The sequence below is a fragment of the Pagrus major genome, chromosome 4 (assembly GCF_040436345.1).
Source record: "Pagrus major chromosome 4, Pma_NU_1.0".
Taxonomy (NCBI): domain Eukaryota; kingdom Metazoa; phylum Chordata; class Actinopteri; order Spariformes; family Sparidae; genus Pagrus; species Pagrus major.
Genome location: NC_133218.1, coordinates 1512484 through 1656662, shown reverse-complemented (window position 1 = coordinate 1656662; position 144179 = coordinate 1512484). Strand labels below are relative to the sequence as shown.

General features: G+C 41.6%; 1 protein-coding gene and 2 pseudogenes across 2 annotated transcripts; 1 reads left to right on the top strand and 2 right to left on the bottom strand.

The window, feature by feature from the left end:
- Positions 1–43295: 43295 nt before the first annotated feature.
- On the top strand, positions 43296–46328 carry LOC140994768 (uncharacterized; annotated as a pseudogene).
- Positions 46329–57154: 10826 nt separating this feature from the next.
- Positions 57155–141766, bottom strand: ccdc102a (coiled-coil domain containing 102A). Of its 2 annotated transcripts, none has more exons than XM_073464830.1 (10): positions 141641–141766; positions 101528–102000; positions 100108–100497; positions 90857–91095; positions 88616–88724; positions 85541–85657; positions 84489–84698; positions 75313–75483; positions 73665–73768; positions 57155–59552 (listed from the first exon to the last, which is right to left on the bottom strand). In XM_073464830.1, exons 2-10 carry the CDS (start codon positions 101888–101890, stop codon positions 59420–59422), a joined length of 1836 nt encoding a protein of 611 aa, XP_073320931.1. In that variant the 5' UTR covers positions 101891–102000; positions 141641–141766; the 3' UTR covers positions 57155–59419. The 2 variants fall into 2 exon arrangements, with proteins under 2 accessions (XP_073320931.1, XP_073320930.1); XM_073464829.1 differs by having other exon boundaries at positions 101528–101980.
- Positions 95747–98218, bottom strand: LOC140994740 (uncharacterized; annotated as a pseudogene).
- Positions 141767–144179: the final 2413 nt, after the last annotated feature.

The following is a 144179-nucleotide window of genomic DNA, read 5'->3' as shown; positions in this document are numbered from 1 at the left end:
GTGTTGATGTTCTGTCCTCCTGCACTGCAATTCAGGCCAAAGACTGCTTTTTTCCCTCCCAGCTGAACCTATGTCAATAATTTTAGTCTCTGTGACAGGGGGAATGTTTTGTGATCACAAGGGCATCTGTGATGTATAATTTAGTGTGTGTACGTGTACGTACAGATGATGGATGATGAGAGGAGGGATAAGAGGAAGAGAGCTACTTCTGCAGCATTATGAATTAAATAGCTTCTTGGCTGCTGAGCAATATCTTCTTACTGGCACTGACTCACATTTCTCTCTCTCTCTCTCTCTCTATCACACACTCACTGCGTTGTTTTTTCTTCCCATTTTTCTGTCATGTCTTGACATGGGCACACTGTCAAAATGTCAAAGGGTCTTTGTTTTCGAATGATTACAAAGTTACCATTAAAGATATCTAGCATAACAGAAAACTAGCTAAATACTGTTTTTAATTATTTGACATTTCAGAAAGACAGAATAGATACCCTGTATGAGAAACACATTGCAAGATAAAATTGAATGAAGAGAAGCTCTAGAGATGGGGCCTGAAGTACTTAAGCTCCAGTTTTTCACAAAAGGATTGGTACATGGTACGCTTCTTTTTTTAAAAACATTTAAATCAAAGATGAATGTAATAATTATTATTAGGAATTAGAATTAATGAGATGACTCCGACTGGACTTTTCAGGGTGATGTTTTCTACATCACGTGTCACTGTGACACTGGCTCCAAACTACTGTTCAGTTGCTAGACAGAAAAAAAGGTAAACACAGAGAAACTTCCCTCCCTTGTGTACGCTTATTAATTGTCCACAAATGTCTGCCAGTACATTGAGGGGGAGTTGTGCTGATCAGTGATCACTCTGTCTTATTTAGGCCTGACCAGTGCAGGTGTGTTGAACATCCACGACAGAGGATTTAAATGTCGTGCAGTGCTTTCCACAAGCGCCAGCTGTTGGCCGAATAGCTGACTACGTAATTAAGTCCAGCCGGCTACTTTTAGGCTGTATTCAATCAACAGTGATCCCACTAAAATACTTTCACTTACAAGTTGTGATTACTGGGGTGTGCATTGAAGCCTTCGCTTTAGAACAATGCAAGCATGATGATAGAGAAAAGTTATGTGCCTGTCCCGCCACCACATGGTCTCAATGTGTGTGTCTATGTGTGGGCGCTCAGCTGAGAGGTTGTGTCCTGAGCAGGACCTGTCTTCAGTGTTTGACAAATATGAGCAGTTCATGACAAAACACAATTACACAGGCGGGACATCCTCAATAGATGAGCTACTTCAGAAAGCGTTGGTGGCAGCAACTTGATGAGTGTGTAGTAAGCATTAATAAGTGGTGCATTTTCCCTTATACACCTCACAGAGGTTTGGGCTCAGTTAATTAATTAATACATTTTGTTTACATTGCACTTTTTACAGCAGAGCCATCTCTAAGACGCAGCACAAACACTTACTTGCTCTCAAAGTAATATGCACGTCTCATATACATGCGTTCGTATATTACTGAATGTTTTCATAACGTTGTGCTGACAACATGATCGCTGGATAATGTTCAGGGACGTTTCTTTGAATGAATCAAATATACCGTACTGGTACATGAGGTTTTGTCAGGCATGTTCTTATGTTAACGAAAAATGGAAATCCATCAGCATTAGGTCTATATTTCAAAACATATGTTGTTGTAAATTATTTCTAGGAGAAAGGGCTTTCATGTGAGTTAAATGTAGGCTGTACCTCAGTCTCTCACTGAAATTTTACAGTTGAAATATATAGAATGCTTTTGTATATTTTGCTGGTGACCAGTTATGCAAACTGATGTCAGATGCCCCAAACCATGTTTAAAAAATCAAATATAATGGATATAATGGAACTTTGTGCAGAAATATATAGGGCTACTGTATCATCAACTATGGGCTAAATACTGTATGACTTACATGTTTTACTTATTTTACAGTTGTTTTTGGCAGAGGTTTTTTTTTATATATAAGTAATTTTAAACCAATACATAGGCTACATTAAGGCATTTGATTTAGAAACATTCTCCCCCTTAAACATTGCGTTTTTTATTTTCATTGAATAACAATAGTAAAAAACAATAGTAAAAAATACATTAACCTTCGTTATATGCCTTTAGAAATCGTACACTGAAGGTGTCAAAAAATGCATACTAAATAATAATAAGGTCCAGTGATTCTTGATTACTAAAGTTCTGATCAGTTCAGAATTGACTTTTTAAATATTAATAGATATTTACAGACTGTGGGCTAAATTGCACAAGACGCCTGAACTACTTTACAATAATTCATTATGTTTACAATCAAGAAGGTAAACTCATTAAAATATGAAATATAGCAGCATTAGGATGTGCCAGAAGCCACAAAATATGGGCTTTTATGGCCAAAATTGTGCCAGAAGCCAAAATATTTCCCACTGGCTGGCTACTCCACATACTTGTGGAGAGCCCTGTTGTGTTATGTGTTGGGTGTTTAGTAGGTTTCAATAATCTTAAGGTCTGTTCCAGCTTATCTAAAAGTGCATCTGTCAGGCCGGGACTCAAAACAGGACTCAAAAGCTGAGGTGTCAGTGAGCAGATTTTATTGGAGTTACAAAAAGGCTCTCGATAGAGTGATCCCAAATAAAAAGGGCTGTGAAAGCTATCCTTAATGAATCTCCCCGAAGGGAGAACTTGGCTAAAACAAAAGTAAACCAAAATCACTCCTAAGGAGGAAACTCTCTATATACAGGTTATCAAATTTATCAAAATCAAAATCATTCCTAAGGAGGAAAATCAAAGGCTTCAAAACATAAACTTATCTACTACTAGAAATAAAACGGTAAAGAAACAAAGGCTCTCCTAAATGGTGGAGGCTGTTCAACACTATACTCACTATAACAAGGAACTGAAAATCTCTCCCAAGGGAGGCTGACAAAAAAAAGACTAAACTAATAACTATGAAACAAAAGGCTAGACTAAGAAAGTTAACAGAAAATCACTCTTTCGAGGCAGGCAAAAACTTACGAAACACACTATGGCTTTGATCAAGACTTTGGATTTGGCTTTGGTGGTCAGACATGAGACGAGACACTTTGGCACAGGACAAAGGGAGACGCAGACTATTAAACACATGAGGGTAATGGGGAACAGGTGGACACAATCAGGAATCAGGGATGACGGGCAGGTGACACAAGAGGAAAGGCAAGTGACCTGAAACGAGAGGAGAGTTAGATTTTTTCAAAATAAAACAGGAAATGACAAGACAATAACCCAAGACAAGACAACCTCACCGCGGTGTGACAGCATCAGCTGACTGTTGACTGAGCAGTTTCTTCTTAATCAAAATGTAAGCTAATGGTAATTGTAATCATTAAGATTAGGAATTAGAATGTGCTTCAAGCCTTCAGATGTTAAACAATGCCTGAAAACCAGTTTATCCCTCTACATGAAACTTTGCTAATTTTCAACCAGATTTGTGTCATTTCTGGTGTTTCCCAAAGATTGAGAATTTGCATGTGGTGGTGGTGAGTGGTGCAGTGTGTTACGCAGGGTTTACATTTGCCGGTATTACATGTTGTTGTCCAGCTGATGTAATTATCAACGGCCAAAATGTCCAGTGGGGAATATGCCGAATAAACAAATCATTAACAGCATATTAAATAATCTCTTTAGATGTTGCCAAGACAACTAAAATATAAACGTATAGTATGCAAAAGTTTTGTTTGCTCTGCTGTTAAAACATTGAGATATTCACTAAGTGTTTAGTCAGCATTTTTTCCCCTCTCACTGCAGAAGCACCCCTTAATTGCAGCGCTTCATCCCTGGTCCTAAAGCACTTTGCCTGAATGGACATGGGCACTAAGCAAGTCATGAAAATTCAAAAGCTGGATACCACAGCAACAGCTCTGTGCGGCAGGCAATAGTGGTGCATGGGTCAGGATCTTTTAGTAACCATACCCAACCAGCCCGTTGTGAGAGCCAATCCACACCACCCTACCCGTAAAAATATGTATGGGTATAATGGAACTTTGTGCAGAAATATATAGGGCTGCTGTATTATCAACTATAGGCTAAATACTGTATGATTTACATGTTTTACTTATTTTACAGTTGTTTTTGGCAGAGGTTTTTTTTATATATAAGGTAATTTTAAACCAATACATAGGCTACATTAAGGCATGTGATTTAGAAACATTCTCCCCTTAAACAGGTCGATGTTGTGGCCCTTTGCCACAGACCAAATGGACCTCCCCTCTCAGAGCCGGCCCATGGCATAGGCTGTATAGGCGAATGCTAAGGGCGCCGTCATCCACGGGGGGCGCCGCAAACGGGGGGAGAAAAAAAAAATTACAATTTTTTACCAGTGCTATTACTACTATTATTTTGAAATATTATATAAGCCCACAGCAACATAACTTCATAGCAAAGCCTATTAAATAATGGAGAGGCCTTTTTTCTGGGTTCCTGGCTGGCTCATTGCACTGTACCTGCCCTCTGTGAGGGTGGGGGGCGGGGTCGAGAGGCGAGTTGCCTGAATCTGACCGGGCCATGACCCCAAGACCAAGAGAGAGATTTATTGATACTGTAGCGGAACCACAATGTCCAAAAGACTGAAACCATCCGGCACCCAGGGAAGGAAAAGAAGGAAAGAAGAGGAAGAAAAATGTGAAAAAGAAAGAGGTACAGTAACGTCAATGTGATGAAGTGAATGAAATGAATAGTTTAATGCATCGTAGTTACCGTTGTTGGAGCAGAGTGTTAACTTGCTAGCTTACTTTGGACGAAAGTAGCATTGTTTAATAATCAGTAAATAGCTGAGTCGACGTAAGTTAATGTTACTCCACCTTAAATTCATCAGGGACATTTGGAAAGTTAACGTTAGGCCTGTTCAGGTGCTATTTTAACCTGTTGGCTGTGTTTTCCTGCTTGTATGTCAGTTAAAATGCTATTAGTTTTCCATCCCCTTTATAAGTAATAGGGCAGTTGTAAGCCTTTGGTTTATTGTGTCACAGTTTATATTTGTTAAAGTTTACATCAGTGTTAAAGTGCAGTTAAAGTGTATTACTGTTAATACACCATACCTTAGCTTTCCCATATCATTCATAGGCTACATATATATATATATATATATATATATATATATATATAAATTTCACTGCTTTTTGCACTCTAGTTAGACTGAATTGCATTGCAATGACGATAAAGTTGAATGAATCTCATCGTATTTTCATTATTAGTCTGTATTAGTCGTATGTATAGCACACACCAAGCATCTGTTTTTTTATTGAAATGTAACATCCAGTGGTCACATATACTTATCTTCTCTCTTCAGATGCACTTTTCAAATATTTCACCACCACCCCCAGTGACACAGCATCAGGTGTTCCTGTCCCCTCTACCTCAGCACAGCAGAGTGACAATATTCTTTAATATGTTTGTGCAATGCCTTATTTATATTGTATTTTTAATTTATCACTTGTTTCTTTCTTCAGTTTTTATGTGATTTGATATTTTTGACTTAAAAGAAATACAATCTTGAATTCATATAGTACATGCAGTTTCTGTGTGAATGTATGAAAATTGATTGTGAAATTGACTGTGATGCAAGGGGGCGCCAGCTAAAATCTTGCCTAGGGCACCAAATTGGTCAGGGCCGGCACTGTCCCCTCTGACACTTGCCTTGTTGCTCTCTTTAGATCATCCAAGGAAGCTGAGGCCCTATTTGTCTTTCTTCGGTACGTCCTTGCCATCTTTATCTAATCTAAAATATCAGAAAATAATACTTAAATACAGTGTTACGCCCCTGGTCTAGGGGAACCAGAGACATGACATGAAGTGCTTCTCCCCCATTCTTCCCACTCCCAAGAAGGCCAGTGTCACAGGTTATTTATGTTTAAGGTAGCATTTTTATTCTGCTTCAGAGGGAGACAAAGCCAACACAGCAAACAAAAGAGTCTATCTCCCTACCTTCCTAACACAAATCAAAAATAGTAACAAAAAGACAAATTCTTACCTAACTCCTAAAGAAGGAAAAACAGGAGAAAAAGGGTTAAAGAAAAGGCTTCTCCCTCCTACTGGGCTACCACACACAGCTTTCTATGTACAACATTATCAACAATCAGATTGTAGAATTATACTGGATTTCACAAACAAAACTACTAGGCAAGCTAGACACCAGTCCAAGTTGGATGTGGGCGAATAGGTGGAGAGGGAAGACTGCAGTCAGTCGGTGCTTCAAAAAGGCTCCTCTCCTGCCTCTGACCAATCCTGGGTCGGCAATCAGCTGGATCTAGCCAATCAGCAGGTCCAACCTGCTATCAATCACACACACACACACACACACACACACACTCAGAGGAGACTGCTCACACCTTAGGAGGAGGAGGGACATATCAGCATACACAATATACACAAAATAATGACCCAGGGTCATAACAACAGATTACACTATATATATAGGTTTAGCTGAATTAAACCTTTGGGGGTAAATTGAGCCACTGACTCAACTTGCCCCCACCCCAGTAGCTCATTTTACCCCACAACCTCCATTTTGTCAAAACTGTTTCACACAGTAACTCAGGTCAACAAATATGCTAAGTTTATGACATAACATATCAGAACATAGCTGTTATGATTCAGATACAAGACTCATAACTTTAAAGAAATGGTTCATTTACTTTGAATGACAAAAATCTTTTTTTTTGCTCTTTTTTTGAGGGGACTGCAGAAGAGGGCGACATTTTTGCTGGGGAAACTACAGGCCACAGTATTACCACTGCCACTAAGCACTGGAGGAAATGCCAGAAAGTTCTCCCTTCTGAGGAGAGGCTGTCACGTGATGTGTGAGTAGGAGCACTTGACATATTAGACTATTTACAAAGTTATTTTAAAAGTTCTGTCATCACGTTAATAGCATCTTCATACACACAGACAGTGTACTGCTTAGACGCACACTCTTAAGGCATTTATTATATACATGCTCACAATGCACAGCAGACTTTTTCATGGTAATGAAAGGGATACCTACCTTTGCTACTTTAGCCCCAGATACTGTATCAGTGCCCAACCCTGGTCCACAGTTCCAGAAATTAACCTACTTCAAAGCACTTCAAGGACACGGCCAGCTGAGCTGAAAGCACGTTCATGCATGCACTTGTTACTGGATTGCACAGCATCGCTCATGCCCGCATGGCGATCTCTCCAAAGGACTAACCCTGACTCCAAAAGTTGAGTCTGTTTCAACTGTGTCACAGCAGCCGGCTGCGTTTTTTGTTTTGTTATTTGGAACCCCTGTGGCCAGTACTGCCGCAGTGAAAACACACTTTCCTCATTAAAATGAATGGGAAGACCAAGGTAAACGAACTGCAGCCTTTTTATTTTAAAAAGTAAAGGACATCAATTAATTAATTAATTAATTGGAAAGCATGCATGCTTGTATGTGGGTAATAAAATAAGGGGGTGTGCTCTGCTGCGTTATTAACGTTTTAAGTCCAGGCATCCATTGTTGTACAAGACGCTGAACAGAATCAGTTTTTTGAGGTGAAACACAATGAGCAGAGTTATTTTCTTCAACACAGAGTTTGTTTAACCTGTTGAATGCTGCAATGTGTGTGTGTGTGTGTGTGTGTGTGTGTGTGTGTGTGTGTGTGTGTTGTTAGCCTGTTAGCGGTTGTCAGCTGGTCTTGTTTGTTACTGCTGACCGCTGCTCCACTCTGTTAACGTTATGTTGTAATGTCTTGTTACGGAATAAAAAGTCATCACAGATATGTGGCCTGCTTAATGTTTGTCTTGCAAAGGTAATTATCCAGCCATAAAATAAAAGTAACATTTGCAACCACTGCACTTTTTGCAGATGAAGTTAAAGATAACTCTAGCTTGTTAATTGTCCGGGTGTTGCACTACTGTCGTGTCTTGACTTCTTATTCTTTGTTTGTTCAAAAATGGTTTTCAGAGTTTCAAAAAGTCACCAATAAACAAGGAAATAATCTCCAGGAGTCCTCAAAAGCTGAGTGCAGTAATGTTTAATTGTCAACAATTAAAACATGAGATCTCACAGACAAAAGCCCATGAAAAAAGACCCAAATTCTCAATTCGCTGCAACTTCGCGGCCTTGACCCATCTGTGAACGCTCCTCCACTGTGCTGCGGCTGTGAGCCATTTTTTTTAACTCTAAGTCTCCTCCTTGATATGTTCCAATGCCCTTCTGACTGCATTTCTTGTAAAATAGTAACAGTGCTTTAAAAGTAATAAAAGTGTTGTATACAGCATTTGATTACAGGATCATTTTCTTGTATCTTTGGTTACATTTTCACTTGTGGATTATTCAACTGATGAGTGCACATTCAATCGCCTGATGCAGAATAATACATATTTCAACCATCCATTTTAACTTCTTCACACTTGATTCTTCTTTTTAACAACACAGTAATTATTACCAGTTGTCATTTACCACCAATTACTTACTTATGGTTATATGGTTATATTATACCACATTTCCCCCCTTTGTGACTTGTAGTCACATCAACGCTCATCCCCAATGCGATGGTTTGTTAACTATGCTCTGTTGACAATGCTAGAATTTGTTCATCATCATTTACTCTCATTAATTGTGCCACTGTTAGGTCCGGTTCAGGTGGGCCGACAAGGTTAGGTTCGTTGGATCAATATGGGTGCTCCACCTGTTCAGTCCATCTTTGATCTTCCTCTTGGGTTAGTTCTCCTTGCACATGCGGGATACCTCTGGACTTATGAACTCTGTGAGAAGGCGCTCTTCTTCGCTGGCTGATTGGGGTTCCATAATGGCTTTTATGGTGGGACAGACTGGCGGGGGTGTTGCCTCGTGGGGAGGTTGTGGATACTCTTCATCCCACATTCGGGGTCTCTCTGTCAGAGTCACATTTGCCAGCTTGCGGTCTCTCTCCGTAATCAGGTGGTTATCCTGAACGGGCTGGCACTGTCTCTCGATCACATAGGCTGGCCAGGATGGTGCATTCGTCGGGGTGAACTCAGCCATGGTTCGGTCCACTGGGGCGTCGGTGTTGGGGATACCATAGGGTCCGTTGATCCGGGGTCTCCAAACCGGTGGGCGTATGGGTGTTGCTTGCCAGTTGATCGCCACTCCTATGGTACTCCTATGGATTCCTGATTCCAGGGTTTAGATAGATTCCATCACCCCTGCTTCATGGTCTGCCTACCAGACTTCTTTTCATTCTATCTGTGCCATTTCTGTTAGTGCTGTTAGGTGGTGATGGACTCAATACAGTTATTTGACCTGTTACCATGACAGGGGCACAAATCCCTGTCCAATTTACTGGTAAGGATAACTTTATCTGAGGGCTATCATTGCACAGCCAGAATACATCTGCCAGTGGTTTTGCGCCATATCTTAAGTGGATTTCCCTCGTATTCCAAGACTTTACATTGCATTATGGCCTTCTCAGTGGTACTAAATAAGATCTTGGGCTGGATTCGGGATAGGGAGGACAACAGCTGATGGTTGTATGGGGGATTTTCTAGTAGCTTGTATTCTGCTCGTACTCCACTTTTCCTGGTACCTCTAGCTATCATTGTCCCTAATGCAGTATATCTGGTGGGTTGTCGATTTTCGAATAGGGAGCTGGATAGAGACTTTATTTGTCATTGTACAAAATACAACGAAATAATACATAATACAAAATACATAAATAAAAGTAGATAAAATAGATAATATACCCTAAAATACAATAAATAATGCTTTCATTCATCATCCATTTGTCCTCACTCATACTCTCATTAATGCCAGCTTATTTACCATGCATACCTTGCCAGCGTATGCAAATCATATGTTCCATGAAGGTAAAGTGCATTGTGTGATAATAAATTATTGCATATTAGTGTTGACGTGTGTTTGGGGTGTGTGTTTTTAGTTCTGAGTTCAGTATGGTGATGGCTTTGGGGTAGCTCCACTCATACTGAGTTCCGTTTGGTGCCATAAAACTCATTATTGGTTCCTGCTCGTCAAATGTTAGTTCTTGTTCGTCAGATATGTTTTGCTTGACGGATGAATTCTGATTGTTAAGTTTAAACCAAGTATCGTGAGAGCACCGATCACTGCTCTTTAAGGTTCTGCCATTTCTCGAGCCACTCTTGCTCCTCTTGGTATACAGAAGGGATATACCAGATCATCTGCTTTCTCGGTGAGTGGTGGTACCCATGACTCGAATCTATTGTCTAATCATTTAGGGCAGACTGTTAGTTGTTGCAAGCTGGAGTTGTTCGGCTCTTTTTCTCAGCTGGCCATTGCTATTACACAATATGCAAAGCAAGTTGCCTCATTTCTACAAGCCTCTGCCTCTATCCCTGGGATTGGTAAGATTTTAAGTAATCTTTTTGAGTTAAAGCATGCAACGCAGGATTGTTCACTTGTCTGGCTGAGAATTTCATCCACCGATGAAACATATTATTCTCCCACCCTACTACTTTATGTCGTTTGGTTTGGTGTATTGTGCGTTGGATTTTGTTTGGATTTTAATCAGTTTTCTGGCTTCTGTTTTTGTCATGATTTTGTTTTGTCTTAGGTCAGTGCATAGTTGAGTAGTACACATCATTACCACTACTGTCATTCCCTCTATATTACATTGTTCATGGATTGGGTTGCCTACAGCTTTAATGTTAATCTGTGATTAGTGCTTGGTCATGTGTTGCTGATTTCACGTACGTGAAATCTATTATTTTATCAGTTGGTACGTTCTTCTGTTCTGCAGCTAACAGCCCTTTTGCTAGTGCACATTCTGTAAATTGTTCCTGTTTTGTTTTTGGCATTGATTCTATACCTAAATTGATCAGACATGTGCACATTACTATCCACCGCATCACCCTAATTGCCCTTATCACTCATTTACTTATTTTTTCCCCTTCTAATCATCACTTCTCTCAATCAGTCTCTGTGATCACCTTGCTGCGTGTGGGGAGGCGTCGCCTTCCCCTTGACTCTCTTCCTGCGGTGCTGGGGGCTGTCTATCTTCCAGTTGGGCGGCGTCGCCGTCCCTTTCTGGTTCACGTTGTACTCTTGTTGTCTTGCTTGGATCTCTGGCTCGGCAGCAATGGTTTAAATGGAACCAAACTCCCTTACCTTCAACTTTGATAGTGGTTGGGGTAGCTAGAGTGACTTTGAAAGGACCTTCTCATCTGGGTTGGTCCCACTTTCGTTTGAACACCTTTACGTAGACCCAGTCACCTGGTTTGATTCTCTGCTGTGCGTCTGGGATGTCTGCGTCTCTATCCTTGGTTGCACCTTTTACCTGTTGGAATATAACTGTGTGTATTTTGCGTTAGGTGTTGTAGGTAATTTGTTAGTTCTTTTTCATACTGTTCAAGCAATGGTCCGTCATAAGGACCTCTTAAATAGGGGACCGGCATTGGTCTCCCTGTCATCATTTCATGTGGTGTTAGATGTGTTAGTGCACAAACATCACATTCTGCTCTCTGTCTACTGTACTTGCCAAAAGTCATGAGCACTGTGCCACAAGCCTTTCTGTGGTCCATCCTGAGTGATTTTGATAGCACCTCTTTTAAGCCACACTGTTTGTTCATATATGCCTGCTTTGTCCTGGGCTGTTATTAAAGATACTAAAGTGGTGAGAGGTTTACAGTCTTCAGCTACCAGCAGTGGTCCTATACCAGTGCTGTTTGCAGCTTGTTTGGCAGCCTCATCTGCTTGATTGTTACCTTTGACTATTAGGGAATTTACCTTTTGGTGTGCTGCGTTCTTGATAATAGCTAGTGCAGTTGGAAGATGAATGGCTTCCAACAGTGCTGTGATGGCTTCCCTATGTGTCGCCCGTGTGCCATCTGCTCTACGAAAACCTCTTTGTTTCCAAATATTGTTGTGCACGTGTCAGACTGAGTATGCATACTGCAAGTCTGTGTACACATTTAGACGCTTACCTTCCGCCAGTTTACATGCTGCAGTTAAAGCTTCAATTTCTGCAAGCTGTGCCGAGCATAGCTGGGCGAGTTTGATCATTTGCACTGTTGTAAAAGTATCGTCTGGCAATAGCTGTACAATTGCATAACTGCCGTGTTACCTGTTGCATCTTTAAAGCAGGTACCATCTACAAATAGAGTCAGATCTGCTGTTATTGGCTGATTATGCATATCTTCACGTGGCTTCAGAAACACATCTGTGGCTTCAAGACAGTCGTGTGGTGATCCATCTACAGGTGTCACCATCCGCGTTGCCGGGTTAGCAATGTTGCAACGCTGGATTTTCAGTTCTGGTGCTGAGTGCACAACTTCATAATCTGTTTTCGTAGCCTGTGTAAGTACAAACCTGTGACTAGTGAGGAGGGCATGTATTTGATGGGACATTTGCAGGATAGTTGAGTGTCCCATAGTTACTGTTGAGGTTTTCTGAAAAGCAAAAACTGCTGCTGCAAGTCCCTGGTGGCAGGGAGGCAGACCGGCCTCAATATTGTCTAATTTAGTGCTGTAGTATGCCAGCGGTTGCTTACCAGTTGGAGTCTCCTGCATCAACACTGCACAGGCACAACTAGCCCTTTCTGCAACATATGAATGAAATAGTTAAGCATAGTCACGGTTTCCCAGTGCTGGAGCGGACCTGCATGTCTGTTTTTAGGGTTTGAAAGGCCCCTTCAGCTTCCGCTGTCCACTGTAATTCAGTGGAGGATTTTGTTTGACCTGCAGCACGGGTTAGACCTCGTAAAGGGGCTGCTTTAATAGCATAATCGCAAATCCATGGCCAACTGTACCCCGCCATCCCCAGGAAAGACAACATTTGTCCAACTGTTTGTGGTTTAGGAGCTTTGATTATAGCCTCAACTTGTGAGGGAGCTATGCTCCTTTTGTTTCCCGTCAACAGTCTGCCTAAGTACTCAACTTCGGTTTGGCAGAACTGTAGTTTGGTTTTACTTACTTTGTGTCCCCCCCTTTGCTAATGCAGTCAACACTGCAATTGAGTCTTTTTCACTTTGTTCTTTGCTGAGACTACATATCAGGAGATCATCTACTTACTGAATGACTATTTTTGCTACATCTAGGTGTTGTAAATCATTGGCTAGCACTTTGTTAAAAATGGAGGGGCTGTCTACATAGCCTTGTGGTAGCCGTGTGTACGTGTATTGCTGACCTTGGTGAGTAAATGCAAACAGATATCGTAAGTCTGTATGCAACGGTACACTGAAAAATGCAGAACACAAATCAATCACTGTGTACCATTGAGCTGATGGTGGGATGTTTGATAATAGCGTATGGGGGTCTGGGACAATGGGTGCTTCAATATCCACAATAGCGTTGATAGCTCGCAGATCATGTACCAATCGATAATCCTCTGAGTGTGGTTTTCTAATTGTAAAGATTGACGTGTTGCAGGGACTACGAGTTTTGATAAGTACACCTGCCTTTATCAGACCTTCAATTGTTGGCCTGATGCCATCTATAGCTTGTTGTCTAAGAGGATATCGTCTCTGATATGGCAACACTATCCCACTTTTTAGCTCAATCTGGACAGGTTGTGCTGATTTCACTAGGCCTACATCTGTTTTATGTTGTGACCATATTTCCTGTGGTATTTGTTTGAATTGATGCCATCATCTGTGTGGGTGATCTGCTACTCACTGATACCCTTTCTGCTCTCCCTTCATCACATGCCCTCAATGATATTCTCATATATTGTTTGTTAGCGGTGGTGTAAACGTCCTTATTTTGTGTTGGCAGCCATTGCTGCATCTGTAATGCTGACTTTATCATGCGTCCAAGGTCATGTGATCCATGGTCGCTGCTATCATGAGAGTGGCATGTGGGGCGGAGCCTGGGACCTGGAACCATGGTTGCAGTTCAGTTGGAAGGGTCACTGCCGCCACTGCTCCTTGCGGTCCTATGTACATGTTCAGGCTGACCATATAGAATGGCTTTTCTTTTTTTTTTGATCAGTTGCAGAGGGCCATTGGATCCAATATACAGCCGGTTGGACTTGGGTGACAGGTTCTCTTATTACTTGTACCGCCATCAACCTGTGAGTGGGGTCGTTGGAGAAATCCACTCGCAGCCTGTCCTGTGTGCATATGATGTTGGCTTTTAGTGGGCATAGAATGTCTCTTCCTTCGAGCTATTTGCCCACCTGTGTCTTTGCTTCTTTGTCTCCCTCTGGTGCTGGCTTTGCTTTTCCTGATATTCTGCTGCCAGTGCATATGCTAGAGCCATCTTTTTCTTCACCTTCCATTCTGCTCTGGGCTCCCTGGACTGGGAATTGTCCTGTCGGAGCTTCAGTTGTGTACACCCTTCAATTGTGTTCGGTGCGTATGTGTGGCAGTGGGTGTGGCTTGTTGATTTTGGTTATCCACATGGCCCTTGTTGCTCTGCAGTGCTGCCATTTGTTTGATGTTAAACATGTTTTTCTGCAGCCTGTCTGAACCGTCGCAGCCCTTCTCTTTCCCTGGCTCATTTTCCCGCTCTTATACTGCTTGTGTCTTCAGCTTTGTAGTGTTTGATGTTTGCTTCTACCTCGTTACAACAAGCTGCTTCAAATGTTCCTTCCACTGGCCACGGTAATTTTCCTGATGTCCATTTATGCCATTTTTTCATGCAGAGTCTAATCTGCTTTTCGTAATCTGGCTGCATTCTTACTACCAATGCCAGTGGAGTTAACACCCCCCTTCCCTTTTACCATTTTAGCCCCCATCTGTCCCTGTCCTGCTTCTCCCTTTTCTCTAGAAATCTCTGGATAGATTTCCTCTTTTGTTCTTATCCACGCCACTATTTTACTAACTGTTACCCCTGGTTTAAGTCTTTTTAAAAAAAATGTATTTATTTTTTCTGAGTGGGTTTATACTTTCAATCTTCAGCCAACTGTCTTCTGCGATTTCTTTGATAATGCTACCAAATTTGCCTGTTTCCCACTCTACTTTCCTGGAAGACAACAGTAATGTCCAGCCACAGATCTACCGCCCCTCTATTTCTCCCTGCAAGAGTTAACCCTTCAGGGATCCCTAGAATGGGATTTAATAGTAGCTTTAGCTGCTGGCCTGTTACAGAGCTGCTCCAGCACTGATGCTAATATGTGAGGGGTCCAAGTTTTTTAACACCTCAGTCCACAATACTGCAGGAAACTCTCTTACTTATTTGCGCTAAATTGACAACTTTGGTTAAATACTACAGCTTTTGACTGGTGTCTTGTTAGTTTGCCAATGCTCTATTCCCTCCTCATCAACATATGTCCGTTCAAGCCAAAAATTAGTTCAGGCACCTTGTGTTTCCCTCTGTGGTATAATGATCATCGGCTATAATTTCATCTTTACTGCTATCTCCTTCATCCATATGTATTTACACTTATACTTGCATTATGATCCACTTATTTTATTATCATATATTTTATTCTATTCTGTTTATAATTGTTATTTCGTTATTATATGTTTTGTTATATTCTTTTTACATTTATTGTTTTATTCTGCAGTTATTTCTTTCACAATATTAGTTTAGTACTTATATTTCAAACACAACGTACTTATATTTTAAACACACAACAAATATGCTAGCGATGTCAGAGTGCCTAGGACTTTTATTCTTCTGATTTTATCCTGTTCACATTTGTCCACAAATATATATATATATATATATATATATATATATATATATATATATATATTTTATTTTAATTTTGCTCTTACAATGATCTTTAATTTGTTCTGTCCCTACAACTCAATTTTGTGAATGCAGGTTTTTTATCTTGATACCTTATTAGCTCATACACTCTACACTTCTGGCCAGTCTCCCTTTTGCATGCAAATTCTCTCTATTCTGTCGCTATCCCTCAGCGATCTTAGTGCACTTTGGTCACACTGCCCGTGCAGACCCTGTTCCTCAGCTGGCTTCTTGCCACTGACTGAAGGTACAGGCGGTAGCCACAGTGCTTATTCTATTTCTCTCGAGTCACACTCTCGTGACATATCAAAGCCTACCGCCCGTGCAGACCCTGTTCCTCAGATGGCCTCTTGCCACTGACTGAAGGTACAGGCAGTAGCCACAGTGCTTATTCTATTTCTCTTTTTTTTTCAGTTACACTCTTACAAACATTACACAAAACACAACAACTGTGCCCGGTTTGCACTGATGTATTGTTATTGCTACATAGTTCAGGTACCTTCTGACACAACCTCTTTATCGGGTTCTTAATCTGAGATACACTTCCTCAACACTCAAGATTATAAAAACCTCAATCTTTTCAACTTAGTTTTCCCTCTTCACTCACTTTTTTTCCTTCTGTCTTAATCTGAGATACACTTCCTCAACACTCAGATTACCACTTACTTGGTAATACTGAGTTATAAACATAGACACAGTAACATACAGAACATACAATACATTGAGTGCACCCAGCTTTTCCTCCTTATGGAGATGTGTTTTTAGTTTGTTAATTTAATATCAGATTAGGTTCGGACGAGTGAGCCTTTATGGGGTTTTACCTTTAATAATAATAATAATAATAATAATAATAATACATTTAATTTATATAGCACCTTTCAGGGTACCCAAGGACGCTTAACAAAGTGGAACATACAAAACAAAGAACAGACAATAATAAACTTGAATCTGGAGGCCCTGTGCACACAGCGGGGGCGACGCAGGAGACCAAGAGATTCAATCCCAGCGATGGAGCCCGGGGCGAAGCGACAGCAGAGGTCAGAAGCTCCTCCGCTGAGCATCCGAAGATCACGCCAGCAGCGGCGGAGCAGCGACCATCCAGCATCGCCACGAGCCGGGGGAGACCACAGCAGCAAAGGAGGGCGACACAGGAGCCAGGCGGCAAACAATCCTGAGGCTGTGGTGGAGGGAGGACCAATTATTACCAGTTGTCATTTACCACCAATTACTTGCGGTTATATTATACCACACTACCCTTGCAGTTTAGTTCCACCTTTTTCTTCATTCTGTCAAGATCATGCTACTAACTAACATTCAGAAAATCATCTGACATCCGTGAACAGATTCTGAATCGTGGAAGATAAAAATTGCGATTCATGTGTGAATCATTTTTTTTACCCACCCCTACCACTTCCTAATCCATGTGTAGGAATAGGACGTCATAACCGTTGAATGTAAGAAATACTATCGGGCTACATAAATGATAATGTTAAAAATGTACATATAATTTTTTGTCAAAGCCCCAAGGAGCCGCCACAGAGGTGTAAAAAGAGTGCCAAGAGAAGAGCTATGTTATTAGTAGCCATTGAGCTCCTGCAATCTCTTCAAGGTCAAATTTATTTATATAGCACATTTAAAAACAACCAAAGTTGACCAAAGTGCTTCACAGCTTCAGGAATTCACAATACAAGTAGATACATCAAACAAGCAAACAAGCAGGGGACACAAAACAACAGTATGTGGAGGCAAGATGTCCATGTCTAACTAGAATTAAAAACCAGTGTCAAAAAGGTAGGTTTTTAGCCATGTCTTGAACTTTTCGGCGGTCCGAGCAGTTTTAATTTGCAGAGGCAAAGAGTTCCACAATTTAGGAGCAGCCACTGAAAACGCTCGGTCACCTTTACTCTTCAGTTTGGCTCTTGGGACGTTGAGAGCCATCAGAGAGGACGACTTCAGAGCTTTAGCTGGAGAGTAAATGTTGATGAGCTCACATAGATATGGAGGCGCCAAGCCATTTAAAATCTTAAAAACAAACAATAAAATCTTAAAATCAATTCTAAAGCAGACAGGAAGCCAGTGGAGAGAAGCTAAAACTGGAGTGATGTGTTCATGCTTTCTGGTCTTAGTTAAAAGCCAAGCAGCAGCATTTTGCACCAGCTGTAGTCTATTAAGAGATGACTGATTCAGACCCACCTACAAAGAGTTGCAGTAATCAAGCCAAGTCATTACAAATGCGTGTATGACTGTTTCAAAGTCTTTAAGGGGCAGATACGGCTTAACTCTGGCCAGTAGTCTGAGCTGGAAAAAGCTGATTTTGACAACAGAACTAATTTGTTTGTCAAGCTTGAAAGCACTGTCAATAATCACGCCAAAAGTTCTAGTAAATGGTCGAACGTAGGACCAAATAGGGCCAAAAGTGCCAGCACAGCCATCTATGGAGCTAAATCAGGGTCAAATGTTTTGTACTTGAAAAAGTAAAATTTGAAACTGAAATTTCAAGTTTTGATCTTGAATTTTGAAAAATACATCAACGTATTCAAAATAAAAATAAATGTACAAAAACTCTGGTAATTATTTTGAATAAATCAATATTTTCATTTTTAACTTTCATATGTTTTGATATTTGGGATCCTATTTCTTTCAGTTGCATGTTTTATCTTTTCAGATTCAGATCTTAGTTTTTTTTACAGTTTCAAATCTTTTTTTCAGTTTCAGATCTTTCTTTTTCAGTTTCAAATCTTTTTTTCAGTTTCAGACTTTTGACCCTGATCTAGCGTGGCATCAACTGAGAGGGGTGTGGCATCATGACAGACAGCTTAACCAAAAGGCTACAGACCTTCCCCTATCATGTTGCCTTCAGGGAACGCAGGATCTAAAACGATTCGGCTACGCCACATGATTGGCAGTGAAAAAACTGCTGTCAGTGTCAAACTTCCATTTGCACACCATGCACGAATATCCTGCAGGGCTAAAACTGTTTTAATTTCCAAGGCTGTTTAGATGTGAGATGTGGAAGCTGTTTTAGACAGTACTGAGGACCAACTGTAGTACAGGAGCGACAAAATCACGCCAGATTGTGCACAGACACCCACACTTTAAGTACTGAAATGTCCGACACGTAGCACTGGACCCAGCACACAGGTGAGAAAAGTAAGGTTGGGAAATCGTGATAAATATCAAAATGAGAGGTCGTTTTGTGTTTTTTTCAGCACCCCATGCATTCCTGCAACCACAAAACAGCACTACCTTTATTCAAATTAACAGCATTATCTGTTTTTCACGCAGTACATAGGCTAATGTTACTACCTACTACTGCGTTAGCAGCCACTCGATGCTAACGTTAGCTATGCTTAACCTCTAGCTTTGACAATTCACCACTTAAAAAGATGTCAGAAACATTGTATGTTGTTACAAAACGACCTCTCATTTTGATATTTATCACGATTTCCCAACCTTACTTTTCTCACCTGTGTGCTGGGTCCAGCAGGTGAGCCAGCAGAACCGGACGCCATTGCCAGCGGACACTGTGAGGCATTCACAGTGCTACGTGGAAATCAGACATTTCAGTACTTAAAGTGTGGGTGTCTGTGCACAATCTGGCGTGATTTTGTCACTCCTGTACTACAATTGGTCCTCAGTACTGTCTAAAACAGCTTCCACATCTCACATCTAAACAGCCTTGGAAATTAAAACAGTTTTAGCCGTGCAGGATATTCGTGCATGGTGTACAAATGGAAGTTTGTCACTGACAGCAGTTTTTTCACTGCCAATCATGTGGCGCAGCCGAATTGTTTTAGATCCTACGTTCCCTGAAGGCAACATGACAGGGGAAAGTCTGTAGCCTTTTGGTTAAGCTGTCTGTCATGATTCCACACCCCTCTCAGCTGATGCCACGCCCCCCACGCTAGATCAGGGTCAAAAGTCTGAAACTGAAAAAGCAAGATCTGAAACTGAAAAAGAAAGATCTGAAACTGAAAAAAAGATTTGAAACTGTAAAAAAACTAAGATCTGAATCTGAAAAGATGAAACATGCAACTGAAAGAAATAGGATCCCAAATATCAAAACATATGAAAGTGAAAAATGACAATAAATGATTTATTCAAAAGAATTACCAGAGTTGATCATAATTATTTTTAACTTGAAAAAACTTTTTGTACATTTATTTTTATTTTGAATACGTTGATGTATTTTTCAAAATTCAAGATCAAAACTTGAAATTTCAGTTTCAAATTTTACTTTTTCAAGTACAAAACATTTGACCCTGATTTAGCTCCATAGCCATCCAGCCGATCAGGTGACCAAAGACAACAACTTCTGTTTTGTTTTCATTAAGACAGAGGAAGTTCAGATCCAGCCAGGTTTTTAGATCACTCAAACAGTTAAATAAGGGCTGCAGGGAGTCTGAATCATTAGGTTGTAATGGCAAGTAGATTTGTACGTCGTCCACAAAGCAATGAAAGGTGATGCTATGTTTCTTAAAGATGGAACCCAAGGAGGGAGAGTAAAGGACCCAAAATAGACCCTTGGAGCACCCCACAGAAGAGGAAAATTCACCAAGTTTGACAGAGTAACTCCTTTCTGACAAATATGATCTGAGCCATTCAAGGGCAGTACCCTTAATGCCCACACACTTTTCAAGATGGGATAAAAGAATCGAGTGATTGACAGTGTCAAAGGCAGCAGTCAAATCTAAAGGCACTAAAACAGCCGAGTTTCCTGAGTCAGCAGATAAAAGAAGATTGTTTAGCACTCTTAGGAGGGCAGTTTCAGTACTGTGGCGACGTTTAAAACCAGACTGAAACTTTTCATAAATACTAAAATCATGCAAGAAAGATTGCAATTGATTAAAAACAATTTTCTCCAAGACTTTAGCCAAAAATGGGAGTTTTGAAATCGGACTAAAATTGGAAAGAACCGAAGGGTCCAGATTATTCTTTTTTAAAAAGGAGGTTGCACGACTGCATGTTTAAAAGCAGAACGAACACACCCTGTGCTGAGGGATGAATTAACAAGAGTTAAAATGCTTGACCCAACAGTGTTAAAAACATCTTTAAATAAACGAACAGGAATACTGTCCAGGGGGCAGTTTGCAGGACGTAGCTGTTTGACTATGTCAGACAGGTAGGGGAATGAAACCAGCTCAAATTGCTGGAAGACCGCTGGGCACAGAGGGGTCCGACATAGAAGGAATGGAAGGAAGGCTAAGAACAGAGATTTTGTCAGTAAAATACCTCAAGAAATTCTCACACAGAGTAGATGAAGGCACAACATGATCTGTGTCATGAGGATTAATGACAGTTAAAAATGATAAAAAAGAACCTGAGGCCTATGGCTGTTAGCAACAAGGTGGGATAAAAACTCAGTTTTTGCAGTTTCTGATTTCTTATAATTAAAGTGTCCTTTTTCCATTTTCTCTCAGCTTGTTTGCAGGCGTGTCTGAGAGAGCAAGTATAGTCATTCAGCCAGGGCTCAGAAAGTGCTTTAGTGTGTTTGGACCTCAGAGGAGCAATAGAATCCAATATGTCAATGCAAGTAGAGTTAAAGAGGGTCGTGAGGTTGTCGGCACTGAGATCACCGTCATCCAACGTGTACAGGACAGTGTCTCTAAAAGCAGCAGAAAACTGGGAAGCAGTTAACGGGTTAATCGCCCGCTAACTGCGTGCGGAAGCACAGACTGTGACAGACTGGGTGAGGTTAAAAGCAGTGTGCGAAATACGGGGGTCCTGCACCCACCACCCATTTATTCAGTTGACTGCTCTTGTAAGTGCTCCAGATTGGTGCCGTTTTTTGTCGTGTCTGCATTGTAATGCACAACTTTGCCTCTCCTTGTTATAAAACAACGTGCATCCAAACAACTTTAGCCAATGCAACCTCCTATGTCAGTGTTGCTTTATGAGCATATCGGATTGTCAAAAATTGTTAAGTGTGTGCGTGTGTGTGTTGTCATGTAGGCTATAGATTGATTGTCTTGGCTTGCATCCATGAAATATTGTAATATTATAGGCCTACTGCATATTGAGAAAATTTAGATCGGTATTGCGCAACAATCGGAGGTTCTGTCTCTTCCTGCATGCGGTATTGCGCAACAATCGGAGGTTCCCCCCCCCCCACCCCCCCCCCCACCCACAATGATTCAGCAGCGACTGAGAGAGGAGCTGGACAGCGGTGCTTCTTATGCTGTGGTTGGTGTAAGGCGTTGCAAGTCCAGCTGTTTTGCTTATGTTGCTATATGTTGCCAGGGCGGATCAGAGCGCCGTCCCTAGCAACGGGACGGGAAAGTAGTTCTGTTTCTGTATGTGACACGGGGCACTAAAGGGGGGAAATTCAGGGGTAAGCCAAACAACGACACCTGAGGACTTTCAACCCCAAGAAATATTTTAACCTCTGCGATTGGTTTTGGGAAATAGAAAAAGGACACACATGCTCGTTACTGCATGGGCAGAGACATGAGTTATAAAGTAAATTAAAGTTTTTATTTTAAACAATACCCAAAATAATCAAGATAAACAGACAGGGGTTGGAACTGCTGAGGGGAAAAAAGGGTTAATGAGCAAACGAAAAACTCTTAAAAATCAGTAAAGTGTATGAAATTATTTTATTACAAATCTTTTTTTTTTTTAAAAAAAGGCCTCAATACGAAATATTAAGAATCAGTGTACTTGTATCAAAATTCAGCCCAACCACAACCATTAAAAAAAAAAAAGGAAAACTACGCTGAGGCCATATGTGGAGCGGCAGACTACACAGAGGCAGTCCAGGGGTGCTACTACTACTCACCTTCAGTGCAGCACAGCAAACCTCACAGCAAATGGTGCAGTCAATAGTGTATACCCGTGTGTTTTACTCATACAAAAAGTGAAGGGACCTCACCACGGGTGCCTAGCCTCCCAACAATATGGCACTCTGCTTAGGAAAATAACTAAACAAATGGTCAGAAAAACAACAAGTAATCAAATAAACAAGGTAGCAATCAACAAAGTAAAGTAAGGTAACCCAGTTGGTTTAAAACACAAAACTAAAGGCACAACAGTGGGCAAAACAGCAGTGTTATTTTGCAGGTGAACCTGAAAAAGGGGAAACTAAAATTAGCTTGGCTCACTGCATGTTAAAATACATTTTTAAACTAAGCCTACTCACCACCACTGATGGGCAGTAACGCATTAGAAGTAACGCGTTACTGTAATCCCCCTTTTTCAAGTAACGAGTAAAGTAAGGGATTACAATTGCAAAAACAGTAATTAGATTACTGTTACTTTCCCGCAAGCAGGCTGCGTTACTGCGTTACTTAACCGTGATTTTGTTTTGTGAGACTGTCTCGTGAGTGACAATGACGTATGAGCGGCGTGACGTCAGTGGTAAACACTGACACGTGTAGTGATCAACAAGAGACAACATGGAGCGTGGGAGAGAGCAGGACCATGCAGCGTTTAATGCTTGGAATTACCGACATTACTTTGAGTTTGACTCGGTAAAAGGTGACAAAAACATCAGCGTCCGCTGTACACTGCGTGGGAAGAAAACTTTTACCTACAGCGAAAAATTCCACCTCAAATCTGAGCAAGCACCTAGCAAGCCGGCACAGGAATGTGAAACTCACTGAAAAAACCCCAGATCCCCCCACTGACATGACCGCTGCAGCTACCACATCCAATTCCACCGGGCGAACCTCCGAGGGCCCCTCTCCTGCTAAACAGGTGAAAATAGACTTAAGAGCGACAGGACTTAGTGCCGCTGAACTGAAGAAGCTCGTCGCTGGCTATATTGTCGAGGACATGTTGCCCATTTCCACTGTACTCTGAATCGTTCTGACGTATCGTAGAAAAAATACTGACCAAAAGCAGTGTCAAGCTGCCGCAGAGAAAGTCATTTGCAGGATACCTTGAGAGAGAATACAACATAATGGACGCTAATTTGAAGGCTGCACTCGGAGATGTAGACTTTGTTTCCACCACTGCTGACATCTGGACGGTGAATAATAAAAGTTTTATGGGTGTAACAGTTCACTGGATTAATTCCACTTTACAGCGCAACAAGGCCGCCCTAGCATGTAAGAGAATTAGAGGCAGGCACACCTATGATGTAATTGGAGCAGAGATTGAAGAAATCCATTCATCATATGGACTGCATGGCAAAGTTGTTGCCACTGTAACTGATAATGCATCTAATTTTGCCAAAGCATTCAGAGTATGTCAGCCCTGTAATTTGAAGTCTGAATCTGAAAATGAAGAAGGTGATGATGAGGAACCAACTTTTACAGATGTCATAGAAGCTCTTTCAACCGCATCTGGTGATGGACAGTTTAGCCTCCCTCCACACTACAGGTGTGCATCACACACAATTAACCTGATTTCAACAAGCGATGTTGACAAACATCTAAATTCCTGTGCAGACACCAAAGCTGTATATAGGAGTAGTATTGCAAAATGCTCTGCTCTTTGGACTAAAGCAAGTCGATCAACATTAGCCTCTGAACAGGTGGAGGAAGTCAGCCGCAGGAAACTAATGGTACCCACATCCACAAGGTGGAATTCCCTGTACGAGGCCGTTTCCAGAATCATCACAATTCCGATGAATGAGCTTAATCCCGTGTGTAAAACTGGGAATCAAGTGCCTTAATGAAAGGGAGTACCTATTCTTACAAGAGTACTGAACCGTGATGAAGCCCCTGACCGTAGCACTGGACATCTTACAAGGGGATGAGTGGACCTATGGGGCTTTACTACCAACACTCACAAGCCTGATGTCAAAGACACTTGCCCTGAAAGATGACCTCTCTAGAATGACAGCCAGCCTTCCAGATGTCATTGTAAAGGTAAGATTATCATTTGATAATTGATTTGGGTGGATTTGTTGAATTTATTATACCATTCATGATGGGCAGATGTTACACTTGTTTGTTTTAAGCAGTGAGTACAATTATTAAAATGATAGAATATAATGAAAGATCAATTATTCATCCCCTGTTCAATATCAGGGATATTGATCATCATTAATCATGAATATTAATCTTAACATCAACAGAAGATTGAAATAAAGAGGTCAAAACAGCCTCAACCAAAATTAAATCTCATACAGTATTGATAGCACATGAGATGGTTTAGGTCAGTAGAGCCCACAAAATAGTTAAAATAGCTGATTTATATAGTAAAATAAATATATACTTAGTTATATCATATTGTATTTTACAGCCATCAAGATTCGTTTTGATGCTGTACTGGATAGCCAACAAGGACTTCTTGCAGCGGCCACTTGTCCCAAGTTCAAACTTCGATGGCTGAGAGATGAGCGTAGGAGAGAGCATGTGAAGGAGCTTCTGACAACAGAGTGTCGTAAAGCTGCTCCTGCAGCTGACAATGCTAATGTGTCCCAACTGGCAGCCAGCCCAGCTGAAATGGATTTTTTTGATTTTGAGAACCAGCCCACAGAAAGCCTCTCAGCAGAAAAATAAGTAACTGACTATTTAAGGTCAGGGTATGAGCTTGAGATTCTGAATCAGTTCCCAAACCTCAAAAAGATGTACATGAAATACAACACTCCAACTCCATCCAGTGCACCAGTGGAACAGCTGTTCAGTTTAGGTGGATTGGTGCTTTCCCCGAAAAGGAACAGACTGTGTGATAGGAGGTTTGAGAAGCTTCTGCTGATGCGATATAACCACCGTTTCACTCCAAAAGAAAACAAAAAAACATAGGGTCTTGTCAGGGTAGCCATAAAATGAGACTGGACTAACAGCCTAAATGTGGCATGCAACAGCATTTTCTGTTTTGGTAAACTCATTATTACTCCTCTCTGCACTTTGCCAACTGTTAAAAGACGTAAATGTTAATAATTTGGAATACAGCCAGGAGAGACTTTGATTTTAATTACTTTATTGCTGTATTTTATTTACATCTATTCGAATGAAGGATTATACAAAAAAGATTTTTATTTTATATGCTGGAATATGCAGAAATATAAGTTAACAGAAGAAGGATTTGCTTTAGGAAGGAAGAAAACTTTATTTATCCCCAAAGGGCAATTCAGTTTCTACAGTGGTTGACACCGTCATAAAAAACATTCATACGACATAAATCATACATACATAGACATATTATAATAAATAAAACAGAACACTATTTCATTGCCCAAATTCCCGGCTCAGTTCTCTGCATTTAGCAGCCGAATAGATGAAGGAACAAATGACTTGGAATACCGACAGGTCTTCCCAAGAGGCTGCTTATATCGCCGTCCTGATGGCATCAGCGCAAATTCTTTATGAAGAGCGTGTTCCTGATTAATAATGCCTTTTGCCTTTTTACGGACACATCTCTCCCAGAGAGAGTTTAGATCTGTCATTTGTGTACCTATAATTTTAGAGCAGACATTTACAATTTTATTTAGACAGTTCCTGTCCTTCACTGCCAGGCTGTTAAACCAGCAGATGAAGGAAAAAGTAAGGAGGCTCTCAATGTAGGACAGATACACAGAACACAGAATGGGTTTTGAGACACCAAAGGAGCTGATCCTCCACAACAAGTGGATTCTCTAGAATTAGAATATGGTGGAATGTGCAGAAAATAGGTTTAAATGTTCAACAATTTTCTTCAAGTCAGAGACTGTTGCATTTAATTTAATTTTGCTTGATGCAATGTGCATAAAGTTAAAAGATTGAAACTAATAAAACAAGTTTTAAAAAAGAGACTTTCATTTGATTCAATTTTAGATGATGGAATATGCAGAAAGAATAGAATTAGGCTGAAAGGTCTATTGCTTTATAGCGTATTCAGGTTGTGCATCATGTTTTTGAAAAGTAACTTAGTAAAGTAACTAGTAAAGTAACTAATTAATTTTGAAAATAAGTAATCAGTAAAGTAACTGGATTACTTTCTTGGTGAAGTAATCAGTAATCAGTAACTAATTACTATTTCCAAGTAACTTGACCAACACTGCTCACCACTCATGCACCAGACAAACACAGAAAATGCTCTGGTAAGGGCCAAATAGGAATTCCTCACATGGACACCACTGGGACACCAAACACTGCCAGCCACAGCAGAGACAGAGCAGGAAGCACAGGCAGAACAATGGCACACAGGTGCTTTATAGCTTGGCCCTGATTAGGGAATTGGTTGGGGGAGGAGTTGAGTCAAGGCTGCATTCACCAGCACTACACCTTGCTCTTTACTGGGGGAGTATACCCCACCACATGTATAAATAACCAATGTTTTGTCTTAGCTTGCTAACAAGTGTGTTAATATGAAATTTAAATGTGAGTTTCTGATCCAACCAGATACCCAAATATTTGTATTCAGAAACCCTTTCAATACTGAGTCCTGTTAGAGTGGTAACATGCAGACCAATGTCTGCGATATCTCTGGCTCTTGAGAATATCATGAATTTGGTTTTGTTTGCATTGAGGACTAATTTGAGGTTAAAAAGAGAATCTTGCAGTTTGTCAAAAGCTTGCTGGAGAATTGTAATGGCTTTATGTGCAGTTTTAGCACAGCAGTACAGGACTGTATCATCAGCATAAAGATGGGCATACAATTTGTTATAGAGGATGTAATATTGTGAATATAGATTGTGAATAAGACATGACCCAGTACTGAGCCTTGCGGAAACCCTTAAGACAATGGTAAAAACAGGAAGCAATCATTTCCTACAGTCACACATTGTTGTCTATGAGATAGGTAGTCCTTGAACCAATTACAGGAATTACAATAAAAACCATCATCACCTTACCTCTGTATGAGCAAAGCATGGTCAACTGTATCAAAAGCCTTTGTTAGATCCACTAAAAAGGGGAAGCACAGCATTTCCCTTCATCAACAGCAGATATAATATCATTAGTAACTGAGGTGATAGCAGTAACAGTACTATGCTTAGCTCTGAAACCAGACTGGTGAGGACTCCAAACAGGATATATTGAGAGGAATGATTTGAGCTGATTATTGACTAATGATTCCAGGACTTAAGCAAGACAAGGCAGTTTATCTTTATAAACCAGAAACCAGCCTTGCAGTCAAGGAGGTAGCCAAGCTAATGGCGGCAATAACCAACTAGCAAGCAGTGCTGGCAAGAATAGACACCACGGACATGAAAGTGGACTCAAAGTCACAGGAACTGCATAATATGATTCAGATGGCCAGATCACCGCGGTCCGTGTGGAATTCATGGCTAAAATTGACCCGCTAAGTGGTAACTATGCCGATCAGCAGGCTCTTCTAACTAGCCTAGAGGATGCTGCAAACACATACTCCAATAAGGTGGTGAAACTAACTTAAATCAAACTTAAAACTTCAAAATAAATTTGCAGAATTTCCTTCATAGTCTTCTATTTAAGATTTATATCTGCAGTCCACCTTTGAGCCACATGAGGAGAGCTCGTTGGTATATCCAGCGCTTAGTTGTAAATCACACCGTTGTGTATGTTGGAACACAGAGGGTGCTGCTTCAGCGGGGCGGTAGAGAAAAAAATTGCATCAGACAGCACCTACATAAAACTGTCATCAAATAATTATTATTTATTTACTCTGGTATTGGTAATAGGGCCGAAGGTTTTATTTACAACCAAAAAGCAGGCTATGAAACCGAAGTAAGTGACATGTTCCATCTGTCTGTCTATCAATACAGCACTATGGACAGCGTAGCACCTACACACGGACCCCTTAATTTACTCAATTTCATTTATTTAAACACCAAAAAGCATTAAACCACATGTCAGCATAGCTCATGATGACGTGCACAAATCTGGTAGCTTCAGGTGGCACTACATGGCCTGCCCGCTCTCTTTTTTAAAAATCACACATAAAATGCATCCAAAATAGGCAAGCAAGCGATTTAACTCCACCTCAATGTATTTATTCGATCTAATTTTTGAAGTATTTAATATGTACTACATATGTTTTAATGATACATGCATAATAAACAAAGATGGGATTTCTTAAACTATTTCTTTGAAATGTACCTTATCAAGACAATATAAGGTGATGCGGAAATGGCAGCAAAAATAGTTAGGCAAATATTCTCTCTTCTCAAGATCATAAGGTATTCAAATTCAAATTCAAATTCAAATTCAAAGGGGGCTTTATTGGCATGAAAGTTTAACAACAATTTTGCCAAAGCATATGTCCAAACACCGTGTACTGTGAATTGGGTTGCGATGGTTTATCATTTTAAAAAAGTGGGTCCCCAGAAAAAAAGAAAATGGTCTAATGTATTCCAATAAAACTATGTGACCATAAAGACTACTTTTATTATACCTATAATCGGTTTTTATTGGCATTGTCAGAGATGTGTAAATTAATATAAATGTTTTAGCATTAAGGTCATGTTTGGTGATGATGTTGTACTGGACTGAATTATGTTCAGTGGTGTTTTTAGTATTCTGTCCCCCTCATTGTAAGGACAAAAAAATTGAAAACCCTATTAATATAATGTAGTCCAGTACAACACCACCTTTAATTCAATTATTGAATTTACACATTTTCGGCAATGTCACCACGATGGAACATTGGGCTGTTGTGTTGGACTGGATTGAAAAGTGTTCAGGTGTACCTGACCATGGTGTGTATATAACAATGGTAAAATCGAATGTACTCTGGTTTGGTGTACACTGTGTACAACAAAAATATGAAATTATATATAAGTGAAAATTAGAAATAAATAATTTATTCAAAAGAATATCAGAATTCAATCAAAATTACATTTAAATTGAAATCAACCTTTTCCTACTTATTTTTATTTTGAAAATGTTTTTGATTTTTTTTATAATTCAAGATCAAAACTTGAACTTTCAGTTTCAAATTGTATTTATTTATTTTTTTCAAATTAACAAACCTTTTGGCCTTGATCAGGCTCCATAGATCTTGCTCCATAGATTTCCTTGTGTTTGACTTGACTGTCGAGTGTTTATTCTGTAATAGTGTCTCCTGAGTTTCCTGCTTTTGCATGATTCTCGAAGCACTGATGCTATATAAACAAAGTTGATTATTACTGAAATAATGCAATTTAATACTGTTTACTTTTCAACTTAATAAGCACACGAGTAGTATAACAAATGATGAAAGTGTAATATGACCAGTAACTAAGATTACAGGAGCAAAAATATGAAAAATGTCATATTTCCTTCATGTATTTGACATAGTTTCACTAAAGCGCTCATTTAATTACATAATCTTGTTGCACCCCATTCTTCTGCAATGACTTTAAGGCACCCAAATGGAGAATTAGCACTGCTGTTTTCTGTATTTTAAAAACCCTCTCCTTACTCTATATTTGCATAATGGTAGAGGTTAGAAACACAAAGTCGTTTCTATTTTCTTTTACAGACTTTCTGAAAATTTGGTTTAAGTGTACTGAAGCACCTAAATGGAATTCATTTTTATTTTAGCATTTACACCTTCACATTTCCTTGATTTTACTGATTAAAATGTCTATTGTGCAAAAGGCTTGTTCCAGATCCTGTCATTTTTCATGCAACCAGCTGTAGCACCATTTTGTCCTAGAAACAGACTGAGTGTTCACCTGCTCTCCACACCCTAATCAGAGTTTGCAGGGCTCTGTACATTACTGTACAGCACAGAGCATTAAATTCTTGAACATGTTTTTTTTCCTATGGATTTGCATCCATTCCTGTTATCCTGTATACCCTTACCCAACATTAATTTTAGGGTACTAAAAATGTTGCTGTTTTCTTCAAATGGATAATGCGGTGCAGTTAGTTGGTCGAAGAGAGTTTTTCACACAAAGCTGCCGATATTTTCAGTTAAAAAGAATAATAGAATGGAGGGAGGTGAGGCTGAAATTCCTACTGAAGAGTGCAGTAATTGCAGCTCTTTAGAGCAGCGCTGAGATGGCGTAATAGAGAGCATTGTGGCAAAACACATGCACACACACACAGTCGCTCTCTAGGAAAATGAGTATGTCTGGCCATTAGAGTAAGAGAGGAGGTAAACAAAACAAGCAAAGAGATGGAGGGATTGCAAATAACTCGGCTGGAGGAAGAGAAGGTGGTGGTGGTGTTGGAAGTAGATAAGTTGAATATAACAGAAAGTCTAAACACTACAGCTTTGTTTAGCCTGTTCTTCAGCTTTCTCTGCTCTTCTTTCCCCTCTTACTAGATTGCACCACAGGTGAAGGGAAGGTTTGTTTGACCCAAATATTTTTGACCCAACAGATTTGGTCACATTTCAAGACTCCTATAATAAATTCATTATTGAACCAAACTTCATGAATGTTTTTTTTTATGACAAAGTAGTATGTGTCATTCCATCACAGAAAAATGACAGATTCTGCTGTTCTGCGGTTTTATATAGGAGTTATATCAGGGTTAAGATGCTTTGTGAATATTTTTTTTCTTTACGAGGATCTAGTCTAAATTTTAAGAAAAAAAATTGTAGAAAATGAAAATTCTAAGAACTTTGTTATAAATTCATACGTACGAACGTATTATGAATACGCCCCCTGGTTAGGATGGCAATATCCAACTGGTGGTATTCTTGCAAAAAATGTATCAAAAAAAAGGTTCATGTATATGATGCTTTTGATCCAAAACATCAACCCATCGTCACTAAGAAAAACTGCTGTTTAGTGTGAGAATAGGAAAAATTTGCAAAAGATCGTAAAAAGCTACTTTAAACAGAAGATATAAATCTCATATGTGGCTGCCTCCATTACAGCTACTCTGTTAATCAGTTTGCTGAAATCACCAGGCTACATTTTGAATGTTTGCTCTGGGCTTTGGACACTGCATGTAGCCATTATCAGTTTTATTTATATAACACCAAAACATAACAGAAGTTATCTCAGGGTACTTAAACAGTAATGTGCCCATGTCAGTAGGGCACACCAAAAGGGGACAAAATGACCCTGCACTTGGAAAAGCTAAATTTCTAATATCAAAGGTGATATTTATGCTTCCTCTGCTGCCACTGCACTCAGTTCAAATTTCAAACAAGTCTGTATAGCTGGCATTGTGTGTTTCTCAACTTGAACACTTAAAGGAGAAAAAGATTGTCCACATAAACATACAACGTAACCACTAAATCTAATGTGTATAAAAGAATAAAATCAGAGAATTGGACTGAACACCATTTTCTCATCAATTATCCTCAGTTCTATGTTCAGAAGCAACCTTGACTCACAGGAAGAAATCCAGTGTTCTGGGGTGAACAGTGAAAGTTCACAGAAACTAATCTGGCTGCACTGGCGTCTAATATATTTTATAACTGATTTCTGCTATTCATCAATAAATTCTGTAAGACTAATGCACCAAGTGTTGGACTGATGATGGCCAGTTTGAAATAGGCCTGGGTGTCTCTTTCCATTAGTGTGAGACTGTGCCTAAGATGTCAGTGTGAATGTAAATAGGTGTCAGGACGAGGTGTTGACCAGCCACTGGCTTCCACAGGTGATTGGCTTGTTGTGGGAAAAATTGAGTTTAGTATCAGTCAAATATAAATCAATCAATCAATCAATCAATCAGACTTTATTTGTAGAGCGCTTTTCATACATTGTAATGTAGCGCAAAGTGCTTTACAGAGTTAAAAACAGCAACAGCAACAATTAAACCCCCCCCCCAACACACACACACACACACACACACACACATATACACGTACACACCCACACCCAGCTACTTAAAACACAACAGGTAAAATAAAAAAGTGAGTAATAATAAATAAATAAAATAGTAATAAATGAAACAGAGCACTAACAACAGGTATTGCGGAACTGAGGAAATAAATCAAACTCCATTAATACAATAGTGCCTTAAGCTTTATATTGGAAAAACTACTGTGGTATAAAAAATGTTTGTCCTCAGTTGAACCATGTTTTCTTTGTCTTTAGAGTGAGTTCTGCTTGCCTCAACACAGGTTGTTCTGTGTGAGAAATAGATAAACGCTAGTTCAGTATTTTCCTATCATTCACCCCTCGTCTCTCTGACCTTGGATACTGGGACTGCTTGTGCTTAAAGCTCAATGATCACATGTACTTGATTTACTTGTACATGTACTTGTCACAGTCTGCTCATCTCCTGTCTACTGGTATCATTCCACTCACCTGTCTCTGCTCCATTCTGCCAGTCAGCCACACCTCCTCATCAGGCCAACTCTCCACACCTGTGACAGCCCTGGCTGCATTTAAGCCTGCCCCTGTCTCTGCTTCAGTGCCAGATTGTTCTTGTGTCATGCCTGACTTTCCAGCGTTTTTCCCCGGACTGATCACCTGTTGCCGACCTCGTCTGTCCCCGACCTGCCGACCTCGTCTCTGCCCTGGACATTACCTCAGCCTTCTGTCTTCGACCACGAGTTTCGCCTATCCCCTCCTGGTTACACACCTGCTCGGCTCTGCGGCTACACAGCCCACCACTGGACCTGTCTGCCTGCTAGGTAATCCACCTGTTGCTGGCTTTGCCTTCAGTCAGCGACGCCAGACTCACTCCTTCTCAGATCTCGCAGATCACTGTGAGCCAAGACTTTTCTCCCCGTCACTGTATAAACTGTTTAAGACTCCAGTGATAAATAAAGGTCATTACCGACTGATATCCCGTCTGCCTGTGCTGCTTTTGGGTCCTCACCACACCCGTGACAGTACAATCTGGCCAGACATGGACCCAGCACACACGGCTATGGATCGCCTGGAGAAGGTAGAGGCGATGCTCCAGCACCACGAGGCGCTGCTGCTTTCAAACTCAGCAGATGTCCGACTGGCAGTGGCTAAACAGGAGCCGCCGTTTAGCCTCGCAGGTCCAACAGCTCGCCGCAGCTTTTGCTCAAGCTGTCCCTCTGCCTCCGGAACCAGTCCAGCCTCCACCAGCCCCGGCTGCCTCTGCCTCTGCCTCTGCTTCCGCCTCGGAGCCTCGTGTGGGGGTTCCTGAACGCTACGCCGGGGACGCGGAGGGCTGCCGCCCGTTCCTCACGAACTGCTCCATCCTGTTCGCTCTCCAGCCCCACACCTTCGCTTCTGAGGACGCCAGGGTGGCGTTCACCGTGAATCATCTGACGGGGCGCGCTCGGCTGTGGGGAACAGCCGAGTGGGAGCGTCGCACTCCAGCGTGCTCCTCTTTCCAAGCCTTCGCCGCCGAGCTCCGCAAAGTGTTCGGAGAAGCTTCCCGAGGTCTGGATGCTTCTGGAGGGCTTCTGGGTCTGAACCAAGGGTCTCGTTCAGTGGCCGACTACTCCATCCACTTCCGCACCCAGGCTAGCTCCAGTGAGTGGAACCAGGCTGCCCAGTGCGACACATTCCTGATGGGGCTCGCTGACTACATTAAGGACGAACTGATTTCGTACGAACTTCCCACCACTCTCGACGGCATCATCGAGCTGGCGTCCCGCATCGATCGGCGCATTCAAGCAAGACAGCGGGAGAAACATCAGGGGCTCACGGGACGACGCCAGCCCGCCCCCTCACCAGCGGCTTCCGGGGTATTGACGCCTTCTGGCAGCCGGTCTTCAGGGGAGCCTGAACCCATGCAGGTTGGTCGGGCCAGCCTAACTCCTGAAGAGAGAAGGAGACGCCGCGAGGGGAACCTCTGCCTGTATTGTGGCCAAGCGGGACACTTTATTTCCAGGTGTCCGCTAAAAGGGCGGGCTCACCAGGAAGGAAGGAGTTCCTGGTGAGTCATACATCTAGCTCCTCCCCCAGCTCACGATCCCTGTGCCAGGTCCGCCTGCTACTGCCTGAGGGATCCCAGACCCTCGCCACACTCATTGACTCTGGCTCTGATGCCAACATTATGGACTCTAACCTAGCTCAGCAGCTGGGTGTCGGTCGGATTCCCCTGCCAGCTCCAGTCTCCACCAACGCTCTGGATGGCCGACTTCTGGGAACTGTGACCCACATGACAGCGCCTATACAGATGTTAATTTCCGGGAACCACCATGAAACACTCCAGTTTCACATCCTGCACTCTCCTCGTCATCCTCTCCTCCTGGGGTTCCCATGGCTCCGACGTCACAATCCACACCTTGATTGGACCACAGGGGCGATCCTGGGGTGGAGTTCATCTTGTCACCAGATCTGCCTCAAGCAAGCCGCCACACCACAACCTTCTGCCGGGACCAGTTCTTCTACCGATGTGCCGAGAAGTGTGAGTTTCACGCCTCGTCTGTCTCTTTCCTGGGGTACGTCGTAGGGAGAGGGACCGTGGAGATGGACTCAGCCAAGGTTTCTGCCGTCACCACTTGGCCCATCCCTGATTCCCGCAAGCAGCTTCAACGCTTCCTGGGCTTCGCCAACTTCTACCGGAGGTTCATCAGGGGCTACAGTTCGGTGGCGGCCCCCCTCACAGCTCTTACCTCCTCCAAGGTGCCCTTTCTCTGGTCCACGGCCGCCAATGACTCTTTTCAGGCCCTGAAGACACGGTTCACCTCTGCCCCCATCCTCCAAATGCCGGACCCTGAACGGCAGTTCGTGGTCGAGGTGGACGCTTCCGACCTAGGAGTGGGGGCTGTCTTGTCCCAGAGAGCGGCCTCCGACCAGAAGTTGCACCCCTGTGCCTTCTATTCCCGACGTTTGACCCCGGCAGAGAGGAATTATGACATTGGGAACCGAGAGCTCCTCGCCGTCAAGTTGGCTTTGGAAGAGTGGCGACACTGGCTCGAGGGGACTAAACTGCCGTTTCTGGTATGGACGGACCATAAGAATCTTGAATACCTCCGATCCGCTAAGAGACTGAACTCCCGCCAGGCCCGATGGGCACTCTTCCTGACCCGCTTCAACTTTTCCCTCTCCTATCGACCGGGGTCCCGCAACGTCAAGCCCGACGCCCTGTCCCGTCAGTTCTTGGAAAAGGACGGGGACAGGGCCGACCCGGACACTATCCTGCCTTCTTCCCGTCTGGTGGCCACACTCACCTGGGAGATCGAGGAGAAGGTCAGGGCCGCCGCCCAAGACCAGCCCGGACCCAGTGCTTGCCCTCCCAACCGTCTGTTCGTCCCGCCTGACCTCCGATCCGAGGTTCTTCAATGGGCCCACAGCACTCAACTTACCTGTCATCCAGGGATCCATCGGACCAAGGACGTTGTGCAGCGCCGGTTCTGGTGGACATCACTGGATGAGGACATTTGGGATTTCGTCAATGCCTGTCCCACCTGCAACCAACACAAGCCGGCTCACCATGCCCCTGCCGGTCTTCTACATCCTCTGCCTGTACCTCATCGTCCCTGGTCGCACGTTTCCTTGGACTTCGTCACCGGTCTACCACCATCCAGCGGCAGCACTGCTATCCTAACGGTGGTAGATCGGTTCAGCAAGATGGCACATTTCGTGCCCCTGCCCAAACTTCCATCTGCCAAAGAGACGGCTAAACTACTCCTCCTCCACGTCATCCGTCTCCACGGCATCCCAGTGGACGTGGTCTCTGATCGAGGTCCCCAGTTCGCCTCAGTATTCTGGAGGGAGTTCTGCTCGCTCCTGGGAGCCACCGTCAGCCTGTCCTCGGGGTACCGACCCCAGTCCAACGGCCAGACCGAACGCAAGAATCAGGAGATGGAAACGGCACTACGCTGCATGACGTCCCAAAACCCTACTTCCTGGTCTGAACAGCTTCTATGGGTAGAATACGCCCACAACACCTTGACCTGGTTCCGGCCACGCCGCCCCCACCGCCTCCTCGCCTCATCGATGGAGGTCCCTCCTACACTGTCCGTCGCCTCCTGCAGTCTCGCCGGCGTGGGAGGGGATTCCAGTACTTGGTGGACTGGGAGGGTTACGGCCCTGAAGAAAGGTCCTGGGTCCCTGGGAGGGACATCTTGGACCACAATCTCATCAGGGACTTTCATCGACGCAACCTCACCCAGACGTCCAAAACCAGGCCATCTCCCAGACCACATCCTCCATCGGAGTCCCCGAACGACAGCGACGACGCCAAGGACAGGGCGGGCCCCCCCTACTCTGAGGAGGACGACGACGACACCCTCCCCGGGACCAGGGAGGTGGACGAGTATTGTCTGTCCCCGACCTGCCGACCTCGTCTCTGCCCTGGATATTACCTCAGCCTTCTGTCTTCGACCACGAGTTTCGCCTATCCCCTCCTGGTTACACACCTGCTCGGCTCTGCGGCTACACAGCCCACCACTGGACCTGTCTGCCTGCTAGGTAATCCACCTGTTGCTGGCTTTGCCTTCAGTCAGCGACGCCAGACTCACTCCTTCTCAGATCTCTCAGATCACTGTGAGCCAAGACTTTTCTCCCCGTCACTGTATAAACTGTTTAAGACTCCAGTGATAAATAAAGGTCATTACCGACTGATATCCCGTCTGCCTGTGCTGCTTTTGGGTCCTCACCACACCCGTGACAGTACTGTGAAAATGACACTTTGTTTGAGTGGATGGCTCGACCCCCTTGGGAACATAAAGCCATCAGGGGGGCACGCATTACCATGGGTCCAAAAATGGGTGCCTAAAGTTGAAAAGAATTGAATTTCAGTCAGCACATTCACTTTTAATGATTTATTGCAGCATTATTATATGAATTATTAAATATTGGTTAATTGTAGTTTGGCAGTGTGAGTCTGCTCATGTGATGCTCTGCAAGCCTGATGCAGACTGTTCCTGAGCTCACAAGCAGAGATAAGTAGCATAACCTGGATGTCGCCTGAAATACCAACTGAGTATATTATGTCAGTGATTCCCCACTAATAAGCTCAAAAGAAAGAGCTTTGTTGAGTATATACACATTTCCTCTGCATTTCTAGACAATCTTCTAGTACATTTTAGCATTTAGGCTTACAACAAGATAAATCTAGGAATCCGGAGGTGGTCGTTGTTGATTAGTATACAGCTCCCTTTCCTTAATTGAAAAGGTATCAGTCCTGCAATAAAATAAGTAACTATAATTAATATAAGTAACTAACACAAGAAAAGTTCTGTATTCCTGTAGTTTTCAAACCTTCTGTTTAGATTTAGTACTATTCACGACAACACATTGTGTGTATTCTTGCATTTCTTTCCTCATAAAACCCCTTTTTTTAAAACTCACTTTTTTTATGAGTTTTGAAGCATTGTTTTTGTGCTAGCAGTTTTCTTAGTAACTGCCTTTGCTGGCTCATTCCTGCATATCCTGGCCTGTTACAGCCACCTGCTGATCAGTAGTATAAAACCATTGGCAGGACTGTGTACACACAGGTGAATGTGCATCTTTGTGCGTGTGCAAAACATAAAGAAAACAGGGACCAACCCATAGAAAATCAGCTCCATGAGGGTAAAGAAAAACTCCACAGGGAGCCGTCGGAAGACTTTACGAAGTGAAAAATAACACAGATAAAGGATTGCTCAGAAAATCATGCAGAATTAACAGCTGCAGCTGAATAAGCTTTAAGATGCTTTGAGTCTGTTTAAGTTGCCTTTACCAAATAGTTCACACTCTGAGACATTATTGATAAAAGTACTATTTTCTTTTCTACAAGTAGTGAGACCGTAGTGTAAAAATACTGTCAGAAGTGAATGTCCTATATTTAAACTTTATTTAAAAGTAGAGTATTAGCAAAACGTACAAATATTGAATATACATGTACTAATAACGCAGAATGGCTTCCATGGAGTTTTATGATGTATTATCGCCATATTGTTATACAGCTGGATTAATATGAGTGATGCATTGTCAGCTAAGAGTATTTTAATGATCTGTAGCTGATCTCGTTGAAGACAATTTCACTACTTATACACTGATGGGTAGACGATGAAGTCACATGAAATAGAAATACTCAAGAAATTACAAGTATCGTACTCAAAATCATTAAAAGTGTCAAGTTTAATTCCACCGCTGCTGATCACTCTCAGCAGCCCCCATGACTGATAAACCCCAGCGCATGCTACCTGCTCAGCACCAAAGAACTAACAGTTACCATCCTGTGGTGGAGACATCAAGAACAGAGGACCCAGATATTTACTTAGGGAGACATAACTGGGAGTGAACATTGTTCTTGGAATCAACAAATGGAAAGGAACATGACTCCAGTGAGTGAATGTTAATGAATTAATTAATGCCATACTCTGGGAGGTTGTGTATCTGATGACATGCCCATGGCCAGTACTACAGATCACAGGCAACTCCCTCTTGAGTCTGAAGCTCAGGGAGAGCTAGTGAATGAGGTAATTAGTTTCATAATGCAGAATTCATAAAAGCATGAATCCCTTATCATAAAAATCTTGCAGACTCAAATTGCTGAGCTACATCGGGCTTTAATGGAGTGAATGAATCAGCGTGCACACACACACACACACTGACAGAAACATTAGCAGCTATAACAGAGTGATGTTAAGGCTGCCATTAAATGCTCTCTAGCAGAGTAAACACAGGGGCAGTGCTGAGAGTTGTATCAGCCCTATCACTGTATACCAACATTTCACCCCAACAGCTGCATGGCTGTGGGTGGGCACAATCTGATATCGCCCTGTTGATGATGTTCTTGGAACATCATAATAGATGTTGTTCCAGGACTATCATCACTGACCACTCAGGTTTTTGTATGTCAAAGCTCTTCAGGCAGAGACTCTCTCTCTGGTGTTACATCCCTCCTGTAAATGCATTGATTGTGATGTGATCTCTCCCATTTAATGGAGGTGTGCCTGTGCGGTTGTTTTGTGCAAACTTGTAAGTGCACCTGGTTGTTGCAATGTCGCTCAGTGCACACTGGTTTTTGATTGCCCACATAATGAACAACAAGCTTCCTCCACACAGAGTTCACCTGCTGAAAAAATCCCAACAAAAATCCCAACAAACAATCACTAGTAGGATTAGCATGCTAATTGCATAAGAATATAGCGGCTTCACCTTTTGGCAAACTGATCAGTAGGGGTTCCCAATGCTTGATTGGTCGGTTGAAATACTGGCCCTGGAACAACATGTTCCAGGAACAACATCAACACAGTGACATCACATTATGCATGCAGGGACAGTGGGTGTGTGGTACCTACAGTAAATAGTTCAAACAAAGGATATGTTGGACCTTTTTTACATCTATTACTCACTGCTATTAAAATAATGTATAATTGTTACCAATCTTTATTTTGGCTGCAATAAATTACAGGTCCCTTTTTATGTTAGATAGCAGCTAGCTGGCAACAGTAACATCAACCGGTGTTGCTTTCATTTGCGTCAGTGAAAGAAGGTGGCAGTGCAGTGTAGTGTTCCTTAGCTGGCAGGTTGCCAGAGTTGCTGCACTAGCTCTGGTGCCACTCTCATATACTGCTGTTGGGAAAATTTCAAGTAATAGTCCAAAGTTGACAGCAGATTTTTGCTGCTGTAGGTGCTTGTTTTAGGACTTCCAGCTCAGCAGCAGTGTGTCATCAGCTGTCGTGGTGGTTGAAGGGTCAGCCACCCCATACAGCTGGCAGGAAGTACTACCATGTTGACACTCAGGGTCTGGTGTTGCTATGCATCTGGGACATTTGATGAGATGTGGATGAAACTGAAGTTACCAGAACAGCTTGTGTCATCTTACACTCTGGCTCATTGTGGGGTGAGCATGGCGGCTCAGGCCACTCCTATGATTACCTCTTCAGGAATGCTGGACCATTGGTCCACCTACCATCACTCATGTCCAGGACAGAGTCCTTGAGTGCTGTTATCTGCTTGTTTATCTCTTGAGGGCACATAACACCATGTAGCAGACCCAGGTCTTGCATCTCTGCCACTTGAGTACTCACAAATCAAAAGTTAACAGTTTGTTGTAACTCACAGCCTCCTATGTTCAAGTTACACTGTCATAAGGGATAGACAGAATATTGCATCATCAGGTCAATAAATCAGCTCAGTGTATAGCTGTAAAATATAATAGGCACATGAATAGACATAATTGAGATCCTTCTGTGTTAATTACTTGTCCTTAACAAATTGTTGGTAGACAACAGAATGTGTCCCAGCAGGCACTGCATGAGCAGTGTCAGTCTGTTGCTTAAGTTAAGGCTGGAATTGTTAGACTCGTCCTGACGGTCTCTGCAGCAGGGGAACAGAGGTGCAGGCTGGGGCATAGCCCGTCGAATGTCAGGCAGTCCCAGGTCAGAGGTTGCGTTAGACTTTCTCATCCGGCATTTTGTCGGAGGGGGTTGTAGTTCTGTAATAATCTATTATTATTATTATTATTATTATTTTGCAAGATCTGGGCATAATTTTAGCAGAACAAATGTGCTCCAAGGCCTCCAGTCTGTAGCTCTTCATTGCATTGTCAGCTCCCAGATACTGATGAGGGTCTACTGCAGGTGGTCTACATGTGGTTATTGACAGTCTTGTGTGTTAATTACAAATGCTACAGTAGATCAACCTCAGTGTTCTGTCAAAATGACAGACACTTCTCAGATTTTTACATTATCGTTGTAAAAAATGTAGTCTATGATTGAAATTTTTTTTAGTTAACACAACCTTTGTTGTATGGTGAGTTAACCAGATAGTCCTGTACACCTAGGTATAGTGTCAATATGCTGTTGAGGCACAGATACATTCAGGATGTGTGCCAGGTAGACCAATAAGGCTCCAGTAGATCATAGTAAATAATCTTTGATCCATCCATTTATGATGTGTCAAATCTAAGCGCTAGATGAGTCCCCTGTTAGCTGATGAGGTGACTTTTTAAGGTGTCATCTGGGGCTGGGCAATATATATGATATACATCGCTATCATTTATTGTGTCGTGCCGGCGATGGACCTGCTCTGGAGTAGGGCCAACCTGTCACCGCCCCACCTCCGAGCGGGCCACAGTAACATCTCGCGACTGCACCCTAAAATCGATACTGAACTCATGAAACCTGAGAGAAAGACGTTTTTTTAAAAGTCAATGTGTTCAGCTCTCAATACTTTTTTTACTCTCAGGAGGTAGAGTGGGTCATCCAATAATCATCCAATAATCAGAAAGTCGCTGGTTCGATTCCCCGGCTCTCCTCTGAACCCTAAATCGGGGTACCTCGTACCTCAGCACCTTGCATGGCAGCCTCTGTCATCAGTGTATGAATGTGTGTGTGTGTGTGTGTGTGTGTGTGTGTGTGTGTGTGTGTGTGTGTGTGTGAATGGATGAATGTGACAAATGTTGTAAAGCACTTTGAGTGGTAAGTAAACTGGAAAAGCGCTATAGAAATGCAAGTCCATTTATCATCCATTTACCATATCCACATTCCTAACGATTATTGATGAGAAATTGTATGGTGAACGTACCAATAGTCATCCCTACAATATTGATGCAACATCGATATCAAAGTAGGGCCTATTTGGTCAAAAATATTGTGATAATTGTATTTTGTTGCCCATAACATTTATGAAGTGCTTTTTAGAAGATGTCAAAATATTGGCACATATCATATTTATTGCAATATGGCCTAAAAATATTTTAAGCCCACACTGCCCAGATCTAGTCTTGTCCAGTAAGGGTCAAGTTTTTTCTCTGTGTAGTAAGATCATCCATCGATACCAGATTTCCATACTGATAAGGTTTGAACTTTACTTGTTCGTTTAAGTAGTACTAATGCTTGAGTCTCTGCTTTCACAGTGAGAGGGAACAGCCTGAACAGCCAGTATGTCAAGCCATTTCAGCAGTTCTGAGCCATAGTTCTGTGGAGTCTGTAATACCACTGGTGTGGAGAGATTCACACTAGAATATGGGATAGAGTTAAAGGACACTTTGGGTTGGTAGGTTAGATCGGCCACCAAGGCAAAAGCGTAATTCACGAGTTGGAAATGAGACTCAGCAATCAACTTTCTTACAAATTAGACCTTTCTCTCCCTCAATGCACCATATTCTATAGAGTTTGAATACACCTTCTGGCGCTACTTGGACACGTCATCAGTGAAGGACCCGGGGGCATAGGGTGTTTTGGGTCTTTAATCTTCGTACACCCTCGCCCGGGCGACCCAGCCGGGGGTGATCAGTCCCCAGCTTGTGTCCAAGTGGCGTGTTGCTCCACAGATCCCCCCTACAGATCCACAGCCACCTCGAGGCCCTCTCTGCGGCCTCTAGGATGTTCCTGATGGCTCTCTTGAATTGTAGTCCTTTCACTCCAAGGAGTTTGAGGGTTTGCAGAAGTGAATGGCCAGCGAAGCCTTGGCACCTGACCTCGACTGGCTGACAGTGGGTTTTCCAGCCGTTGTACCAGCACTCTGTGCTGAGCTCTGTGTACTTGGCCCTCTTTCGCTCGTTGGCCTCTTCAATCCGGTCTTCCCAGGGGACAGTCAGTTCCAGGATGACCACTTGCTTGGTGGACTCTGATGTTAGTACCATGTCTGGGCGGAGAGAAGTGGTTGTGATGTTATCTGGGAACTTGAGCTGTCTTCCAAGGTCAACTTGAAGCTGCCAGTCATGAGCGGTGGTGAGGAGCCCCCCTGTAGAGCTAGGCTGGTGATGTTGTGCCTTTTACCCCGCTCTAATGAAGGTGATTGACTGTTTGGGGGCTGCCTGGGTCTTGCTGTGCTGGATTGCTGTGCAGATGGAGTCCGCCAATAATAAGATAAGATACATTTTGTCCAGGTGAAGGAAGCTGAACTGCTGCTGGTGAGTAAGGAGAATTTGTAGACTCAGTGTTTAGGCATTCTGTGAAGAAAGTTAGTTGAAATATTTAATCTTGTCTAGATACTTTTTGTGTCAATTGTTGTGTGACCATTGAAGTTAAGTAGCTATCAAGTGAGTTTCTGTCAAGCCAGGTGTTTTGAATAGGCTTGATTGCTGGGCAGAGCTAAGTCCGCATGAGGTAAATCTAGCCCATAAAGGCTAGTCACTACAGCATCAGCTGCAGCGTCAGGACAGTCGAACAAAGACTTAGGGAGTCTCTCTGCGGGAGTCTGTCAAGGAAGTCTAAGTAACCCACTTTCCACCACCATTCGCAGCCATGGGTCCCTGCCAATCCCAGTCAGGACATCTAACTGGAGGAGATTTCACCGGAGACCCATTGCTGGAGGCTGTAACCCAGCCAATCTCTCTTACCCAACATTCTCCACTGGTACTGAACTTGAAGTACTAGGAGGGCTATGGAACTGCCAGTCTGTAGTCAAGAAGGCGGACACAATTTCAGCCTATGCCTCCCTGCAGACTCTCCACTTCCTGGCCCTCACAGAGACCTGGATCACTCCAGAAAACACTGCCACTCCAGCTGCCCTCTCAACCACCTACTCATTCTTACGCTCCCCGAGACAAAGAGGTCGAGGAGGAGGAACTGGACTCCTCATCTCACCCACGTGGACCTACCAGGTCCTTACCTTTGACCACCTACCCAGATCTGCATTTGAATTCCACGCTGTCTCTGTCACCCTTCCTTTCAAAATCACCATTGTGGTGATCTATCGCCCTCCTGGTCCTCTCTGCAACTTCTATGATGAGATGGACGCCCTCCTAAGCTGCTGCCCAGACGATGGCACACCGCTCGTCGTCCTGGGTGACTTCAACATCCCCCCAGAGAAGCTGCGCACATCTCCTCCACCCACCCACTGGGCCGGGAACCAACTTGACCTTGTCTTCACAAGGTCCTGTGGTACCTCGGCACTCTCTGTTACCCCGCTCACTGTGTCAGACCATCACTTTGTCGCTTTCTCTCTCCCCTTGAAGTCCTCCGCTTTCCTCGCCCCTACACCTCACATGGTCACCACCCGCCGCAACCTGAAATCCCTCTCTCCCTCCACTCTCTCCTCAACTGTTCTCTCCTCACTACCATCCTCGGATCAATTCTCTCTACTGTCCACCGAGGAAGCCTCCTCCACTTTGTTGTCCTCCCTCTCCTCCTCTTTAAACGCTCTCTGTCCCCTCACCTCCCGACCAGCATGATCATCTCCCCCCCTCCCTGGCTGTCTGAATCGCTGCGAACCAACAGATCGGTGCTACGAGCGGCAGAGAGAAAATGGAGAAAATCATCCTGATGACCTTGCTCACTACCACCACCTCCTGTCTGACTTCTCATCAACTGTTTCAGCAGCCAAATCTGCCTTCTACCTGTCTAAGATCAACTCCTCTGCCTCCAACCCCAGGAAACTATTCTCCATATTCTGTTCGCTTCTCACCTCTCCTACCGCTCCTCCTCCATCCTCCCTCATCGCTGATGACTTTTCAATTACTTTACTAAGAAAGTAAAAGACATCAGCTCCTCATTTACTCCTACGCCCTACCAGAATGCACATCCCTCAACCCTCACCTATGACAGCCTTACCTGCTTCAGCCCTCTCTCCTCTGAAGATGTTCACACACTAGTGACGTCTAACCGTGCCACCACCTGTTCCCTCGACCCGATTCCCTCCTCTCTTTTCCAAAACATCTCACACGACATCTTGCCTTACCTCACCACCCTGACCAACTCCTCCCTCACTTCTGGCCGTATTCCAGCTCCTTTCAAGACAGCTACAGTAAAGCCACTCCTAAAGAAACCCACTCTAGACTCGGCTGACATCCGAAACTACAGACCTGTATATATTCTCTCATTTCTCTCTAAAACCCTGGAACGTGCTGTCTACAACCAACTGTCTTCCTACCTTTCGCAAAACGACCTCCTTGACCCTAATCAGTCAGGCTTCAGGACTGCTCACTCCACTGGGTGGGCCCTCCTCACAGTGACTGAGTCGCTCCGGGCCGCCAGAGCCTCGTCGCACTCGTCAGTCCTCATCCTCCTCGACTTATCCTCTGCGTTTCACACAGTCAACCACCAAATCCTCCTCTCCAATCTGGCCGAACTTGGCATCGCTGACTCTGCTCTAACCTGGCTTGCATCATACCTGACAGAACGCACCTTTCAGGTCATGTGGAATGGCTCCTTGTCCAAACCCTGCTCCCTGGAAACTGGTGTCCCTCAAGGCTCAGTACTAGGACCGCTTCTGTTTTCACTATACACTAGATCACTAGGCTCTGCAATCACATCACATGGATTCTCTTACCACTGTTATGCTGATGACACCCAGCTGTTCCTCTCCTTTCCCCCATCCTCCAACACCCTTGTTGCCACACGCATCTCGGAATGTCTGGCAGACATCTCCACTTGGACAACTGCCCATCATCTCAAGCTCAACCTTAGTAAAACTGAACTCCTCTTCATCCCGGGGAAAGACTGCCCTCACATGGACCTGTCGGTCACTGTTGAAGACGTCACAGTATCGCCTTCATCAACTGCAAAGAATCTGGGTGTAATCCTCGACAACAGACTATCCTGCACCCCCAACATCACCGCGGTGGCCCGATCCTGCAGATTTGCCCTCTACAACATCCGCAGGATCCGGTCCTTCCTCACAAAGGAAGCAACGCAACTCCTGGTTCAATCGCTGGTCATCTCCCGCCTCGGCTACTGCAACTCGCTCTTGGCTGGACTCCCAGCTTCTGCAACTAAACCATTGCAACGTATCCAGAATGCTGCAGCACGCCTCGTTTTCAATCTACCCAAACTCTCCCATGTGACCCCCCTCCTCCGTGACCTCCACTGGCTTCCTGTTGTGGCCCGCATCAGATTCAAGACCATGGTGCTGGCATTCAAGGCCATCAACCGAACTGCACCCATCTACCTCCAAACGCTGATCAGACCACACGCCCCTGCACGAGCACTTCACTCTACTACATCAGCTGGCAGGCTGGTACTGCCACCGCTAAGAGCAAACAAAGACCGCCCAGCAAAGTCACGACTCTTCTCTGTTCTGGCACCCCAGTGGTGGAAGGAACTCCCGACCAATGTCAGGACAGCAGAGTCACTCGCCATCTTTCGCAAAAGACTCAAGACTCACTTGTTCACACTTCACCTCGACCCCGCATAGCACTACTCCCTCTTATTGCAGCAGATGTGAGAAAAATCCTGCTGAGAGTGAATATAAATAAGGCTGCTGGTGCAGATAATATACCTGGCCGTGTACTAAAAAAATTTGCCAATCAGCTAGCTGATGTCATCACTGACATTTTTAACATCTCTCTCACAGGAGACTGTTCCCTCCTGCCTCAAGACAGCCATCTTTGTCCCTGTACCTAAAAAGTCTGCTGTGTTTAGTCTTAATGAATACTGCCCTGTGGCTCTCGCCCCCATCCTGATGAAGTGCTTTGAGAAACTGGTTCACCAGCACGAGATAATATCCCTGCCAGCCTGGACCCTCACAAGTACCATGGCCACGGGAAGTGGGGGTGCTGGGGGTGCTGCAGCACCCCCTAGTGGCGAGAGGGAGATTTTAAAAAAATGTATTAAAAATATTTTGCACAATTTATAAATTCCTTATGAATATTTGGGGAAATAATTTTGACACACGTAGGCTATTAAGTGTATTTTGGATTTTAATTTAATTATTTTTAGGCCTAATCAACACAGGTTCACAGAAGTTACGTTGTCAACGTCAGGCAGGCTAGTGGTCGCCAAGTAAAGAGGTTTCCCGCTCATTCCATGCAGCATACATCCATCTAAGTGTGTCACAGTCCAAGATGTAGCATCATGTTTGACAAAGCTCCAGCCACAAACAAGAGCCATGTTTTCAGAAGCAGAAAAACTGATCGAGTTATGTCTGTGCCTACCCATCTCCGTGGTCTCATCCGAGCGCACTTTCTCCGCCTTGCGTCTTTTGAAGACATGGGTACGCAGCACCATGACCCAGAAAAGACTCACACACCTTTCGCTGATGCATGCCCACACAGACATTCTGAACTCCCTGGACATTTGTCCCCTCATGAGAGACTTTATCTCCACGACCCCACAGCGCACCTCGACATTTGGACACCTGTAACCAGGGCACCCTGTCTGCAGCTCAAAGTAAGAGCATGGTGCTGCCACGCACTTTCATATCTATTCATGCAGTTTAACGTCACACTATAGTATTTTTGCAAGGTGGTGGGGATGGAGATGGAGAGTGTTATTTTGATCGTGTGTTCTGTGCGTAATGGATGTGGAGAGCTGTTAAATAACGTTTAAATAGTCGGAGATTATTTCCTTGTGGTTTGCGTAAAAAGGTTGGAGATGGAGACGGAAAGTGTTATTTTGTGCGTGTGTTCTTTGCGTAATGGATGTGGAGAGTTGTTCAATAACGTGCTTTAATAGTCAGAGATTATTTCCTTGTGGTGTGCATAAAAGGATTTTGGAGCTAATAGAGTCGCGTGTGACATAAACGTAGATGGTGTGGTGACTCAGGTTCATGTCAGCTGACCAAATCTATTTCATTGTTATAGCGTTATTGTGAAGTTTAATTAATAGCGCATATATTCATCTGAGAACTGATGATGTCTGTGTGTTACAGACCCTGGCTGTGTGCACTGAAGTGTATATGACAATAAAGTAGTGAATCTCAATCTATATATTTATTTTTAAAATGTATTTTAAATAGGCCTATAGGCTCATAGGTTTTTTGTCCAAAAGAACCAAACAATTTTTTCACAGCACCCCCTGTTCAAAATTACTTCCAGCAGCCCTGACCAGTACGCTTTCAGAACCAACAGAGTATGTCATATCTACTGCCCTTCACTCAGTCTTCACCCACCTGGAGAATAAGAACAGCTACATCAGGATGCTGTTTGATGATGTAGCACTCCACCGCCCTGTACAAAATGCCTAAGTGACTATGATTAGCTTTAGACTTGAATGATGGGGTGTTTTGGGTTCGGTTTTGTCTAGGGTAGCTACCACAAAGGTTTACCTGTTTTGGGTGATAATTAAAATATCCTAATAATACACACATGAATAGTCAAACTTAGCAGTTAAATATATTCACCTTGAATATGCCCTATTTGAAAAAACTGTCCCGACAACTTTATTGAATTAAAATAAATAATAGTTTACTGGTTGCTGTCTTAACTGAAACACAAATATTTACCAGTTTTCTGGGAATAATGAGAAAACACAAATAGTACAAATACACAAAATATACCTCAGAAATAAAATGTTAGCTTTGGAAGCCGTATTAAACATAAATACCTTTGCCAAAAGTAGCAAATAGTTATCTTAAAGAATAAGGGAAATGACTTGGAATATATCAAAATATTTAACCACAAAACTTTAATTATTAGCTTATTTCTTCAAGCAAAACTTATTTTTCCCTTTTCTCTCCCTTCAAAAAGGTTAATACTATTACGTTCAATGCTTCAAATACCTTCAAAACACTGTCACCATACTTGCAAAATACGTTCAAACACTTAATTAGACTATACATACAAAGTGGGCCCGCCCACACACACACAATCTACATAAAACCCTGTTGCAGGCCCATGCATCACTCCGGGGGGTGCGGCCGATAAACTCCTCTTCCTAAGCGGAGTACAAGCACAGTTTAGCTCACACTTTAGCTTTGGTCCTGAAGAAACAGTTCACCGAAAGATGAGAGATGAAACCAAATGGCAGCAGCGGCGAAGTCCTCTTTAGGTCCGCGTTGGAAGCAGCAAACAGTCCAAGTGCAGCGTGGCGTCCTCTGCCCGGTGGCTCGCCGATGTTAACTCAGTTAGCACAGTCACACTCGCACAAAGCATGCGCTCTAACCCACTCAAGTTAAGCCAAAACTGTGCGCTATTGTCCGTAACTGTGACGTCTTCTGTTCAAATGTTACTTTTAACACTTAACAGGCTATCTTGGAAAAGTTAGCGTCTTAACTTTATCCAGCTCCGTGGTTCTCCTTTTCCCTCGTGTTTCTGCTCCTCCTCCCATCTCTCTGTCTGTGCACAGTCTCTGTTACTTCCTCGCCCCTCACTGTTCTCTGTCTTACCTATGGCCAATTACCACAGGTGACATTGACTGATACAGACAATAACCAATCATATACAACAGTGGAAAATAAAGGCACAATCTGTACTTTTTTCACTTAGATTACCTCAATGTTACCCTTCAATATTATTAAGAACAGTTTATTTTTTTACTTCTTATTCAAATACTTACATTCTCACTCATTTATGACTAATTTATCCTAATCTCTGAGTTACACATTTTTCCTTTCTTTATTAAACTGAGTTACTTCAGTTTAATGGTCTAAATCATTTTAATCTGCGTTTATTTCGGAACTAACTTGTTTTAATCCATTACTTTTACACCCGGGCTACATTGACTTCAGCTCAGCATTCAACAAAATCTCACCCATGAGGCTGATTGGAAAACTAAACACTCTGGGCTTCAGTAAATCACTCTGCAACTGGACACTGGACTTCCTCAAAAGTAGCACCAGAGAGTTTGGATTAGCAGTCGCACCTCCTCTACATTAGTGTTCAACACTGGAGCCCCCCAGGGCTGTGTGCTCAGCCCCCTACTGTTCACACTGTACACCCATGACTGCACTCCCAGACATCAGGAGATCTCTATTGTGAAGTATGCGGATGACACCACCATCATCGGCAGCGTTATAAACATCGATGACAGTTCATATCAGGAGGAAATCTGATTGTTGATTTTAGAAAAAAGATGGCAAAGACACACACCCCTGTCTGTGTGAACAGTCTTAGGTTCCTTGGAATCACCATCACTGAGAACATATCTTGGTCATCACACATCACCACACTGGTTAAAAAAAAACACAGAAGAGGCTCTATTTCCTATGGAAACTTAGAAAGGCTAAATTCCAGAGCAAGATTCTGGTCAACTTTTACAGAGGAGCAATAGAAAGCATCCTGACTGGAAACATCACAAACTGGCATGTGTAGCAGTATGAAGTTGTGTATGGTGGATTTCAGCTGTGTGGCTCTCAGCCAATAGCTGTGAGAGAGCACCTTATAAAGGCGGGCAGAAGGCACCTGGTTGTCCTCTTGCTTGACGGAGCCTGGGTCACATCACTTCCTGACACCCTCCACTTCCTCTTTCGCTTGGCGGCAGGTAGGCTGGCGGCGGCCACTGCAGTCTGGTCTCACGCTGTCCATCCAGTTGTTCATTCTGGTTATTTTATTTCAGAGGCTCGCTTGGGTGTTGCTGCTGGCTGCATGCTGCTCACTGCTCACCGCTTGCTGTGTGCCGCTTGCTGTCCGCTGCTGGTCGCCCTCGTGTAGCCGAGCGCTCTTCCAGCCATTAGTAAGTTGCTCATATTTGTTCTTTTATTGTAGGGTAAAGATACCTGTGTAGCGGCACAGCACCCGCTAACCCGTCTGCAGGAAATCACTGCTGCTTTGCCTCACCACTTCGCTGCTTAGCCTGGCTGCTTCGCTGCTTTGCTTCACCGCTTCGCTGCGTTGCCTCGCTGCTTTGCCTCGCTGCTTTGCCTCACCGCTTCGCTGCTTAGCCTGGCTGCTTCGCTGCTTTGCCTCACCGCTTCGCTACTTAGCCTGGCTGCTTCGCTGCTTTGCCTCACCGCTTCGCTGCTTAGCCTGGCTGCTTCGCTGCTTTGCCTCACCGCTTCGCTACTTAGCCTGGCTGCTTCGCTGCTTTGCCTCACCGCTTCGCTGCTTAGCCTGGCTGCTTCGCTGCTTTGCCTCACCGCTTCGCTGCTTAGCCTGGCTGCTTCGCTGCTTTGCCTCACCGCTTCGCTGCGTTGCCTCGCTGCTTTGCCTCGCTGCTTTGCCTCGCTGCTTTGCCTCGCTGCTTTGCCTCACCGCTTCGCTGCGTTGCCTCGCTGCTTTGCCTCGCTGCTTTGCCTCACCGCTTCGCTGCGTTGCCTCGCTGCTTTGTTTCGTTACTATTGCTTTGTCTCACTGCTTGGCTTCACACTGTTTCGCCTCCAGACTTTTATCTGCACACGCTGTCGTGGTGCTCTAATGCTGTCTGCCTGGCTCCCGGCTGCTCACTACAGCTGGCTAAGCAATAGCTTCTGCTCCTTCGTCCAGGTCTTATTTCAGCGTTGCCGTGGCTGAATTTTTGCTCGGCGACACCGTATTGTTTATTGTCGGACCTGTCACTTCTTAGCCTGCGTGTGCGTGTGTGTGTGCGCGCTCGTGTGTGTGTGAGAACAGTGGGAAAGTTTCTTATTTTATTTTCTCCATTATTAGTTGTTCTTTATGGTATTTTCTTTATTTTTCTTTTGTAACAATGTCATTGATTATGTAGATTTTGTTAATTCTATTTGATATGCCATTGTGTTTAAGTATTGGAGATTTTGTGTATTTAATTCCTTGATTTCTGATGTGTGTTTTGTGATTAGTTGCATCTAATTTCTTTTGTTTCTCACTTGTTGTCCTCCGACTCCCCCATTCAGGTGCTGAGCCTAGGGTGGCGGATTGGTGTCCCGGTGGCGGTGTGCCTCTTGTGTTAGCACTTTTTTTGGGTTGATTTTGTTTCACTTTCATTTACTTCATGTGTGGTGTTCCTGGGATCCCCTTTGTGTTGGACCCATCTGCCCAGTAAGTCTCAGCCCTGATTGGCTCCCCTTTTTGCCCCAGTGAGTGACTTCTTAATGTTGGAGCTTGAAAGATTTTGAATTATAATTAATAAATAACTTTATTTGTAACCAGAAATGCTGTCTCTGCCTCAATTGTAAAACGGACCTGAGTGCCTTCTTTGGTTTAAAAATAGTCCTTTAAAAAAAAGGTCCCTGGGTGAAACCCCCAGGGTGGCGTTGTTTGGCGTGAAATTCATTCTTAATCAAGTGCTGCCCAAAGTACGACCCTCGTGCTGCCACACATGGTTCATCACAGCCCAGGATAGGAAGGCTGTACAGAGGGTGATTAAAACCACCAGAACATCACTGGTGCCATCTACAGAGCATCAGTGACATCACTGAAGTGAGATGTCTGCACAGAGCCCAAAGATACTAAAAGACAACACCCACCCAGCCACAGTCTGTTCACCCTGCTGCCACCTGACAACAGATACAGAAGTATCTGCTGCTGTACCACCAGACTACAGAGCAGCTTCACTCCTCACGCTGTGAGACTCTTTAATTAATCCTTAACACTCTTAAATAAATGTACAACAAACATAGTTTCATTTTTTAAACCCTTGTGTTTAAAAAAATGTCAACAAATTTACCTTGTAACCTTGTATTAATCATATTGTGTATTTTCCAGTTAATCTAAGAAAGTTTATTTAGCTTAAGAAGAAGGAGAATTTCCTCACGCAAAGAAGGGCACTTCACCCTTCAGTTTATCACAAACATTCAACATCACCACATCTGGATATACATGGTTATCATTGGACAGGAAGGGTATGAAAAATTGTAATCTGAAAAGAACATGAGATGTCAGATGTAGTGGAGTACAAGTATAAAGCGGCATAAAATGGAAATACTCAAGTGAAGTACAAATACCTCAAATTTGTTTTCAAATTGCAACCACTGTGTGTGTGTGTGTGTGTTATAGGATCCTGTCATGGAAACTGAGCAAAGCTGCCAGTAAAGCAGTTGTATTTGTTGTTGCTGTCTTCTGTCTCATGTGCTCTGTTAGCGCTGACACTCGCCAATTATTTTATCGCCTGCACTCCCGTCTTCATTCTTTCTCAGTGTCTGAGTGGAAATCCCGGCAGACCATCTCCTCCGTCTGTCAAGAAATAACAGCCTGAGAAAATGGGATTCTTATACCTCTGTGTATTGTCTTGACTCATCATTCATGTAAAAGCCCTGTGTATAAAGATGATTTATGATCATATTTGCTCGCCCCATTGTAGTATTTTTTGTATGAATAGATCATGTCCGGCTTCCAGCTCTTCATACCATGCACACCTTCATGTACAAACCTTCATGTTATATTGTGAAAGTTTTTCCTGACTTTCCATGCGTGAATATCTCTTACACATAACGTACAGTTCCCAATAAAAAGTAATGTAACTCAGCCTCTGGCAGTCATATTAGAGGCACACATCACTCAGCAACAGCAGTTGGCCAATGGAGGAATTTCTAAAAGTAGAAGCTGGGATTGCTCATTTCTGTACCATGTTTGCCTGGAGAAAAAACTATATAAAAACTACTAATATTCAGATTTGCACTGGCTCTAGTTAAGGTCATATTCATATGCAATATGATAATGATTTCCTCTTTAAACACTTAAGACATATCTGTAGACACAGCTTCACCACTGGGCCTGTTGGCCAGCAACATAAGCAATCAGACAACTAGAGGAGTTTTAAAAACCCATTTAACCACTACTATCAAACATGGTCCTGAATCCCAAATATGTAATCTGATGTGAGGTGCCAGAGCATTGGGACTGAGTTGCATATGTAGAAATCAGATTGGAATCACATTTCAAACCACCTTCAAATGTGGTCTGGATCCAATTTGGAAAAAAATCTCGATATGTAGATATGTCAAAAAACAGATCCGGGCTTTAGACCATCTTTAATCACAAATACGCTGAGCATCACAATGCACAGACAAAGGATTTCTGTTCCAAACTGCAGATGGAAGTTCCTGCACAACACTAGAAAATAAGAGATTTCTTTTGGAAATGTTTGCCTGTATTGGACTGTGTACAGTACAAAGGCCAACAGAAAATAAGGGAAAGGAGAGAGAGAGGTATGCCACTAGCACAATTCGAGCCAGAAATGTAGTTGTTATCATTTCTGCTTAAGAGGAAGCTCCAATCACTCCCTTATTGTCACATGATAATAGGTGGTGATATATGGTCATCACATGACCTATGTTTAATGCTTGGGTCATATGATGACACCTGGGCAATCGCCATGACAGCTGAATAAATGAAGACCAGAATAAGGAAGTAAGTGAATCTTGATTTGAGATTTTTTTTTCTCAGTCTACTGTTTCCAAGGTCAAGAATGATTTGTCACACTCAAAATGAGGAAAAGGGTACTCAATGATGATGAAAATAGGAGAAAACCACTTGAATGTCTCTGAGCTAGTAAACATCTGTGCAGACGGTAATGACCTGAGTGTGTGTGTGCATGTGTGTGTCAGGATCATTTATTGGCCTTGTTCATATGCAGTCAAGCTTAAATTACTTTATTACAAAAGAGGCAGACACCAATTCTTTGCAATGAAAAAGGACAGAATGGCAGGGGGAGCCTGTCATCACAGCTGCAGTCAATGAAGGGAAATGAAATCCATTATTTTTCACAACACAATAAAAAATGTCAATGTTTTGCATTTTGTTGTGATACATAAGCATGCACACTCTCTCACACACACATACATACAGTACACACATACGAAGAAATGCTGTGGGTATCTGTGGAATAATTATAGAGGGATCAATTTAATGTTCTGCTTTCCTGCTGTCAGCCATCACTGGCCTAATAAAGACACCAGGAAGATTAACATAATGAACTATGCTCTGGGCTGTGTACACACACACACACACACACACACACACACACACACACACACACACTTCTGTGGAAATCAAATAGGGAAAACAACCACTTCCAACACACACATTAAACACCGCACACACACACACCCTTGCGCATTACAGTGTGTATCATGCTTTGCCAACAGTTTTTGGAATTATCTTGTCTACTGTACTCATGGGGTTGAGCTAAACATTAGCACACTCACTCACACACACTCACACACACACACACACACACACACCATCATCCACAGCTAACAGCTTGAGTGTGTGGGTGCGTTGTGTGTTTGCTGTTACCCTAAGGGCACCACAGTGAATAGTGTTTGCAAGTTTGTGTGTCTAAATATACAACTGTTTTATGCAAAGTAAGCACACACAAACAGAGTGCAGAGCCAGAGCTGTGTCTATGATTTCAGTCATTCTGACTCCAGCCTACACAACACTCATTATATGTCTTGGCCTCTCTCTCTCTCTCTCTCTCTCTCTCTCTCTCTCTCACTCACACACACACATACACACACACACACAAACACACACTGTAGTCGGTGTAGTAAAGAATATGATCTCAGAGGGAGATGCAACTGTGCCCCCATGCTGTGTGTGGGGAGTCAGGCTGAGGTTCAGTCTCATTACTGTGTCTACTTACTCTGTACAGTACACAACAGTCTGTACTGCTAAACACACAAGAGTGTGTGTGTTTAGTGCTCATTCTCACTCCAACTCCTCTGACTCTGATTTTCTAACTCTCTGGCCATCAGACTACACTAATTACTGTCTATTATTCCAGCATGGAGGTAAACATAAAACAGTTCTCTTAACAATTACCAGCCTGCATCATTTTAGATATGAATGTTCAAATGCCTGTGTAATGTGTTGCACATAGTGCTGACATCATCCAACACATTGTTTTGTTTTTTTCACCCTCAAAACTCTGTTCTCATCAACCTTGTTTCCAGCAGCAGCAGGCAGCGTACGCTCCTGCTCAGCATCAAACAGCACACAGACACAGTTAGACAGCAGCTGGTGAAAAAGACAGACCAAAGAAGAGTGATTATTGGACTTAAATTGATCAGCTGGACACAAAAGCATCTCCAAATGAACAATTATGTTGCTCCATAGCTGCTGGATATATTATGGACAGGTCTAGCAATATACAGTCTATCTTCTTCTTCTCACTGTTGTCCATCACTTATTACTCTTAATCTATTAAAACACATCACTGAGCCACACTGGCTCAAAACAGGGTGAGATGTTCCTTCATTACCAAACGCACACTGTAGTGGCTGATATTGTTTTCACCCTGAGTCTGTGTGTGTTTGCATGTGTGTGTGTGTGTGTGTGTCATCATAGCAAAATATGGTCCTGGAGACATCTTTTGTAGCTACCTGGAAGCAGTTTTAAGTACTTGCCAGATGTTTTTATTTCTGTCTATCTGTGGATAGATTTGTGTCAGCGTGAAAGCATCACAACTGTGAAATGGATATCTACTTGTGATTCGAGATGAGGCCAAGTTTGAAGATGATCCATGAGGACTGAGGACTCATATAATAATGTAGCAATCACAACTAGAGTATTCGTGCGTCGGAACATGAACGTGTTGACGGGTGTATGATCCCATTGCAGGATGGTCTCTAGTTTATTTTGACTCTACCCTACACCGTCCAGTGGTCCCATGTTCTCACTAGAGCACAAAATGTGTATAAATCCAACAATGAGTCACACAGTCAGATTATTAGGGACTCTACAGCCTTGATGTTGACCATTCTTTTAAAATTTTGTCTCTTGTGAGACCCACAACTTCAAGGAAGTGCCGTTCCTTTCAAGCATATCGTACAATGAATACAGCTTTATCCGATGTACATTTGAAGGTACAAATGTTCTTGACAACACAAATAAGGGGAACACACTGGCCACTTTAGTATATCTCAGCTCTGCTCTGTTATAATGACCTATTTCAAATGGGCTATGAGGAGTGGTTGGAGGAGCTCTAGTGGTTTCTATGAATACATTTAATTTCTTCTCATCTTTTACCACATTATTTTTAAAACTGGACAAGATTAAGGGCCTCATTTATAAAACTGACTTTGGATCAATTTTGATCTTAAGTATGACTTGAGCAGAAAACAAAAAATATTTATATATATGCGATATGTTTGGTATGTCTCGTATCTTTGTTTAAACATCTGAAAACTGGACAGTAATTAAAATGATATACAGATGGGTTATATACTGTATAAAATAAAGAAATTATTTCTTTTTCAGTTATCCTCCTGACTCTGCATTACACTACCTGCCCTACATTTTAATCCAGTCCAGTCCTTTTTATCAATTTAAATATCCTAAAGTCCGTTAATCAGTTTTTGGCAGATGATCACTGGTTTCTGGAAAAGTGCCCCCCAATTACTCTGACACACACATTATGAATACATACTGCATTGAGAAAAAAAGACAGTGACTCATGTTTTTTGTATGTACAGTTGACATTTATAGAGCTAATACAAAAGCACTGTGGTACAGATCATTTATAAAAAGTAAACCATAACAATGACAACATAAATAGTCCAATAATCCTGATCAGTGAAAAATATCTTGGTCCCCTTCCAGCGTCAGAGTTGAAGCCGAGGCAGAGAGTGACTTTGGATGGTGGTGGAAGATAAATGGCGGTTTTATTGCTTTCACAACTGAATGGATCTACTACTAGTCTGGAGCTCTTTTACAGATGGGAGATTTAGCCCAGCCAAGTTTTATACAAATAAATTAACTCTTCAGTCCAACACATGGTGTCAACTCCCCACCATTGTTGAACGCACAGGCCATCTTAAAAGAACCTGTGAGTATGAAGCCTGCATGATCTCTAATGGCCTGGGTTTCATTGAGTCTCTCCTTAACCCATGATGGTTTGGATGCTGCTTCAGAGGCATTCCCACCCTGACTGAACACAGTCCTGAGGGAATTTCTGGACATAAATACTTGTCCAGGGTTTGTTTTTCTCCAGGAAAATTATAATATTTTAAAATACTGAACATCAGCATAAACACTGCATAAAAATCATATCAGCACCTCCAAACTCAGAACAGTAAAACAACAGAAGTTGAACATCTAGCGTTTGCTGTGTGGAAAGGTTCGGTTCCACTGGTGTGTACTGTACTGTTGCTTCAGTTTCAACTGTATCAGACACCAGTCAAACAATAATGACTAAACAGACCAAAAATAAAAATCCGGCACAAAAATACTGATTTCCAGCTGTTGATAATTCAGTTTCAGAGTTCAGTGGCAGTGTTAGAGGCTTGGGGACAAGGGGACTACGAGTGGGGCTACATGGTGAACAACTGTATCTGGTAAGCTAACCACTAACACACTGGGAACAACTGTGCTGTGCTCTTCACTCCCCCCTGAGATTTTGTACTCAAGATCATTTCAGACTTATTGAAGGGGGGAAGCAAGGCTTCTAAATGTCAGATTGCACGGTCTTTAGCTCGGCTGCTAAGAGAAAACTAAGCTAACACAGTTCATACTCTGACAGAGGAAGGCTAAATAAAAGTGGATGGTGAAACAGCTAAGCAGCTACTGCTGCTTCTGCCATTTTAGACTGCTGTTCCTTCAAAAGGTCAGCACTGTCAGGTGGTTTGCTGCTGGTTAAGAGAACTAATCAAAGTTCATCACCATTGGTGCTGTTGGGCCACCGTGCCATATTGTGTGCTAGTCTGTAATTATTGCCAGATTAGGTACTTGTACGTGCATGAAACACATTTTTAATGCAAGAATATGACTTTGTCTTTGAGGAAGAAAATAACAGAAACATTTCCTATGTCTCGGGTTGAGTTCTGGGGGGGGTGACGAATATAAAATTTATAAAGAGTGGCAGCACCTTCTCCACATACTGTGGTTGTAATTCTTTCCAACCTGCAGCTGTAATGAGACTAACAGTTGTGTAGTGTGCTTCCTTTAAATATGTGACAAATAGACTTGTTGATTCATAATATGACAGATGTGATTTAAGAAAAAAGTTCTCAAGTTCAGAGGGACATGAAAGACCTTTTCCTCATAGCTGACAGCCATGAGCAAATGATGAATACTGGTGATGTAGATGTGTGGATGATGCTTGATTTAATACAATAGCACAGTTTAGATGGAACAGTTGAAATGATGATATGAGGTAAGAATGAGTGAGTACATTGAAAGGATGATATGCGTCAGCCTCTGCTTAGGAAAGTCTTTTTATCCTGTTAATGCCTGTCACACTCCTGCTGGGTTTGATCTTGTTGCTCTGTGTCTATGTATGTCCAAGCATGTTTGAGTCATAGTGTGTATGAAAATGTGTGTGTGTTCTGTTTAAAGCCAGGATTGTGCTTAACTCCAGAGGACAACTATGTGGTTTCTGTAAGTCTCCTGAAAAAGAGACATACATTTGTTTATAATGATTATTTGACTACTGATCACTTACGTGGTCAGTAATACGTTGAGCAAATTGCATAAAATTTGCATGTGGATGCACAGAAGTAGAAGTTATATTGATCTTTTGATCTTACTATGGGTAAAATCTTTGCTAAAATATTGACCTGGCCCTTTTTAACTTACTGTTGAACAGAAGACAACACTGCAAAATGTTACCGTGACCGGAGATACAGTTTTTCCCCAAGAGCAACAATATTCACCTTCTTTTTGTGACTGCTGATGTTTGTTTAAAAGTATATCCTGTATCAATGTGTGTATGTGTGCATGTATGTGTGTGTCATGGGATCTGGAGCTGCAGTTCCTCATCCTCCTCGTCCATGTCACTGGCCGGACCATCTGGGTTTTCAGCACTAAACCGAGCTGTTCGCATCTTCCCAAACAGACCAGGATTCTGCTGCTGCCGCCGCAGTCTGAGAGAGAGAGACAAAGAGACAGAGAGACTGTTTAACCCCTGTTAATTCGGATCCAAAAAAGAGCTATAAAATTCTACCAACACCTCAAAGCCAGCGAGCCCAACTCCTACCACTACAAAGCCCTACAATGCCAAGAGGAGAGCAAAGAAAGGAGTCCCCTCAGTCAGCTGGCCCACAGGCTCAGCTCCAACAGCACAGGGCACCCAAGACCGTCCTCACACAATCCGGCCCCACCAAATTATAGCAAAAGAAAAAGACAATTACATCAACTATTGGACATCTACAACCAAAACCCAAAGCAAACTCCAATGCTATTTGGCCCTAAACAGACAATACTCTATGGCAGATTATCTGAGCTCTGTAACTGACCCGAGACTGAAAAAAAACGTTGACTATGTACAGACTCAGCAGCCACAGCCTGGCCTTAGAGAGCGGCCGACACAGACAGACATGGCTGCCCAGAGAGGAGCGGCTGTGTCGGCTCTGTCCACACAGACACTTCCTGCTGCACTGTGACACAAATACAGACATCAGAACCAACTCTACACCAAAATTACATGTATAACCCCAAACTTCGACAAATTCTCAGACCAAGAAAAATACATCATTTACTGGGAGAAAAAAGTACCACTGCTGTAGATGCCGCAAAATATGTGAGTGCTGCCACAGGAGAAGAGAAAAGCTGCACAACAACACCTGACATGATCTCCTCCACATGAGCCAGCTGCTCCTCACTGGGTTCTTAACTGCACATTGATATATTGTTAATTAGCTGACTATTGTTCTGTAACTATTACCTGTATATGATAGATACACGCACGCACGCACGCACGCACGCACGCACGCAAACGCACATGCACACACACACACCTTTCTTTTTTTATTTATTTTTTTATTTTTGTTTTTTTTAATTATTATTAACTATTAATTATCTATGTATTCTTTTTCTGTAGTTCTAATGCTTTGGCAATATTGTAAAACACAGTCATGCCAATAAAGCTTGTTGAATTGAATTGAAATTGAGAGAGAGACGGAGAGAGAGAGACAGAGAGAGAGAGACAGATTTATTTTAAAATTATTATTATTATTATTAATTATTATTATAATAATAATTAATAATAATCATTAATTATTATTATTATATTTATTATAAATTGTTAATTAGCTGACTATTGTTCTGTAATTATTACCTTTATATGATACACACACACACACATACACGCATGCTCACTCACTAATGGTTAAACTATAAACCAGCACAAAAATGACAGGCACACTAAAAACACTTACAAAGTAACTTTTAGTTTTAGAACATAAATAGCAAACTTGTTGTGCTCCTCTACACGAGAGACGCACTGGGAGTCCATCGGACACTGCTCTATGACATCGCGTCTGCTACAGGTTTTGTTCCGCCCTCCGCACGGCATCATACCATGAATGTATAAAGAGAACCCAGCGGGAACGTTTCAGAAGCGGAGCCTTTTGTCTGCCCGATTTTGTTGACTTGCTCAGATTTTGTTGATCTGATCATTTTTCATTTTTATACAATCGGGAGTCTGCACAGGGTGTTTTATTTTGAAAATTGACCGGATGCTCTATGCCGTTTCTGTGTCTCTGACCTCCTGCCGGTGCAATCTGCTCTGTGCAGCTTGTTGTGGCTTCCGTCAAAAATCGACCAGGCAGCCGGAACGCAAAGCAGCCGTGCACGGCTTGACTCCACTGTGCGCCATCGATCACGACCGCTTGTGAAGAAGAAAAAAGAACAAACAAAAAAAAAAAACTGTGTTTAAAGGCTAGAAAAGCTAAAAAAATAAACATTTAGCCTAGCCCCCTGTGGAGTAAACAAGTGGTCACCATGGAAACTGGTCAGAAGGCAGCTAACAGAGCAGAGAGCAGGGAGGTTGAATACCCTGCTAAATCTAAGAGTGCAGCAGCTAGAGAGAAACACAAGGAGAAGACACTACGTGAAAATCCAGAGGTCTTCTTCACTGACTACGCCCAACACAAAGAAGGAAGGAAGAAGAACAACCTCATATTCTTCACTGATTCCATCTACATCTGGAAAGATACTCTATGCAACAATGATGCATACGTATCCAGTGAGGGCATCGGCTCAGGAGGCAGATTAAAGATCTGTAAAGATGAACACCTTGACAAGGATGACCCTCTGCTCACCATCACATACTACACCAAAGGAAAGATCATGATCCAGGGGAATGAAGCCAACCTGAATTCCTTTGAAGATGCTTTCTCCTTGTTAAAAGCTGAGGTGGACACCAAGAGGATCAATGTCCCCTCTGACAGTGAAGATGACGAGAGCCCAACAGAGAACCCCACCACCTTGTCCATCTCTGCCCTTCCCACACCTGTCAGCTCCACCAACCAGCTAAAGGACAGTATGGCCCTGCTGGAGCTAGACTTTGCTGAATTCAAAGAGCTGACCCAGGCCAGGCTGTCTGACTGCCAAGACAACATTGTGCAGCAGCTTCATGAGAAGCTCCAGCAGCTCAAGAGAGACAACCAAGCCTTGGCATCTGACCTCAGAGGAAGTGTAGAGGCACTAAAACAGGAGAACAGTGTGCTCCGTGCTCAGTTAGCCAAAGTGAAGGAGGATGCTGAAAATAGAGAAAGGAGCTTCACCAGGAAAGTCTAACACCTGACAGACAAACTCTCAGCAGTCCCCACAATGACAACTACAGAGACACAGACTCTCCCTGCCAGTGTCCCAAACCCCTGCCTTGTCTCTGTCCCACCGTCTCTGCTCTGCACCCAGCCCAACAACACCCTGGCAACTCCTGATACACCCACACAGCCAGCTGCCAACAACCAGCTCTACCCATCCCAGCTTCCCCCCACTCAGCCAGAAGAACAAGCTCCACAAGTGGTCCTGCTGGCTGACTCAAATGGGAAATTCCTGGACACAAACAAGCTTTTTCCTGGTAAAAAAGTGCTGTCGAAACGCTGCAGCACCACAGGCCAGGCAATGAAGCTGTTAAAAAAGGAGACCCTCAGGAGCCCTCAATGCCTGGTGATCCACACAGGAACAAATGACCTGCACAGCCTCCAAATGGACACTGCTGAGGCAGTGAGGAAGATGGCAGAGCAGGCCAGTAAGGAATTCCCTGACACCCGCATTGTGATCTCCACCCTGCTACCTAGGACAGACACCCCTCCTCATGTCATCCATAGCATCAATATGGAGATCAGAAGAGGATGTGCCACCTTACCCAACATCCACCTGGCCCTCCACCCAACCATTGGCACCTGGGACCTCTATGATGGACTCCATCTTCACAAAGAGAAGGTGAAGATCTTTGCAAAGACCGTCAAAGACACGGCCCTGGGACGCAGTCCTTTCACCCTCTTCTACTAGAAGCTTCAGAGACCATCCAAGACCTCCTCCTCCCCATCACCACCCCAGGATCATCCCCCTGCTGTGAGGAGACACAACAACTCAACCCGGACCTCCCACTCCCCACACACCCACCACCTCACCACTGTGTAACACAACCAGAGGAGGCTACTTTCCCCCTCCTCAGTCCCTGCCCACCATCCCCCTTTACAGCATCGGCAACAGAACTATGCAGCAGCACCTGACCCTCCCCACCCACAGCAGCGGAGCTATGCAGCAGGACCTGCCCCTGGTCCCCCTCCTCATCCACTACAGCGGAGCTATGCAACAGCACCTGCCCCTAGTCCACCTCCCCACCCACAGCAGCAGAACTATGCAACAGCACCTGCCCCTGGTCTGCCTCCCCACCCACAGCAGCAGAGCTATGCTGCAGCTGTAGCCCAGCCTACTGCCACAGTCCCTCCCCCTGCTGCCTCTGAGCTGGGATACATCAGGGAGATGCTGCACACCCTGTGCTGTCCAGCTAAGATAGACATATTCAGAACACTTTCCCTTTTGAGTAACAGAACAACATGGAAATATATTGTTAGTTAGTAATAGTAATAATAGCAATATTAGTATTCAGTACAATGGTAATATTAATGAAAATAGTACATACCTCCATGGAATTCATATGAAATTATTATTTAGTATTATAAATGTATAGATAGTTGTATGTGTTTTAATATTTGTCTCACTATACAGGTTCATTTTGATTGTTTTTTAATGCGTTCATTTCATATAAGCTGTTGGAATATTCAGGGTCTCCACTCCTCAACCTTTGAACTGAAGAGCGGAAACCCTGAATTCATGAGATCTATCAAAGACGTTGATATAATTGTATTGACAGAAACACGGTGTCAAAATGATTTGCTCAATCACTGTCCTCCAGGATATAATGAAGTCATGGTGCCCTCTATAAAATTAAAAAACATACGCAAGGGCAGAACATCGGGGGGGATCTTGGTGTGGTATAAAGGAGATCTTTGCCGTCAGATCTCACCAGTAAAACAGGGTAAATCACACATTTGGTTGAGATTAGATCGAACCCTTGGCATAACTGATCTATATCTCTGTGCAATTTATATACCCCCAGTAGATTCTCCTTATTTTGAAGAAGACATTTTTGACACTCTCCATTCAGAAATTGCCTTCATCCAGGCCCAGGGAAATGTGCTTCTAACTGGAGATCTGAATGGACAAACAGGAATCGAATCTGATGTCATGGACCCACAGGGCAACAACCATGTATTTGGTCAGGCCCCCCAGTTTACCACACCAACCATCACCCGTCGAAACAACCTTGACTCTGAAATAAATCAAAGGGCAGGGAGATAGTGCATCTCTGTCGGGCCTTAGGCCTGTACATGGTTAATGGTAGGTTCAGAGGGGACTCTTTAGGGAGATTCACATACTCTTCAGCTCTTGGGTCTAGTGTTGTAGACTATGCAATCACTGACATGGACCCCTCCACTATCAGTGCATTCAGTGTCAGACAGCAATCCCCCCTTTCAGACCACAACCAAATAAATGTGTTCTTTAAACTCTCAGATCAAATGAGTGACACAAAAAGGGAACCCAGCAAGCTGTTTCAATTAAATCCTACTTACAGATGGGTCCCAGACAGTGGAGACGAATTCATCATGGCCTTGAACTCACCTGATCTGATGAATGACATATCAAAATATGACCAAAACCAATATATCTCTACCAGAGATGGTGTAAACAAGGCCATTGATGATATCAATATGATATTTCATAAGGCAGCTATTAAAGCTGACCTCATCAAACAAAAACAGAAGCCTGTTAAAAGGCAAAATGCTGACAAATGGTTTGATCAAGAATGCAAGACCATCAGAAAAGACCTGAGGAAAATAGCAAATGAAAAACATCGCCAACCAAACAACCCAGCCCTACGCATTAGATACAATGAAATTTTAAAGAAATATAAATGTACAATTAGGAACAAAAAACTAAATTATACCCACGTGAAACTTTAAGATATTGAGAATGCCATTAATCAAAATCAATTCTGGGATATGTGGAACAAGTTCAACACAAAGCAACAGACATTACCCATCCAAAATGGTGACATCTGGAGAGCACATTTTGAAAATCTGTACAAAGACATACCAATAAATCAAATCAATTCATATCAGTGTATTATACAAGAAAAACTCCAAACATTGGAAGAAACAATTAAAGACAACCAAAACCCCCTTGATTTCCCAATTACTTGGGAAGAAATGACCACACAGACAAAATCTCTCCAGCCGAGGAAAGCTTGTGGTCCAGACAGCATTAAAAATGAAATGCTCAAATGCAGCTCCCCAGAGATGCAGGGTGCAGTGTTAAAGCTGTTCAATATTGTATTACAGTCGGGATGTTTTCCTGACATCTGGTGGAAAGGGCTCATTTCCCCCATTCATAAGAGTGGGGACAAATCAGACCCTAATAACTACCGTGGCATCTGTGTCAACAGCTGTCTAAATTATTCTGTAGTATTCTGAATAAAAGAATATTAGATTTCCTTGAGGAACACTCCATCTTGAGTAAAAGTCAAATTGGCTTCCTCCCAAAACACTGCACCACCGACTATGTATATACCCTTCACACTTTAATTAACAAACATGTACACCAAGCAAAAAATGGTAAGATCACTTCACTTGTTTCATTGATTTCAAGAAAGCTTTCGACTCTATTTGGCATGAAGGGCTCTATTACAGGCTTCTACACTGTAGTATAGGGGGCAAAATGTATGATCTGGTTAAATCAATGTATTTGGAAAATATGTGTGCTGTCAAAATTGGAGACAAACAAACTGAATTCTTCACCCAGAGGAGAGGTGTACGCCAGGGTTGCAATTTAAGTCCGACTTTATTTAATGTGTATATAAATGAACTTGCTGTTGAGTTAGATCAATGTGCTGCTCCTGGCCTCTCCTTCCTAGATAGAGAGGTGAAGTCTCTGTTTTATGCTGATGACCTTGTTCTACTGTCTCCTACTGAACAAGGACTAGCACCAGTCAGAACTGGGCCCTGGCAGTAAATATGAAGAAAACTAATGTCATGATCTTTCAAAAACGCCCCAGATGTCAGGAGAACAAACACCAATTTACCATAAATGATCATATCATTGAACATAGCATGAGTTATACCTACCTTGGTATAACCATTACAGCTTCAGGGAGTTTCAACATGGCAGTGAATGCACTAAAAGAAAAAGCTCGAAGAGCCCTACATGCAATTAAGAGAACATTTTATAATTTCCAAATTCCAGTCAAAATCTGGCTTAAAATATTTGATAGTGTCATCCAGCCCATTGCGCTGTACGGTAGTGAAGTCTGGGGTCCACTCAGTCATCAGAGCTATACCCATTGGGACAAACATCCAACAGAATCTTTACATGCAGAATTCTGCAGATACATTTTACACGTACACAGAAACACACCAACAAATGCATGTAGAGCAGAATTAGACAGATACCCACTGATAATTAACATTCAAAAGAGAACGCTCAACTTTTTTGACCACCTGAAATCCAGCCCCCGAGACACCCTCCACTCTAAAGTCCTCCAAACTCAAGAGCTGAGCCCAGAAAAGAGTCCCCTATGTCAGTTGGTACTGAGGCTAACTGCCCCCTCTCAGACACAGTCTGACCAGCCACAACAACACTGCTCTCCAAACACCAATCAGAGTAAAGCAAATTAAAACACAATGTAAAGAAACCTATCTGGAACATTGGAAAGAAGAAACTAAAAAGCCAAAGTAGATTAGAATGTTATCTAGCCCTAAAAAGAGATTATGAATTAGCAGAATATCTCTCTACTGTCAGAGATAGAAAGCAGAGACAGATGCTCACCAAGTACAGGCTCAGTGACGACAAACTGACAATCCAAACAGGAAGACACAAACAATCATGGCAACCAAAAGAAAACAGAACATGTGGTCACTGCTCGACAGGTGAGGTTGAGACAGAGATGCACTTTCTCCTACAATGTAAAACATTCAACGAAACCAGGAACATTTATTTTAATAAATTCAATTCGGTAATCTCAGACTTCAAAGAGCTGAACGACATATCAAAATTAAAAATACTCCTGGGAGAAGGAAACAGGGCATACCTTGCTGGCCAATATGTGTCAACATGCCACAACCTGAGGGACAGTGAGTGTTGTTGAGATGTGTTGTGGAAATCTATGATTACACACAGACAGTAACAGCAAGAGAAAGAGAACCAATTGACAGTAATGGAGGTATATACTTGGTACAATGACTTCATCTGACTGCAAAGAGTCAACACATCACACAACTTTACACTCTGCTTGTAGTTTAGTTATAACCTTACAACAGCTTCAAGATGTAACAAGTGTAAAGGGCAACACACATCGGCAGCGTATGAAGTGAGTCAAAGTCAGGATAAACTACCGCCTACTAAAGCTAAAGTCATGGAGATATCTCAAGTTTATTTGTGCTGAGAACACATGAAAACACCAGGGAATATGTGATCTACGTGGCAGAGTTGATTTCAATGAGCCCCAAAATGAAAAAGATTTTCATTTCACCCTGAGCTGTATACATGTCAAATTGATTTAAAAAGGCAATAAGTATTGATTGTTTTTTAAAAAGCAAGCTGTGTTATAAAACACACCTTGAAGTTTGATTTGGGCACACTTGATCCTACTGAGTTTTCCCAGAACAAAAGTGTTGTCACAGTGGATGGATGGTTTGAAGTCCCAAGGCTTAAGTTCTCTGTCAGGTAGTCATTTTAAATCCTAGTGAGCATTTCAGTTGGTGTCTCCCCTGATCCCATACTGTTTGAACAGACTGTAAGGAGGAGGACATCATCATCTCACACCACACACCATCTTTGAACAAAGACAGATGTTACCATCTTACCACATACACATACATGGATGGAAGGGATGGAAGAGGTGGTGGGGGGCAGTCATCTCTGCTGCCCCCCACCACCTCTTCCACCCCCCCTGTTTCCTGCCCCATTCTCACCTCTACCTCCCTCTCCACTGCTTTCAGCCTGCAGACACCCCCCACTGCCCCCCCTGACACTCACCCACCTCCCCCACCCGACACTCAGCCCCCCTGCTCCAATCTGTCCCTCTCCACTATCCAGGTGAGGAATGAACTGAGGAAGATGAAGGTGAAGAAGGCCACGGGTCCAGACGGGATCAGCTCCAGGCTCCTCAAGTCCTGTGCAGACCAGCTGTGCAGGATTGTGGAGTACATCTTCAACATGAGCCTGAAGCTGGGAAAAGTGCCACTGCTCTGGAAAACCTCCTGCGTGGTACCAGTACCAAAGATCCCTCACCCTAAGGACTTCAACAACTACAGACCAGTTGCTCTCACTTCACACCTGATGAAGACCCTGGAGCGGCTGGTCCTTGTCCATCTCCGCCCTCTGGTGGGTCCTTTTATGGACCCACTCCAGTTTGCCTACCAGCCTGGCATCGGAGTGGACGACGCCATCATCTTCCTCCTGGACAGATCACTGTTTCACCTGGAGAAGCCTGGAAGCACTGTGAGGATCATGTTCTTTGATTTCTCCAGTGCTTTCAACACCATACAGCCTGCACTTTTGGGGGACAAGCTGGAGCTCACAGGGGTGGACCAACACCTCACGACCTGGATCCTCGATTACCTCACCAACCGGCCACAGTATGTGAGGACTCGGGACTGTGTGTCGGACACAGTCGTCTGCAGTACGGGGGCCCCACAGGGAACAGTCCTGGCCCCTTTCCTGTTCACCCTGTACACTGCTGATTTCTCCCACCAAACACCCTACAGCCATCTACAAAAGTTCTCTGACGACTCTGCTATCGTCGGCCTCATCAGGGACGGGGACGACAGAGCCTACAGAGGACTTATTCAGGACTTTGTGGACTGGTGCCAGTGGAACCACCTCCAGCTCAACGCCGGGAAGACCAAAGAGCTGGTGGTGGATTTCCGCAGGCGCAAACAACCCTGCACACAGGTGAACATCCAGGGAACGGACATTGAGATGGTGACGTCTTACAAGTACCTGGGAATTCACCTGAACAATAAACTGGACTGGACTAATCACACTGCAACAACATACAAGAAAGGTCAGAGCAAACTCCATCTGCTGAGGAAGCTCAGGTCCTTTGGGGTGCAGGGGGCACTCCTGACAACTTTCTATGACTCTGTGGTGGCATCAGCCATTTTCTATGGAGTAGTCTGCTGGAGCAGCAGCATCTCGGCAGCAGATAGGAAGAGACTTGATAAACTTATCAAGAAGGCCAGCTCCATCCTGGGATGCCCTCTTGACCCAGTGCAGGTGGTGGGAGAGAGCAGGATGATGGACAAGCTGTCATCGCTGCTGGTGAAGGAGTCCCACCCCCTGCAGGTCACTATCACCGCACTGGTCAGCTCCTTCAGCGACAGGTTGATACACCCCAAGTGTGTGAAGGAGAGGTATCGCAGGTCCTTCCTTCCTGCTGCTGTTAGACTGTACAACCAGCACTGCTCCCAGTAGTAGACCTCACATGTGCACTGTGCAATACAAAACTCTACACATATCCACACACTTTCTGGTTTGCACTAATTGGACAATTTTTAATACCCATATTTATTATTTATTGTTTGTAAATAACAATACCAAACTGTTTATACTTACACTGTTCATATTATAAATACTATGTCATATTGTAAATACCAAGTTCATATTGTAAATACTATGTATATACGAGTTAATTCTATTTCTTATCTCTTATTATATTGTTTATTTTTTACTTTTTATTATTGTTTAAGTGTGATACTGTCCTTTGGCTGCTGTGACTAAGGAATTTCCCCATTTGCGGGACAAATAAAGGAATTCTGATTCTGATTCTGAACCACCTGTTGTCACTCGACCAAAGTTCATTCGCACCTTCTTTTGGTTCATCTCTTCATTTGGTTCTTTTTCCTCCACCCAGTATTTCCTTCACCCTGGCTCCTTTTGATTGTCTCACCTCTAAAAAAAATTCTGTTCTTTCTTTGCCAGTATTTACACTGCACATCTTTCCAGAACACATTGATTGTTTGAAAAAAGGAGGCAAAGACACACCCCTGTCTACATCATTGGAGCTGAGGTGGAGCAGGTGAAAAGTTATTGGTTCCCTTGCAACTACCATCACTGAGAACATATCTTGATCATCACACATCACCACCCTGGTTATAAAAGCATAGAAAAGGCTTGACTTCCTACAGACACTTGGGAAGACTGAATTCTGGAGCAAGATTCTGGTCAACTTTTACAGAAGAGCAATAGAAAGCATCCTGACTGGAAACATCACAGACTGGCATGGTTCATCACGGCCCAGGACAGGAAGGCTCTACAGAGGGTGATTAAAACCACCAGAACATCACTGGTACCATCTACAGAGCATCAGTGACATCACTGAAGTGAGATGTCTGCACAGAGCCCAAAGATACTAAAAGACAACACCCACCCAGCCATAGTCTGTTCACCCTGCTGCCACCTGACAACAGATACAGAAGTATCTGCTGCTGTACCACCAGACTACAGAGCAGCTTCACTCCTCACGCTGTGAGACTCTTGAACTCATCCTCATCTCTCCATTTTCTAAAATAGATGTACCATAAAGGACTATAACATTGTTTCATTTTTTAAACCCTTCCGATTTAAAAAATGACAATAAATGTACTTTACCTTGTAACATTGTAATTTAATAACATATATCAATAACTTTATAGAACTGTCCTGCATGACAAATAGAATCAAAAGCTTTACTGGAAGTCAATAAAACAGGCACAAATTTGGTTTCATTTGGGTTTTAATGTTTATCAATTGGTGTATGTAGGGTTTAAATATGATCCATTGTTGGGTGTTTTGGACTCCAGTTTGGGTTTTGCTCAAGACAAAGTTCAGAAGTCTGGCATTCATAATACTAAAGAAAACCTTCCCCAGATTACTCTTACACAGATGCCTCGGAAATTATCAGGATGGAATTACAGTAGATTGGTGTTATTATTCTCTCTTTCTCTCATTCTCGTTCTGCCTTTGTCGTTCATTTGTCAGTCAGCAGGGCAGGGTCAGAGCAACTGGTAGATAATCCACTACAACACTTGGACCACAACACCAGCTCAGACACTAAAAGCTTTTCTATTGAGCTGATAAACACTTTGCAAAGCACAGACATAAATGACTCAATCTACAGTAAGAGACAGGAAGAATGAGAGAGAGAGAGAGAGAGAGAGAGAGAGAGAGACATCCATTCCTTTCAAACTGTGCTGTGGTCACTCTTACACTGAGCAACGAGGAGGATTTCGCAAAAACATCCAAACACTGGTTCATGTTGCCCTCACCGCAGATGGAATCATGAGCAACCGCTGACTGAAAGGCAGTGTGTGTGTGTTTGTGTGTGGACTTTGGTTGCCATGTATTACACATGTATCAGCACAGTAATGTTTGCTAGAGGTTTTCTCCTAATATGCACCACAACAACAGATCATTTGGGACAGACTGGGTGCTGACTAACTTTGGCGACTCTCTGGGGACACTTGTCTCGCTCTCAGGGCCTGGTCATATCAATTTAATCACCGTGATTCTCTGTCAGTAAGAATTTACATATAATCTAATAATTAAATCATTTAAATGTGCCACAATCTTTTATGTTGAGTTCTACAAGTTTTGTGAATGTTGACATGCAGATTTGCAATGTTAACCACGACCATACCGACAGTTATGAGATAGGATGTGATTTTACAAATAAGTCTCTTGAATAAACTGCGTGAACATATTTTCCCATTAACAAGAGAACTAGCAAGTTAGTCATAGAAATGTACATACAGTGTTTTATTGATCAAATGTATTGATTTTTTACATATCCATTTTGAATATTTGAAACGGTTTCAATTACTTTCTCACTCTTATTTCTCTCCAACAGCAAGTTGACACACACACACACACACACACACACAAATGTACTTTTAAGATGTTTTTTAACTAAAATGTGTCAAGTATCTAACTCATATCAGGAATAACTCAGTATGTATGTTGCATCATGTGTGGCAGAGTGTGCTGTTGAAAGAGAGAGAGAGAGAGAGAGAGAGAGAGAGAGAGCAAAGAAGAGCATCTGTGTGACATTGAGTATGACGTTTACAGTAATATTATAACTGTGAACATAGCAGTGCAGTGTGTGTACACTTTAGGCTGTTTGTCTGTGAACGCTGACAAACAGTAAAATGCTGCAACTCCTCAAAACCCAAGTCTGACAACTGTGACCCAGGCTCACTTAAGGCGAACCAACCTCTAAGGTGGACCTGCTATTCTCTTTTTAAGTGACAAGCTGCTTCTCCGACCAAACTTCAAACTCAGGAACCAAAAGGTGGCTTTAAATTTCTTTGAAAAACACATCTCTGCAGTAGTTGCTGCACTCTCCTCATACCTCATACTCCTTAAATAAACCACAAGACAACACACACACAGGCACATTAACACAGACTAGCTGAGGACTCGATCAGCATCCAATTTTAAGGCTTATTCCCCTCTGACATACTGAGTATGATACACACACACGCACGCACACACTTGTCAAGCAGTCAAATTGAATGAAAAAAAAATCCGGAATGAAGAAAAGCTTAACCTACAAGAACACACAGATTTGTGTCAGTCCCTGAAGCTGTTACCATGCCGACACGCCTGTCACTCCTCTACAGAGCAAAGCAACAAGAGAGCTCTCTGTTACTACGGTAACCTGCGACTGGGAGCTCGGCGATTGGCTGATGGGTGGCGGAGCAACGACGTGGAAAAAAATGGAGAGAATGCACAGAGAGAGGCAGAGAGCAAGGAGCTGACGACTGTGCAAAGCTGATAGAATGTTGGAGCTAAACTGAAGGACGGGCAACACACACTGAGCACAGGAAGCTAATCTCTGAGGCTCAGAATGAGCCTAGCACCTACACCTCACACACACACACACACACACACCTGAACAGACTGTGTGTGTGAAGTGGCTTCATGGTTATCTAGTCATGTTTGGGAATGTGAGTACTGTTGCTAAACATGGCACCACTCTTAGAGTACAGAAATTCCACTTTGGCGTAAACCTGGCATTATCCACTGTCTTTGTAGATTTTAATTTGAAATAGTCTAGGAGTCCAGAATATCCTATGGTGAGTTTTGCCTTCTGGTATCTTTCTTGGCCTAAACTGCATTTGCACAGTTTAAAAAGGAACTCTGTTGGGTGTGAGTCAGTAGGGACAGGCAAAATAAATGTTCAACAGTAGATTTGGAAAGCACCAGTATTAGCATTAGCAGTGATGTGGTGACAAAGATTCTGACTAGGAAATACTGCCAGTAGTGACAATAATAAAAAAAAAAAGAATGAACAAATATTTTATTTCTCGGTGGGTACCGTGTACTGTCACTGCTTCCAGGAAGTAGTCACAGACTTGCATTCTGAGTCTGATACTGACATCAGCTCTCACCATCAGTGCAATTACAAGGAAAAATATAGTTTCCATTAGAAGAGAGTATGATCACTGCTGTTTGTCTGATACTGTTGTGCATTTGAAACCAACACACCCAACTGACTATGCATGGGGTTATACACAAGCACCCACTGATTTTGTTGCATTGGCATCAGTGTGTGTGCGTATGATTTTACATGTTAAGATCACTATTATCAGCTGCCATGTATGGATTCAAGAGAGCTATTCCATGTGTGTGTGTGTGCTTACCTTGACTGCAAGTGTTCCAATTGTACCTGCAGGTTCTCAGTCTGTTCCACCTGCTCATCCAGAGACCTCTGCAGCTTCCTGGTCTGGTTATGAGACTCATCCAACTTGACACACACACACACACACACACACACACACACACACACACACACACACACACACACACACACACACACACACACACACACACACACACACACACATTCATGTGAACATTTGGCATTTTATCGCATTTTTCTCCCTGGATAAGAACATCATGGTGACTAACTGTACTGCTTCTCACATGTATGTTTTGTGTGTGTCAGAGTCATATTGACATCATACCAGCGTTTCACTACAGTTTTAATATCTGTATCTGTAGAATATGTCACAGACATGAAGAGAATAAACACAACAGGTGAAGGGCATTTTTTTTCCTGTGCACTCTCCAGCTACAACAAGGCCAATTTGCTAATCTCCCAAAAACAACTGGAGGAAAAGATGAGGGCTGGCTGGACAAAACTGTCAGCTGTCCATTTAGTAAATGATAGTAATAACCTGCTCAACACAGCAGATGAAGCCTCTCAGAATACTTTTATTATCTCTGTAATCTCAGTGGAAGTTGAATCATGCTATATATGTAATGGTAAATGATAAATGTTTTTACTGCAGATGAACACAAGGATGTCACTTTGTGTTGAAAAGTGGTGGAGACGAGGGCTCAGATAAAAGACATTTTTGTGGGGATTCACAAAGGTCTGAGGTCAAAGTAGATATTTGTGGTCGGAACAAAATACATAATAGAAAACAAATAGGCTACTACAGACCTGACAACATGAAAAAACTAAGCAAAAAAACACACAACAACGCTGAGTTGCAGTCATGCATATGCATCACATCTCCAGCTGCAACACCAAGTCAATTGAACATTGCCAGCACTGTATCTACTGTAGAAAGCATTTTAGACATTAGAAAGTACTTTAGAAAGCAGCACCCGACTGTCAGTAACTTATTATTAGAGCAGACAGATATATCAGTCATCAGCCAATTTTGGCCTATCACAGGAACATATCTTATCGGCGTACATGTTGTCCGATATCATCAATATGAAAAACTTTTTTCAGAGATTATACTAAAGTAAAATTACAGCAAGCATCTTTTTCTAGATTAAATTCCCAGTGAAGTTTACTATTTCGGTACTGATGTCATTTTAGACATTAAAGTTACTGTAAAGTATCCTGCCTTCAGTAGAAAAGCAGCATGGAGACCAAACAGTGTTATGGTGGCTACTTTTTTTCTATCTTTTAGTTCATAGTCTCTTTCAAACTTAACGCAGACTTAACAATGTTTCAAGTGCTGCTTGAATAAAGACAGATGGAAAAAGGGACAGAATTTAGTATGGGTCATTTTCCATCCCAGCCAATCAGAACTGGAGCCCTGTGACTACTGCAGATTCATTTGACGCAGGAACGAATGGCGATTGCACCCTTTCACACTGAAGACAAAAGCAAGGCAAAAGCCTGGTTTTCTTTTCAAGTGTGAAAGGGTGTAACTGCTGGTTGGTTAGAAAGAGTGGTGGAATAGTCAGAAGCTGAAGATTATCATAGAGTGGACATTGATAGTCTATGACTGTTATGTAAGATTTGACACAAAACAGCCATGTCCCTACCTCATCCTCAGCTTGTCCCAACTCCTTCTTTAGCTCCTCCACCCTCAGTCGTAGCTTCTTGACTTCAGCCTCATGGCTCTCCACCCTCCGGTTTGCATGGGCAAGCTCTGCCGTCTTCTCCTGAAACTGCTTCTTCAGTTTAGAGTGAACATGGCGAAGGTCAGCCAACTCCTAAAGACATAGCAGACAGACAGAGGAGGCAGGCTTAGAGAAAAATGTTTCCACCAAAGTTTAGCTGATTAACCCTTTTGTCAATTGGTTCAAACAATTTATGAAGTATATTCATGCAAAGTCAATCGAAAGGGACAGCGTAAATTTACATGAAGGGGCATCTGGGCAAGGTGAACATTTTTCATCTTACGCAAAAACTATGTGCGTATTCCTAGGGCTTAATGAATATGCTTCATAAATGTACAGAGACAAGTAAAAAGGAGAGAAATGAACGTAAACGACAGAAATAACTGAAGTTTCAGCTGAGTTCTGAGCTCAGTCAGAGTCTGAGCTGAAGGGTAGAACCACCAACTCAGTTTTTTTCTCCATCCATCTATCGGACTGTAATTTGAGGTAACTGTGGTTGAGCCAACAAAAAGCTCTGCTCCACAGGTTTGCACTGGGATTAGCTAACGGGTGTCTGCACTTGGAGCTAATGGTATCATCAATAATGCACTATTGTCACTCACTGCACTTTCATGTACTTTGATGGCGTTTATTCAGCCTCCCTCTCTGCTGTCTGACACTTAATGACTCCCTAGACAGGGCAGCTTCCAAGAAGCTTTTCTGAACTTGCATGGCAATATGATGGAGAGAAATAAGATACCTACAGGAACAATGAAAGACAAGCCCACATCAAGATGTGGGAAATCCTCTTAATTTATTTATGTTTTTTATATCTGTATTTGTTTTTATCGTTATTATGTAGAACATAACTTACACAGAAGTAACATACACAGTGAGTTTGATTAGAAGAGGAATTGGTGCTTTATTTGTTGTTCAAATAATAACAAATGCCTTGAAGGTAGCACATGGACTCGTTCCTCCGCACTGAATATTTACATGATAATCAAGGCGAAATGCCTGAGTGCAACACAAATACTAGTGTAACCCCAGAGCCAGATCAAACAAAGAGAGCCGCAGGATAATGCAGAGGGGAATAATTAAAAGGAGGGGGTGGGGTCTTGAGAAAGAGACTAGGATGAGGACACAGAGGAGCAGTGGTGTGTGTGTAATTGGATGGGTAGTAAAAATGATACAGATGAAGCATAAGAACAAAGAGACCTAACAGAGTGCAGTCTGCACAGGAGAAAGAGACCTAAATCCTAAATTCATGAGATCACCAACATGTTTGACTGACATGACATTTTATGCTTCAGTGAGCTGTTTAGTGGATAAGACAGAAAGATGAGATGCATCTCCCCCATTTGCCTATGAGCCGGTCATAACGATTAAGTGGCTGCAGTGCAACAATTTCAATCACTCCCTTTAACATCCAGTACTTAGTCCACACAGGAACACTGAGGCCTACTGAAAACTTCAACTCTGGTTTAACAGTTTGACAGACTAGGGATCAAAAGAGTTCTGCATTAGTCGCGACAGTGGGTCTTTAAATCTTCTCTTTGATGGCAAAAGCGTATATACAGTCGTGGTCGAAGTTTACATCCACTTACAACATGTATATCATGGCAGTCTTGAGTTCCAATGATTTCTACAACTCTCATGTTTCTGTGATGGAACACAAACTACTTTGTCACAAAAAAACATTCATGAAGTTTGGTTCAATAATTAATTTATTATAGGTCTTCTGAAAATGTGACCAAATCTGCTGGATCAAAAATATACTGTACATACAGCAACTTGAATGATCAGTTTTGGTGATTATAGCAAGTTGTGTCAGTCAAATGTTCTTTGTAGCATGGCCTCTTAACTTCTACTGACTGATTCTGATTGATAACAGCTGGTGACTTTTCTGGGCAAATTTTAATAGGGCTTGTTTGATACACCCATTAGACTCAGCCACAAACACTACAATGGGAAAGTCTAAGGAGCTCAGCATTGATCTGAAAGAGGGCATTATTGATTGAACAAGTCAGGAAAGTCACTTGGAGCCATTTCAAAGCAGTTACAGGTACATGGTACACAGTGTGCGAAATACCCGTCAGTATTCGGGGGTCCCCATCTCCCGATTGTTGCGCAATACCGATCTAAATTTTCTCAATATGCAGTAGGCCTATAACATTACAATATTTCATGGATGCAAGCCAAGACAATCAATCTATAGCCTACATGACAACACACACACGGACATACTTAACAATTTTTGACAATCCCATATGCTCGTAAAGCAACACTGACAGAGGAGGTTGCATTGGCTAAAGTTGTTTGGATGCACGTTGTTTTATAACAAGGAGAGGCAAAGTTGTGCATTACAATGCAGACATGACAATAATTGGCACCAATCTGGCGCACTTACAAGAGCAATCAACTGAATGAATGCCAGGTATAGCCTATTGGAGACTGGCACGCAATCAGTGCACTTGCAAGTGAGAGCCTGCAGTATGACCGATCATGTGACATTATTTAACCATCCATCTACAGCAAATACGATCAGACAGATGCATCATTGAACACATACACAAAGCACATTCGCCTAACCTGCAAACAGGCCATCTCTCAAACTGAAAAAAGCACCATGGCGGGTGCTGACAGACAGACAGCCTACAGCAAGCCAAACAGCACCACCGCGGGTGCTCTCTCTAAGACCACAACCAACCACAAGGCCTACATAACCTGCGGTCTTTCCATTCGCCCACCTGCTTCGTTGTCCAACCAGCAGGCAAGTCACCTGTGCTAGCAGCAGTAGCAGCTAACGTTACCTCAGCACCTGCTGCGTCTTCGGAGCACTCGGCCTCAACTTCACGTTCTTCTGGGGAGTCACTGGGTGGGAGAGGAGCCTCTGTTCTGGTAGGAGTGGGCCCACTGTGCTAGCTGCACCGGCATCGTCCTCCGGTGCCTCTTCATCTCTGAGTGCCGCCTTTTTGGATGTGAACCCAAAGTGTGTGAGTGATACACTCTGGTTTAGCTTTCGCTTGCTAGCCATTTTCAGTATGACTTCTCAACTTTAGTCTTTCTTCTGTTTGGCGCACATGGCTAATTTGCATATGTGCTGGCAACAAATACAACATATTTGTGAATAAATGTTTTGAATTCTGACATTTTAATGACCATTAGTGACATTTAATTATATTTTATTATAATATTTTATTTTTTAGTCAAAATTTGAGACCCCCTTCAAATTTTGCTTTTGAAGTTTTCAGGGGGTCTCATGGGTTAACATAACTTCCCCCCGGACCCCCCGTATTTCGCACACTGATGTGCACACATAGGGCCCAAGGGGTGCTTGAGCCCCTGCCCTTTTTGCCTCGTATTAAAAAGTGCCCTTTTTGTTGTGCTTTTTTAATGAATAAATAAATTCCTGTTGCGCATAGGGATGTAAAAAAAAAACGGCGGTATAAAAACGCAACCGTTATCTACCGTACGCATTTCCTTGTAATAGGGTGTTGTGTGTGTGTTGAGCCTAAAGGCGCTTCTCTGTCCGCTGGGCTCCGCTCTGTCTCTAATGACCCAGAGGCACACCTCATGGGACACAACACCCACAGAGAAACTCAACCTTCAGTTCTGCAAGGAAATCCTCCTTTCCTCCACAGAAACTGTCCAAACAATGCATGTAGAGCAGAGCTGGGACACTTCCCTCTCTCTCTCTACACATGATCAAAAGGTCAATGAAGTTCCAGGTTCACTTAACACAAGATGATCCTGATTCCTATCACCACAGAGCCTTTCTCAGTAACAGCCTCTGTCCAGAGACAGACCCTCTGAGAAACACCAGAGAAACCTGCCACCTCAAAATCCAAGACCTCCAAACTCTCTCCAAAACTCACCTGCTGTCTATAGACAAAGAGAATAAAAAGACTTACATTGACATTTGGAAGAATGAGATCAAATCCATCAATAAATTGGAATGCTATCGCTCACTGGATAGAGAGTATTCTCCAGCACAATATCTGATCAGCATACATAACCCCAAACAAAGACGAACGCTAACAATGTACAGACTCACCGACCATCAGCTACAGGTTGAAACAGGTCGGCATAAGAAAGAGTGGAAGCCCAGAGAACTAAGAGTCTGTAAACACTGCTCTTCAGGAGAGGTGGAAACTGAGGCCCATTTTCTCCTCTCCTGCCCCCTGTACCAAACAGAGAGAGGTTTTCCTACAGCAGATCACTGCAGCAGATCCATCATATCAGGGAAAAACATGTGATGAACTGTTAAAAGTCTGTCTGGGAGAAGATCCACAATTTATCAAGTTAGCTGCACAATATGTAACACTCTGCCATGAAACTAGAGACACACACACACACACACACACACACACACACAGGGTATACTATATAAATGTATATATACTTTTTCTTTTCTTTCTTTTCTTTCTTTTATTTGTATATATTTGATTCTATGAGTTGTATTTGTTTTGTTCTGTTCATTGATTGATGCTTTGGCAACATTGTTGTTAAAACTTTCATGCCAATAAAGCGAATTTGAATTGAATTGAATTGAATTGAGAGAGAGAGAGAGAGAGAGAGAGAGAGAGAGAGAGAGAGAGAGAGAGAGAGAGAGAGAGAGAGAGAAGCTGCTGCCTCATAGAGAACTCCACCATGCACATAGATGAGACGTGACAGTGGAGCGACTTGAACCTTTGTGAGTTATAAATCCATTAACATAACTTCCTTGTGGGGGCTAACAAGTCGCCTTCCACTTATTCAACGTGCTTAAATATGAGTCATATTTCAGAAAAGTGCCCATTTGTGCTTGTTAAGCTAACTGCTTGTTAATGAGAGTTATGAATAATCTAATATGACAGCTGTCTGTGTAGGCTGTTTTCTTGCCACAAATCTTAAACTTCTTCCAGATATTGAGTTTATTGTGACTTTGCTGTTGTAAACATTGCTGTTCCTACTAACGTTCACAGTAGCAGTCACAGTAGTAATTTCTTGGTTTTGTCACATTTTTAGATGTGTAGCCTGTATTTCTAGTTTGCACTTGCCCTCCCATGATTTTCTTTTTGTTATGCAAGCTGTGTTAATATGCAACCTGCTGTAAGGGAGGAAGGAGGGACACTGATTTTTTGATTGAAGTTTTTTCCATTATTTATTTTTGTATTTTTTTTCAATGTTTCACTGTTGAATGTTCAATGTTAAAGTCTTTATCTTCAACAATAAACAGCCTAATAATAAACCAGTGTTTTATTGCTTTTTAGAATTGCAGCTGAATTGCATGTCTTCCAAACCTCAGTGTTATGATAATGTGAATAAACTCATGTTGACAATAATTTAGTGACACAAAGGAAATGGCAATTGCATATTACTCACAGCTACACAGGATACACAGCTAAGTAGTTAGCTTTCTATAAGTACTAAATCTACATATTGTGTTATTGAGGCCTGATAAAAAAAAAATTGTGGCGCGCTAAGCGTGCGCACATTCTGCCCTTTTCTGACTTTGAGCCCCTGCCCCTCTATAATCATGTGCACGTCCCTGGTCAAGAGTCAACTACCACAAAGCAGGTCTGCAATGAATTAGAAGCTGCTGGAAGACAGGTGTCAGTGTCCACAGTCAAGTATGTTTTACATCAACATGAGCTGAGAGGCTGCCGTGCATCACATGGACAAAGAAAAAACCTTCTAGAGGAAAACTCTGGTCAGATGAAACAAAAATGTAATTGTTTGGGCACAATGCGTGGCAATATGTTTGGAGGAGAGAAGGTGAGGCCTTTAACCCCAAGAATACCATACCTACTGTCAAGTGTGGTGATGGTAGTATTATGCTGTGGGGCTGTTTTGCTGCCAGTGGATCTGCTGCTCTAAAGAAAGTAAATGTATTAATGAAGAAGGAGGATTATCTCCAAAATTCTTTAGGAAAACCTAAAATCATCAGCAGAAGATTGGCTCTTAGGTGCAGTTGGGTGTTCCAACAGGACAATGATCCAAACACACATCAAAAGTGCTAAAGGAATGGCTGAGTCAGGCTAGAATTGAGGTTTTGGAATGGTCTTCCCAAAGTCCAGACTTGAACCCCATCGAGGACATGTGGACTGTGCTGAAGAAACAAGTCTGTGCCAGGAAGCTAACAAATGTAGTTGAACTTCACCTTTAACCAAATATTAGAATTACTGTATGTATATTTTTGCCAGCAGATTTGGCCATATTTTCAGAAAATGAAAAGAAAACAGAGTTATAGAAATCATTGGAACTGAAAACTGCCATGACATACATGTTATTTACAAGTGTATGTAAACTTTTGACCATAAATGTACACATTAGAATATGAGAGGGGTGTGATGTAATATTACCAGTCAGAGACAACATCCTGTTAGTATCAGTTTGAAATTTGACTCAAGGGTTCGGCCCACAATCTTTTAGCAGATTTGTAGCAGTCTGTGAAGTTGAGCTTTAATTCAGCTGAACAGAGACTGTACAACAGTAACTGTGTGTGTACGTGTGTGCGGGTGTGTGTTACGCGACAACGCCTGTTAAATCTTTCTCCTTGACTGGAGAGACCCTGAAATCTGGCTCTACATCTGTTCCACTAAAACAAACCAAACACACACACATACACACGCACACGCACACACACACACACACACACAACCCACACACACACACACACACACACACAACCCACACACACACACACACACACACACACACACACACACACACACAACCCACACACACACACACAACCCACAGGCTTATGCCCAGAAATATGTTTACACATTCATCACCTTAACAAAATGTCCTTTACTGTGAGACAAAAAACAGAATCAGATGTGGAAATATACATAATGCATAACTACAGCTCATTTAGACGGAGTGAACACACACCTCCCTCCATGCATACACGCACACACAAAGAATTATTATAATTCTCCCTCCCCCCGCCATACTGAATTCAACATTAATTTAGACAGCAAAGTCTCCTCCCTTGCGCACACAGACAGACACAGACACAGACACAGATTTGGGTTTATAATCAAGGCTGCCCAAGACAGTGGTGGAGGGGCTTTTGGGCACTGCTCCAACCACATTGGTCAGAACAGATCAGCTCAATAAAAGACTGAAGCAAGGAAGAAAATTAAAAGAAACAGCACGTGTGTGTGCGTTGCTAACTGCAGCATTAAATAAACCTGAGAGCTTCATAAATAACCATGTAGGACAGGTGGGCAGAAACCCACACTCAGAGTCACAACACACAAAGTGAGGTGCTGGACGTTTCACTTTTTAGAAGACACCTATGTCTGAATGACACAAAGCATCACTTCAATAGATGTGAGCAATGCTGTTCTGCATTCCATGTCTGAAAAGGGACTGAGTCTTATCCCAGTTGGGGGGGGGTGTAAGTGATAATTGTTTAATTTTAATAATGCTACACATTTTTAGACTGTCGCTCCTGGAAGACAATCATATTGTTGACCTCAGTTGTTCACATAAAAAGTGACAGATAGCAGAGAAGAATGAAAAAAAGATAAGAAAAGAGAAATAAATTAAAACTCTGGTTCTTTTCTCAGCTCCACACAGCTGACCAATAGCCCTTTTCACACAGAGTCGCCACATTATCACCGCAGCGGCGGTTCGCCAATTCTCTGTTTTTTTCTAACTTTTTTACTTTTTTTTTTTTTAATCTATAACCCTGTGTTGTAAAATACCATAAATTAACATCATTTGTCTGGTCGTTTTTGGAGTCTCAAGGTTGGAAGCAGTAAAGACATAAGAAAAAAATTGTCCCTTGTTCTTTGTTGCCTTGTCACTGTCAGAGCAGCAAAATGTTTCCCCCGTCACAAACACCATATGACACACACACAGATAAACAGAAAGAGCTGTGAAGGAAAATGAATGATGGTTAAACAAACATGCACAAAAAACTGGGGTTATACAAGTACTAGTGTGTGTGGCGTGTGTCTTGTAGTAACACATAAAGCTGTGGTCACACTACACAAATTTTGTCTGTAATCTAGAATGTTGCAGTGTTGTGCTTTGCACACTACATGACTGATCAATAACAGGGGGTCACACACAAGATCACACATACGAGACGTGACATGGGAGTGGTGTGGTAGAAGCAGTCTGAGTTGTCCGAGTGCTGATTTTCAGCAAAAAAACCAAGAAGATAAAGAACGGAATATGAGTGGGAGGATAGAAAAGAATGCGTGAAGAGCACAGATTTTGCACCAAAACCGTGAAACTATCTGCTTGTATTGTGGTTCAGCAAGGACAACACAGATACAAATAGTGAACAGCTTGTGCACACGCACACGCAGATAAACAAACGCACAGAGACCTGTCCACACAAACTAGTAACTTCTTCTCTCTCAACCCCTATTACTCCACCAGGGTCTGTGTACACATGATTGTGTTGCAGTGTGACAGTGAACATCAATCTGTGCAGTAGTAGTGATGCCCAAAGCCTTGGCTGGGGTGGAAGATGATTCTACTATCAATCTACCTCTGTGTGTGTGTGTGTGTGTGTGTGTGTGTGTGTGTATCCAGTGTCTTAATCGCTTGCTCCATTTCTCACTCTCTGCACAGATCAATACTATGGTTTCAACAGTATACACACAACACAATCAATCTTTTTTTTTTTTTTTTCAAACAAAATACACACAGCCACACAGCCACACAGCCACACAGCCACACAGCCACACAGCCACACACACAAACACACACACACACACACACACACACACTGCTGACAGTGCTCCAGAGAGACAAGGTCAGAGCTGAAACTCCTTGCATATAAAGAAGATCTCATCAGTGTGTATGTTTTGGCACAGTAAGAACAATTTTGAAGTCCAAGTTGTCTTCTTGGTCAGGGGGCATGCAGTTAATCTGAGTTTATTACAATTTGGGTTACTTTGGTGAGGACAATGTAATGACAGCTAAAAGAAGTGATAGACAAAACTATGAAAATAAGTTGTTATGAGGTGGATTTTTTTCTTTTAAGAGCAACAATTTCAGAACAATTTAAAGGATTGCCGAGACAAGAGGGTGGCTTTCTGGTGAAAAAAAGATCGACTTCAGTGTACTGTAAAGCAGTGGGATGTCTTAAAAGATTGTCTGCCCACCTTGTTTCTCTCGAACAGCTCGCTCTGAATGGCCTTGAGGTCGGTGTCAAGTGCGGAGGCGGCCTGCCGGCGTTTCTTGGCCAATTGCTCCTCCAGGTCTTCAGCCTGAGCCCTCAGCTTTTTATTGTCCCTCTCCAGGGCGAGCTTCTCTGTCTCCAAGCGCTCCCTGCGCCCCCACTCTGCAGCATTCTCCACCTGCAGCCTCTCCATCTGGCGGAGAGACAGAGACAGAAATGGGTAAAAAAAAAGTACAAGGCTCTAGTTCTAAAAAGTTGTACATGTTTGTAACTGCATTAAAAAGTAACTTCACGCTAAATCTTGTGCTGCACAGACTTGTTTGAGTCGAGAGTCAAGTCTGATACAATTCTGATGCTGTTTATCTAATATCGCCATGTTGGTGTTGTTCCTAGAACATCAAATTCAAAGTTGCTCCAGGATTATCACTTCTAATTAGGAAACAGCAAGAAAGCCATCATCTGGAGCCAGCCTTGTTGCAGAATGGTTGAAATTCCCCACAAAGTTAAAATTGCTGTGTAAGTGGGGTTTTGTTTTTTGGTTTAGGGAACAAAAATACTTGGTTAGGTGTAGGATATATGGTTTGGGTAATGCTGATTGTGACGTTGAAAGGATAACTTCTCTCATGTGCATATTTTTTGGTCTCTTTTCCTGAGTCACTAAGCTATGACTAAACAAAAATGTTTTTGATCGGTTGCAATGATGGTCCTGAACTAATATTAATTATGATGTTCCAGGAACAACACTAACATGGCGATATCAGAGTGTGCTGCTGAAGTTACATTTGGGCCTGGCTAGCTGCAGTCTGCTACTACATCTGCGACCCCTCGCCAGATCAACAACAGCTACTGTATTCAACACTAATGTCTGTTTATATTAACAGGTGTGGTGCCACAACAGTTTGTCAGGGGTCTAAATTTTGTCTGTAACTGGCCACCCTCCTTCCATCACCCCTCACTCCTATTCTTTCTTCCTCCATGCTGCTGTTAACTTCTCTTCCATCCTACACCTCTTTTTCTACGTTCTATTCTCCTCACCTCAGCTCGTAGTTCAGCTAGTTTCTTGTCCATACTGGTCCGGGCTCCCAGTTCATCTTCCAGATCTTCAGATATGCGGCCGAGTTCGTCTTGGTGCATTTCCTTCAGCAGGTTCAGCTAGAAGGGTGGGGGTGCGGTGGAGGGTGGTGGTGGTGGTGGTGGTGGGGGGGGGGGCACAGAAGTTATTGTTGTTAATAAAACACTTCAGGACCACTGAGATTTAGCAGCAATACAGCATTAGACATTCTCCCTCTACTTCAGGCATTTTTAAAGTTGCAACTTTGCAATGACAGCTGAAAACAAGTGCTGGAGTGAAGGAACAAGGAGCCACATTGACATCCTTTTAAGTACATTAAAGGCTGTTTTCAAAGGCACAGAACATGTGCCAGTGAATGTTGTATATTTCATGACCTATAAAATAAACTGTAATTACAACAGTGAACAGTAGACTAAACTCTCTGAAAACTAACAACTTTTATCCAAAAACTCGTCTTTGCAGTGCTTTCTAATATGTCTGCTTTCAGTTGATGAAGATCTTGCTAAAGATAATACAGCAAAGGTAACAAATGATGCTAGCCTGCACATATACGTAACAGTTGCTTTGTTTTTTTAAATTATTTATCTATTTGCTCATACAAGTGCTGTTTCTATACTTATTCTTATATCATTGTAGACCAACTAGATGAGTCAGTGAGTTCAAGGCTGCCATTTCAGCTCATAGATGTTTTTGGGTGGGAGTGCTGACAAATTCTAATAACATCTGACAAACTGTTTACTGTGGTCTTTTCAGAGCTTTTGCACTCAAAGCAGCTGCCCACTGAAACAAGGTTGATGGGAGAGACTGAACCAATGGTCCCATTTCTTTCTCGTGTCGTAAATTGATTCTTTCTTTTTTGTTCTAAAGAGACTCCGGCATTTTTTCTGTTATGGGACTATTTACCTTGGCAACATCCACTTTAATCTACTTCCTTAGAAGCCAAAATTCAACACCAGGATGCAAAAATTCTAATATTAGTGCTTAGTACTAATAGTACAAAGTGGTCCTAAAGTTGTGCTCTGAAGAACAGATAGGACAAATTCAGTGTTCAGCTATCCTTCAAACTTTGTAATTGCTTGACATTTAGTGTCAACTACAAATTTGTAAGAAAGGACCTTTCCTTCCTAAAAGGGGGCCCTTTACAGAGCCAAATATCTCCTGTGATCTTGAAGTATCTGGAACATCAAGCGTCTAGATAAGGATAACCCAATCTCCTTAACCATCCCTTTTCATCCCTCCCTCATCTTTGTTATGTGATCATTGCATCTCTGCCTGCGTCTCATCTGCCTCCTCTCCACCTTCTGCTATTCACCACATCCAGTGAAGGAAAGACTACTTGGATGTTATACTCAGGTAAAAGTATTGCTGCTTTAAAGAAAATGTACTTAAGAGTAAAAGTGATTACTGAGATGAAAGTAAAACGTAAGTCAGTTAAAATGTATTCTGAGTTATGTGTTACATTGTGGAAATTATTGGTTAAATATGATGTCACAATAACATTAAATAATTTAGGCCACAATTAAATTCAATGTCAATCCAACAACACAAGTGGAACAACATACAGCCACCAAGCACTGTTGTCCAAACCTATGATAAATTCCATTTGTATGGGCAGATTTTGCAGCCTGTAAATACAACTGATTATCAATCCTAAATTTGCACTTGCCTTGCTCTCTATAGCCTCACCACGATGAACCAGAACAGAAGACCGAATTCAAAAAAATCAATCACAAATGACCACCGATACAGAAAAAGAGCTATGGGCACCACCGCAGCTGCAACAAGCCATATAAAGAAATGAAGAACTGCCACTTTAACAGCAGAATAAGCATCAACTGTCCCACTGTAACCAGTCCACTCAGCCTGTCTGTCCCACTGTAACCAGTCTACTCAGCCTGTCTGTCCCACTGTAACCAGTCTACTCAGCCTGTCTGTCCCACTGTAACCAGTCCACTCAGCCTGTCTGTCCCACTGTAACCAGTCCACTCAGCTTGTCTGTCATCTGTTTTCTGGCCTATCCCTTCTTTCTTTCTCTCTTCTTGTTTTATCAAACTGATTTGGTCATTTAGCACTCAGGGAAGAAAAGGACCCAGGAAACATAGGTTTCATTTAAAGTCTCATTGTTTCTCTCCTCTCTGTGGGCCTGGACTGCCCCTGAGTGGTGTAACACTGCCATAACATTAGCCATGTTTCTGTGCAGAGGCTTTACACTCTATGGGTGCTGCTTTGGTTATTGGACACCCAAGGAGCTTAACAGTGAATTAAGATCTTTTCCTCAGGAATCCGTCTGTGCACGGTGGAAATCAAAGATGGAAAATAATGTATTTCAGTCCATGTGCAGCATGTCGAAGTTCTGTGATATAAATAATACATGACAGAACTACAGATGAACCATACTATCCTACTGTATGAAAATACGATAGATTATCTTTTTTTACATGCTACTGTATTGTGTTGTATTCTCAACATGTCTGAACAATGGGTCACTTGAATTTGGATACTTTGCATGTCAGCCATATTTTCTGGCAATGATTCCCTCCAAGTAACCATGTTGATACAAACACTGGATTTGGGCTTACTGCTCTGTGGCAGCTTCTCCTTTTTCTCACCGAGGCTGATCAGACAGTTGTATTTTTATATAATGTATGTACAAAACTTTGAGGGTGTGGACCTACCTGTATTCTATAAGTAAATTGAGGATAAAGTGCCTTTTTCACAGCTTTCATTCCATCAGTAAAAACATAAGACTCCAGTCATACTCATCAATCTGCTCACTAATTATTGCTAATGGCTTTCATTTTGCCATTGCTTGCTTTAAGCTGTTGTTAATAGAATATACACTACAGGAACAGTGTTGAAAATTATATTCACTGTCTCCTGGTTGAATGCCTCCACACTGGAGTCAAGTTACAGTTTATATCCATGTCTGTCCAGCGTCATATATGTAATGGAAAATTTGAAGGATTTAATAAAATGAGGTAAGTGTGGTTCAGACAGATTAATGGCACAATGATACTGACTACATGCATGCATCTCACCTGTTTGAGGGCCTCCTGTTTGGTCTTGCTGAGCTCCTCATATTTCAGTTTCCACTGGCTGAGTTCAGCCTCCAGCCTCTCAATGCTCTTACTCAGTGTGAGTTTGTCTCTGGGAGAGACACAAAAACACAACACACATTAGTGATGTTCAGCGCTTAATCACACTACTCTAGTGCCCAGAGATGTGGATTCGAGTCATTGTGACTTAATGACTTACAACTTGACTGGACAGAAATTAAATGACTTGAGACTCAACTTGGAGTTAACAACTCATGACTTGGCCTGACCTGAGACATGATGACTTGATGAGTGACTTGTCTGTATTCATTTTGTGTTTTCAGTTTAAATATTAAATATCAAATATTTTAAAGTTAAATGTTGTCAATGTTGACATTAGTAGACTGCAACATTGCACACTGGGAATGGCATAGTCATGATTGAATAATTACCCTGTCAGTCAAGCTCCTTGCAATGCTACCTGATAGTCCATGGATGAAATCAAATCATCATCATTATGCCTGTGTCATCACTTTCAGTTTCAAGAATTTCAGGTGTGAAGTAAAAAAGCAAATTGCTGAGTACAAGACCTGCTCATCAAAGATGTCTGACAGGCAGAGTACAACAATAAATTGTTCATCATTTGAAGACTCATATACTGGTATACAGGTAAGACTGCAGGTAAATTGCAGTATCTTGTGGCATGCCTTCACTAAGGATTCCTCTTCACTTTTGATCTTAACACAACCTGTGACTTGACTTGACTTGCCCAAGAAAAAATGATCTGAGACTTGTTGAGACACAAGAAGACATGTGGCTGGAGTCATTTGGTCAGAGTGGGTTATTATTGGAGTCAGCAAATGTCTTGAAAATGGGTCTTTTACATTTCCACATTTAGAATCCCTGTGCAGTTCATCTCCACTAATGGTCTCCTTTATAATCACCTCATACCTGTCACAGTCCAACATTTTAACCATGACACAGTTTTAGCACTTTGCTGGCATCTCATGGCTGTAAACTGTAACATCTCACCCTCTCACACTTTTAACCTGGCCTCAGCTGCTGTGCTCTAACAAAACTGTGAGCAGAGGTGGCCTTCTCAATGACTGCGTGTAGAATGAACAGTTTGCTACAGTTACAGGTTACACTGGTCTTTGCAGGTCGGCAGGTGTGCCACATCACTCATAACAAGGTAATAAAAGAGAAAACACTACAGCTGCCATATGAGAAACATGTTTTTCACCATGCATAAAGAGATGACATTGTCAGAGTTTTTTCCTTCATCCACAGAGGTCCAATGAGTTGTAGACCGTACAGACCAAGCTTCAATAATGTTTAATATAATATAATAAAGCTCTGCTCACATCTCGCTTTCAGGCTGCTTTCACACCTGTAGTTTGTTTAATTTGGTCCAGACCAAGAGTAATACATTATACATTTTAGTTCTGGTCCAGTTCCTGTTCACACTGACTTTTTACAAATGAACTGAGGAGTAAAAATGAAGTTACAGACAGGTAACTTGTTGATTGGATAGTTTTGGTGATTGTCATCCTGTATCATTGGCACATCATCGTGACCAACGTGGGGAAATCAAACACCACAGCAGTTTTATGCAGCACTTCAATGCTGGTGTGTATTTATGTTCTTTGGTGTCACAAAGAACTCACTAAGAAATTATGAATTATGAGCATTATTCTTATTAAACTGCTAATCAACCACTAAAATGCTAATATCGCGTGTCTAGTATCAAAAGTCCTGTTGTTTATCCGTTTGGAAGCGGACTGAGACCCAGCTTCTTAAACACCCTCAGTCAGGTTGTTTGGTCCACACCAGAGTTCGATTGACAGCTTTCACACCAGCACAAACAAATCGCACTAACCAGGAAACCGCCCCAAGGTCCATTCCAACCAAACAGGTTAGGAATGAAAAGCACCCTTATTGTGGATCCCCAGTTAGACTTTCCTTAAACTTTTTTCCAAATTTCTGCCAGAGAATCAGTCCACAGGAACCATTCTACAACTGTTTTCACAAGCTAAATAGCACTGCACATAAAGAGTGATAGTCATAAGGTGACCTTCATGTAGAAAATGGGTAGAGTGTCCCTTAAAACTAGTGTAAAAGTACTCATTACGCAGATTGGCCTCTTTCAGTGTTATGTAGATTACATACTGTATCAATTTGCAAAATAACTATTAACTATAGCTGTTATACAAATGTAGTGGAGGGATTTTCTGTCTCTCTTACTCTCTCTCTTTCAGCAGGACTTTCTGGGATTCATCCAGACGAAGCTGCAGGGCGTTAAGTTTGCTTGAGTCTTCCTCCACCGTGCTAATGTCCTCCCACAGCTGCCTGCTGCGTTCCTGCCTGCTCAGAGCGGAAGATGAGCGTGAGCTAGCAAGGTTACCACCACCACGACCTTCCCAGTCCTCTGGGTCACCTTCTGGACCTCTAGAACAAAGCACCGAGTCCAGCACCTCCATGTCCTGACAGAGAGGGAGGAGAAAATGAGACCAGAATTCCACTTTGTTCATATAGGGGTAAACTAGACATTGATATATTACTGAAACTCTGGTATCAGCGTAAAATCCAAAAGGACTGCTATTGGCAGATAAAGTAAAGGAACAAAATTAAGTAAATGAAAGACAGGTAGATACATTTTCAGTGGGAAAATAAGTTAGACTTTGACAAAGATGTATCGAAAAACTAGAATTACCACCTTGCAGTTGTATGCCTCTACGCACCAGTCAAGTTTCACTTTACATTCATAACTGTAAGTTTGGTCTTAACTGCTGGCCAAACCAGAAAGTGGCACAGTGAAGTTCATCCACGCTGCCTCATGAAATAGCCGGTGCTAGAGGCTTAGTGATACAGGGAGTATTCACAGGGCCAGTTGGTGAATTTCTGTAGCTGTAGAGCTAACATGCTGGAAGACTAAGGTGTAAGTCGGGCACGATTGCTCTAAAAGTTTCTTTCTTTTGTCTCTGTATTGTGTGGTCTACTCCCCTCTGGCTCTCAGGATTGCACATCATTTCACTAAACAAAAAGCTACTGAAAAGACTAAATTAAAGTCTCCAAACGCTCATCACACAATCAACTCCTATCTCTGTCAGCGAACCATGCTTCTTTTGTGGAGCAGTTTACACATTAAATTAAAATGGATAGTGCAGCACAGTTAACAGACTATGATAACTGCCTCCATCTTGGAATGTTTTGAAGATAGTTTGCTATCAGTAAACGCTGTAAATTCACAAAGACATTATAAAGTCCACCAAAAGATTAGCGTAGGTTTACATTTGTGCCCCTGCCACTGATTAGATTGGAATATATTGATTTTGCCCAAGATTTCACTGTTGTATAATCATAATATAATTAATTGTTTTTTATTATTAAATAACATATCACTATAATCATTTCATTTTATATAATTATTTGAATAGTTTGACAGTTTTGTTCAAGGTTTTCCAGCAGTTTTGGCCACAAAGAAGTATATACAGTCTTTGCTTACACAATCATCATATAATCACACTGGTGTTGTAAATTGCAGCAGAATGATGTGCTATATAAGGTTTACTGGTGTTTATTAGCAGTTTCCAACTCCATGTAACTGGAATAATCCTTTGAGAAACACTTAGCCTCCTAACAGTCCATAACTCCTTACAAAACATCAGCAGGGATAAAGGCTTCCCTTCAGTTTCAGTCCCAGCAAATAAAGTCTCAATCTCAGTCAAAACTTTGGGCCTCTCTCGCAACAATATTTCACGCTTCTGTCCTCAGGGTTTTCCGCTCTTCCCTCTGTTCCTCCCTCCAAGGCTGTAAATCAAACGGTTTCATCCAGAGCACCATCTAAGGTTTCAGCCAAGGGTCTCTCACAGCAGTACCCTGCAACTCTTGGGTGGGTTCTCATGACTAAATATTTTCTCTCATTTTTCTCATTTTACTTAATGGCCTTGCCAGAAATTAAATTGGAAATGTAGAGCTGATCCTCCTCTCCACATAGTAAATCTGTCTGCTTTGGCATTGAAACAGTAAAAACTCACATGTTTCCCCACCCTACATCTTTCACTGCATCTGCCAGATGTAAAATGTGAGGATTCTGTCTCCCATGGGCTTCATAATGCTGTGTGGTTCTTTAAGATAACCATCGTGCTGCCTTTAAGTTCCTAATAAATATCTAATTCTCTGACTGAGAGTTGGAAAGATGTCTGTGGTTGGAAAGTATAACATGACCCTATGAAAGTTTGATGTAGTGACAGTGTAAAATAAAGCAGTACAGAGGCGTGGCTGAGCTCATTTGTGTCTGTATGTATTAAGTATAATCAAAATAATACAGAAATTGTACTTTTTTGTAAATTTAAAAAATAGGTATATTAATTGATTAACTGAGATTTATACAACATACATTCCAAGGAATTAAGTTGCTTAAAATATGTCACGCATCTTTTGATAATAATTCAGTTTGCTTTATTAACAGTTAAAGCAGACCAGATAATTTATGGCCCAAGTAGTCCATAAACAAGTAACAAACAGAATAGCAGGGTTAATATCTGTTATTCAGTTTGCAAAACAACAGTTGTCTTTTGATAGCATTTTTTTTTACATACGCTACTGATTGTGTAGCTGTGACGCTGCTGCTGTCATTACAGGTGTTCACCAACAGAGGGACCCAGCGTGTAACAGATCTCAGGGAGACGAATTAAGTGTGCCACATGTGGGAGTACTCAGTGTGTGTGAGAACCAGAACAATGGAGGGAGACAGGAAATGAGGCTCTGCTGTGTGTGAGTAGCAGTTAGTTAGCAGCTGCTCCATGACCACTGCTGCTGCCACCACTGGCAGACATGTTATCATGGTTTACTTGGATGCAAAAGCCATAATGTGTATTTCTGTGTGTGTGTGTGTGTGTGTGTGTGTGTGTGTGTGTGTGTGTGTGTGTGTGTGTGTGTGTGTGCTTGTTACCATGGAGACCCCGCCCGAGTTAGCTGAAGGTCAAGCCTGACAGGCGATGACAGTGATCTTTTTTCACTGTTGCTCTAACATCCACATCTTCATGATGAGATTACAGCTAATGCAGGTGTGTGTACAGGGGTGTGTGTGTGTGTGTGGGTATGTATTCAGATCCAAATCCATTTTTACCCGATTGACTTAACAATGAAAACTCGTTAAAAGTATGAGTTTACATTGAATGGTGTGGCTGTGGCAACATAATTAGTGGGTGTTCTCTAGCGCCACACAATGAACACCATAAGTCACATTGAACTCCTTGAAGGGGCACTATGTAATTTTGGAGAAGAAATTCAAACTCAGAATTTTAAAATGTACAATATTAATAAGATAATAATCCAAATTCCAAAAAAAAATATTTTTTCCATAAGTGAATAAATAAGCTGTTCTCAGAGGAAAACAAGGTCCCAGAACACTGTTTGAAGCTAGACAGGTGGCAGAGTCCGCCACATATAAACAAAGTAAAACAGTATAAATTGTGTTGTCCTTTAAGGTCAGTTTGTTTATTCAGTTTATTCAGTCATGAAAACAAAGAGTTTGTTTATTTAGTTTGTTTAGGCAGAAAAAAAAAATCAGCCAATGAAGATCTTTCTCCTCTCATTAACATTTCTTCAACAAAACTACAGAGTGCTCCTTTAACACGTCCAAAACACATGAAATTCAGGGCCATGTCGACTGGTCGGTGTCCTCCCGACGTGGGGATCCAAGGCCCGTTCAACACTGCTTGCAGCTTCAGTTTCAATGGTTTGCTTAATGTTCTTAAGGTTATTATTTTACTTGTGTCATATTGTTGTTACAAACTATACATCTTATGTAAATTCATGGATTATTACTCCGGATCTCCACTGGATGTAGCTGCATTGCATTTAAATGTCTAGAGTTGTTTTGCTAACATGCTGTACTGCACCCATTTAAATTAATATACTCTAGCACTTTGTCTTATCTTTATATTAATATACTGATATATATCTATATATCTATATATCTATATCTATATCTATATATATATATATATATATATATATATACATAAATATAAATATAAGAGACTGGGTGCGTAAAGGTGGCAAAGCAGAAAAAAACAAGAGTAACTGTGTGTTCAGACAGAATGCAAAGTGAATTTTAATGACAGCACTGCATACTTTGTCAAAGGAAAGACACAAGCCGACAGGAATTAACTGTGCACAGAGTGACATGAAGACGTGTCTGTTGACAAGGGGCCAGACAACCATCCAGAGTTGACCAAAGACATGAACACTCACATGCTGTAAACATGGGAATCTTTCCGTCTCTTCTATTCCACTATCCATCACAAATGACATGAGAACAGCCCTAACCCTAACCCTAACAACAACATTACATTGTTTTATAAAATGTATCTTCCAGACAAACAGAGTGAACCACACAACATATTGTTGTGTAAGGTTATGTTGAACTTTCAGTAATTTGACTTCCAGAAGTTCCCGTTTCACCTCGGCTCCCAGTAAAACGGCCTTCACAGAGCAGTTCAGTGTGGCTGAAGGCCGGAATATGACCCATGATAGTACTTAATGCTAACATCCCATACATGCTTCTCTTCTCCCGCAGAGAGTCTTATGTATTGGTATGAGCAGGACTGAGCAAAGGAGCAGGTCAGGGCCATGTTGGTAAAGAAGGTCTAGGTTTAGGATGGTCTGCACAGGACGAGCTGACAGAGAAGAAGTACTGCAGCATCACTGAGCCCTCAGGGATCAGCAAGCATGATCACAGAGTGAGAGAGCGCACGCGCACGTGTGTGCGTGTGTGTGTGTGTGTGTGTGTGTGTGTGTCTATATACCCACAATGCTAGTGTCTCTTAAATAGGACAAACACCTAGCACATATACACTGGTGATGAGCGATCTAACTGGGCTGGAGACACAGCAGCCAGTCTGTGCTACACTCACTGAGGCCCAGGTCACATTGTCCATTTAGCAGCAGAGGACATGAGCACACTGATATCAGGGAGACAGTCACTCAGTTTCATATCTACTGTCATCAGGCTGTCCTGAACGTTCACCCTGCGACCAACCAAGCCTCGACATTTGCATATCATGGAAACAACAAAGTAAAAAGGCAGCTGAGCACAATATTCATAGGGTCACATTACATTTACATTTACATTTAGGGCATTTAGCAGTGCTATGCGGGGTCGAGGTGAAGTCTGAACAAGTGAGTCTCGAGTCTTTTGCGAAAGATGGCGAGCGATTCTGCTGTCCTGACGTTGGTCAGAAGTTCGTTCCTGAGGTGCCAGAACAGGGAAGAGTTGGGATTTCGCTGTGCGGTCTTTGTTTGCTCTCAGCGATGGCGGTACCAGCCGGCCGGCTGATGTAGTACAGCGAAGTGCTCGCGCTGGGGCGTCTGGTCTGATCAGTGTTTGGAGGTAGACGGGTGCAGTTCGGTTGACGGCCTTGAAGGCCAGCACCATGGTCTTGAATCTGATGCAGGCTGCAACAGGAAGCCAGTGGAGGTCACGGAGGAGGGGGTCACATGGAAGAATTTGGGTAGATTGAAAACGAGGCGTGCTGCAGCGTTCTGGATACGTTGCAACGGTTTAGTCGCAGAGGCTGGGAGTCCAGCCAATAGCGAGTTGCAGTAGTCGAGGCGGGAGATGACCAGCGATTGAACCAGGAGTTGCGTTGCTTCCTTTGTGAGGAAGGACCGGATCCTGCGGATGTTGTAGAGGGCAAATCTGCAGGATCGGGCCACCGCGGCGATGTTGGGGGTGCAGGAAAGTCTGTCGTCGAGGATTACACCCAGATTCTTTGCAGTTGATGAAGGCAATACTGTGACGTCTTCAACAGTGACCGACAGGTCCATGTGAGGGCAGTCTTTCCCCGGGATGAAGAGGAGTTCAGTTTTACTAAGGTTGAGCTTGAGATGATGGGCAGTTGTCCAAGTGGAGATGTCTGCCAGACATTCCGAGATGCGTGTGGCAACAAGGGTGTTGGAGGATGGGGGAAAGGAGAGGAACAGTTGGGTGTCATCAGCATAACAGTGGTAAGAGAATCCATGTGATGTGATTGCAGAGCCTAGTGATCTAGTGTATAGTGAGAACAGAAGCGGTCCGAGTACTGAGCCTTGAGGGACACCAGTTTCCAGGGAGCAGGGTTTGGACAAGGAGCCATTCCACATGACCTGAAAGGTGCGTTCTGTCAGGTATGATGTGAACCAGGTTAGAGCAGAGCCAGTAATGCCAAGTTTGGCCAGAGTGGAGAGGAGGATTTGGTGGTTGACTGTGTCAAACGCAGAGGATGAGTCGAGGAGGATGAGGACTGAGGAGTGGGATGAGGCTCTGGCGGCCCGGAGCGATCAGTCACTGTGAGGAGGGCCGTCTCAGTGGAGTGAGCAGTCCTGAAGCCTGACTGATTAGGGTCAAGGAGGTCGTTTTGTAGAAGGAGTTGATTTTTGTAGAAGGCGGATTTGGCTGCTGAAACTGTTGACGAGAAGTCAGACAGGAGGTGGTGGTAGTGAGTGAGGTCATTAGGATGATGTGATTTTTTCCATTTTCTCTCTGCTGCTTTTAGCACCAATCTGTTGGTTCGTAGCGGTTCAGACAGCCAGGGAGGGGGGGAGATGATCGTGCCGGTCGGGAGGTGAGGGGACAGAGAGCGTTTAAAGAGGAGGAGAGGGAGGACAACAGAGCGGAGGAGGCTTCCTCGGTGGACAGCTGAGAGAACTGTTCTGTGGATGGTAACGAGGAGAGAACAGTTGAGGAGAGAGTGGAGGGAGAGAGGGACTTTAGGTTGCGGCGGGTGGTGACCATGCGAGGTGTAGGGGTGAGGACAGCAGTGGACTTCAAGGGGGGAGAAAAACCGACAAAGTAGTGGTCGGACACAGTGAGCGGGGTAACAGAGCGTGCCGAGGTACTTCAGGACCTTGTGAAGACATGGTCAAGTTGGTTCCTGGCCCGGTGGGTGGGTGGAGAGGGGGAGAGTGTGAGGTCAAATGTGGAAAAGAAGCTGATAAATGCAGATGAGCGCAGCTTCTCAGGGGGGATGTTGAAGTCTCCAAGGACGATGAGCGGTGTGCCATCATCTGGGGAGCAGCTTAGAAGAAATCATAGAAGTCACAGAGAGGACCAGGAGGGCGATAGATCACCACAATGTTGAGTTTTAAAGGAAGGGTGACAGAGACAGCGTGGAATTCAAATGCAGATCTGGGTAGGTGGTCAAGGATAAGGACCTGGTAGGTCCACATGGGTGAGATGAGGAGTCCAGTTCCTCCTCCTCGACCTGTTTGTCTCGGGGAGTGTGAGAATGAGTAGGCAGTTGAAAGGGCAGCTGGAGTGGCAGTGTTTTCTGGGGTGATCCAGGTCTCTGTGAGGGCCAAGAAGTGGAGAGTCTGCAGGGAGGCATAGGCTGAAATGGTGTCTGCCTTCTTGACTGCAGACTGGCAGTTCCATAGCCCCCCTAGTACTTCAAGTTCAGTACCAGTGGAGAATGTTAGGTAGCGGAGATTGGCTGGTGTTAGGTAGCGGAGACTGGCTGGTCCAGAGCAGCATTTGTTTCATTATTTACGAGAAGAATTTTTGTTTATAAAATGCCAGAAGAAATGCCTTTCAGCTGCTCCCAGACCAAAAGATGACATCCTCAAATTGTTTGTTTTTTCAGTCCATAACTCACAGATGCATTAAATAAAGCAGATCCCCACTCATTTGAACCAGCAAGTGTTCGGCACTTTTGCTTGATCAGTGACAGTGACATTGAATCATGTCATCTAATGAGTTGATCAACAGAAATACATTTTTGTTAATCAACTTATTGATTAATCACCTTAATGTTCAAAAAACAGCTCAACTGAAGCTAATAAATTAAGCATGTCAACATCCTAAATGATAAATAAATTAACATCAGCATTTTGTTGGTTTGATGCACTACAGCCTGTGAAGAGAAAGAATATAATATGGACAAAGAGAATGCCAAAAAGTGCACATGGAGTGCCTGGACCAGGGCAGTTAAAACAAGACTGTGAGACATGAAATACTCCCAGTCCAGTTTGATTAACAGGTCTACGAGTCAGAAGGATTAACAGATACTCTGTACAGTAGTTTGAGAGGAGTTAAATCTCTGGAAAGTAATCACAGCTTCAATTACTTTGTACCAATTATTGAACTTCTACTTAGATACATTCCATCACTGCTTATTCTAAATTTTGACATTAAGATTTTTTTTTTTACTGCGCCTGTATATCAGCTACAAATATCGCTTGTTGGTCTTCATGATCATTAATAGTCAGTATTGGTATCGGCTCTGAAAAAAATCACATCAGTCGATCCCAAAAGACAACCAAAGTATTTTTGCCGGAGCCTTCCAGGTTGGCACCAAAGCTGTGAAGCCACACTGGCTTCATTCATGAGAATGACACTGCTCCGTTTTTATATATAGCGCTGCAAGCGATCTGAATGAGAGCTGTGAGTCTACAACCATGCCAGCAGCTTGAGGCTGTACTCAGGTACTATGGTGTTAAGGGCTACGGTCAACGTTCTTACATGTTTAACATCCTAGTTTAGCATGTCAGGATGCTAAAATTTCCTTAATAGCACTAAATACAACCTGAGGGGGACATGAATGTGTCTACCAAATTTCAAAAGGGGAGTGATTTCATGTGATTTTGGTTGGACTTTTGATACCACAACTGTCAACTGCCAGAAGAAAGGTAAGGGGCTCGCCAAAGGACTATTCAGTTTTTGTGGCAATCGATCCAGAGATGTTTAGGTCTGGACCAAAGTGGTGGACCACCCAACTGACCAACAGAAATACCTTCATTTACATCACTGGAGCCTCGCTAGTGTGCCTAAAAATGACAGGGTACCTAAAAAAGCAATAATATGTACAGTAAAAATATTTTGCATCATCTAGGCTGCAGGCTAATTGATGGTTTTCTTCGTCATCTATGGAAGTTTCTGTTCTCAGGTCTGTTTAGACAAAACCCTTTTAAGATATAATATATCAAATTTCTTCATTGCAATGTCTAAAAATGACTAGACCTGTGTTATATATTTGGTTGAGTTGTGTACTTACATTATCCAGAATGTTTCCAACAACGTTCAAACCAGAGAAATCCACAAGTTTGTTCAATGGTGTTTGTGTTTCATTTGATTACCTGTCACTATAACTTCCAGGAGACTAAACATGAATAAAATATTAACTGATAGGTGAACATTTGTGTTTTTTCATGCTACTTCTACCAGTGTTTATTGGTCCAGACAGTCAAAATAGTGTTTGTATTCATGTCAACCACTCACTAAACTCAGCACTCAGTCTCTGGTTCTCTCTCTTCTTTTACCCCTCTCCTCTCTGTGATGTGAAGTTCATGAAGTAAAGGACATTTCCCCTCCAACTCCAGTCAGCAGTCAGGCTCTGACCCCCCGCACAGCCTGGCTCTCCCCTAACAACACCAGACCAATGTCTTTTGTTTTGTTTTGATAGAGAGACCCCTAGTGGGAGAAATAACATATTGTGCCGACTCACACTTACCTTTTGTTGACCCATCTTTTGTCTCTCCATGTCCACATCCCTCACTGGTTCTGGCTCGGGAGACCCTGGTGGCCCCTCCCCCACCATGTCCAGCTTGTTGTCAGTGTGGACCTGAGAGGAGGAGGAGGATAATGCAGGGGAGGAGGGAGGGATAGATGGAGAGGAGGAGGAGGAAGCACCATGAGGGTGTGCAGGGGAAGAAGATGGAGAAGTGGCAGACAGAGGAGGAGCCACATGGTTGCCACGGAGTGTCTCCTGCCGTAGCGTCTCATTCTCTGAGGCCAGTTCCTGCCGCTCCCGCCTCACACTGGTCAGCTCCTTGGTGAGGGTATCCAACCGCTGCCTCAGCTGACGAACTTCGTCACGAGCGCGGTTACGCTCCGCACGAACCTGGGAAAAATATACACAAGTAAATTTAACAGCCCTCTCTCTCTGAAGATGTACAATTTTTTAAAAACTAGTCACAAATGAATAGCTGCATTTATAAAAAGGTTTAATAAATTCCCAAACCAGCTGGTTACAGCAGTTTTTGCAAACATTACTCAAACAAGTGGAAAGAGCGCATTGGTTGAGAACTATTTTCATCCGTGGATTTATCCACATATGATGCTACAGTGAGTACAGTATATGTGTTTTCAGGACGGTCCATGTGGAATGAGTCCAAAATTTATACTGTGTACACACATCTAAATGCTTAGGGAACACTCATGGTGCTTTGTGTTGTTTAACCACAAACACATTCATCATGCTTTAGTTGCCAAGTGTTTATTTTAATAAGATGTTTCCTTCTTTCCTGCTTTTTCAAAACTCTAAGTCAGACAATGCTTTGAGAGACTCGGATTACACTGGACAAGCTGCATCGAGCCATTTTATTTTTATTTTTTTGCTGCAATGCTGCAACACTGTTTTGCTGTGAAGCTCCAGAAACGTTTTGTGGATTACGAAACTTCACCTGACTTTCCATCAGCATGAGCGTGAGGAGATCATGACTAAATTTCATTTTTGGATGAACGGTCCTTTAAATATCAGACATATTTTTAAGTTACTACGTATAGTTACATTAAATAAAGTTCATGCAACCTTATGCTAGACTTAGAGTACTTGTCGATAATCTGATGCAGTAGATTATCTTTTTTTAAAATAGAATGGATAAATAAAAAAAATAATGCAATTAAATCAATTTAACAGGAAAAAAAGGAGTGAAGTCAGCATAAGACCTGCTGAAGTAGATAAACTGCATGTATGCTTTTATAAATGTGTATATGTATATTGTTCACAGGATTTATGAAACTGTGTGCACAAAAAGATAAAAAAAATTAGGACATGTATGAGTCAGATCTTGAGGGATTAATATAGCAATAAGATAAAATAGCTCTTCAGTATGTATTTCCTCTCCTGGCTTCAGTAGCCAGCATCTCACCTTGCTCCATTTCTCCCTCCAGTTGGCGGTGCAGTCTGACCACCACCTCATAGTCTTCTCCATCTGGGCCGCTCTGGCACGAGCCTCCTCCAGCTCCCTCAGCCGCAGCTCCTCTCGGCTCTCCCAGTCAGCCCCGGCTCCCTCACCCATGGCTCCCAGGGATCCCAGCCCAAGGCCTCCCAGCCCGGGCGACAGCAGCAGCGGGGGGCTTGAGCTGGGGGTGCCTCCAGTGGGGCTGGGGGTGTGTGTGAGGCTGTCGGGGGAGCGGATCCCCCTGTCGGGCCCCAGACCCAGGCTGCAGAGCAGGCCACCTCCGGCAGACTTACCTCCTTCGGACAGGTGGGGGCTGGGGGTGTGGTTCATGATGGAGGTGGTGGTGTGGACGAGGATGGTATAGAGGATGAAGGGGGTGGGGGGTCAGGAGAGCATCATCTTCATCAGTCAGTGATCAGCCTGGAGACAGAAACAGCAACCTGGAAAGATGGAACTCAGAGATTAGGTACTTACATGTACATCTCATTTCCTCATGTACTTTGAATTGTTTTATCCTCAAATAGGAAAAATGTATTTTCAAAGTTGATATAAAAAAAGTAAATAATCTAACTTTAGAACAACGACACAGTCCAAGGAAATCATAAACAGACATACTGCGCTGCCTTTGGGGAGGAAAAGCCCTTGTCTGCTTTCCAAACCTAACAAATCCAAAGAGATGCTGGACAGCTGGTACACATGACTGAGACTGAGACTATTTCTACTGCTTAATGAGAAGCAGAACAAAGCCCAAATGGCCTTGAGAACACAAACAGAAACAGGAATTAATGTGAAAGTGAGAAACTTGACAAACACACTCTCAGACATACTGTATCCAACGTATGTCCAAGGACTCTCACTGGATCTTTAACAGAACTTATTCTAGCTAGCCTTCCTGGAGAATAAGAATAGTGGGACTCTTATTGAATACCAGATACCCTCTTCGTTACCCTCATCTCTGCCTCTCTCAGAAGGCTGCTTTCATCAGTCAGTCTTTAAGGCCCAATCCACATGCACACAGGTGTTTCTCAAATTCAATTAAAAAATTTAGCTTTCTCTATGCGATAGATAGATAGATAGATGGATAGATGGATAGATGGATAGATGGAGAGATGGAGAGATGGATAGATAGATAGATAGATAGATAGATAGATAGATAGATAGATAGATAGATAGATAGATAGATAGATAGATCAGCAATCCCCCCTTTCAGACCACAACCAAATAAATGTGTTCTTTAAACTCTCAGATCAAATGAGTGACACAAAAAGGGAACCCAGCAAGCTGTTTCAATTAAATCCTACTTACAGATGGGTCCCAGACAGTGGAGACGAATTCATCATGGCCTTGAACTCACCTGATCTGATGAATGACATATCAATATATGACCAAAACCAATATATCTCTACCAGAGATGGTGTAAACAAGGCCATTGATGATATCAATATGATATTTCATAAGGCAGCTATTAAAGCTGACCTCATCAAACAAAAACAGAAGCCTGTTAAAAGGCAAAATGCTCAAGAATCAAGATCAAGAATGCAAGACCATCAGAAAAGACCTGAGGAAAATAGCAAATGAAAAACATCACCAACCAAACAACCCAGCCCTACGCATTAGATACAATGAAATTTTAAAGAAATATAAATGTACAATTAGGAACAAAAAACAAAATTATACCCACATGAAACTTTAAGATATTGAGAATGCCATTAATCAAAATCAATTCTGGGATATGTGGAACAAGTTCAACACAAAGCAACAGACATTACCCATCCAAAATGGTGACATCTGGAGAGCACATTTTGAAAATCTGTACAAAGACATACCAATAAATCAAATCAATTCAGATCAGTGTATTATACAAGAAAAACTCCAAACATTAGAAGAAACAATTAAAGACAACCAAAACCCCCTTGATTTCCCAATTACTTGGGAAGAATTGACCACACAGACAAAATCTCTCCAGCCCAGGAAAGCTTGTGGTCCAGACAGCATTAAAAATGAAATGCTCAAATGCAGCTCTCCAGAGATGCAGGGTGCAGTGTTAAAGCTGTTCAATATTGTATTACAGTCGGGATGTTTTCCTGACATCTGGTGGAAAGGGCTCATTTCCCCCATTCATAAGAGTGGGGACAAATCAGACCCTAATAACTACCGTGGCATCTGTGTCAACAGCTGTCTAGGTAAATTATTCTGTAGTATTCTGAATAAAAGAATACTAGATTTCCTTGAGGAACACTCCATCTTGAGTAAAAGTCAAATTGGCTTCCTCCCAAAACACCGCACCACCGACTATGTATATACCCTTCACACTTTAATTAACAAACATGTACACCAAGCAAAAAATGGTAAGATATTCACTTGTTTCATTGATTTCAAGAAAGCTTTCGACTCTATTTGGCATGAAGGGCTCTATTACAGGCTTCTACACTGTAGTATAGGGGGCAAAATGTACAATCTGGTTAAATCAATGTATTTGGAAAATATGTGTGCTGTCAAAATTGGAGACAAACAAACTGAATTCTTCACCCAGAGGAGAGGTGTACGCCAGGGTTGCAATTTAAGTCCGACTTTATTTAATGTGTATATAAATGAACTTGCTGTTGAGTTAGATCAATGTGCTGCTCCTGGCCTCTCCTTCCTAGATAGAGAGGTGAAGTCTCTGTTTTATGCTGATGACCTTGTTCTACTGTCTCCTACTGAACAAGGACTAGCACCAGTCAGAACTGGGCCCTGGCAGTAAATATGAAGAAAACTAATGTCATGATCTTTCAAAAACGCCCCAGATGTCAGGAGAACAAACACCAATTTACCATAAATGATCATATCATTGAACATAGCATGAGTTATACCTACCTTGGTATAACCATTACAGCTTCAGGGAGTTTCAACATGGCAGTGAATGCACTAAAAGAAAAAGCTCGAAGAGCCCTACATGCAATTAAGAGAAAATTTTATAATTTCCAAATTCCAGTCAAAATCTGGCTTAAAATATTTGATAGTGTCATCCAGCCCATTGCGTGAAGTAGTGAAGTCTGGGGTCCACTCAGTCATCAGAGCTATACCCATTGGGACAAACATCCAACAGAATCTTTACATGCAGAATTCTGCAGATACATTTTACACGTACACAGAAACACACCAACAAATGCATGAATTAGACAGATACCCACTGATAATTAACATTCAAAAGAGAACGCTCAACTTTTTTGACCACCTGAAATCCAGCCCCCGAGACACCCTCCACTCCAAAGTCCTCCAAACTCAAGAGCTGAGCCCAGAAAAGAGTCCCCTATGTCAGTTGGTACTGAGGCTAACTGCCCCCTCTCAGACACAGTCTGACCAGCCACAACAACGCTGCTCTCCAAACACCAATCAGAGTAATGCAAATTAAAACACAATGTAAAGAAACCTATCTGGAACATTGGAAAAAAGAAGCTAAAAGCCAAAGTAGATTAGAATGTCATCTAGCCCTAAAAAGAGATTATGAATTAGCAGAATATCTCTCTACTGTCAGAGATAGAAAGACAGAGACAGATGCTCACCAAGTACAGGCTCAGTGACCACAAACTGACAATCCAAACAGGAAGACACAAACAATCATGGCAACCAAAAGAAAACAGAACATGTGGTCACTGCTCGACAGGTGAGGTTGAGACAGAGATGCACTTTCTCCTACAATGTAAAACATTCAACGAAACCAGTAACATTTATTTTAACAAGTTCACACACACACACACACACACACACACACAATGTTTGGACAAATTGTATTTTGATGCTTTGGCAACATTGTTATTGAAACTTTCATGCCAATAAACCCCCTTTGAATTGAATTGAATTGAATTGATAGATAGAGATAGATGGATAGATAGAGAGATAGAGAGATAGATAGATAGATGGATAGATAGAGAGATAGAGAGATAGATAGATAGATAGATAGATAGATAGATAGATAGATAGATAGATAGATAGATAGATAGATAGATAGAAATAGAGATAGAGAGATAAATATAGAGAGATAGAGAGATATATATAGAGAGAAATAGAGATATAGAGGTAGAGATAGATACACAAACAGCATTTAAGGTGCTCCTTCCAAGGTGAACATATTCAGACACTAATTTTTCAGTGTGTACATCTGGACAGATAGAAACAGACACAGACACTAGCCCCATTCACACTGCCCTTTGAGTGCGGGGATCCTACACCAATTCTCCGCAACCTCCTCTGTGTGAAAGTCTCAGATGCGGCGAGGGGTGAAATTCGCTGCGCCTCTGATGCGCCTCCAGAGGTAGTATCAGAGGTAGTATCAGAGGCGCAGTATTGGCGAACCAAACCTGCGTGAATGGATAAGCCAGCGGCGCGGAGCAAGGGCGTGCCGGTCTGATGGTGTTCACAGTCTGATAACTAAACAGGTCCATCACTCAACAAAGTATAGAGAAATGTCCCACAAAGCAACGTTACATGACCAAACAACAGTAATGTAGTAACTGGTCGTGTCTTTGGCAACTTATATGAGGAAAAAAATACCGCAGTTATACGTGAAGAAGTGTCTGTCCGACTGACTCTTCATCACATTTCTGCCCGAAAAACAGCGTCTGTCCCCGGCAAAAACCTTTAACTCATCAAGTGTTTGTCGCGACAGTCAGCCCTCCCGACCGAGACTTCAGTGAACTTTCCCCCAGAAAACAGCATCCCTCCCCGCGAGTGAAAGAGTCAGACAGCGTCCTGTTTAGTGATGGCAATTATGTAATTATGTAATTTAGAACGAAAAACATAACTTTGTCACTTTCCAGGATGTTTGGTGGGTCAGGATCTCAACCACAACACATTATAACAGCATCCATATGATTATAAACAGTCAGTGGGTACATGTGGGTACGGCAACTCTGTGTGAAAAGGGCTACAGACAGCCTTCCTAACCGAGTCTTATCAGTGTACGTAGCATTATAGGAAAATGGGAACTCCAGGTATGATATTGTGTATTGATGGAATGGATGTTATTTTGTCTGTTTTTTGAAAGACACGAACAAGCATTGAAAATAAAATGATGGAAGAGACAAAAACAACAGCTGACACTGTTTTAATAAAAACTGAATTATCCAGGAGGAGTGAACGGCACTAGGCCTTACCCTTCCCTCATTCCACTACAATGCCTCTAAATTGTTTACCCACTGCTCTACCTCCACCTACTGACCTTGAGATTGTTTAAACCTACAGAAATCTAACGTACTACACAGAACTGCTAACAGAGCTTGGCAGTCTAAACGGAGGACATATGACATATTAGGCCCTATTTAAAACGATCTATGGCGCCTGGTCTAAAGTCCATGTCGCAAGTGCTTTAGGGTATTGCCCAAGTCCATTTTGCTAGTTAAACGATGGATAATCAGAGTGCAAGGTGCGGTGCACAGTGCAAAGGGGTTGTATTTAGACTCTGAATTGGTGTGTTTTGGGGCATAACATTAATCAAACCAATCCAAGTGTTGTCTCCTTTTAAAAGCCAGGTGCAACAGGACCTGACACATATTTAACAGTGGCACTCGTCTTCAGTGAGGGACAGGGATGTGATCCTCAGCTGCTGGACCCTCTGCCTCCGCCGTTTCACAATGATCTGTCCCATCAACAACTCTGTATGACTGCATATGAAACAATCCACTGATATTTAACTGGGGAGAAGGAGGAGGAGGAGCACTGGTGTCACTCTGTGTATGTACGATTCTCAGTCCGTGGATCAGACGGGACAGGTCATAACAATGATCATTCTGATCAATAACGGGTGGGATGAGAGGGGAGAAATACTTCTTTAATAAGGTAAATATTAATGACATTACCTGCAACGATCCTCAACTCCATTGATTATTTAAAACTCCTGACTCGCCAACAGGTTCGGTTAATATTTCATGTTAATTAATGTTCTGTGTTCTTCTACACATCGAAAGCTCACGCACAGTCCAGATTCATACAGTAAAACAGTTTGGAGTGAAGCAGCTGTCCTGATAAATCCTGAGATCCTGTCTTAACATATTTATTTAAGAAGCTAAAGGTTTAATTCTGTTTCCTCTGGAGAGTTTCCTCTTCAGCTTTTAGTTTTGCTGATCAAATGTGTTGTGATATTTGTTACAGTGACATTACTGTATTCGTGGAAACATTTAAAATAACTGAAAGCAGCTTTTCTCATGAAAAAAGCGTGGAAAGAGTGTAAGCATGTTGTGAACCCGCCTGTGTAGGAGCAGGAAACAGACTGCGCCTTTGACTTCAGACCAGCTTTTTGTTGGTCTATTGTGCTGTCGCTTTCTGCTGCCTCAAGATAGCAATCTACCATCAGTGCGCCTGACCACACCTCACTTAAAGACCAACATGACCAGGAGTGCACAGGTGGGCGCAGGTACATTTGCTATTTACACAATGTGGGTGCTGGGTGTGAAAATGACATCTGCGTTGGTCTGAAACCGATATGGCCTTTTCAGGGCCGATACAGATGATTAGAAATCAAGGAGGCTGAAAACCAATATTTCGGACCAATATACATTTGCAGTAAAAATTTTACTCTTTGTGTTAAAAATTTCCAACAACCAGTGGGAATAAACCTAAGTATAATTTACTCAAGTACTGTTCTTAAGTACAATTTTCAGGTACTTTACTTGAGTATTTCCATTTTCAACAATTTCATACTTCCTGTCCACTACATGTACTAGTTACTTTGCAGACTCAGATTATTCAGTATTTATAGGTTTTTAACTGTCATGTGTTACCAATCAGATGTTGCTGTGGGCGGGACATTGTGTGAGAGGATGCTGCATTGGAGCTGAAGTAGCACATTATAACTAGCCCAATAATTGGCCAGGGTCGATAATCAGTCTACCCCTGCCATGTAGTCTTTGTGCTGCTACACAACCAACTTTAAGTATTATACATACAAAAAAAACATCATGTGTATCTTTGTGCAGTAAAAAGTCAAGTGTTCTTGGAAAGGAGACATTTGCCCATGACAAGTGTACACTGAATGAATTGGGTCACACCATCATTAAATGAATTACACTACATACTGAACTGACATTCAGACCACATTGCCCTCCCCCTCATCAATTCCTGGCTCACCTACCTTCCGAATTTGACGCCTTTCTTCAGACAAAACATTAATACCCAAAAAATGTAATTCTATATTTGTGTGTGCACATATGTTTTTAACAGATTGCATATATATGAACACAATTATTTTTACTTTTCTTACTACACTAATGAGTCAACTGATATTTCTTTTAAATTCTTTGTAATGTTCCAATAATCCTTCACCAAATATATTTTTCTTTGGTTTATCATAATAAAACACATCTGTACTGAAACGACTACATTTCCACTTAGGGATCGTTGGACGAACTTTGATCTTATCTCCATCGATCTGTCAGTGCCAGGTTTGAGTTGAGAAATCCTGGAGAAAAATACCGTCTGTGGCTGTGGTGAAGGCAGCCTCAAGGTCTGTGGGCCAAGAAAAGCTCTACTCCTGCCCTCCTCCTTCCTCCCCTCCAGAGGACGTGGAGGAAGTTCCAGAGGAGATGTGGAGCTGTGGGAACAGCTCCAGGAGAAAAGGAAAGGAAATGAAGCAGATTTATCATTAACAGCTGGAGGCTTAGTGGAGGGTAAATCCACTGAAAAAGGTTTGCCTGTGTTCCCTCTCTGTTAGCTAATGTGGCCTCCACACAAACAAACAACATGGTTGACTTTAAAGTGTGCAGGTACCACCAGGAAATAGACAGGTGTATCATGTGTCTGATAAATGCCAAACATGGTACACTGAACCTCCACTTAGGCAAACCTTACCCAAACTCAGCAGTACTCAGAGCCAAGAGTATCCCATAATTGACCACAGTCACCGTGCCACATCAGTCCACTTTGTCAACATAAATATTAAAGGTGCACTATGTAGTTTTAGGGAAGACATTTCAAGATCTTTATTGACTGAGTTTTATGCCTGACTAAACTGACCTTAAAAGGACAACACTTCATTAACATTTCATACTGTCAGAATTTTAAAATTTTCAGCACTGGTGAGTAGGGCTGTAATCTCCTAGTCGACTGGTCGATTTATTGGTCGATGCGTTCTGGCTCGACCAAAATTCTGATTGATCGATTTTTGGCGTGTTAATTACATGTTGCTATGGCAGTGCGTAAACACGCAGCGGGTCCTCTCCATCCCAATGCTGTGTGTCCTGCATATGGCATATTTGACTTCATCAGGAGGAAAGTACCAAGTGCTAATGGGGGGTGTTTTCAGAGCACCCCTGTTTCACAGGTAACAGTGTGTCTTCAGAACACCCCCCTTGTTTTCACTATTTTGGATTAGCCCAACCCACTACAGACAACAGATTGAAGAACGTACTAGAAGGCCTAGGTCCGGTGGTTTGTTAAATATTTATTTATTTTTAAGCATTTACAGTCATTCCTATTCTACCATGTCAAAGACATCAGCAGTGTGGCAGCATTTTATAAAAATAGAAAATGGAAAAAAAGTCGAATGCAAAGTTTGCAAACAACAGTTTGTATATCACAGCTCGACTACAAACATGGCATATCACCTAAAAACGGTAAGCTGACTTGTCTGCGTTAGGTTGCTCCGTCCGTTTTAAGTATATGAACATATCAGAATTGGCATGTTTCAATGTTTTAGTCGTTAAATCGTTTTATAACTGCAGGCGCACCCGCCCGCAACGGCAGCATCCCCTAGTTCGTGTCTCAGCCACGAAGCTGAGCTCCTGTGTTCAGTCTCGCTCTGTGCGAGGACACGCGCAGAGCGAAATGATGGACGTGTCATGGGCTATGATATTGCGCAGATGCACGTGATGCAAAACGCTGTCTACCAAGAACCCCCATTAGTCGATTTTTAGTCGAAATTTCACGGCTTTGGTCGACCAAGGATTTCTTTGGTTGATTACAGCCCTACTGATGAGGTAATAATACACACTAAGCTGTTCTCAGATGAAAATAAGGTCCTAGAATGCTGTTTGAAGCTAGAAAGGTGGCAGGGTCCGCCACATATAAACCAAGTAAAAAAGTATGAAATTGTGTTGTCCTTTAAGGTCAGTTTGTTTATTCAGTTTATTCAGTTATGAAAACAAAGAGTTTGTTCATTTAGACAGAAAAAAATCAGCCAATTAAGATCTTTCTCCTCTCATTAACATTTCTTCCCTGAAACCATAGTGCAACTTTGATTTTCTGTCTTGTTTAATCAGTTATGGGAAAAATACATATTTCTGAGTTTGTTTTATTACCTCATTAATATTGCAAATATAAAAATTCTGAGCTTGAATTTCTTCTCCAAAACTACATAGTGCCCCTTTAAGTTTAATATCACTGTATGAATATCAAATATTAAATATACTTATTTTCTAAAAAAAAACATGCATCACACAGAAACCAAAGTAAATATGACTATTTTATGTACAAGTTTTGGGTGATTAAGCTGCTTTTTAAATAGTTTTTAGTGTTAAATTACACCTCTCAGCTCCTGAATGTGTGTGTCAGCTTACTGTAACTGTGATAGTAATCGTAATAGTAATGGTAATAGGGATGGTTGATCCCACTGTTCATTGTGTGAAAATGATAAATTTCAAAGTGAGGGTTCATATGCAACATGAGACAGAAATATGGCTCTCTCTTACAGTCTTACAGTCGGTCTAACAGTTCAGCCTCTCTTTGTGCTTACACCTCAACAGTGCTACCACTTTCAGCACTTCAACTAAAATGTGACCTCCTGCAGTGATGAACATTGAACTGATATGTCAGGTACTTTATTCCCAGGGTTTCCCCTAAATCAGTCATCTTGGAGGGAGGTGAGAACTGTCACAATAATTCTATTTGACCAGTTATCTTCCTCGTCTTGACCACCTGGTGTTGCTCTCACCTTGAGTTTGAGATATAAAATGTATTCATAAGGGAATTATCTGTAGCCTATCAGGTGTCTTCTTCTATTTCAGTCAATCGCATGAGCGTATATTCTAAGGTACGATGGTTACATCTTCACAGTCTGCAGTTATTACTAGCATTATAAGCTAGCTAATAGGGGCTATTGTCTCAAGCTTAGCCAGCTGTTCTTGGCTAGGAAGCTGCCCCGTCCGACTGTGCTTCTCAGGTGGCACAGAGGCAGCGTTGCCAGGTTAATGGTGTTCAGCTTTTTCAAAGAATTTAAATATTTTAAGATAAGAAATCCCTTTATTGATCCACAGGGGGGAAATTCAAGCGTTTGGACTGCTTTGGTTATTTTGAAAAGATAAATTTGAAATAATTTCTCTGTATCATGTATAGATATTGCGAAATAAATTGTTGTGGCGTTATTTCTGCGTAAAAAGAAAAAAAACGAGGGTTTAAAATGTAAGTGTCAAGTTTATCTCTTTATAGCTATATATTTATCATATATATGGTCAGGTGGGGTGGGGGTCAGATTGGCGTGATGGGCTGTTCACCCAATATAACTTTAGGGAAACACTGAACTCCTTTCAATAACCGCAATTCAACTGAAAATTTTAAAACAGGTTTAGAGTAAGGCTAACTAGATGACGACAGATGTTGGATGTCATCACAATATCTTGGATTTTATTGCAGTGTTTGAACATCAGTTTCAGCAGGTCTTTTTTTTTGGCTTCAGTATCAACCCTGATGGCAATGATCCCAATCTCAAACTAATTAAAGTTACAGCTGATAAATTGTACAATAATTATTAAATGAAATACAGACAGGCGACAAATTATAGGACAAAGAGTGCAGATGATTACAGTCCTTAGAACATACAGTGGTGCTTGAAAGTTTGTGAACCCTTTAGAATTTTCTATATTTCTGCATAAATATGACCTAACATCACTTATGTATTGAGGAAAATGATCCAATATTACATTTCTGTGAGTGGCAAAAGTATGTGAACCTCTAGGATTGACAGTTAATTTGAAGGTGAAATTAGAGTCAGGTGTTCAGTCAATGGGATGACAATCAGACAATCAGTGGGCGCCCTGTTCTATTTAAAGAACAGGGATCTATCAAAGTCTGATCTTCACAACACATGTTTGTGAAAGTGTATCATGGCACGAGCAAAGGAGATTTCTGAGGACCTCAAAAAAAGAATTGTTGATGATCAGGCCGGAAAAGGTTACAAAACCATCTCTAAAGAGTTTGAACTCCACCAATTCACAGTCAGACAGATTGTGTACAAATGGAGGAAATTCAAGACCATTGTTACCCTCCCCAGGAGTGGTCGACCAACAAAGATCACTTCAGGAGCAAGACGTATAATCGTCGGCGAGGTCACAAAGGACCCCAGGGTAACTTCTAAGCAACTAAAGGTCTCTCTCACATTGGCTAATATTAATGTTCATGAGTCCACTGTCAGGAGAACACTGAACAACAATGGTGTGCATGACAGGGTTGCAAGGAGAAAGCCACTGCTCTCCAAAAAGAACATTGCTGCCCGTCTGCAGTTCACGCCCGTCTAAAGATCACGTGGACAAGCCAGAAGGCTATTGGAAAAATGTTTTGTGGACGGATGAGACCAAAATAGAACTTTTTGGTTTCAGCGTTATGTTTGGAGAAAGGAAAACACTGCACTCCAGCATAAGAACCTTATCCCATCTGTGAAACATGGTGGTGGTAGTATCATGGTTTGGGCCTGTTTTGCTGCATCTGGGCCAGGACGGCTTGCCATCAATTATGGAACAATGAATTCTGAATTATATCAACAAATTCTAAAGGAAAATGTCAGAACATCTGTCTGTGCACTTAATCTCAAGAGAATGTGGGTCATGCAGCAAGACAACGACCCTAAGCACACAAGTCGTTCTACCAAAGAATGGTTAAAGAAGAACAAAGTTAATGTTTTGGAATGGCCAAGTCAAAGTCCTGACCTTAATCCAATCAATCGAAATATGTTGTGGAAGGACCTGAAGCGAGCAGTTCATGTGAGGAAACCCACCAACATCCCAAAGTTGAAGCTTTTCTGTATAGCGGAATGGGCTAAAATTCCTCCAAGCCAATGTGCAGGACTAATCAACAGTTACCAGAAATGTTTAGTTGCAGTTTTTGCTGCACAAGGGGGTCACACCTGATATTGAAAGCAAAGGTTCACATACTTTTGCCGCTTCCAGATATGTAATATTGGATCATTTTCCTCAATAAATAAATGACCAAGTATAATATTTTTGTCTCATTTGTTTAAAATACAACAAATATCTGCTACCTTTCTAGCTTCAAACAGTGTTTTGAGACCTTATTTTCCTCTGAGAACAGCTTGTTTATTCACTTTTGTTAAAAAAAAAGTTTGTATCATTACCTCATTAATATTGTAAATATTAAATTTCTGAGATTGAATTTATTCTCCAAAACAACGTAGTGCCCATTTAAATTATAAATAACTACAACTCAGTGATACATGATCATCTTTTGTTGTCTGAGAAGGCTGAAAAAAAAAAAAATTAAGAGGCAGTCTACGATCTGTAGCTACAACCTGAAAATGACATGAACATGTATTGGACACGAGACTTACAGGCTCCAAATACCAGAGGTTCTGATTCATATACATACTAATACCCCTTTTCCACTGTTGTTTTCTCTCCTGTTACAACTGTTTCCGGTGCATTCGTGACTTGAAACATGACGTCAATGACATACAACGTAACGCTTCAGATAAAAATCACAGACGGGCTGCCTTGCCTGCGGGAAGTGGGAATGGGGTCAATGGGCGATTTTTAGCCGGAGAGTAGTACAACACACACAAACACACACACACACACACACAGAGGCTGTGATGAAGGACTTGTTAATGTGTGTAAAATAGTTGTACTGTAGTAGTTTAGTCACTTAACTGGATGGCAGGGAGCAGCCATTCCACACGCCCTTTAGTGTCGAGTGGTAGGGATAAGTGGTTATGGAATTCGCCTGCCTGCAATACATGTGCTGACGACCATGTTGGATTAGTTGTTGTTGGAGTTTGCAATTAGAAGGGGAAGAGAGGTAAATACATCTGATGTTAATCTAGTTTGGAGTTTGCCATCCGTGATCCATCCAGGCTTGTGTGCGTTCAGAAACAAGTAACATAGCTTGAAGGATATTTCTGTATTCTGTAGTTATATTTGAGATATATATGCTTTGTAGAGTCAGCTGGCCTATGTTACCATTATCAGTGGTAAGTAACAGTTATGCTACATCAGCAGTAGTTGCTGCCATACTGTCATACACATGTTTGTACATCTACATTCATTCTGCATGATATTGTACTTGATGTGAGCAATATTACTGCAGTGCATTACAATGGCATAAGCCTTGTGCTATCATTCATATCATCTTGTGATGCCAGTCGCTAGCTAATTAGGGGCTAAGTTTAAGGTGATGTAACATGGTCAAATGGTCTGCTATGAGCATTGGAGCATTAGTGTTGTTTAGCGTTCCTGTTAGCACTATTGTTGTGCTTTTGTACTGATATTGGTTGTTTTCTTGTTTTATTTTAGAACCACCCAAATTCAATAAATGTTATTGAAGATAAGCCCCCCGCCTCTCTGTATTCTTTTACATTTACATACTCCTACCCACCCTATAGTTACAGTCCAGCTATCCTTCAGACTAGAGGCTGTTTTACAAGGATGTTGTGGAACAGAGAGCCCTGCCACAGAGACATGATACAGGTCTTAAAGACTGTAAAGTCTCCACATTTTAAGACCAGATTTTGCCATATTTAATTACACAGTTTTAGATAATCAAACTGTAATTTATGATTGGTTGAATCGAATGTGTGAAATGATGCTGACAATATGAATCTATCAATGTAGTAAAGCTTCACATTGTTTATAAACCCCAACCATGCTGAACAGAGACTTCATATTAAAGAACAGGACTTTAGGACCCACACAGCATGTGCAAAAGTGAACAGGACTTCCTGCTCACTCCATGCACGCATTAATGGCACATACTGTAAATAATCTACTGATATGACTGTTCGAGGCTTTCTCAATGGACCCAGTCAGAAACTGTGATCATCTAAGTAGTCATTTTGGAACCACACAAACAAAAATCACCGGGAGTACAAGGTGGGAGGCTGTGGAAACACAGCAGATGGCAATGGAGAGTTTGTATTGACAGGGTTTCCCCCTTTGGTCATAAACACATACACACACACCTAACTTACAGCTAGCTCCTCAGCCGTGATGCAACAGATGGGTTTGGGTTTCTAGCTGACAGGACAGAGCATGGAGAGATTTACATACATCCATGTAGGAATGTGTAAAACATAGTGTCACTCAGTGGAAGCCTGCACTAACTTGCACTGGAACTCCCTCTTTTCACCACCCTAGTGCATGAATTCTGTGTGTGGTATGCTGTGGTATGAGTTGTTCTCTGAAGCCTACATTAGATTTATAAAGATGAAATGTACACTGTGTGCACAATTATTAGGCAAGTTGTATTTTTGAGGAATATTTTTTTTATTGAACAACTACAGTGCTCTTGGTCAATCCAAATGTTAATAAACCTCAAACCTGAATATTTAAGAAAGTAAAAGTGAGGTTTTGTCTTTCTTAGGAGAATAATATCTATGTGTGCACTTATTGGGCAACTATTAGTGTGCAGAATTATTATGCAACTAAATGAAAAAAAAGTTTCCTATCTCACTTGTTTATTTTCCTCTGTTAAAGTGAGAATAATAAAACAAACAACTCAAAATTTATAAATAAACATTTCTGACATTAAAAAAAAAAAAAAATCAGTGACCAACAAAGCCACCTTTCTTTTCAATAACAGTCATAAGCCTTCCACTCATGGAGTCTGTCAGTTTCTTGATCTGTTGACGATCAACTTCTTGTGCAGCAGCAACCACAGCCTCCCAGACACTGTTCAGAGAGGTGTACTGTTTTCATTTACCGTAAATCGACCTTTTAAGAAGGGACCACAAGTTCTCAATAGGGTTTAGGTCAGGTTAGGAAGGGGGCCATGTCATTATTCTTTCATCTTTAAGGCCTTTAGTGGCTAGCCACGCAGTGGAGTACTTTGATGCATGCGATGGAGCATTGTCCTGCATAAAAATCATGGTCTTCTTGAAACATGCAGACCTTTTCCAGTACCACTGCTTGAAGAAAGTGTCTTCTAAAAACTGTCAGTAGGTTTGGGAGTTGAGTTTGTGTCCATCTTCAACCCGAAAAGGTCCAACTAGCTCATCTTTAATAATACCAGCCCATACCAGTACCCCACCTCCACCTTGCTGGCGTCTGAGTTGAGGTAGAGCTCTGTGCCCGTTTCTGATCCAGCCACGGGCCATCCATCTGGTCCGTCAAGAGTCACTCTCATCTCATCAGTCCATAAAATCTTTGAAAAATCTGTCTTCAGATATTTCTTGGCCCAGTCTTGACGTTTCAACGCATGTGTCTCATTCAGTGGTGGTCGGGTTTCAGCCTTCCTTACCATGGCCATTTCTCTGAGTACTGAACACCTTGTACTTCTGGGCACTCCAGGTAGGTTGCAGTTCTGGAATATGACAGCACTGGAGGATAATGGGTTCCTGGTAGCTTCACGTTTGATTCTTCTCAAATCTTTGGCAGTTAATTTGCGTCTTTTTTTCTCAAAACGTTTGTTTTGCGGCCCTGTTGACAATTTGTAACAAAACGTTTGATGGTTCTGTGATCATGCACATTACACAAATACACACCACCTGATATGCTTTAATCCAATAAGCATTCCAGTTTATACAGCTTGGAGTTGGAAAATATGCATAATAATGATGATATGGTCAAAATACTGACTTGCCTAATAATTGTGCACACAGTGTATTTTCTCCACATAGCAACACCAGAATCTGGGTGGAAACAGGGAAAAATAAAAAGACCAGTACTGTAAGAGGGAATTCAGGCCAAACATGAGGCAAATTATTTGTGCTAGATTACATACAAAGATGATGAAAAGAAAAATTCACACATACTTGCGCCGGGCTCAATGAATTAGGCTGCAAATTACACATTAAAAACATAATTTTACCTGAGACATAATACCAAATGGTCTGGGTGGTATGGTATGGATGGGGTAACTGAAGCTCAATTTGTCTTTACTGATTGTCAGGATAACTGATGTTGACTCATACAAAAGTATGAATACAATTTGAAAACTTCAAAAGACAACAGCTCTTGTCTCGAGTGTTGGATTCACCCAGGACCTGTCATCTTTGAAGAACCCCTCTTTTCGTTTCCCAGCACAACATACAGCAGTATCATTCATATCAATTTTCCTAAGCTGAGTGCAGTGCATGCTTGGCACTACTGTTCACAGAAAGTTATTGAGCAGTGTGGATGCTCACATTGTGATCATTACACGTGATATTATAGTTGTTTTTCATGGTGGTCTGAATTTAGGTGATTCAAAACCCAATTTTTGAGCAATGTCCTCTGGTAGCCACAGTTACATCGAGACAAAACTGAGTTCACTGGGATTTTAACTCAGGCAGCATTTCCCACTTAAGAAGTGAATCATTTCAAAGCTACTTCCATCCTCATTCTTACCTCCATTTCGTCTGTGACCTCAGTTATTTCAGCTGGAGATTAATCAGAAAACACAGCTTTTGCTGGCAGTCCACACACTATTTTCAGTATGCGGTTCTGCTGCAGTTTTCCTCTCTCACTGTCCTTCTCTCAGTTGGCCTCTTTCTCCATCTTGGCCCAGCCTCCATGTGAACCCCACCCTGTGTCTTTACAGGGCCCATAAAATGCACTGCCAGCCAGACGGTCAAGCAGCCGGGTAATAAACTCTTTGACAGAACATCTGCCCTTGTTGACCATACATTGACCATATGCCACACAGCCCAAACTTTGACTAATGTTCAACTTAAACTCTCATTAATTCAACATTACATACAAATCATCACAGCACACTTGACCCTGTGTTGGGAACTAGTGTTCCAACCCTATTCTTACCCCCACCACACAGATACACACACCACCAGTTATTTCACTAACTATGTCAATGCAAATGTCTGCTTTTCTTGTTAAAATGAGAAACAGTCAGGGTGTGAGTAGCAGGGTCATGGCCAACACAAAAACACACACACACACACCATAAGCGACAGAGGGGTTGTGTGACAGCACTGATTTATGTGAATGGAACCATAAAGAGATATAGCATGGCGGTACAAAGGATTTCCCCCCATGCTCGCCAACATTGCTGTGTGTATACACCCAAATGTGTGTTTTGCAGTGAGTCATTATGTGTGCGCTCTTCTCTAAATGAGAACCAGCTCTGAAGAGGTCTCTGGCTCAGTGCAGTTGGCTGGGCTTGTAAAGTTCAACCACACAGTGAAAGAAAATAAGAATCAGGCTGATATCTCACAGGCTACATTCATTTGTCACAATCAGTACTGTGAATCGGTGCTCATGATTTCACTTACTTTTCTATTAATTACTGGGTCATTCCATGCCAACTCACCCAGAATTCACAACTTTTCCCAGTTCAGATCATGGAATTCCAAAATGGATAATCCTTCTTTGGAAAATCTACCGTAAATGTGTTAAAAAAGAAAAGTAGGTCTTTCAGCTCTAAAGTTATTTTTAGTAATATCTGTGGCACTAAATTATTTATGTAGGACCAAATAACTCCTAGATGTGATAGAACTATATTAATACTATACATAACCTAAGTTTGGTTTCAGTGTAAAACTAATGGAGATATGACTTTCTGTAAATTAAAGATTCTTCCATAAGGTAAAATTTTTTTTATTGTTTTTAATTTGATTACTGTGAACAATATGCAATAATATATAAATAAATACATGTTGCAAACAATCCTTGAGGTTTCTTGGATTTTCAGGACAAATTTCAACCCAATCTAGTGAAAAATTAGCAATTCGTGAAGCTTAGAATACACCTACAAAGAATCACAATTTTTTTAATTTAGCACTTTTGCCAAACTTCAAAATGTGTAAACTAAAAACTAGAATGGCACTCTGTAGAGCACATACTTCCACCAAGGCCCAGCACTTCCCGCTTGTACTCATACATAGATACCAGCCACCTAAATACACCTAGTTTTTCCATCAAGATCCATGCATTATTCCCTGACAAATGAACTAGTGTTGAAAAAACACCCTATTTCACGATCCATTCCTTTTATCTGGACATGCACCAAAAGCTAATGCTTTCTATTCTGGGCTGAGACCCATCCTCCATCCAAGTTTTGTGGAGATCCATTCAGGAGTTTTTGTGTAATCCTACTGACAAACCAACAAACAAACAGACCCAGGTGAAAACATAACCTTCTTGGTGAAGGAAAAGGTATTTAGAGTACAGTTATAAGATTTTGCAAGGTTCCATAAATTTAATAAATTTAAGTTTTTACATTCTATCAAGAAAATCCATTGACCTATCACAAGCATGTGGCTTGGCATGGACAACCCCTGTTGAAAAGCAGCTACACGTGTTGAGCAGGGAGCATGTTTAAAACAAGAATCAAGACCTCCCTCCTCTTGCTCCTTCCTCTTGTGATTGGGTGTGAGGGCTGCTGAGTTGCATCAGTGCTGATGATACAAGAAGAGGAGAATGCATCTCACTGTATAATAATGCATCCTGCAGTACCAAAGGGACAGTGACAGTGATGTACTGTGTGAGGAGAGGGCCACTGAACGAGTTCATGGTTTCACTCCCTGCATAGCCAGATTTTGAGCCAAGACTGAAATATCTTAACAACTATTGGATGGATTGACATGACATTTGGTACGGACAATTATAGGTCCCAAAGATGAATCCCAATGGTTTAGGTGTTAAAAATCACCAGACTGTATTCACCAAACATCGACTCCTCAGGGCCAGACACACCAAATCATCATCAAAGAACTTGCGTCAGCGAAAGCCGACATCATCTCACATCACACACCGCAAAGAATACAGCTGATAGCCAACTAACTCGTACATCCTGTGCCTGCGTGAGAGAAAAAACTGCTCCATACCACCAGGTGGCAGTAGTCTGTATTTATCATTCAAAAAAGGAAACAAGAAGACTTGGGACAGGAAGACTAAGGATACACAAACCATTGTTATGATAAAGCAGCTTTTATGTATCATCTTCTAACACTCTCACTAATGTAGCTGCTCATCCCGCATATGACTAATATAAAGTTGCAAATGGCAGGTGAAGAGGCGGGGCTGAAAAATAACAAGAGACCTCATAAAATGGGTGAAATAATGGATACTACAGTGACAGGCTCAGGGGCCTTTGCCTTTCTTTTTCTGTTCCTCTTCTTGTGTACTGATTCACTTAGTGGAACAGCCAATCAGAATGATTTCTGTCACCCATGGGCTCCAAAATTGATTCTACATGCTTAATCACTCAAAAACCCACCACCGATGGCCCAACAGCGCTTGAAAACCAACTCTCGGTCTGGTGTGTCAGGGCTCTGATATATAATTTGATTATAATTTCGTATAACTATATATAAAGACTACATGTTAATTAGTCATAGTCATAGTCATTGCAGTAGAGAAATGACAAAAACACATGTTTGAGGTAATCTAGAAAGTTCATCCACTGGACAGCACAGACAAGTGTTCTTTTTAACTGTGAAATGTCTTACTGTACAACGGTAAAAAGACTTACTGGTCTACTTACCTTCAGCACAGTTCTTTAAAAAACAAACTAAAGGGATCTTTGGGCCTCACAAGTCTTTAATGTGCAGTTACATGAGAAATTCCACCTTAGGATGCACAATACTTCTACACAATTACACTGATCTGACAGCTACGTGGTTTCAATATTCTGTAGCTACAAGTTGGCCTGTCAACAGAGGCCTTATCTGTCACAGCTAGATTCCATTTCCTACTAACTCTGGATCAGGATCGATTTGGGGTCCTGGCTTGTCCTGAAGCTGTCAACAGTAACGCGATGCACTGTGGAGAATTATGCATAGCACGTGAAAGATGACCTGAATCAAAGACTGATTCATGAACTGCTCTTGGTATACACATGAAAACATATACTTATCTTATTTGCATGATCTGACACAAAATGATTGAAACAAGAGACTCACAGAGACGTGCTCAGGACAATAAGTCAACATAGTAGAAGTCTTAACTCAGTGAAAATACTTACATTCATCCCTGACTCAATTCACAAATACATTTTCTGTGTCAAAGTGGAAAGCTTTCACAAAGAGTAAGACTGCACTGATATTTCTTTTGATATACAGAACAAAGCCCCTAGAAGTCCTCCTATTACATTAAAAATGGCTGACAGTACAATTCTCCTGCTCCAATGCAAGTCTAATCATTTCAGCTTTGGCTCCAAAATTCGACATCAAACCTCCTCCCTCTCCCAGTCGGAGAGTTCCTGAAACAGAGCCAGTGAGAGATTTCCAAACATCAAAGCAGAGCTGGAGAATTTTTATTTTTCCCCCCAACTGAAATAACAGTTTTTTACAGGAGGAAATCTATATATATGTAGGCTTGTAAACAGTCTGCCTCATCAAGCAGAATTATTTTAATCACGCTATCAAAGGAAAGGATCAGAGATATTTTAGCTGTTTCAATGTGATGAAAGATAACTGGCAGGGTTTCAATGCGACTTTACTTAACCCTATAATATATACTTAACAGACACCTGACGAAATGTACCAGTTGTGATCAGCTGCTGGAAAAATCACTGTTGGACGCCCATAATTCAGAACATATTTTCACAGTGAACAAAATTTTACTGCCAAAGAAACATATTTTTAAGTGCCTAATTCTTTTGCTTACTCAAGTGGCATTGAAGTGCCTGTCCATTTTATATCATGAGGTAATGGCTCAGCTCTAAAAAGAGTATATATACTGCATATACTGTGTCTGTATTCTAAAGGAAAATATAAAGACACTGTTTTGGTTGTTTCTATTCCAGGAAGAACATTTTTGCTAATAGTATAGTATAATGGTTTGTTTTCACGTTTTTCACACTGCAGTGTATGTACTAGGCAGCAGTATTAAAGTCTGACCTTTCTTGAGAGGGCACATATATCCCTGGAAACTTGCCAACACTCTCTTCCTTTGTCTGAAAAAGTCATCTGGGCAGTGAAGCACAGTGAGTAACATGGATCTTGTTACAAAGCTACACATTACTTGACTGCAGAGGCCATTATTTACTACATTTAATACCTGTTTGCTTTATTATGTGCCAGCTCCAGATTCACTTTCATCAAGTGTACAAAGACACAGTGTTTGTCACTGTACCAATATTTTTATTGTCAGACACTCTGGTTAAGAGTGCTGAGGTCAAAAATCTTGTATACAGCTATTCTGTGGGAAACACTGTATCAATCACATGAGCAGTTATCCATCCAGTGCATACCCACCACCGCCACCACAGTAAACTGGTAAAAGCTGGGAAAAAAAAGAAAATAAATTGCTCTTACAACCTTATTATCTGTATTGTATTTTAATCAAGTTTCATTTAACTTTATTTGAAAGGCTTGAGTTTGCAGGATTTAATGACAACAGACACTTTGCTCTGTCTAACTTTGGTATGTCTGTCCGTATATTTTGCTGGATAAAATAGTTACTCTGTCTTGCACACGTCGGCGCAAAACATCAAACAAGAGAACTTCATCTCCCATGGGGCCCCAGGTGTTACTGCAGTGAGAGCCTCAACTGTAGCAAATTATACAGAACATTCCTGAACCATGACTCTCCCTCTCTCTCCCATACACCCTACATGCCAATAGAAACTGACACAATTTCAAACATGCACTGTACTATGCTACAAAGCTAATCTACAAACTAAAGGCAACAAAACGAGTGTGACTGAATGAGTTTGTGCTTCAGGTCAAAACTGAAAAAAAAAAACAGACAAAGCAAGAGAGAGAGAGAGAGTGTGTGTGTGTGTGTGTGTGTGCGTGCGTGCCTGTGCTGCCTTTGCAGTATCAGTGTCCAGCTCAGCAGGCTGTTAGTGCAGTATCACATTGCCATCATTTATTCAACAGGACCCAGAACGACAGAGAGGACTGAGAAGGGCATGGATGGAGGTGATGTCAGGTGACGGAGGAGGATGACAGATAGAAGCCTACCAACAGGGAGACACTTTCACCTCACCTGCCTCCCTGTTTAGTATGTGATCAAATCAACAGACATGTTTGCACCCAAATGCCCAGGACATCTGAGGACATCAGATTATTGTTGTCTGAGGGCCACACAGTCATGAATTTGATATCAGTCTACTGTACAACTAACAGTGCAAATACAATGGGTTGAGAATTACCTCAGATATTTTACACATAACATTTTACATGTTGTATTGCGATCTTCTTTTTAGCTCCTTTAGCTTAAAAGAAAAGGTCATAAATTTTGCAGTGTAAAAATTATTTCTCTATCTTGAAAATAGTAGTTTGAAAAAATAATTTTGAGCAAACTCAACTGATGAACACAACAACATGCCCCTGAACGCTCCAAAAAATGTTAGTAAGATTTGAATTAAACTGAGAAACTGTATGTGTCTGTATACACAGATCAGCCACAACATTAACATGACTAACAGGTGGAGTGCATAAAATGTTTCCTCTTGTTACAACTCAGTGTTCTGCTGAGAAACCTTGGATCCTTTCATTCATGTGGTTGTCTCTTGACACACACCACCAACCCAAACACTACTGTAAACCAAATACACCCCATCATGGCATCGGCACTCCCCAATGACAGTAGACCTCCCTGTACGACAATGCTCGCCACAATAATTGTTCTGAAATGAACCGAGGAACGTGACAAAGAGGTCAAAGCATCGACATGGCCACCAAATTCCCCAGATCCCAATCTGTTCAGGCATCCTTGGGCATTCTAGTCAGTCTGATCCACAGAGGTCCTGAGTAATTCATCAATTAATGTAGTAACTATTTAAAAAGGGGTTATATAACTCTGCCCTGGTCCAGAGTTGTTTCCCCCTAATTTTTTGTCATGTTTCTATTTGCACAGCTGGCATTACTTGTTGGAACATTTAATTTTTCTTACTTTGAAAAACAGAAAAAAAATTAAACGCCTGGGATGGGGCAGGTCCATTTATTGAGATCGAGGGTCTAAGGACAGAGGATGGACACTGAGGCAATTTGATTGTGATTTTGGGCTATATAAATAAAACTGATTTGATTTTGAGACTCAGTTTACATACGTTAAATCAAAGTCAAATATAGTCATTAAGTCCCCTAATCCCAATTGACCACACAATCAAATGTTAGACCGACTTAATTAATAGTTTCATCATGATCATCCATCATCATCCTGGTTTGTGCGTTACAGGAATGTCAGACAAGGCTGGTTCAAGGCCATGAAGTGTTTTCAAAACAAGTCAAATATTTTTTTTAAATCAGAAATACTTTATTGATCCCTGAAGGGAAACTGCTTGCCTTACAGTACTTAGGTTAGGGGACTTAATGACTATATTTGAGTTTAACGTATGTAAACTGAGTCTCAAAATCAAATCAATACCAAAACTGGCAGGTAACAAGTGCAAGACTTATAAATAGGTTATAATAAGTTATAAATGTGTGCTCTCCTTCTACTTCTGGTTAGCACACATCTGAATCAACTGATTTAGGATGTTTTGGAGTAGACCAGATAGCAGAGCGTTGTAATAGATCAGCCCTTATCTTCATCATCATCATCATCATCATTATGTAAGGTTATTGAGGCATTTTTCAACATGCCTGAGCTGTTGAGAAAGCAGAGCTAAATAAAGGTGCATGTCTGCAGGGCACAACAGCTTCAAAGCAGCTCTCGCACTCAAAAAAGCTGAGAGGGGTTTGCATAATGTGTACAATTAGGTAATAGATGGAGAACGCTGCTCTTTTTCTTCTTCACTAAAGACGTTGCTGCGGTGAAGGAGATGATGAAATTCCAGGACACAGATGGAAAGAGATATCAGGGCAACACAGTGCATAAAAAGAGATCTAAGACTGAGGACAAGGAGGTTCCACCTTCACTACCAAAATGGTGAAGGCTTAAATAATCATAATTATGTTTCATTAGTGTATAATCACCTGGAACTAAGAATCTCTGTGTTGTATGTTTCCACAGTAGCCTAGAATGGACAAACCAGACACTGGCTCTGAAGAGGACATTTCATGTTTCTAGCATTTTAGCTGCTACTGTAAGTGAGGGTGAGGTGAAGGGTGATCAGTTGGTTGTAATCTACAACCACACCACTCGATGCCGATAAATCCTACACATTGCACCTTTGAAGCTGCACTAATCTTTTTTTTTTGGGTCCAATGACAACGTATAATATTGGTGGGACAAAATATTCATACAGCAGTATATCCCAATACTTCCTCTTGTGGTACAATTATCAATACACTGGCAGCAAATATCAATATTTGTATTAAAACATGTGGCACTCAGACAGATCCCCCTGCCAATATGACTCACCAGCATCACTACTTCTACTACTACTCTACTACATGTGGCAGACAGCTGGGAAAACAAATGCAAGGCAGAAAAATGATGTGTATAATAAATTTCAGAGTTCATAGAGACACTAAGATAAGACTAATACATTGTTTCATCTCAGTTAGTGTCAAATTATGTGAAACTGACAGCACAGTGCAGTAAATACATACAGTAATTCCTGCTTTTTGTCTTTTTAGGGGTATTTTTTCTTCTTCACTTACACAGATATTGTGAGATGATAGATGATGATGTTAGATGATTGCCTTGCAATATATCAATTATCTCTGATTTACTGCATCATGATACTATTGTTATTGTGGGCAGTGTATTGCGTATTGCGTGTTACTCTGTGATTCCCACCCTTCATGTATAATATAAAAGACGCTGCTCTATTGATGTAGTATTTTAACATCAGCCCTTCTCACAGAGACTCCGCATTATCTGCACAGTGAAGGCTCACCATTTCTCCGCCTTTGTTTGTTCACACTGAACCAAGCAGCTCCGGCGTAAAGCTGCACCAGTGTGTCAATTCATACAGCACGCCGGCGCTGCGGATCCAAAAGAGAGGTACACGTCATAACGTGTTTCCCCGGGTGTCCTCCTGTTTACATGTACCCGCTGACTGTTTATAATCATATGGATGCTGTTATAATGTGTTGTGATTGAGATCCTGACCCACCATACATCGTGGAAATGACAAAGTTTTTTGCTCTAAATTACATAACTACATAATCGCCATCAGTAAGCAGAACCCTGTTTGACTTTCTCACTCGCAGGGAGGGATGCTGTTTTCTGGGGAAAAGGTCACTGAAGTCTCGGTCAGGAGGGCTGACTGTCACAGTGATTTTTTTCAATACAAGTTTCCAGAGACAGTAAATACAACAACACAATAGTGGAAGGTGACAAAGACATGGTGAGTTAAAGGAGTTTGCTCTAAATCGCGTCACATAATCACTGCTATTCAACTGCATGAGCAGCCTGGCTCTGCTGCCGGGGAGTGGACAGGCGCTGATTTTCGGGCAGAAATGTGACGAAGAATCAGTATGACAGACAGGATGACAGAGGCTTTTCCACATATGAATGCGGTATTTCTTTCCTCATATATAAGTTGCCAAAGACACTACCAGTTACCACATTACTGTTGTTTGGTCCTGTAACGTTGCTTTGTGGGTTGATGTGTGGGACATTTCTCTTTTATTTGATGAGTGAAGGATCTGTTTAGACTGTGAACACCATCAGACCGACACTGAGCTTCATTGGCTCCCAGTAAAACAAAGAATTGATTTTAAAATACTTCTTATTGTTTTTAAATGTTGTAATGGCTTAGCTCCCTCCTATGTTGCTGACATGCTCACTGAATACATACCAGAGAGATCCCTTAGATCATCAAATAAAGATCTCCTCACTATACCTAGAATCCACTCCAAATCCGCTCATGGCGCTTTCAGCCACTATGGTCCTACTCTCTGGAATTCTCTTCCACATGAACTACGGTCTGCTACAACAGTGTCCTCTTTTAAAAGCAAACTAAAAACATATCTTTTTTCGCAAGCTTTTAGTTATGTTTAAAGCGTGTGTTTTATTTCTGTCTTTCTCCTGTATATATGTATATATATACATATATATATATATATACATATATATATACATATATATATACATATATATATATATATATACATATATATACATATATATACATATACATATATATACATATACATATACATATATATACATATATATACATATACATATACATATATATACATATATATACATATACATATACATATATATACATATATATACATATACATATACATATATATATATATATATATATATATATATATATATATATATATATATATATATATATATACATATATATACATATATATACATATATATACATTTGGTGAAAGCTGGACAGGTACAACATAGTCATCTATATTCACATTTTAAATGTTTTTATTCATTTTTCAAATGTAACACTGTTGAAATTGAACAATATTTGGTATTAACTTTATTGAACTGTTGAACTGAACATTAGGGCCCTCTCACCCTCTCGGTGATAAGTTATAGTGAAACTAAGGCTTTGCAACGTTAAAATAGAGTAACCTTAGAGATGTGCAGGACAGAGTCTTTAATTTGAGTTGAAAAGCTAGCAGTAGCTGTTTGATATCAAGACACAAGATCTGGAAAAGTGTGATTTAGTGGATGACATCGTTGCAATCTGTTCTATCTACAATGGACGATGAGCTGTTCTGTGGCTGAACTGGCCAGGATTACTTCTGTTGTGCGTCCTGTTACATTGTTAAATGCCACTCTTGCAAACCATTAATGTTGATGCATATTCCTGGGGTAAGTGTGCGATTTCATTTCATGAATGGATGGATGGATGGATAGTTACATGGCTGGATTATTTGGAAGAGAGAACGCCACATTGGTAAGTACAGTAATAAGTAGCGTAACGTATATGACTTGAATGCCACACTTGTTGGGCCCTGGTAAAATCAGCTGTTCCAACGTTTAACGTTACCCCGGGACCGCATAGATTTAACGTTAGCCCGTATTTTCTAACCCTATGGCCAGAGTAATGAGTGGAAGGTATTTCATGGAGTGAAGAACTACTTCATGAACAAAATACCTCTGATGTAATGTTAGTCTCTCTTGGTCTACATTTAAAAAACGTGACATTAATTAATAAATCTGTTACGCATGTATGGCTGCTGGATATCTAACGTTAATGTACAGCAGTTAGCTGTCTGTGTCAATTTGTTTACTTTAGATTAAGAGGGAGAGGGAGATTAAGAGGATTTAGATATTTTCAGCAGAACTGAAATGTAAAATGTAAAATAGTGACATACTCCTCCAGCAATTATCGGAGCCAAGTTCAGCCAATAACAATAGTTTGTAAAAAGTCCTATCCTATGAAACCAAATGCTTTTTTTTTTTTTTTAAATCAAATTAAGACTATTTTCAGTCTAAAACCAATAAGCATGTGACTGAATCATGGTCATTTTACAGTGTAGGTGCCTGTGGATGAGACAAACAGCCAAGCCGGTTAAGGAGCTTTGGAGCTCTAGTCTTATAATGTCTGAACAACCTTAGATGACCAGGAATCCATCTGGCTCTAATTCATTACCCACAGGGAAGTAGAGTTCACAGTCTGTGTGACACAAAGCTCAGTGGGCAACCAGGCCCGGAGGGATTGAGGGGGTTAACAGGCCTTAATGGCTATCAAACCATTTTTTAAATGCAAGCAAATCAGCCAAACAAGCTTATACTGCAACTCACAGACACATGGGAGCTTTTGCAGTGACTTAAAGGACTTCAAAAAGGGGGAATGTGGGTCTGGCACTAATCTCTTTCTCACAATCACACACACTCACACGCTGTACTGCTGTAACCTTCTACACCTACAAAAACAGGTGATGGAAGAATATTGGCAGATATCCCCTCAGTCTCAGGGAACCTACACTGTTCTGTACAGGTGCCAGGCTAATGTTGTCCTGGACTCCATTAGTATTAATCACAGTACAGTGAATATGTGTAACTTCATCGAAAACCCATGATGCTAAGTTTTATCTACATACTAAAATCTCTGTTAGACTGACTATGTACGGAGCACTGAACATTTTATGCTATTAAATGGCAGCATACGGGTGTGTGACGTGACATGGCAGTTTTGCTGTCTTCAAACATGTATAAATATAAAATATATTTGTCAAAAACCTTATCAATATTGTGCAGAAAATTATGCTTTATGTGAACATACTCAACATTAAAACAGTTCATCACTCATTTTTTCAGAATTTTCAACCAAACATAACAAAACTCATATGGTGTGACTGTCCAGCACTTGTTTCTCAAAGTAAGAACTTGAATAAAGCTAAGAAAAATAAATGCAAAAAATTCTCAAAACAATACAGAAAAATAATACAGATGTCTATTTGTGAGGCTACTCTTTTCAAAGTCCAAGCATAATGTTTTGAGTCAGTTCTGATCAAAAAGATTTTGTCACACAAATCAAAATCATATGGTGTGACACTATTTTGGGATATTTCAACGGGCAACTGTTTTGACATCCTTGGGAATGAGAGGTCCTTCTTCAGCAAGGTTGTTCAGTACTATTAATACCAGACCATGACAGGTTTCTGAGGTGAGTTATCATTTTTATGTTTTCAATAAATCAGATTTTGTTGGCACTCTGACAAAAGTCCCACTTCCAGATGTCTTTTGGTGTGACACATTTTTCATAGAAATGCAAAAGAATTATTTTTTTGTTGTCATAATTACATGTAAATCTATGTTGCTTTGTTATAGCTAGCATCTTGTTAGCATGTTAATGTGTAGCTACAAGACTCAAGGTTGTGCTAAGTGCAGAAAACATAATATGGTGTGACACATTATCATATGGTGTGACCTGTCTGCCTGTCACGCCATATGATTTTGATTGTCACACCATATGATACGAATTGTAATTTCCTGCAGATATAACAATAAATAACAAAGTCAAATGTATGTTTTGTCCTTTTAAACATTTGTTTGCATCCATCATCACATAAAAGCTGTAATTATCCACAATAGATTGTGTTTAGTTTAGTTTAGTTTTATTCAGTGATACAGATTTCTAGTTTATCAGACAGACATAGCAGACTCCTTCACAGAAACCTTAGAATGCTGTTTAAGTCTAAACAATGTTTTGTCTTCGTCTTAAACCATACATTCCCTTTTCTTTTGTCAGCTTGAGGCAAATAATGACACCCTGCGAGGAGAGAGGAGTTGCTGAGGCAAAGAAAAGAAAAGTAAACGACAACGGTCTGTTTCCATTCGCTGACCAATAGGAAGATCTGAGGGAGGGTTTTAGAGGGTGCCTTCATTGTTGATTCAAAAGGCCTTGGGGCAGATTTCTTGAAGCCTGGCAATACATGATATCTAAAATATCATTGGACTAGAACACTGTAGGCAGTGCAACTAAGAGGAACGCAGTTATGAAATGCAGAGAATCTCATCTCATCTCAACCCTAATTAATATTTCCTGCCATTGAGTGATCAGTACTCACCAATAGGTAGGTTAATACATGTTTTGCATAGACACAAGGCGACATGATCATATGGTGTGACACTATATCATGTTGTGTGACATTCCAAATTGTGAAAATAACATACCTTTATTAATGATAAAATGTGAAAATGTTCATGGAATACATAGAAAATAGTATGAGCAAGAGTCACAAATATTTTTATAATTTTATAGCAAGGTTTGTCACAATAAATAGAAAATACGTTGAAAGACTGACGACATAGGTCTCACATTGATCAATGATTTAGAAAATAATACACAAATTTAATTAATTTTCACAAAACTATAATGGATCACACTTTAGTTATGATAAAGGACTTTGATAAAGTGAGTAACTTAAGAAAGGTATAATCCATTTTCATTTTATATACAATTATTTTCATGTCACACCATATGACGATTTTAGGCACTAATACAACAAATTGTCACATAAATTCTGATTCCAATTGAAAATCTAAAAATAACATATGTTTCTATAAAGATGAGAGTTAGTAGAACAAAAGTCAATCATTTTTATGCCTGTTATTTGAAGTTTTTGAAAAAACACTTTTTTCTGGTGTATATGTCACTGACCCATACACAGACATAAAATGTCATCTCTTCATCATTTTGTTTTTAGGTTATGACCAAAATTGTGTTTTTGGAAGTTACAGTGACCTTTGACCCTTGACCACCATACTCTTTGGTTTAACAGTCTGTCCATTAAAAGACTGCAGCTAGGCGGGGGACAGAGGGTGCAATTTCAGCTGACATCGTTCTAACAAGGAACCTTGTAAACACCATAAAGTAACATAGGAAGTCAGCTAAAACCAACCCGTTTTCTACTGCTCTCAGCTTGTAGTAAAAGGTCACGTAATGAGCCCAAATGGCTATCAAAATAGAGACAACTGTTAGCTTCTACACAAATAGTAGTTAGTTTACAACAACGCCACATGGGAAAGAGTACCAAAACAGCTAATTAAAGTGTTTTCAAGAACTGCTTATTACACACTGCTTTAAGGTTAATTAAGCATTCAGGCAGGTGAGGCATAAAGGTCAAGCCTGAGCTGTACATCACAGAAAACACAGCTTCTCCATCACACCTGCTGTTAACATTCACATCACACTCGCACTGTGTCATCTGAATATAATTCAAACTGCATTCAATGTAGGTCATGTTGTGTCATATTAACGCCTTATTAAAACCAACAGTTAATACTTCATCTTGCGTGTTCCTCATCCACTAGGGAGTGCCTGGTTTGCTCAGAATGATGTTATAAACTGTATTTTGTGTCCCATTAGATTAGTTGAAATGCGATTTTTTTTTTTGCTTGATATTTGCCTAATCATTATATAATAAAGACAGAGTAAGAAGCTTTTTATCTACTCTCTCCAGAGAGCAACATAGTCACCACATGAAGTGTGAACCCCCCTTTATGCTTATTTACACCTGTATTAATTAACTGACATAGCTGAATTATCCAAAATCAGATTACACTTTAATCCAGTGAACCAGACCACATACTGTACTTAAAATGGTTTAGATCAGCCATAAAGATTGGGATAAGATAGAGGCACTTTAAAGACATGCTATGGAGCAGAAATGGGTTAGAGATCCTGAGTGTTAAAGCTGACCACACTGGGGTACACACAGTACTGTTTATCTACAGTAGGTACCAGATACAAGTTTTTTATGGCACATAAAGGAGAAAATCACTCAGCCCTTCTTTAACTTCATTAATGTAGTTGACTAAACAATCTCACCTCATATCTCATTTCACACACTGTTAAGAATTGTGAATTGTGTTTGCATTTTTCTGAGCATATAGAATTCAATACAGAATGCAATGCAATGCTTCAGTGTGGAGCCTTGACAGGTACAGACACCAGTACACAAACCTAACAAGTTAGTTAAAATTGAGTACATCCAAAAAAGAATCATGCAAAACAATCTGCAGTACACTTAGAAAACAACTGCTTGTTAAAGGGCAGCTTCATCATTATCAATTCATTAATAAGAGATGGTCCAACTGACTGGGGGACAGTCAAATGTATATTGGTTTCAAGGTATCTGTTATCGATGTGGTTGATTACTAATAATTGTTGTCGGCCCTGAGAAAAACACACTGATAGACCCCTATTTTGGACTGTTGGTCAGACAAAACAAGACATTTGATGATGTCACCTTGACAACTGTGATGGGCACTTTTCATAGTTTGTTTTCAATTCAAAATGATTAATTGAGTAAATAATAGTAGACTTAACTGATAATGAAATGAATTGTTAGTTGTGACCTTGCTAATAAAAATAAAATTTCGGATACACTAAATACTGGTAATATTTCGGGCGCGACTTCAAGTATAATGTTCTGCCCCTTGGTGTCAAAGAGTGTTCAACCACACTAGGCCTAAGAAAAATGTGGTTGAGACTCCACCCAGCATAGTCATCTGCTGTTCTTACTCCCTACATCTGGAAGACAGATTACCCAGAGGCCACCAGAAGCAGTAGATGACGTCATCCAGTGGTTCCACCCAAACAGGAAGGCTGTGTTTAAATGTGTGTGTGTTTATAATATTTGTGATTGTGTTACAGGCTAAATTATGGCTTCTTCCTAGCTAAGGGAGGTTGGGAAGAGAATGTATGTGTGCATGACAACAATTTCCTTTGGTACTAATAAAGTTCTATCTTATGTTATTTTATCTTATATCTTAGGTCCAAACATGCTTGGGCGAAATGTCAGAAGCAAACACACACAATGCAAGCAATCATTCAAAAATGCATACGCATCCCCAAAAAATGTCATGTCAATGTCATGTTCTCATGATTTGTCACACACACACAGAAACAAATTCAACAAACAAATAAAAACACACCTAAATGCATAAAATGTGTAAGCAAAGACTAAACTAACAAATTTACAATAACAGACAAACCAACAGTGTTTCTGCTAGCGGTATGAATAAACGTTACAACTCCAAGCCGCTCTAAAAACTTTTGTAGCACAAGCCCTGAACAAACACACGCACACACGCACACACATGCACAGTTTAAAGCATTTGAAAAGCCCATAGTTAAGTTTCAGTGACAGGAGCAGGCCAAAGGCATTCCACTGCTTGCTTTAACTCACACTCTGCTGCCAGCCGTAATCACCAAGTCCAATACAAACACAGCTAAATATAGGCACACACAAACACACACTTCCACTCAGATGGAAACACACTTCTTCTAAGAACAAAACTCTGCCTACACACACAGCAGCTCTCATTACGGCTTCTGTTTGGAGTTTGATAGCCCATCATACAACCAGTCAGATATCAGGGTTAAACAATATGCTTTTACACAAAGTATAATTAACAGCAGCTTCACTACTGAGTGTGTAACGTGAATCAGAAGTTAGCACTGTCGCCTCACAGCTCAAAGGGTCAGGATTCAAAGCTAAAGCCCTGATCCTGTTTGTGTGGGAATAAAGGACATGCGAATATAAAACAAGAATTTTGACTTCTGGTTGAGGCAGCACCATGTGAAGACGTGTGTAGGCTGGGCGCGTCACCAGAACATTTCTTTACCTACATTTTTTGGGAAGAATATGCATTTTTGAATGATTGCTTGTTTGTGTGTGACTTTGTGCCCAAGCAAGCACGTTTTGGAGCTGCCCAAGTCTTGTTCTGATCGGCCATCTTTGAAACATTCTATACCATCAGTAGTAAGGAGGTACAACCAGACCAAGAAATCACACTATTGGAATAGCTCCTGGAGTGTCTGCACTTACAGGTGCACAGTGTGACGCTGTTGCCTTTCTGTCATTACTGGCTAGGCAGTTAGTGTTGACCACCATCACACTGTATATGGGTAGAAAGTAGAGGAAGGCTTGAAAAACTTAGATACTCCACAAGGGGCTCAGTACAAATATTCTTTAAAGTCTGGAAGTCTTTCCTCTCTTACTTTGCAAAAAACTTTGTGGCAAATAAATTAACATGTTGGAAAAGTTCAATAAAAGGATTTCAAAATAACAGAAAAAAAACAAACAAGAATTTCACAGCAAAACACAAATGAGTACTTCAATGTAATGCATAAAACAGATAGAGTACTATAACAGTCTCATTTAGAGATCATGGTGTGTGTCTGTCAGTGTGAATGAGTGCAGGATGGACTGCAAGATCAAAGGTGACATCATTCAAGAAGCTGTCTTCTGACATCTTCGGGATGTTCGGATTACACAGTAAATCACTTACAGCCCTTATGCTGACAACAGCTTGACTTCCAGGACCTTCAAGAGGCCTGACAGCACTGAGCTGAAGAAAAAAAAACATAGACGGAGAAAGCACAGACTAAGGGACAGAAAGGGTAGAGCAAGTGAACAGGGAGAGTTTAAAAAGAAACAAAGAAAAAGAGCTAGGTAAAAAATCAGAAGCTGGGAGGAAAGTAAACAGTGTGAGGGGATTGGAATGTGTTTGAGCTGCCAGAGTGACTGAAGGTACACTGTCAGCCTGGCACACAAGCTGTCAGCTACATACCAACTGCACCAGAACAAATATGACAGCGTTCTTACCACAGTGTTACGGTCCTCAAGAGTCAAATCTGGCCTTATAGTAAGGGAAATACACTTCCTTCTCCCACAGACATGGAGAGTGTGTTGGAGCAGACAGACAGGGGTGGTAGAAGGACTTGCTTGCTCTGGTTTGGCCTGAGTTTCAGTGGGTGGAGCGACAAATGAGAGGATGTTGATATTCCACACAGGAAGACAGACAAACAAAAGGTCTGCTAGACTGACACAGAACGCATTCTGGATAGAACAGACCAATATTTCACACGGGGACACAGCAGGGTTTACCCCCACAACTGTATACTTAACATGATAGAAAGGCCTCTCAGGCAGTGATGAAACTCTGTTCCTCAGCTTGAGCCCTGTTGAAACCATTGCTCATGTTTCAGTTACTGAATCGATACCACATTTGACAGTTTTTGATACATATAAACACTTCATCTTACATCTTTTGTTCTAAAATACACCAAATCTGAATATAACATGATAAAAAACATATTAAATTCATGTCAAATCAGCTGATCAGACAGCCAGTAAGTATGACCAATCATCTGACAGACTGTATGACGTTACTTTAAATACTTAAACACTGTTTTATACTTGGTCTTCTGGACACAGTCCGGTCGGTGTTCAGAATGTACTGATGTTCAACACCAGCCCTACCAAAGAACTTCTACTGTGCAGGTTAAGTTCGATTAAATTACATTATTGAAATGAGTTTGTTGATCAGTCAATTGACATAATAAAATTCAACAACAATGTTAATAATCAATTGTTTTAGTCATTTATCTAACTATAAAGCAAATGATCTTTGTCTATCTTTCTGTCTGTATGTTACTTGCATATCTTGAGAACCACTCATCTGATCTACTTCACACTTGGCAGGTGTGTTGCTGATAACCCTGGACACACTTAATATAAAATTTGAATAAACAGTGAAGACTACTCTGTGCAGCAGTGGTGGCATGGTTTCATTGCTCTGCAGACTGAAGCTGGGCTCACACGTGATTCCTCTCAGATATGAGCAAGATGAGCGTGGTGCAACAACTTGCTGTAGTAATGCTTTGCAGTGGAAAAACTAAAGCAGAAAGTCACAGGTCTGAATAAGTGAGGAGACATGGTCAACAGGGTTTATATTCTTCAGTGAGAACTGGAGGTGAGATTTTAAGTTTCTGTCAACAGTATGAATGTAGGAACCACATTTTGGCCCAAGATACCTTTATCACAGCAGTAATTTTGACATAGCAGGACAATAACATGGGTAACTAATAACTCTAAGGATAGCACCATGCCATTAAAGTGTCACAAGCCATGTTTCCATAAAGCATTTTAAAGAGTATCTCATTAGAAATTTTATGGAAACAGCAAAATTTGAAAACACTTCCTCTAATTTGCAAAAAAAGTTGTACGTTCGCTTCAGGTGGTTTTTGTCTTGTGCAAAACAGAGTTAAAGCGCAAAGTGTTTGATGGAAACAGATTTGCCAAATAAACTCTGACGTAGCGAACATTCAACTCACATGACTAATCAGCTGTTTCCGCTGTTTGATGCCTGCATTATCGTCACTGCATTTGTTCGTCGTCTCCGGACAGCATGGCCGATGCTAGCTGACATGCATGAACAATTACAACTTGCCCAATTGAAAGTAATTCCAGAAGACCTCTCTCCATTTTGTCTCCTGGTTTGTTTACCTCTAGCCTCTGTTTACTTCGACATCCACGCGTGACATAGCAACACAGCCTACACAGTGTCGTCCTCTGGTGAAATTACGCTTAATGTAGCCCTATTCATTCGCTCAAAACAGTTTATGGAAACGCAGACTCCCAAGGTTTAGCCTAGGCTTCATGTAAGATAATTGAAACTACAAGCTCCAGTTCAAGCTGCTTCAAATTCTGCTTACACACTGGTGCGTCAGTATTTACAATTTTTTACTATGTAATTAATAATCCATCAGTCACAGGGGCTATTTTTGGTGGAACAAGTACTTTTACTTTGATACTTTGCTGATAAAACTGTACTTTTTTTAATCTGGGCCTTTTACTTGTAATGTATTTTTTACATTGTTGTATCAGTGCTGAACCTTCAAAGACTTAGAGCAATCTTTAGGGTGCCTGACTCTCCTGTATTCATTTTGTTTTTCCTACCCCATCCCAGCAGTCAGCAGCAAGTGTCCTAAATCATTTGATTCAGGAGAACTTGAATCAAATGATGTAGTTTCAGTTTTACTCATCTAAATTCTCATTTTTACATTGTCTGAAAATGGATGAATTTACCAGAAACTTTTAAAAAGGCCAGTCAATTTTTTTTTTACTGTGAACCTATGGGAATTTAGTTTTTTCATTTAAAAACATGTACCTGGAGGTTTTAGACTTCCATATGGATTTTTGTCGACATCATACAGAAGTTTCAGTTGCCGTGGCGTCAGACTACAGAACAGCTTTCTTCAAGCTGTGACACCCTTGAACTCATCCTCAACACTCATCATAAATAAAAGTTTATTTTTATAACTTAAGATTTATTCATCCAATTATATAACTTTTGTTTTGTGAGTAGCATGAGGGAACTACAACTTGAATTTAGGAATGCACAACATATAGTGGGCCAATAAATGATCAGCCTGATATTGAGAAATTTATATTATCTATCTATGAAAGTATCGCTGATAAATAGAGCCGATATTAGTCAGATGGACCTAACAACCGCAGCATCTTTCCACTCTGATACAGTAAGTAGCGGTATGCACCTACTGTATACAGTTGGTTTGGGATCCACAAATAAACACAGAAGAAGAAGCGCAGCATGCTGTTGTCAGGCTACTAACATCAAACTGCTACACCACAGTGTAGACTAGAGAACCAAACATTTTATCAAAGCTGTGGTCATTTCTTTACAGTTGCTTTCATTTTACAGCTGTGCATTGTAGAAAGACAAATAAATGAACCCTGAACATTGAAAAAACAAGGCTCTTGTTCTTTCTTTTGCCTTTAGGAACTCTTTGTTTCCATGACAACCACACACAAAAGTCACCCTTCAGTTTGCAGCGTGTGTGTGTGTGTGTGTGTGTGTGTGTGTGTGTGTGTGTGTGTGTGTGTGCGTCGTCCATATGTCAGTGTATGTGTGTGTGTCTATACAAGAGAGATGGACGGATATTGTTTTCAACATTCAGGGTCAATAAAGCAGACTGAATTGTGTTAAATGGAGGCCAGGAGTGTTTGACAGAGGTGACAATGGAGGTACAAGTGAAGGGACAGCAGAGTGCAGGCTGGTAGTGCCATCACACCGACAGAGCAGGCAGCTACAGGCAGCAAAACAGATGGTGCTGTCTGCTGTGTGAGACCTCAGGACACCAATTCAGCCACTATCAGAAATGCATGGATGCCCCTCACAACCCCACATTCCCCAGCACCTTCCTATCAAATATTCAGATTCAAACAACCTTAACGTCTGTTCCTGAGCCTCCTGCCTCCAGATCAATTTCTGTTTGTTTTGTTCTTCTGGAAGCTGAGTTTATTTTTCATCCCTCTGTGCGGTTGTTTGCAGATGATTCAGTGACTCTTTTAAAGTGGTCAGATGCAAAAGTAACCACTTCAAAAACAGAAAGGATTTGGATGATTTTGGATGATTTCAGCAGCTGCACAGAGCTCTGTCTGCAAACATCAGATCACCCAGGAAGCAGGTTAACTCCAGCTGAAGTGCCAGTCTTTCTCTCAGTCACTGCAAATACTGTATACACAAGCTCTACAGCAAAGATTGTTAGTTTGCTGGCTGCTGGGGTTTAGGAACTCATTCTGAAACTCACCACAGTTTAGCTGAGCAACAGTCTTAATCTATTCTAACTCATCAGGCCATAGACCACCCAGAATATTTCACCAAATAAACTAAAAACAAATGCTTTTCTCTGGATGCTGGGATGCAGCACAAACATCTCATCTTTTTCGATTGGATGAAATGTTCTGAAGAGGGAGGTTAATGTATTTATTCAGAGGTCTGACAAGAACATTTAGAGGACCTCCTCATGTAGTTCTGAATTCTCTTTGGACAAGTCAGCCCAAATATTAAAAGTTTTTTTCCCCCCAATGATATGGTCAAGTGGAATGTATATTTAACAGGGGTGGGAATCAGACTAACTCACGTCACGATGCTATCGCAACATATGGCCCAAGGTAACGATGATATCACGATACAACGATACTTGCTACAGATTAGAAGATAAGACATTCTGTCTGTAAAATTTAGAAAATGGTTCCCATAACATCCAATAAGCCACAAGTAAGGCTCGTTTTATCCAACCAGCAGTCCATAATCCAAAGATATTCAAGAAGAAGGAAAGCGGTAAAGACTCAGTAGTTATTATGTGGAACTGGGACATTTTTGTTATTTTGGTTTGAATAATGACAACTAATTCATTATCAAAATAGTTTCAAAACAATTTTCTGTCAGTTGACATTTTGATTAATCAAGTAACAGGTTAGGTATCGTTGCACATTTTTTAATATAGCACTGATTTCATGCCTGAATTATTGTAACAATGCAAAGTTGTAGGGTTGAAGTTTGAGTTGAAATCTGAATCCTTTCTAACCCATTATCAAAGTTACTAAATGTTGAGCTTACAACATTTGAAAGTAACTGAAGTTGTGATGAAAACTCAGAGATCTGTAATGTTCACAAACTGTTCATTGAAATCCTTCTGAAACACTGAGATAACGGCCTAATTAGCAGCTTAATTTTATACATCAAAGTCGAAGTCCACGTGTTTTACAGATGGGGACCCAGATCAGAAATGGAACCAGCTATCAGAGCCCAACATCACAAGATTCATTTTCTAATACTCAAAATGAATAAATAGTATACAATTGGCAACAAAACTCACTAAAATCAACAACTATCACATACAAGTTTAAGACATTTTTTATCGGCTTTCAATATTGTGTTTCTGACACATTTCTGTTGGGGAAAAAATAATTGTAGATTCCACTTTGTGCCACCTACATATTACCACTTCCTTCAGGTCACAGAGCTGAGCCTCCATTTTTCTGACATTTCTACATTCATGATAACCTCTGAAAAAACCCAGGATGTCACTGAACAACTCCTTGTTCGTTTTATGCAACGGGAAAAAGCATGCACACATTTTTGTGCATAATAGTAAGTAGTTTACGTAACCATCATATGGATAAGTATAACTGATGGTAAATCATTTTAGTTTGGGCACACGTCCAGCAAAGCAGGCATAAATAAATAAAAAGAGTCACAGCTTTAGAAAGAGGTTAGAAATCCTAAAAAATCTTAAATAAATAAATAGAAAATTTTAAAAAACCTATGCTTAACTCTGACTTGAATGCACTTGGAGGCACAAACTGGGGCAAAGCCAGCCCACCCTCCATGATACAATTCACATGAAGCTGATCCCAGGCCACCACAACCAAGAACACTACACCTCAGCATATTTACATGAATTAAAGACGGCATATTCAGTTGTGTAGTGAGATGCTCTACACGAAGTGGGAATCAATCCTCGGGTCACATTTTGCCTTCATTCTCTCCTGCAGCTTTGGGTCAATGTATCATTCATGGATGACATTCTGGTCACAGCTGTTGCTGATGAGAATTTATGCAAAATTAGTTTATGCATATACTCAATATATTTTCATATATTCATTATTTTAGGGTTATCACTGGGGTTCCACACTTTGGGAACCACTGCTACAGGCTTCTCTTCGGAACTTGCACTGCGGGTACTTAAAACAAGAGTCAGGCATTTCAAAAAGTCAATGAGCAAATGATGAAGCCCCACTGTGTGAACTCCACAGTGCTCTTTCTCTATATACTGTGGGAACAATGTTTGTACCGGGAGACATCATGGATAAAGCTAACCTTCTCAGTACACTATAGGTCTCTCATTTGATCATTAGTAGGCCTTCCTGAAAAGCCGATATACATGGGAAGAAAAAAAGAAGCTCATGATTTTGATTTCGGTGTCATTTGACACCAGTGTGTGTCAAAGCAGTGGACTCAGTCAAACTATCAGCCACTATGACAACAAAAGCAGAGGAGAACGTACCGTAAAGGAAGCACCGCTGAACACCGCTCCTATCTCCTCCTGAAATATGTGCTTTTCTCCCGGATAAGTAACTGAGGTCTCCCCCTTTTTCCTGCCAGACCTCCGTCCGGTGGTTGTTCTCTTTCTGCTGGTTTTTTCTCCTCTGCTCTGGATGGAAAACGTCGTCCCCACTGGAGACAGAAAACGGGGCGGGTCCCGAGCGTTTGGACAACCCGTCTGACCAATCGACTATCGATATGACAACAACCTATTGCTTTGAGCCAATCACATTCTGTTCCCAACACAGAGCTGTGTGCTTATTGGTTAGCTCAGGAAAGACCTCCCACTTGAAACTACTACAGCACCGGGAGGAGAGCTCCAGCTGCGGAACAAAGCAATGAAGTATCTTTTATCAGAAGAAAAAACACACAGAAGCGTTTATTTGTCATCAAATGCATGTGCAAATAACAGAAATCCCCATTTTCTGTAATGATTATTATTCATTCGAAATAGTGAGAGTGAGTTGTAAACTGTGAACCCAATTACAAAGAACTGAAAGTATGTTAATTGCTTTCAAAACTTTTCATTGACTGCAGCTATCAGTTTCACTGTAGTATAAAAAGTCCAGGGTAACATCTTCTGTCTTACGAATGTCCGACATTCTAAAAGTCAAAGAACTTCAGTTTACAATGTTAGAACAGTGAGGAAAAATTGCAAATCTGAGAAGATTTAACTGGGTCATATTTTTTTATTTTCGCTTGAAACACGGCTTACACAATTAGGTTTATTAAAACTAGTTGCAGATTCGTTTTCTGTCAATTGACTGATTATTTTGGACAGACAGTCCCTATTGGTAGCATTTCCTGTCTGATCGGTTAGAGGATGAGCCCATTCAAACATGAAAATTCAGCAATTATCCCCTCCCCCCAATGCTGATGGAGAGTCAGTTAAAGTTTTGTTTTAAAATGTAAAAAAAAAGAAAACGTAAAATGGCTACATACTGCTCCTCCAGAGAAGTCTCCGGAAGCCATGAGATCCCAAATTGATTTGTAAAGATGTTATTTGTAAATCATATCTAATCTGATTTATTTAAATAGCCCAAAATCACAGTCAATCGCAGCCACATTGCCTCAGTGGGCTTTACAATCTGTACAGTGATCAACATCCTGTCCTTAGACCCTCAATTTGAGAGAAGAAAAACTTCCCATAATGAAAAAAAAAAACCTTTAGCAGGGGGAAAAGATGGAAGAAACCTCAGGAAGAGTCACAGAGGAGGGACCCCTCTCCGAGGACAGAGAGAGACATGTAATAGAAGTTTACAGATTTCACTGAATATCTGATACAAGTAAATTATATAAAATATATGTGAGGAATGTGGCTCCAGGACGACGACTGAGCAGCCCAAGGCATCACCAAGTGGTGTCCGAGCCACACAACCTCCACTCTTCCATGGTAACCTGGAAGACAGGCCACACAAATTTATACCCCTGAAACCCCATTCAGAGGGTGCACATTAACTCTTTTAGCTTAGCAGCTCCAGTGAAGATTTCAGCCTAAAGGGTGAAAATAACGTCTTTTTAAGTTTCAGTTTGGGATATCGGATACTGGAGACTTTTATGTACTGTATGGAGCGATTTTATGATTTGGAGGTTTTTTGGTTGTTTTTTTACTTGTTGAAATAAGTCCCCAGCTACAGTTGTTTCGAAGAATACTGCAACGCTGTGAAGCTATTAAGCTCCATTAATGTTTTGTGGACTACTAAACTTCATATGACTTTCCATCTGCATGGCAGTGAGTAGAGTAGATGATGACTGAATTTTCATTTTTGGCTTAAACTTACCCTTAATTTTTGGGTGTAACCGGTTCTGCGTCAGATTATTATTTCAATTTTTACTATATTTTTAATTATTTCTCCCTAACAAAACAGCACCTGCACACTTAGCAACAGTGAGTCTACCTTAAAAACAATAAATCAATTTGAATAGCTTTTATGTACTTTAGGGAAATACAACCTGCATCACAGAGTTCCTTTGATGACTTCCCATGGTATTTTGAATAGAGTACTATAGTATTATTTGGCCAGCTCAGGTGGTTCGGTGTCTTCACATACCTGTGCCCAAGGGCCCATTGTTTCACAATCTGTCATTAATTAAACAGCTCTTAAACTGAAAAGATATATTTTTAAAATGTCTTAATATGTAAGTTATCCACGAAAGTTAGAGTGGACCAATGAGGAGTGAGCTTGATCAGCCAAGATGAAGTGCTAAACTAAAGATAACACATCAACTTAGTCTGATGAGATTCTATAAACTATGACAAGAGTTTGACACATGTGTAAGAAACACAACATTGGCGCCCTCTGATGGAAAGCCAAGGACCCTGGTCTAACCTCAAAACAACTCATAATTTCTATATAGAGTATATTTTCCCTCAAAATGTGTCAGTGGCACACCTGGATGGCCCCATTAACCCCAATTCTTCCAACTTAATGAAATTTGTAGTCTTTCCACACTTAAATACTATGTGTTCCTCTTGGTTTGGGCTGATAAATAAGGTTTCA

What these genes read in the sequence shown, in the direction of transcription:
- ccdc102a (XM_073464830.1), bottom strand. Translation starts at nt 101,890, where the DNA reads ATGAACCACACCCCCAGCCCCCACCTGTCCGAAGGAGGTAAGTCTGCC. An exon ending in GTCCTGCTGAAAGAGAGAGA is followed by an intron (nt 88,725 to 90,856) that starts GTAAGAGAGACA and finishes TGTCTCTCCCAG; the next exon opens with AGACAAACTCACACTGAGTA. An exon ending in AACAGGAGGCCCTCAAACAG is followed by an intron (nt 85,658 to 88,615) that starts GTGAGATGCATG and finishes CCACCCTTCTAG; the next exon opens with CTGAACCTGCTGAAGGAAAT.